This window comes from Salvelinus namaycush, chromosome 1 (assembly GCF_016432855.1).
Source record: "Salvelinus namaycush isolate Seneca chromosome 1, SaNama_1.0, whole genome shotgun sequence".
NCBI lineage: Eukaryota > Metazoa > Chordata > Actinopteri > Salmoniformes > Salmonidae > Salvelinus > Salvelinus namaycush.
In genome coordinates, this window is record NC_052307.1 from 36,683,030 (window position 1) to 36,827,208 (window position 144,179).

Consider the following 144,179-nt stretch of genomic DNA (forward strand, 5'->3'; position numbering starts at 1 on the left):
CAACCTCACAATGATGGGGTGCAAAGAACTGAACTAAATAGTGTGTGATATTGACATACAGGTGTGTGAACAGGTGATCAGATTTCAGGTGATTGGGATCTGGAGAATGAGCTGCGTTCAGGGGATATACGTGTTTGAGAGTGAGTTGGAAGCAGACGTTACACCAATAAGCATGACCGGTCAATTGTATTTACATCAACTGGTATTTCCTTCAATGAATAGGCTAAAAAGCATTATTTCGCAATGGGATTTTTTTGTTTGTTTCCTGTACAATTTTATTTATCATTTTTTTAAACAAATTTAACGACTAAAGGCCGGCTATTATCGGCTAATGGAAACCCTTGTGTGTGTTTCTGAGTCTGTGTTTGTGTGTTCTGTGCTGTGCTGATTTACCTCTGTGTGTGAGGAGACGGTTGTATTATTGTTTACCTAGCTCCATGTGACAGTGTGGTGACAGGGAGTCAAAACACTCTGACCCCCAGGGAGACACCACCAGGCACATCTCTCTCTTGCATGCTCTCTCTTGTATCGCTCTCTCTCGCTCTCTCTCTTTGTGTGTCACACTCTTCTCGCTCTCTCGTTCTCACTCTCTGTGTGTCTCACTTCTCTTGCTCTCTCCACCTCTCACCTTCTCTCTTTACTTTCTTTCTCTCTCTCCTCTCTGTACAGTAGTGTCATACACAGAGCTGTTCTGTTTTCTTGTGTTTTGTTAGGTGTTTATTGTTTTGCCTCCAGTTAATTGATGTATTTTCCAATTCTCATTCTCTTTGCTCATCTCCTCGGTTGTCACTTGTTCATCACTTCTTTCTCACTCGTTCTCTTTTTATTTCTACCTCTCCCTCTTTATTCTATGCCACTCACACTAATCACTCAGCTGTATAGTAGTTTTGTTGTCATAGCAACTCCTTTGTTGTCATAGTAACTCCCCTTGTTGGCTATTGAGGGTTGAGCCAGTAGTGGGTAGCGACAGGTAGTCGAACAATGAGTGCTGGACACTAATTGGCCCATCATATTCCTCGATACAAATGTAGGAACACCTATGAAGCATTTATCGCTTTACCTTACTGGACAAAAAGATCAATGCTCAAACAAGTACAGAAGAAAACATGAATACAAGAGTCAACCACTTATGAGTTCAGAAACATATATTCCTACACACTGTCCAGTCCTAAGTGAAGCCATAGTAATGCCTGTACATCTGCCATCATCATTCTGACCCCAGCAGCAGCAGCATTGCTCCTGGCACTAGGACATTTCTATATTGTAGCATAGAGATATTTTGCATACTAAGCCCCTCTTCCATGTGAGTGTGTGTTACTATCTCTCTCTGTATTCTAGTGGGCACACTCCGCCAGGGCCTTTTGTCATGGTAGCTCTACATGATTGAAAGAGAGTGGATCACTAATTCATGTCAGCTGAGCGCGGGACATGAGCATGGGGGAACCAAGGGTAGGCAGGTGCTTGTTGCTTCTCAATCAGGGGGAATTCTTTAATGTGACACACACTGTGTCGTCTTCCTCCTTAGATCCTCTCCTCTCTTCTACTCTTCATCGCCTCTCATCCCAGCTGGGTCTCATGAAAGTCCTCTCCGGCTCACTGTCTCACTTTTTTGCCTCTATCAATCTCTCGTGCTATCGCTCACTCCCTCCCTCAATTTCTCTCTCTCCCTCTGCCCCTCTCTCTCTCTTTGCATTTCTCTCCCTCTGCCCCCTCTCTCTCTCTCTCTCTCTCTCTCTGCGTTTCTCTCCCTCTGCCTCTCTGTTTCTCTCTCTCTCTGCATTTCTCTCCCTTTCCCCTTATCCCCCCCCTGTCTCTGATGTTGGCTCTAATTGGGTTTGGCCTGACCCCAGAGATCAGGGCACACAGTAACAAGCTCTCAGAGGAACCATCACTCTCCTCCCTCATCCCTCCATCCGTTACCCCTCTATCTCTGCTCAATGTGCTCATTTGTCAGCCTGGATGGTCACTAATGCTGCAGCACTAATATACTCCACGGAGAATGATGATCCATGGGACTTAATGGTTCTTCTGTCTCAGCGCCCCAGTTTGACTGGTGGGTCAGTTTGACCAGTTGGCTCTACTTCGCACGTGTGATGAGATCTGAGTAGGTCTTTGCCGTTTTCCCTACTGTGACCACCGCAGCTAGAGTGCGGCGTCTCAGGTTCCCCGTTTTGTCCAGAACGGCGCCACGTTTCGCAGAATAACCGAATTAGTGGAGCTGTGTGCATTTGAACTCGTACAAGACAAACATTTACAGTTTAGAATGAACCGGTAACGGTTTAGAGTGGCCTATTTAGAATGACCGCATGTCTATTAGAGTGGATGGTTCACGGTCTGGACTGCGTATCAGGTCACCTCAGCTGTGGGGGAGAGGGGTTTGCAGGGATATGGAAACAGCATTAGTTGTGTGGAGAGCAATGTACTGTCGCCTGATGGTCTAACAATGGTCCTCAATGATCTTTTTATGGGCGCCACTGAAACACATCAAACTGCAGTAAATTTACAGGAATGTTTTTCCTCCATTTGGATAATCGTCTTCAGTGGAAATGGAAAGAGAGGTTGGATGTGAGGGAGAGGAGACGGGAGGGAGAGGGACAATGCAATATAAAAGGTTATCTATCTATGTGGATTCAGACCAGTGAACTCAAGCTAATGGGGTGGGGTACATGTTGGGAGGCAGATTCACTCAATACAGCGGAAATAGACCCATGTACCCATTCTTGTTGCTACTGTCACATACTTTTCTTATTGGCTTTTATCTTTGAGTCTTCCGTTGCAAATGTGTCACACTACAAGGTGTAATACATGCGAATACTTATCCATGTTGTGTTTCATATGCGAGAGCATATTTATCATATCACATAAGAACTGGAGAATCACACATGCGGATGGAAAAGATGGGCCCGGTAAATGCGATTTGTCTCAGTTCAACTGGAAATGTGTTGTGTTGACTCTCAGTGAAATTGTGTAACCCAAATAGCGCCCTATTCCCTACAGTATACTACATGGACACTGGTCAAAAGTGGTACACTATCGGGGATAGGGTGCCATTTGGGACCGAAGCCATGGAACAATGGAATAGTTTTCTGCTTGTGATCCTGATTCTCTGGAGGGAGTGTGTGACATGAGGTGTTTGTGATGATGGGGATTGAAGGTTCTATCCTGTGATACTGTTCTACTCCTTCCTGTTGTCACAGGGTACCACTGTTCAACATGTCATCACATTGTCACAAAAATCATTGACTTGGAAAACATGAGTATTATTCAGATTAGGTCTGGTAGTCATAAAGCTTTACACAATTACGTCAGATCTTTTCACATCAGATATTCTTCAAAAGACCAATATCTGATGTGAAAAGATCTGATGTAATTGGTCAAAAGATCAGAATTGGGCTGCCTGTGTAAACACAGCCTAAAGCCCAATTCAAACAAAAAGCATTTGGAAATAGAATGCATTACAGCGTCATACTGTAGCTTATGAAATTAGAAAGCAAGTCTATTTTTCTGGCGTCTACGTGGAGCAATACTGGTAAAGGAAGCAGATAAAATGTGAGGGTCGTTTGTAGAAAAGGAATTAGTTTGATTGTTCAAATCAAATTTTATTGGTCACATACACATATTTAGCAGATGTTATTGCGGGTGTAGCGAAATGCTTGTGTTCCTAGCTCCAACAGTGCAGTAATATCTAACAATTCACAAAAATACACACAAATCTAAAGTAAAAGAATAGAGTTAAGAAATATATAAATATTAGGACGAGCTGTCGGAGTGGCATTGACTAAAATACAGTAGAATAGAATACAGTATATACATATGGAATGAGTAAAGCAGTATGTAAACATAATTAAAGTGATGAGTGTTCCATTATTAAAATGACTATGTCTATAGGTCAGCAGCCTCTAAGGTGCAGGGTTGATTAACCGGGTGGTAGCCAGCTAGTGATGGCTATTTAACAGCCTGACGGCCTTGAGATAGAAGCTGTTTTTCAGTCTCGGTCCCAGCTTTGATGCACCTGTACTGACCTCGCCTTCTGGGTGGTAGCAGGGTGAACAGGGCGTGGCTCGGGTGGTTGTTGTCCCTGATGATCTTTTTGGCCTTCCTGTGACATCAGGTGCTGTAGGTGTCCTGGAGGGCAGGTAGTTTGCCCGCGGTGATGCGTTGTGCAGACCGCACCACCCTCTGGAGAGCCCTGCGGTTGCGGGCAGTGAAGTTGCCGTACCAGGCGGTGATACAGCCCGACAGGATGCTCTCAATTGTGCGTCTGTAAAAGTTTGTGAGGGTTTTAGGCGCCAAGCCGAATTTCTTCAGCCTCCTGAGGTTGAAGAGACGCTGTTGCGCCTTCTTCAAAACACTGTCTGTGTTGGCAGACCATTTCAGATCGTCGGTGATGTGAAGCTTTCCACCTTCTCCACTGCAGTCCCGTCGATGTGAATAGGGGCCTGCTCTCTCTGAAGTCCACGATCAGCTCCTTTGTTTTGTTGACGTTGAGGGAGAGGTTACTTTCCTGGCACCACTCCGCCAGGGCCCTCACCACCTCCCTGTAGGCTGTCTCGTCATTGTTGGTAATCAGGCCTACAACTGTTGTGTCGTCTGCACACTTGATGATTGAGTCGGAGGTGTGCGTGGCCATGCAGTCATGGGTGAACAGGAAGTACAGGAGGGCGCGGCCCGTCAGGAAGTTCAGGACCCAGTTGCACAGGGCGGGGTTCAGACCCAGGGCCCCGAGCTTAATGATGCGCTTGGAGGGTACTATGGTGTTGAATGCTGAGCTATAGTTAATGAACAGCATTCTTACATAGGTATTCCTCTTGTCCAGATGGTATAGGGCAGTGCGATGGTGATTGTGTCATCCGTGGATCTGTTGGCGCCGTATGCAAATTGTAGTGGGTCTAGGATGTCAGGTAAGGTAGAGGTGATATGATCCTTGACTAGTCTCTCAAAGCACTTCACGATGACAGAAGTGGGTGCTACGGGGCGATAGTCATTTAGTTCAGTTACATTTGCTTTCTTGGCTACAGGAACAATGGTGGACATCTTGAAGCAAGTGGGGACAGCAGACTGGGATAGGGAGAGAATGAATATGTCCGTTAACACTCCAGCCAGCTGGTCTGCGCATGCTCTGAGGACGTGGCTAGGGATATCGTCTGGTCCTGCAGCCTTGCAAGGGTTAACACGCTTAAATGTCTTACTCACGTCGGCCACAGAGAACGAGAGCCCACAGTCCTTGGGAGTGGGCCGCGTCGGTGGCACTGTGTTATCCTCAAAGCGGGCGAAGAAGGTGTTTAGCTTGTCCGGGAGCAAGACGTCGGTGTCTGCGACATGGCTGGTTTTCCCTCTGTAATCCGTGTTTGTCTGTAGACCCTGCCACATGCGTACCTGTGTTACGATCTTCCCTATGCTAAGTAGACTCAAGACTAGTTTTAAATGTATTGGGCTGTAAGGTAAGGTTTATCAGTCAAATAGGTTACGTGTTTGAAACAATTCGCAGTCTACCTGTGTTTATTTCGATTGTAGGCATATAGCCGAGGCAGGTTACGTCCGGAAAACTCGAGGACTCCGATTTCAAAAGAGAATAATGTTGTATGTAGAAGAGAGAGACTTGGTTGTTTGTAAACAACTCGCGATTATTAGCTACAACGTCCTCCTGAGCTAGCAAAGCAAGGTGAGTCGAAGGTGAGTCAAAAAGGAACCCGCAACATTAACTCCCAGGGCCTACATAGCAACTGTTTATTGTGGATTTTCGTGACAGTTACGTTGGCATACGCTACGCAGTGTGTGTGAATTGACGCTGGCTACTCTAACATGCACCTTTCATGCCATTGACGGGCGTCTCTCTGTGATTACGGCTTAAAAGACTCTACTCAGAGATGCTTTTATGAATACTGGCCCAGAACTTGAAAGGCCCAGCGCTCAGCTGTAGGAGACAGTGGCGCGTCATACTATCCCACTTTAACCTCATGGGAAAGCCCCCGTGTGCATTTGACGAAATGAAATATGCAGCATAATCCGGGACAAAAACATCAGAGGGTTTTGCTGAAGGTTAATGGGTCAAACGCATTGATCAAACCAGTGTTGCTAACCCTCGCCTCATTAGAACCATTTACAGAAAATCATCTGAAACGGCTTCTCTGATCTTCCTCTGGCCTCCCCTGGAGTGCGCGCACAGACGTACGTGCACGCACACATACACAGGGGGGGGGGTCTCTACTAGGGTCCCAGGGAGAGAGAATGGGCCGAATGCAGATATTCCACCACTGAGCTCCTTTGAAGTGTAAAAACACACACAGACACACACCCTCCCCGTCCGCTGCGTTATCGTAGGCCCTGGTCTGTGGGCTCTAATGAGAGCAGATCATGGTTAATTATTGATCAGTGTAAGTGTTAGGAGAAGCACACAGTGAAATATATGAACAGATATGTCCCTGGAGCTGTCATGGTTAACCTATAGTGGGGGAATACAGCCTGCCGTGAGTGTGTGCGTGCGTAGAAGTCGTACGCATAGAGCTAGACCCTGTGTGTTATGAAAACTCTTCGGGTGATCCGGAGCTTTCCTCTCATTTCTTTGTCTCTTCCTCCCAGGTGTGTGGAGATCATCGCCAAGGAGGGGAGGAGTCTCAAAGAACTCTACCTGGTCTCCTGCAAGATCACAGACCACGGTAAAAATGTCATTCTACATGCTATATTTCTATAACTAACTTTATGAACAGTCTGACAGAGAGCGTTTGGGTGAGAGTTACTGCTGTGTGTGTGTGTGTGTGTGTGTGTGTGTGTGTGTGTGTGTGTGTGTGTGTGTGTGTGTGTGTGTGTGTGTGTGTGTGTGTGCGAGCCCGCTCGCCCGCCCGCCCTGCAGGGCAGAAAGTTGACTGTGTCTCTCTTCCTCTGGGCTCTGTCCTCTCTCACCCCTTTCACCTCTACTGTCATCATCTAAACACCTCAGCTATAATCCACACATACTGGATCTGTTCTCAAATCAGCCTGAACCTCTCTTCTCTGGAATAATAGTAACTCTAACTCGGTACAGTAATAGTTTATAAAACATGTTTGCATGTCCAGACCTTGTTCGTGTGGACGTTCCCACTGCAAACTCACATTACTTATATATTGGTATGTTTCCCCCCAGAGTAAGATCCTATGGTGTCTTAGCCTGGTCTGTGGTGGTCAGGGAAACACTGTGCTCATGTCTTGAATCGTTCAGGGGTTCCACTGCCATGTGTTTCCCCTCTAGCTGACCCATAGTGAGTGTAATCACTGGACCACTCCCCTTCAGAGTCTCTGTGTTCATACTGGAGCTGAACCGTGGACCGACCACTTGATAAATTACCACAATAGTACATTAGCACTCTCTCTCTCTGTCTGTCTCTCTCTCTCTCTGTCTCTCTGTGTGTGCAACACTCACTACCGGGTTCCAAACTGCCTCTGGAAGCAACGTCAGCACAATAACTTGTTTTTTGGGAGCTTCGTGAAATGGGTTTCCATGGCCGGGCAGCTGCACACAAGCCTAAGATCAACATACAAAATGGCGAGCGTCGGCTGGAGCGGTGTAAAGCTCGCCACCATTGGACTCTGGAGCAGTGGAAACGCCTTCTCTGGAGTGATGAATCTCGATTCACCATCTGGCACTCCGACAGACCAATATGAGTTTGGCGGATGCCAGGAGAACGCTATTTGCCCGTATGCATAGTGTCAACTGTAAGGTTTGATGGAGGAGGAATTAATGGTCTGAAGCTGTTTTTCATGGTTCAGCCTGGGCCCCTTAGTTCTAGTGAAGGGACATCTTAACACTACAGCATACAATGACATTCTAACCTTGGCAACAGTTTGGGAAAGGCTCTTTACTGTTTCAGCATGACAATGCCCCCGTGCACAAAGTAAAGTCCATACAGAAATGGTTTTGGTGTGGAAGAACTTGACAGGCCTGCACAGAGGCCTGACCTCAACCCCATCGAAGACCTATGGGATGAATTGGAACAGCGACTGCGAACCAGGCCTAATCGACCAACATCAGTGCCCCGACATCACTAATGTTCTTGTGGCCGAATGGAAGCAAGTTCCCGCAGCAATGTTCCAAAATCTAGTGGAAAGCCTTCCCAGAAGAGTGGAGGCTGTTATATCAGCAAAAGGGGGGGGACCAACTCCATATTAATGCCCATGATTTCGGAATGAGATCTTCACGCGAGCAGTTGTCCACATACTTTTGGTCGTGTATGTTTGTGTGCGTGGCCGAATAGAGACGCCCTCTGCCCTCTCTCCGAGATCTAATAGAATAATGGTTGTCTTTCCTGCTCCAGCCTTTGATAAATGCAATCAAAGCACTGAGCTTTCCATCTGCCATTCTGATCCAGTCTGTTCCGCCCATCTCCTACTCAAATGATTCTATATTAACGGCCTCTTGAACAACATTTGAGATGTCCACAAGCCCCTTGTGATTAAGTGTTCCGTTTTCCCCCGTCATTCGCTTCCTGTGCGTTTGCTTTTTATTCGAGGGAATGGGGGAGGGAGTGATGGAGGGGGTGTAGAGAGAGAAAAAGAGAAGGAAGGAAAGAGCTTTTGGTAATTACACTTTAAACTTCTAATGATGATGTTCAAAACAACTCATTTCACTTGTGATGTATCAGGTTGTAACAGCAGAGATGTAGGGGAGAGAGAAAGGGACCAATTGTATGGCACTAACCTGGCAGGATATACTAAAGTCATTTACTCTCATACCGAAAGCCACTATTAGGCCTGATAACCAAAACCTCCTGGCCTCGCTTAGTCCAACACACACACACACACACACACACACACACACACAAAATACATGCTTCTAACTGTAAATCCCTGCCTTCCTTATGTTCATTGCATTGGTAAATGTCAAAAAATACAACCGCCCCCAAAAAATACAAAAGTTTAAGAAATATGTTAATATGCAGTTCACACACACATACACTACACACACTCCTAACTGAAACCTCATGTTGTGGTTAAGCCCTCTTTCATGTCGTCGGGTCAGTAATTGTGTTGAGAACAGGCTAAAGCACTGCCGGGCCTGCCTGGATTTACAGCAATGACACACACTTCCCCTCTCTAACTACTCTGCTGTGAGTGACGTACACACTCTCTCTCTTTCTCTCTCACACACACACACACAATGGGCTGGGCTGTGATGAGGCTGTTACTTGAGGGTTTATGAGAGTGATGTGTACCTGAGTGAGCCAGTCTTGTGATGGACGACTGCTGTGGAGGGAGCAGCGTCAGAGACTGCTGTGGAGGGAGCAGCGTCAGAGACTGCTGTGGAGGGAGCAGCGTCAGAGACTGCTGTGGAGGGAGCAGCGTCAGAGACTGCTGTGGAGGGAGCAGCGTCAGAGACTGCTGTGGAGGGAGCAGCGTCAGAGACTGCTGTGGAGGGAGCAGCGTCAGAGACTGTTGTGGAGGGAGCAGCGTAGAGACTGTTGTGGAGGGAGCAGCAGGAGAGACTGTTGTGGAGGGAACAGCAGGAGAGACTGTTGTGGAGGGAACAGCAGGAGAGACTGTTGTGGAGGGAGCAGCGGGAGAGACTGTTGTGGAGGGAGCAGTAGTAGAGACTGTTGTGGAGGGAGCAGTAGTAGAGACTGTTGTGGAGGGAGCAGTAGTAGAGACTGTTGTGGAGGGAGCAGTAGTAGAGACTGTTGTGGAGGGAGCAGCAGTAGAGACTGTTGTGGAGGGAGCAGTAGTAGAGACTGTTGTGGAGGGAGCAGCGGGAGAGACTGTTGTGGAGGGAGCAGCCTTAGAGACTGTTGTGGAGGGAGCAGCGGGAGAGACTGTTGTGGAGGGAGCAGCGGTAGAGACTGTTGTGGAGGGAGCAGCGTTAGAGACTGTTGTGGAGGGAGCAGCGTTAGAGACTGCTGTGGAGGGAGCAGCGTTAGAGACTGCTGTGGAGGGAGCAGCGTTAGAGACTGCTGTGGAGGGAGCAGCGTTAGAGACTGTTGTGGAAGGAGCAGCGTTAGAGACTGCTGTGGAGGGAGCAGCGTTAGAGACTGCTGTGGAGAGAGCAGCGTTAGAGACTGCTGTGGAGGGAGCAGCGTTAGAGACTGCTGTGGAGGGAGCAGCGTCAGAGACTGCTGTGGAGGGAGCAGCGTCAGAGACTGCTGTGGAGGGAGCAGCGTTAGAGACTGTTGTGGAGGGAGCAGCGTTAGAGACTGTTGTGGAGGGAGCAGCGTTAGAGACTGTTGTGGAAGGAGCAGCGTTAGAGACTGCTGTGGAGGGAGCAGCGTTAGAGACTGCTGTGGAGGGAGCAGCGTTAGAGACTGTTGTGGAAGGAGCAGCGTTAGAGACTGTTGTGGAGGGAGCAGCGTTAGAGACTGCTGTGGAGGGAGCAGCGTTAGAGACTGCTGTGGAGGGAGCAGCGTTAGAGACTGCTGTGGAGGGAGCAGCGTTAGAGACTGCTGTGGAGGGAGCAGCGTTAGAGACTGTTGTGGAAGGAGCAGCGTTAGAGACTGCTGTGGAGGGAGCAGCATTACACCATGCCCAATCTGGACACACGCAAATTGATTTTGATTTTGTCAACCGGGACAGGTCAAAAAACATTAAACATTTATGGCAATTTAGCTAGCTAGCTTGCAGTTGCTAGCTAATTTGTCCTATTTAGCTAGCTAGTTAGCTTGCTGTTGCTAGCTAATTTGGCCAGGGATATAAATATTGGGTTGTTATTTTACCTGAAATGCACAAGGTCCTCTACTCTGACAATTAATCCACACATAAAACGGTCAACCGAGTCGTTTCTAGTCATCTCTCCTCCTTCCAGGCTTCTTCTTCTTTGGACTATATGGCGATTGGCAACTAACTTTCGGAATAAGGTATATTACCACAACCGACCTCGGTTCATCTTTCAATCACCCACGTGGATATAACCAATGAGGAGATGGCACGTGGGTATATGCTTCCAAAAATGAATGAGGAGATGGGACTTGTATCGCGTTCTGCGTCACAAATAGAGGTGACGCAGAACAAATAGAGGTGACGCAGAACAAATAGAGGTGACGCAGAACAAATAGAGGTGACGCAGAACAAATAGAGGTGACGCAGAACAAATAGAGGTGACGCAGAACAAATAGAAGTGACGCAGAACTTCTATTTTAGCGCCTGGCAACGCAGACGCTCGTTGGCACGCGCGAGCATTGTGGGTGCAATGATTGAATAACATGTATGTGTACATTTATTTTGCAACACTCGAGCACGCGACGCGACCGGTGTGGTCAGCATGTTAGAGACTGTTGTGGAGGGAGCAGCATTAGAGACCGTGTCAACAGGACAGAAGACATATCACGATGCAAACACCCAAACACACCTTCCCACTCTCAGTTTATCTCTGTTTTTCTTTCTCTCTCTGTTTCTCTCTCTCGCTCTCTCTCTCATGGTGTTTAGTGTAATCTTTGTACATGCCAGCAGACATTTGCTTCATTCCCAGCTCAGCTTTGCTGTCAACAGTCTTCTCTCTCTTTCTCTCCTTCTCTTCTTCTCTCTCTCTCCTCTTTTCTCTCTCTCCACACACACATACACACACACACACACACACACACACACACACACACACACACACACACACACACACACACACACACACACACACACACACACACACACACACACACACAGCACTATCCACCAGTAAAGACCATTTCAGGTGACTGCATCCTTTCACAACATAGCTCTCAGTGGTATTTGGGAAAACTAGCAGCCACACAACCATTACCCAGAACCTCTCTCAAGAAATTGGAAAGTGCCCACTTGTATGTTTCCTCACGGTCACTGTCAATGTTTGTTGACGTTTTTGTTGTCTTGGTTTGGAAAGAAATACCGGCCTAGATGTTGTTTTTGTGAAAGCTGTATTTGGAATGTTTTCGACCATCATGGACATACAATATGTCTGTTTTACAAGTGACCTTTTGTTCATTGCCATTTTGAGCACTTAAATCTAAGAGTATGAGGAAAGCACTTTAAAAGCATATTTCCTAAGAAGACGAGAGGTATTTGAAGTGCAGCTAGATATGTGTCCTTATATCTTGACCTGGTGTTGAACTAGCCTTGTTCATTGAGTGTTTGGTGCATGTTTTGAACTAACCTTGTTCATGAGTGCTGGGCACAGGACATGTTTTGTGTTGAACTACCCTTGTACCTGAGTGCTGGGTACATCTGCGTCCTCCTGAACAGATGTTGAGAGCCGGGGACATGATGTGGATGGGTCTCTCTTTATCAGACAATATTAATCTCTCTGAGTGGCCCTCTGCACTTAAGACCTAAAGCTCAATACCTGACCATGATCATGTCACATCAATATCCAGCTCAACTCTGCCGTCAGCCGTCTCATTCAAAAGCCCATATGATTTTGTGCGCTTGCGTGTGCATATAAAGTGTGTGTGTGATGTTTCTCCATTGCTCTGCGGAAACATGACGCTGATGAGAAAGCTTGTAAGACCTCTCTCTCTCTCCCTGCCAATCCCATGAATCGATCCTTTCTCCTCTGTCTGTCTCTATAATGGAAGTGGACAGAGGAGTGTTTACTAGAGTCACTTGGTTCCAGTGTCCATTTATGTGGTTGTATTGCTGCCAATAGAAAGGATATTCAGAGGAATCTGTTGGTGTGTGTTCCCTCTCTGTTACAGGTTAATAACTGCTGCCGGTAGTCTAGCGTTGGGCCAGTAACCGAAAGGTCGCTGGTTCGAATCCTCGAGCCGACTAGCTGAAATATCTGAGCGAGGCGTTTAACCCTAATTGCTCCTCTAAGCCACTCTGGATAAGAGCGCCTGCTAAATGACTAAAATGTACAAATGTAAATGTCGCCCAGGCAAGAGAGATCTGTACCCCTACTGTGTTTTTCTGTCTTTCTACTGAAATACTCTTTAGCCCTGTGGCCCACTACCTGCTCTGGAATGATGAAAGCTTGTAAAACCTCTCTCGCACTGCCAATCCTGTGTATCGATTACTTCTCCTCTGTCTGTCTGACTGCTTTCTCCAAGTAAGAAAACCTTGAGACCTTTATTGACTTACGGTAGTCATCCATTCCTCTGTATTTTCTTCTCCTCCACCTTTCTCGTCTCTCACTGGCCTGTCGTGTATACAGCGCATTCGGAAAGTACTCAGACCCCTTGACTTTTCCCACATTTTCTTATTTACAGCCTTAATCTAAAATTGATAAAATTGTTTTTTTCCCTCATCAATTTACACACAATACCCCTTAATGGCAAAGCAAAAACAGGTTTTTAGAAAATTTTGCTCAATAAAATTAAATAAAAACTGAAATATCACGTTTACATACGTTTTCAGACCCTTTACTCAGTACTTTGTTGAAGCACCTTTTGCTGCGATTATGCCCTCGAGTTTTCTTGGGTACAAGCTTGGCACAGCTGTATTTGGGGAGTTTCTCCCATTCTTCTCTGCAGATCCTCTCAAGCTCTGTCAGGTTGGATGGGGAGCGTTGCTGCACAGCTATTTTCAGGTCTCTCCAGAGATGGAGCAGGTTTTCATGAAGGATCTATCTGTACTTTTGTCCGTTCATCTTTGCTTTGATCCTGACTAGTCTTTCCCAGTCCCTACCGCTGAAAAACATCCCCAACTCAAGATGCTGCCACCACCATGCTTCACCGTAGGTATGGTGCCAGGTTTCGTCCAGACGTGAAGCTTGGCATTCAGGCCAAATAGTTCAATCTTGGTTTCATCAGACCAGAGAATCTTGTTTCTCATGGTTTGAGAGTCTTTAGGTGACTTTCTGCAAGCGGGCTGTCATGTGCCTTTTACTGAGGAGTGGCTTCCGTCTGGCCACTACCATAAAGGCCTGACTGGTGTAGTGCTGGTTGTCCTTCTGGAAGGTTCTCCCATCTCCACAGAGATTCTCCGGAGCTCTGTCAGAGTGACCATCGGGTTCTTGATCACCTCCCTTACCAAGGCTCTTCTCCCTCAATTGCTCAGTTTGGTTGGGCGACCAACTCTAGGTGGTTCCAAACTTCTTCCATTTAAGAATGCTGCAGATATTTTTTGGTACCCTTCCCCAGATCTGTGCCTCAACTCAATCCTGTCTCAGAGCTCTACGGACAATTCATTAGACCTCATGGCTTGGTTTTTGCTCTTACATGCACAGTCAACTGTGGGACCTTATATTGACAGGTGTGTGCCTTTCCAAATCATGTCCAATCAAATGAATTTACCACATGTGGACTCCAATCAAGTTGTAGAAACATCTCAGGGAGGATCAATGGAAACAGGATGCACTGGAGCTCAATTTCAAGTCTCATAGCAAAGGGTCTGAATACTTATGTAAATAAGGTATTTGTTTTTTATTTTCAATAAATGTGCAAACATTTCTAAAAACCTGTTTTCGCTTTGTCATTATGGGCTATTCTGTGTAGATTGCTGAGGATTTTATGTATTTAATCCATTTTAGAATGAGGCTGTAACGTAACAACATGTGGGGAAAGTCAAGGGGTCTGAATACTTTCAGAAGGCACTATATCTGGGAGTGTGTGAAGAGGAGTGAAAGCTCTGTGTGTGTCTGGCGTTTATCTTGTTGCGGCTGTGTGGACGGATGCATGTTATCTGTCCTGTTTAGAGAGTCCTGATAAGGACTGCCCTCTGCGGTGCCTGAATAAAAAGGAGGCCCTTCTCTCGCTCGTGTGAGTGTGTTCATCTGTATGCATACCCTGAACGCAGGACGCCACCTGTGATCTCTCTTGCTTTCCCATTCCTTTTTTCTCCCTCCGTACTCTTTCATTCTCTCATATCCCCCACCCCCCTCTAGCATTAGCGCGAGTCGTTGGAATTCTCCCTTTAGTTCCTCTGTTTTCCTCTCTCCGTCCCTCTCTCCATCCCCCTCTGAGTTCTCTCTCTCATCTGAAAGGTAGACTGTTAGCGTGCTAGATGTTGATATATGGTCTTTCTCTGTCACTCCCCTCTGGTAGGCTCACAGGAATAGAGTGGTCCGCTGCTCTCCAGGTGACGTGAGTGGGTGGGTGGGTTTGTTTCCCTGCACACAGCCCGAGGGGGTAATATAAACCCATACACTCTCCATTGATACCTTTTTATTTCCTAAAGACGGGGAAATATATGATGCAGGGTTGTGGTGTAACGGATTGCAGCTGCACGATTGAGAGTGTCTTGACTGGCTGCGTCATCACTTGGTACGGCGAATGCAAGGCATCCGACCGCAAGGCACTACAGAGGGTGGTGAGTACGGCCCAGTACATCACTGGGGCCAAGAGCGCTGCCATTCAGGACCTCTATACCAGGCGGTGTCGGAGGAAGGACCAAAAAATTGTCAAAGACTATCCACCCAAGCCATAGACTGTTCTCTCTGCTACCGCACGGCAAGCGGTCCTGGAGTGCCGAGTCTGGAGCTAACAGAACCTTGAACAACTTCTACCCCCTAAACAAGACAGCTAAATAGCCAATCAAATGGCTACCCGGACTACACACACACTCACACATACTTACTAATACTTAGACTGACACCTCAACTCAAACACATATACACACTACATACGCCCACACACACACAAACTATCTCACTCACCACATACGCTGCTGCTACTGTCTTATCTATCCTGTTTCCCAGTCACTTTACCCCTACCTAATCAAATGGCTACCCAGACTATTTGCATTGTCCCCCTCTCTTTTACACTGCTGCTACTCTCTGGTTATTATCTATGCATAGTCACTTTAACTATACCTCGACTAGCTTGTGCCCCCGCACATTGACTCTGTACCGGTACCCCCTGTATATAGCCTCACTACTGTTATTTTACTGCTGCTCTTTAACTATTTGTAATTTGTTATTTTTTACTTAACACTTATTTTTCTTAAAACCACATTGTTGGTTAAGGGCTTGTAAGTAAGCATTTCACTATAAGGTCTACACCTGTTGTATTCGGCGCATGTGACAAATAAAATTAGATTTTATTTTATGTACAGTACATACACTATATATTTTTTAACACATCTATCTTTCACTCTGCGTTGTAAGTAAGACTTTCACTGTTAGTCTACACCTGTTGTTTACTAAGCATGTGACAAATAACATTTCATATTATTTGATGTTATGGATTACAAAAAAACGAACTAGAATCCATTACGTTACCAGCAAAAGCATTGTAATCAGATTACAGATACTTTTGAAAACTAGATCATTACTTCTCAGATTACTTTTCAATTCAGAAAGGATGTTTGCGAAAACAAATCTTTGACACCTTCTGTTTTTATCAATGCCATTCAAATCAACATTGAAAAAATTTGCACATTTAAATGCGTTTGATGGATCTCGGGGAAAAAGCAGGTATATGCTTTTGTAGTCTTCAGTCCAAGCAATGTCTTCCAATGGTGTGACTGCTGTCGTCGTTGAAAGATTATCCAACTTGAATGAAGGCTTGGCGGTAAGGACGACAGCAGTGGTGTAGCCTAGGGGTAATAGGGATATCACTTACTATTAATAGCTACTTAGTGCATTGGTGTGAATCACTCTGCTGCTCTCTCATTTAGCTAATTGCGCTTTACGGATTGTGGTTGATGTGGATGGCTGTTCACAAATGTACACTACCGTTCAAAAGTTTGGGGTCACTTAAAATGTCCTTGTTTTTGAAAGAAAAGCACTTTTTTTTTTGTCCATTAAAATAACATCAAATTGATCAGAAATACATTGTACACATTTCAAAGTGACCCCAAACATTTGAACGGTAGTGTGTATGTTTATTTTAACCCAATAATGGTTCAATTGAAGAAATTTAAGCTGCTTATCAATCATTGTTTTTGAGACCAATGAACAGCCAGTGAAAAATGCGCTATTGCAACATCTGCATAGTGCGGATCCCAGCCTATTGAATAAAAGTTTCAGGGAGTTCCTGTCTAAAAACAAGTTTAATTTAAGATGACCACAAGTGTGGCTTTTATTGCTCAATCTAATTTGTGCTAATAAGAAAAATGCATAGGCCTAACGGACACATGCTTGCACACTTTTGATAGACTTAAACAGCTGCAAATTATCAAAGTGCCACCAACAAAACAATTTAATAGGCCTATAGCAAATGCAGCATATGGAATACATTTTTCACATGCAAATAGCCCTTTTCAGTACTGCTCAAAGCATGCCTTTCCATGAGAGCAGCATTTATTTTTTTCAACTCGAAACAATGAGCCCAATCAATCAGTCCTCCATGACAACAAAATCATAAACAATTAAGTTTTTGTTTTTTGGTTTATGACCAGGTAAAACAATTTGGCTCCTCTATACTGAACAAAAATATAAACGCAACATGTAAAGTGTTGGTCCCATGTTTCTTGAGCTGAAATAAAAGATCCCAGAAATGTTCCATATGCACAAAAAGCTTATTTCTCTCAGATTCTGGTCACAAATTTGTTTACATCCCTGTTAGTGAGCATTTCTCATTTGCCAAGATAATCCAGCCACCTGACAGGTGTGGCATAACAAGAAGATGATTAAACAGCATGATCATTACACGGGTGCACCTTGTGCTGGGGACAATAAAAGGCCACTCTAAAATGTGCAGTTTTGTCACACAACACAATGCCACAGATGTCTCAAGTTGTGAAGTAGCAAGCAATTGGCATGCTGACTGCAGGATTATCCACCAAAGCTGTTGCCAGAGAATGGAATGTTAATTTCTCTACCATAAGCCGCCTCAAAAGTTGTTTTAGAAAATTTGGCAGTACGTCCAACCGGCAACACAACTGCAGACCATGTGTAACCACGCCAGCCCAGGACCTCCACATCCGGCTTCTTCACCTGCGGGATCGTCTGAGGGGGAGGTTGGGGGTGCTGAGGACTATTTATGTCTGTAATAATGCCATTTTGTGGGGGAAAACTAATTCTGATTGGCTGGGTCTGGCTCCACAGTGGGTCGGCCTATGCCCTCCCAGGCCCACCCATGGCTGCCATAGATTAGGGCCTAATGATTTCCTTATGAACTGTAAATTAGTCAAATCATTGAAATTGTTGCATGTTGCGTTTACATTTCTGTTAAGTATATATTTACATATTTCCAACTCCTATTCTTGAAGATCAAGGGGTATTACATCAATTGGAATGACTGGAAATCTGACAGTAAAGATATGGCCTAATTGTATTATTATCTGTAGTAGAAAGCAATGGGTTAGAAGAAGCCTATATAACCAACCTATAAAACAAGGATCATCAACTAGATTCATCACCAGGCCCTATCTTTTATTGAGGGAATGGTTGGTTGGCCGGAACATAATTACAAATAATTTTTAGACTGCAAATTGACCAGAAACCCAACAGATATGTTTGACTAAAACATAATCATTTCAAACCTTGCTTACATTTGTATACGATCATATGTGTCTCTCTATTATGCATGAGAATACTTGAACAGATTTCTTAAATCAAAATCACTTGGAGCTGATTTCCAGGTGTTTTTACAGCCTTTTATGTCCAACAATGTAAATAAAGAATGTGTATCGATTTTTTTTTTTTGCTCCGAAAACTTGGGAGGACAAATAAAACTACCCGCAGGCCACTAGTTGGGGAACCCTGCCATAAAGTAAAAGGCAACATCCATATATGGCCAGCTATGTAAACTCTAACATTGATTTATTCTACAGTAGATGTCGTTCAATTGGTAATATACATTTCTTCTAATGGCTCTTAAGTGTAAAAGTAACTGGAAGTAATACGATTAAAAACTACATTCTGAGTTTTGGTAATCCAAAAGTTACATTACTGATTACAATTTTGGACAGGTAACTGTAACAGATTACATTTAGAAAGTAACATACAACCCTCAATGATGTGGACACATTTTTATATTCTCAGAAACTTTTAAAACATATCACTTTTCCTGCAATAACTGGTACAGTACACATATTGTAGCTGGACTTTGTATTAATGACTATGATAAAACATAGTGCCTCACTGTTGAGTTTTGCAGGAGACAAACAAGAGCAACAATTTAGATCATGTAGTCAGCCTCCTGTTTCCTCATTTTGGTTTTCTGGTGAAAGTAAATAATGCCAGCATGGTACCACATCCAGAGGTACATAAAGTATTCACACCGGTTGACTTTTTCTACATTTTGTTGCATTACATCCTGAATTTAAAATTGATTACATTTAGATTTTTTTTTTGTCACTGGCCTACTCACAATACCCCATAATCTCAAGTTAAATGTTACATTTTTTTTACAAATTAATAAAAAAATTAAAGCTGAAATGTCTTGAGTCAATAACAAGTCACATAATAAGTGGCATGGACTCTGTGCGCGATAATCGAGTTTAACATGATTTTTGAGTGACTACCTCATCTCTGTACCTCACATAAAATGATCTGTAAGGTCCCTCAATCGAGCAGTGAATTTCAAACACCGATTCAATCACAAAGACCAAGGACATTTTCCAATGCTTCGCAAAGAAGCAGACATTGAATATCCCTTTGAGCATGGTGAAATTATTCATTCCACTTTGGATGGTGTATTGATACTCTACAAAGATACAAGCGTCCTTCCTAACTCAGTTGCCGGAAAGGAAGGACACCGCTCAAGGATTTCACCATGAGGCCAATGGTGACTTTAAAACACTTGTACAGTGCCTTGCAAAAGTATTCACCCCCCCTTGGTATTTGTCCTATTTTGTTGCATTACAACCTGTAATTTAAATAGATTTTTATTTGGATTTCATGTAATGGACATACACAAAATAGTCCAAATTCGTGAAGTGAAAGAAATACCTTGTTTAAAAAATATATACAATAATTCAAACGGAAAAGTGGTGCGTGCATATGTATTCACCCCCTTTGCTATGAAGCCCCAAAATAAGATCTGGTGCAACCAATTACCTTCAGAAGTCACATAATTAGTTAAATAAAGTCCACCTGTGTGCAATCTTATTGTGTGCAATCACATGATCTCAGTATATATACACCTGTTCTGAAATGCCCCAGAGTCTGCAACACCACTAAGCAAGGGGCACCACCAAGCAAGCGGCACTATGAAGACCAAGGAGCTCTCCAAACACGTCAGGGACAAAGTTGAGGAGAAGTACAGATCAGGTTTGGGTTATAATAAAATATCCGAAACTTTGAACATCCCACAGAGCACCATTAAATCCATTATTTAAAACAAAATGGAAAGAATATGGCACCACAACAAACCTGCCAAGAGAGGGCTGCCCACCAAAACTCACAGACCAGGCAAGGAGGGCATTAATCAGAGAGGCAACAAAGAGACCAAAGATAACCCTGAAAGAGCTGCAAAGCTCCACAGCAGAGATTGGAGTATCTGTCCATAGGACCACTTTAAGCAATACAGTCCAGAGAGCTGGGCTTTATGGAAGAGTGGCCAGGAAAAAAAATTGCAAACATGTTTGGTGTTCACCAAAAGGCATGTGGGAGACTCCCCAAACATATGGAAGTAGGTACTCTGGTCAGATGAGACTAAAATGTAGCTTTTTGGCCATCAAGGAAAACGCTATGTCTGGCGCAAACCCAACACCGCTCATCACCCCGAGAATTTCATCCCCACAGTGAAGCAATGTCTTGGAATGGGCTAGTCAAAGCCCAGACCTCAATCCAATTGAGAATCTGTGTTATGACTTAAAGATTGCTGTACACCAGCAGAACCCATCCAACTTGAAGGAGCTGGAGCAGTTTTTCCTTAAAGAATGGGCAAAAATCCCAGTGGCTAGATGTGCCAAGCTTATAGAAACATACCCCAAGAGACTTGCAGCTGTAATTGCTGCAAAAGGTGGCTCTACAAAGTATTGACTTTGGGGGGGTGAATAGTTATGCACGCTCAGGTTTTCAGTTTTTTTGTCTAATTTCTTGTTTGTTTCACAATAAAAAATACTTTGCATCTTCAAAGTGGTAGCCATGTTGTGTAAATCAAATGATACAAACCCCCCAAAAATTATTTTTAATTACAGGTTGTAAGGTAATCAAATAGGGAAAATGCCAAGGTGGGTGAATACTTCCGCAAGGCACTGTAGTCTAATGGCTATGATAGGAGAAAACTGAGGATGGATCAACAATATTGTAGTTACTCCACAATACTAACCTAAATGAAAAGAAGGAAGCCTGTTCAGAATGTATTCCAAAACATGCATCCTGTTTTTGCACTAAAGTAATACTGCAGAAAATGCAGAAAAGCAATTAACCTTTTGTCCTGTATACAAGTGTTATGCTTGGGGCAAATTCAATACAACACATTACTGAGTATCACTCTCCATATTTTCAAGCATAGTGGTGGCTGCATCATGTTATGGGTATAGGTGTAATCGTTAAGGACTGGAGAGTTTTCAGAATAAAAAATTAACGGAATGGAGCAGGCAAAATCCTAGAGGAAAACCTGGTTCAATCTGCTTTCCACCAGACACTGAGAGGCATTCACCTTTCAGCAGGACAATAACCTAAAACACAAGGCCAAATCTACACTGTACTGGATTTGCTTGCCAAAACTGAATGTTCCTGATTTGCCGAGTTACAGTTTTGACTTAAATCTACATAAAAATCTATGGCAAGAACTGAAAATGGTTGTGTAATGTAGCAATGATCAACAACCAATTTGTCAGAGCTTGAATAATTTTTTTAAAGACTAATGGGCAAATGTTGCATAATCCAGGTGTGGAAAGCTCTTAGAGATTTACCCAGAAAGACCCACAGCTGTAGTCACTGCCAAAAGTGATTCTATCATGTATTGACTCAAGGGTGTGAGCACTTATTTAAATTAGATATTTTGGTATTTAATTTTCAATACATTTGCAAACAATTCAAAACACATGTTTTCACTTTGTCATTATGGGGAATTGTGAGAATGTATTTTTTTAATCCATTTTGAATTCAGGCTGTAACACAACAAAATGTGGAATAAGTCAAGGGGTATGAATACTTTCTGAAGGACCTGTAGATACTGTTTGTCTTTTACCCGTTATTGGTCAAATGAAATGATTGAATTCCCAGACCTTCTGTGATTACTAGTGAATTCAGTTATTTCATTTTCTATTGATTTATTCCTTACTTCCAATGGCAAACAACTCAAATACTGCTGTATATGTTCTGTCTGTTGGGAAAACCTTTTATAAGGCTTACAGTGCATTCGGAAAGTATTCAGGCCCCTTTACTTTTTCCACATTTTGTTACGTTACAGCCTCATTCTAAAATGGTTTAAAAAATTTTTTTTAAAAGATCATTATCAATCTACACACAATACCCCATAATGACAAAGCGAAAACAGGTTTTTAGAATAAACATAAATACCTTATTTACCTAAGTGTTCAGACCTTTTGCTATGAAACTCGAAATTGAGCTCCGGTGCATCCTGTTTCCATTGATCATTCTTGAGATGTTTCTACAACTTGATTGGAGTCCACCTGTGGTAAATTCAATTGATTGGACATGATTTGGAAAGGCACACACCTGTCAATATAAGGTACCACAGTTGACAGTGCATGTCAGAGCAAAAACCACGCCATGAGGTTGAAGGAATTGTCCGTAGAGCTCCGAGACAGGATGGTGTCGAGGCACAGATCTGGGGAAGGGTAACAAAACATTTCTGCAGCATTGAAGGTCCCCAAGAACACAGTAGCCTCCATCATTCTTAAATGGAAGCAGTTTGGAACCACCAAGACTTTTCCTAGAGCTGGTCGACCGGCCAAATTGAGCAATCAGTGGAGAAGAAGTCTGATGTGAGGTGATCAAAAAGTCTGATGGTCACTCTGACAGAGCTCCAGAGTTCCTCTGTGGGAGAACGTTCCAGAAGGACAACCATCTCTGCAGCACTCCACCAATCCTGACAGAGCTTGAGAGGACCTGCAGAGAAGAATGGGAGAAACTCTCCAAATCCAGGTGTGCCAAGCTTGTGGCGTCATACCCAAGAAGACTTGAGGCTGTAATCGCTGCCAAAGGTGCTTCAACAACATACTGAGTAAAGGGTCTAAATACTTATGTAAATGTTATTTCAGATTTTTATTTTTAAAAATATGTATGTTTTTACTTTGTCATTATGGGGTAATGTGTGTGTATATTGATAAGGAAAAAAACAAACTATTTAATCAATTTTAGAATAAGGCTGTAACGTAACAAAATGTGGGAAAAGTCAAGGGGTCTGAAATGCACAGTACATTGGCAGAATGGTTGAAAATTACTGAATACCTCTTGTGTTTTTACCCAGATCCAAACCCAATGCATACAAACATTACATCAGTGTGTGTGCGTGCATGCCTTGTGCGTGTTAATTCAAATAAATGTATTCGTCACATACTCAGTTTACAGCAGGTATAAATGGTGCAGAGAAATACTTATTTGCTAGCTCCCTCAACAGTGCTGGACAATAATCAATATCAATAAAAAGAGTCAAGTCAAAAATAAATTTTGTATTTTAGTCTCCATATATTTAAAGACAGCCGTAGCCAATTGAGTCTGATTTAGTCCAGGAGACTCAGTCATGCAGCCTTGGCTTCGCCTCTCTCTTTCAGGCTTCTTGGTAAAGGCGCGCACACACACGAACGCACGCGTCTCTACCTCACACATTCCCCATCCTAACCAATGTGGTCGTAATACAGAGCAATGTCTTTATAGTGTGTGTCTTATTGCAGGCAGGGTATTCTCCCCCTGGAATAATAATCCCATTGATTTAGAATGATAATAACACACTTTATGACTTTTGTACTGTCCTGAGAGTGTTGTGTGTGTGTGTGTGTGTGTGTGTGTGTGTGTGTGTGTGTGTGTGTGTGTGTGTGTGTGTGTGTGTGTGTGTGTGTGTGTGTGTGTGTGTGTGTGTGTGTGTGTGTGTGTGTTTATGTATCTCAGTTATAATAGCATGTTTTCTAGTCACTACACACCATGTTATTTTCCTTTCTGTCTCCCTGCAGAACAAAACACAGAGTTTTATGGATGTTTATCTGTGATGTGGCTGGGATATTGCTCTATAATTTTTCTGGGCTGAGGTGTAGATGGGTTCTGCAGGTCACGGCTGTTGGCCATAGGCTGAGGGAAGAAATGCTGGTTTATGTCTTACAAGTCAGGACTCTGAGCGGGCTAATACTATCATTAGGACTATCATTAGAACTCCCCAAGGTAAATTATGCACAAACACACTGCATCTTTAAAAAAAATATATATATATAATTTTTATTAGATTTTTTAATTTTTTATATATATTTTATATATAAAAATACTTTTTATCACTTTTTATCCCAAATTTCATGGTCTCCAATTGGTAGTCAGTATTGTCTCATCGCTGCAACTCCCGTACGAGAGAGAGGCAGGAGAGGCGAAGGTCGAGAGCCGCTCGTCCTCCGAAACACAACACAACACAACCCAACCGAGCCGCACTGCTTCTTAACACAATGCCCACTTAACCCAGAAGCCAGCCGCACCAATGTGTCAGAGGAAACACACCTGGCGACCGTGTCAGCGTGCACTGCGCCCGGCCCGCCACCGGAGTCGCGAGTGTGCGATGGGACAAGGACATCCCTGCCGGCCAAACCCTCCCCTAACCCGGACGACACTGGGCCAATTGTGCGCCACCCTATGGGTCTCCCGGTCACGGCCGGCTGCGACAGAGCCTGGACTCGAACCCAGAAACTCTAGTGGCACAGCTAGCACTGCGATGCAGTGCCTTAGACCACTGCACCACTCGGGTGGCCCTTCCCAGAAGCATCTTAAGGCTAAGTTCATCGTTAGAACCTTCGTAGGAGCATCTTACGAGTCTTTCAGCTGTTTCCCAAAACCATCGTTACTAAAGTTGCACTTGAAAACGCTTGTTATTTACCGACTGCCTCAGACCACTCGTAAGTGCGTCATTTTCATCCCACAGAACAGCTCTGTGACTGCCGAAAACCTCAGAACGAAGGTGACTACAAAGTTGCAATTGTTGCAAACAAGTGAAGGATAAAAAGATGCGTCAAAGCTGAGATGACTGCATTAAAATATACTTACAGTAGGCCTATAGACTACATATACTGAACAAAAATATTCAACATGTAACAATTTCAAAGATTTTACTGAGTTACAGTTCATATAAGGAAATCAGTCAATTGACAGGGATGTAAACAAGTTTGTGCACAACATTTGCGAGAAATAAGCTTTTTGTGCATATGGAAATTCCCTTGAAATATCTAGTAGACTGAACCAACTTTGTTTGTTTATGCTCAAAGCAATTTAAAAAATAACCAAGGAGAAAATCTCTGTCCGTAGGAGAATTGTTAAAAAAAATAACTCTATAAATGATGTGGCAGGAGTGTCCGTGTTACGTGTGTTTGAGGAGGATGAGGTAAGGGTGTCTGTGTGTGGGGGGAGGGGGGTCAGTACAGTAAGTGCTTTTTAAGGCTACATATAAATTCAGGCCTGGTACCATACTGTGGAAGTGTGAATTTCAATTTTCATGCATTAGGTGGTATTTGGAGATTGGTAGTAGGAGTAGAAATTGAATTTCATATATTGTCCTCTCCTCCTCTCTCAAGTGTTAAGCTCCATGGTACAGCCACTGTTTGCTTTAGAAAGGAGAAGCGCTGTGGGCTTAGACTGAGAATAGCAGGGCTTTGTTTGCTAACTTATTGTACTACACACACACACAAACTTAGACACACAGTGACACCCACACAAATACTCAGACAGTATTTCATTACACACTTTGCTTGACTTTGGAAAATATGCTAAAGCCTCTGCTATTTCATGCTTAAATCTCTCCTTGGAGCAAAGTGTGTGGGGGAGAGCAATCATTGGTCTGGAGATTGAGGAAGTCACTTTTAACAATAGCCCGGTCTTATTTGTGGAAACTCTTACAGGGCCATTTCTGTGTCTCGCTCTCGCACTCTTTCTCTCGCTCTCTCACTGTCTTATAAAGTGTATATCTATGTATATATACAGTGGGGCAAAAAAGTATTTAGTCAGCCACCAATTGTGCAAGTTCTCCCACTTAAAAAGATGAGAGGCCTGTAATTTTCATAGGTACACTTCAACTATGACAGACAAAATGAGATAAAAAAATTCAGAAAATCATATTGTAGGATTTTTTATGAATTTATTTGCAAATTATGGTGGAAAATAAGTATTTGGTCACCTACAAACAAGCAAGATTTCTGGCTCTCACAGACCTGTAACTTCTTCTTTAAGAGGCTCCTCTGTCCTCCACTCGTTACCTGTATTAATGGCACCTGTTTGAACTTGTTATCAGTATAAAAGACACCTGTCCACAACCTCAAACAGTCACACTCCAAACTCCACTATGGCCAAGACCAAAAAGCTGTCAAAGGACACCAGAAACAAAATTGTAGACCTGCACCAGGCTGGGAAGACTGAATCTGCAATAGGTAAGCAGCTTGGTTTGAAGAAATCAACTGTGGGAGCAATTATTAGGAAATGGAAGACATACAAGACCACTGATAATCTCCCTCGATCTGGGGCTCCATGCAAGATCTCACCCCGTGGGGTCAAAATGATCACAAGAACGGTGAGCAAAAATCCCAGAACCACACGGGGGACCTAGTGAATGACCTGCAGAGAGCTGGGACCAAAGTAACAAAGCCTACCATCAGTAACACACTACGCCGCCAGGGACTCAAATCCTGCAGTGCCAGACGTGTCCCCCTGCTTAAGCCAGTACATGTCCAGGCTCGTCTGAAGTTTGCTAGAGAGCATTTGGATGATCCAGAAGAAGATTGGGAGAATGTCATATGGTCAGATGAAACCAAAATATAACTTTTTGGTAAAAACTCAACTCGTCGTGTTTGGAGGACAAAGAATGCTGAGTTGCATCCAAAGAACACCATACCTACTGTGAAGCATGGGGGTGGAAACATCATGCTTTGGGGCTGTTTTTCTGCAAAGGGACCAGGACAACTGATCCGTGTAAAGGAAAGAATGAATGGGGCCATGTATCGTGAGATTTTGAGTGAAAACCTCCTTCCATCAGCAAGGGCATTGAAGATGAAACGTGGCTGGGTCTTTCAGCATGACAATGATCCCAAACACACCGCCCGGGCAACGAAGGAGTGGCTTCGTAAGAAGCATTTCAAGGTCCTGGAGTGGCCTAGCCAGTCTCCAGATCTCAACCCCATAGAAAATCTTTGGAGGGAGTTGAAAGTCCGTGTTGCCCAGCAACAGCCCCAAAACATCACTGCTCTAGAGGAGATCTGCATGGAGGAATGGGCCAAAATACCAGCAACAGTGTGTGAAAACCTTGTGAAGACTTACAGAAAACGTTTGACCTCTGTCATTGCCAAAAAAGGGTATATAACAAAGTATTGAGATAAACTTTTGTTATTGACCAAATACTTATTTTCCACCATAATTTGAAAATAAATTCATTAAAAATCATACAATGTGATTTTCTGGATTTTTTTTCCTCATTTTGTCTGTCATGGTTGAAGTGTACCTATGATGAAAATTACAGGCCTCTCTCATCTTTTTAAGTGGGAGAGCTTGCACAATTGTTGGCTTACTAAATACTTTTTTGACCCAGTGTATATATATATACAGTGGGGAGAACAAGTATTTGAAACACTGACGATTTTGCAGGTTTTCCTACTTACAAAGCATGTAGAGGTCTGTAATTTTTATCATAGGTACACTTCAACTGTGAGAGACGGAATCTAAAACAAAAATCCAGAATATCACATTGCATGATTTTTAAGTAATTAATTAGCATTTTATTGCATGACATAAGTATTTGATACATCAGAAAAGCATAACTTAATATTTGGTACAGAAACCTTTGTTTGCAATTACAGAGATCATACGTTTCCTGTAGTTCTTGACCAGGTTTGCATACACTGCAGCAGGGATTTTGGCCCACTCCTCCATACAAACCTTCTCCAGATCCTTCAGGTTTCGGGGCTGTCGCTGGGCAATACGGACTTTCAGCTCCCTCAAAAGATTTTCTATTGGGTTCAGGTCTGGAGACTGGCTAGGCCACTCCAGGACCTTGAGATGCTTCTCACGGAGCCACTCCTTAGTTGCCCTGGCTGTGTGTTTCGGGTCGTTGTCATGCTGGAAGACCCAGCCACGACCCATCTTCAATGATCTTACTGAGGGAAGGAGGTTGTTGGCCAAGATGTCGCGATACATGGCCCCATCCATCCTCCCCTCAATGCGGTGCAGTCGTCCTGTCCCCTTTGCAGAAAAGCATCCCCAAAGAATGATGTTTCCACCTCCATGCTTCACGGTTGGGATGGTGTTCTTGGGGTTGTACTCATCTTTCTTCTTCCTCCAAACACGGCGAGTGGAGTTTAGACCAAAAAGCTCTATTTTTGTCTCATCAGACCACATGACCTTCTCCCATTCCTCCTCTGGATCATCCAGATGGTCATTGGCAAACTTCAGATGGGCCTGGACATGCGCTGGCTTGAGCAGGGGGACCTTGCGTGCGCTGCAGGATTTTAATCCATGACGGCGTAGTGTGTTACTAATGGTTTTCTTTGAGACTGTGGTCCCAGCTCTCTTCAGGTCATTGACCAGGTCCTGCCGTGTAGTTCTGGGCTGATCCCTCACCTTTCTCATGATCATTGATGCCCCACGAGGTGAGATCTTGCATGAAGCCCCAGACCGAGGGTGATTGACCGTCATCTTGAACTTCTTCCATTTTCTAATAATTGCGCCAACAGTTGTTGCCTTCTCACCAAGCTGCTTGCCTATTGTCCTGTAGCCCATCCCAGCTTTGTGCAGGTCTACAATTTTATCCCTGATGTCCTTACACAGCTCTCTGGTCTTGGCCATTGTGGAGAGGTTGGAGTCTGTTTGATTTAGTGTGTGGACAGGTGTCTTTTATACAGGTAACGAGTTCAAACAGGTGCAGTTAATACAGGTAATGAGTGGAGAACAGGAGGGCTTCTTAAAGAAGAACTAACAGGTCTGTGAGAGCTGGATTTTTGTTTTAGATTCCGTCTCTCACAGTTGATGTGTACCTATGATAAAAATTTGTAAGTAGGAAAACCTGCAAAATCGGCAGTGTATCAAATACTTGTTCTCCCCACTGTGTATATATATATATATATATATATATGCAATAAGGCCCGAGGGGTTGTGGTATATAGCCAAAATACCACGGCTAAGGGCTGTTCTTATGCACAACGCAACGCGGATTGCCTGGAAACAGGCTTTAGCCGTGGTATATTGGCCATGTATCACAAACCCCTGAGGTGCCTTATTGCTATTATAAACTGGTTACCAATGTAAATGAGAGCAGTAAAAAAATACATGTTTTGTCATACCTGTGTTATACGGGATAGCGAGGATACCGGACAGATATTTTAAGGGGTGCGGGGATGAGACACAACCTCTATAGCACTGTGGCTCTGATCCTGAGCAGGTGTAAGTGTCTGCTATAGCCGAGAGCTGAACAGACAGCTCTAACAGGCACCTCTCTGATGGAATTACACACCTCTCTTCGCCTCCCCACTTTTTCTTTCTTCCCCTCTCACTCTTTCACAGTCCCTCCATCTCCTCACTGCTTCTCCCTCTCCAAGCTTGCTCCACAGCTTATCACTCTTCCACTCTTGTCTATCTCTGTTCCTCTCTTACCCCCCCCCCCCCCCCCCCCCCCACCCCGCTATTTCTGGTGTAGGTTATGTGAGTGTTGATGGTTGGTTGTGAGAGGGTTTGAGAGGGTGTTTAATTGTGATGGACCCTGCAGGGTGTTCTACAGTTAGCTCTGTCTCACTGACAATGTGTGAAAGGCTACTTTAGGGAAATACCCCCCCTCCCCCTTCCCTCTCTCTATATCCCCCATTCCAAGAGTCTTTGACCTCCATGGCTCATAGTCTAATCCATGCATGGTCGCGTTGTGTGCGTGGGTACCTGTTTTTGTGTGTGTTGTCACCTAGTAGTTATTTATACTTACTGCTGAGGTCATTTCTTCTGTTGTCTCTGACCTCTGACCTTTGAGTCATCCCCTGCGGTTGCCATGGGTTCTCTACAGGTCTGGAAGGTCACTTTACCTGCTTTATAATCGCATGTTTGGACAAGTGGAGGCACAGTCAAAAAGTTGTACGAAGCATACATTTGCCGGAGGTTGCTATATGGTATACAGTGAAATGCTTACTTCCAAGCCCATTACCAACAATGCTTTAAGAAGTTTTTAAGAAAAAGTGTTAAGTAAAAAATAGAAAATAACAAATAATTAAACAGCAACACTAAAATCACAATAGCGAGGCTATCTACAGGGTGTACCGGTACAGAGTCAATGTGCGGGGGCACCGGTTAGTCGAGGTAGTTGAGGTTATATGTACATGTACGTAGAGTTAAAGTGACTATGCATAGATAATAAACAGAGTAGCAGCAGCGTAAAAGAGGGGTTGGCGGTATAAAATGCATAGTCCGGGTAGCCATTTGATTTGCTGTTCAGGAATGTTGTGGCTTGGGGGTAGAAGCTGTTACGAAGCCTTTTGGACCTAGACTTGGCGCTCCGGTACCCCTTGCCGTGCGGTAGCAAAGAGAACAGTCTATAACTAGGGTGGCTGGAGTCTTAGACCATTTTTAGGGCCTTCCTCTGACACCGCCTGGCATAGTCCTGGATGGCAGGAAGCTTGGCCCCAGTGATATACTGGGCCGTACGCACCACCCTCTGTAGTGCCTTGTGGTCGGAGGCCGAGCGGTTGCCATACCAGGCGGTAATGCAACCAGTCAGAAGCACTTTAGCTCTCTCTGTCTCCATTGTTATGACAGAAGCACAGTACATTGAGCTGAGGATTTACAATAGAGACAGTAGTGAGTTCTACAGTATTACCAGTAGTCAAATCATTCAGCTCATGTCTTTGTGACGCGTTTCAGCGGCAGTCACAGTATCACCCAGTGCGTGGTCTATAATGCCACATCAGCTGATCAATAGTTAAGATTTCAGGATGAGATCAACCTACTGACCTTACATTCTGTGTGTGTGTACAGTGTGTAAGTGCTCCAAGAGCAGGAGGAACCTCAGCATGGGTTCTCTAATCGCTATCTCCTTCTAGGAACACCATGGGGGTTATAGAAGGCGTTACATAGAATCATGATCAGGAAGACATTCTGAGAACTCTCCTGCAGTTACAAGTACACAATAGTGTACCTGTAGTGGTATGGTCATGGTTGGTTTATAGTTAGAAGGATTTTGCTGGCTGGGGGTCTGTCGTTTGTGTTGCTTTTCTTCCTCCCTCGTTGGCTCTTTTCCTCCTCTCTATGGATGGCTCCATGGTATACCATGTTGATTTTGGAATTGCACGTTAAATATTGAAAATTGTGAAAAATATACATCGGTATGTTGAAGCCCATGATTAATTAAGGACATGTTCTTGCCACTTTCCCACTAGAGCCTATAATACTTACACCCATCCATCCTTGTCTCTGGAAAATGTGTGTGTGTGTGTGTGTGTGTGTGTGTGTGTGTGTGTATATACAGTTGAAGTCGGAAGTTTACATACATCTTAGCCAAATACATTTAAACTCAGTTTTTCACAATTCCTGACATTTAATCCTAGTAAAAATTCCCTGTCTTAGGTCAGTTAGGATCACCACTATATTTGAAGAATGTGAAATGTCAGAATAATACTAGAGAGAATTAATTATTTCAGCTTTTATTTCTTTCATCACATTCCCAGTGGGTCAGAAGTTAACATACACTCAATTAGTGTTTGGTAGCGTTACCTTTAAATTGTTTAACTTGGGTCAAAAGTTTTGGGTAGCCTTCCACAAGCTTCCACAATAAGTTGGGTGAATTTTGGCCCATTCCTCCTGACAGAGCTGGTGTAACTGAGTCAGGTTTGTAGGCCTCTTTGCTCGCACACGCTATTTCAGTTCTGCCCACAGATTTTCTATAGGATTGAGTTCAGGGCTTTGTGATGGCCACTCCAATACCTTAACTTTGTTGTCCTTAAGCCATTTTGCCACAACTTAGGAAGTATGCTTGGGGTCATTGTCCATTTGGAAGACCCATTTGCGACCAAGCTTCCTGACTGATGTCTTGAGATGTTGCTTCAATATATCCACATAATTTTCCTGCCTCATGATGCCATCTATTTTGTGAAGTGCACCAGTCCCTCCGGCAGCAAAGCACCCCTGCAACATGATGCTGCCACCCCTGTGCTTCACGGTTGGGATAGTGTTCTTCGGCTTGCAAGCCTCCCCATTTTTCCTCCAAACATAACGATGGTCATTATGGCCAACAGTTCTATTTCTGATTCATCAGACCAGAGGACACGATCTTTGTCCCCATGTGCAGTTGCAAACCGTAGTCTGGATTTTTTATGGCGGTTTTGGAGCAGTGGCTTCTTCCTTGCTGAGCGGCCTTTCAGGTTGTGTCAATATAGGACTCGTTTTACTGTGGATATAGATACTTTTGTACCGGTTTCCTCCAGCATCTTCACAAGGTCCTTTGCTGTTGTTCTGGGATTGATTTGCACTTTTCACACCAAAGTACGTTCATCTCTAGGAGACAGAACGTGTCTCCTTCCTGAGCTGTATGACAGCTGCGTGGTCCCATGGTGTTTATACTTGCGTACTGTCGTGTCTTTGGCTATGCCAGATTAATTGCTATGACATACTATTCTATAAAATAATTTCTCCGTAATTAATATCACCTGATTGAACTAATCATGTAAATGTAATTAACTAGAGAGGGACACCACGAAAGAATATTTATAGAGCTGTTATCTTCCGAATAAACTCTTAGTGAGTGAGAGGTGCATTGTAGCACGGCAGCCGGGAGAAGGGAATTATAATTAGCCTATTATATTCAGCCCAAGGGCACAACTGCCACTTTGGCCGCAACAGGCATGGATTTTCTTAGGTTGGCATTACAGCCAGACAATGGGGATGCCGTCAAGAAATTCAAGGCCCGCTGAGAATATTATCAAGTAATTTTCAAATTGTGAATGAGAGACTGATGAAGTGTGTGCAGCTTGCAACTTTTTTAAAATCGTAATTCGAGTCCCACTCGTAATTCGAGTCCCATCATTCAACGTTTGTATCACAACTAAAGTTGCATAAAGAACTCTAAATTAAGGACCAGTTAGGACCAGTTTCCTTGTTAACCGCTCACTACAGAATAGCTGCATGTGCGCACTACCTCAGAAATCGTTTGAAGAAAATATCCTTTCTATTTTATTAAGCTATGTTCAATTATATTCTTCATACTTTAAAATAATAAAAATATAATGCCACGTAATTCTTAGTAAATCTTGTCTGCTAAATGAACTAGTGTAGCCCACAGCCCTATGGCATAGCCATATTAGGGCCTAACATAAGGACAACTCAGAGAATGCTATTCTGTTCTTCTGAAATAGACTACATTTTATTCATATCATGTTTCTTTAGACCTGGCTGAAATATATAATGGATTTACTGTGATGGTGTAGGCTATATTAAATTGATATATTAGACTTTTTAAAATGTAGATGTTCCAAAGGTCTGCATCAGTGGCTTGTAGGCTATGCGCGGAAGCCAGGATATGCTAAACGTGTTTATGCTAATTGAACGGTCAATTACCTTGAGACCGGCAGTTATTTGCTTGACAATCACCGGCTGACATTTCGTGATCTCCACAGCCCTAGTTGGAGGTTAGTTACAGAACCTAACTGAGTAATGACACATAACAGGAGGAATCTAACAGACACACATATTGCGCCATTCAAGTGTATGTGTGTGCTTAGGTGCATGTGTGTTTGTGTTGGTACTGTATGTGTACTCAGGCACGTGCTAGGTGGTCGGCAGAGGTGCTATGCATTTCTAATATGTCACTGTTATGTTGTTGATGCAATACGTTGCAACACTGTTTGTACTCATTAGACACCGTATGGAATAGATCATGGGTCTTTATTATACTGCAGGGTTTCTCTCCAGTTCTGTACGGTTCTGTAGAGTCACTGCTCCTTTGATTTGACCGTTTGTTTGACAGAGACCTTTGGGTGCCCTGAGGCCTCCAGTACCTACACTGTTGGTTATTTCAAACTCCTCTATCCTCCCTTCTTCTCCTGCTGTAACCTGTTGATTCTTCTCCTCTTCTCCTCTCCTACTGTAATCTGTAACTTCTCTCCTCCTCGAATCTATCTCCCCTGTGAAGACTCATTTACAGAGCTGACTTAATCAGATGTGCCCCAGCAGAGAGCAGTATTTTGGAGCCGTGTGTGTTTTGAGAGACAGAACGTGAGCTGTGTGTGGCCTGCAGATAGCAGGGCTTAGCAGAAGGGGGACTGCACTATAAGCCCTCAATTATATGCCCGACAGACTGATACGGCATTGAGACACGAAAGTGTGTGTGTGTGTGTGTGTCAGAGAGAGACAGACAGACAAACAGACAGATAATACACGTTCGTGTATGTTCCATGCGTTTGTCTGTCATAGGCCTTTCTGATAAATGATGAGCTCTTCTCCTCTACGACTGACTATTGTCTCTTCCAGCAGACAGAATAACACAGCACATTGGCCTTCTGCTCTCAATTCAGTTCAATTCAAGGGGCTTTATTGGCATGGGAAACATATGTTAACATTGCCAAAGCAAGTGAAGTAGATAATAAACAATAAAAATGAACAGTAAACATTACACTCACAGAAGTTCCAAAAGAATCATGTCAATTCAAATGTCATGTGTATACAGTGGGGAGAACAAGTATTTGATACACTGCCGATTTTGCAGGTTTTCCTACTTACAAAGCATGTAGAGGTCTGTAATTTTTATCATAGGTACACTTCAACTGTGAGAGACGGAATCTAAAACAAAAATCCAGAAAATCACATTGTATGCATTTTATTGCCCAACTGAGCGGGTTGGGCATAAGTGGTGGTGTATGAGTTTAGCGAAGAAAAGATGTAGATTAATTTGGTAGTTTCTTTTGTAAAATATGTGGTCCTATTTAGTCTTTGGCCCACCGAGATGTCAAGAGGAAACCAAACATAGTCCTCATCCACAGCTAGATTAAACCAGCATTGGTCTCCCATTACTGTACAATGTTCATTTGAACTATTAGTTTTATGGACAGGCTGTGCCCAGAGTGAAACAACCTTCACATCCTACTGGGCAGTACAATTAGAGTGACCTTATACTGGGCAGTTGCTTTGTTCAAACAGCAAAGTATTGCTTTGTTCAGGTAACACTATGCTTGTTGCTGTTAGTGTGAATTTGATTACAGAGTTAACTCAGTCACTGCTGATAGAGCCCCATAACCTCAGCGCGGTACACAACTGTTGGCTCATACCGCCTCCATGTTATTAAACCCATGTGATGATATCAATGGGCCCACTATTAACCGCTTCACTGCTCTGCTATAGCCCCATAACCTCCCATGGACAAAGTTACTACTACACCTCACTGTACTATTGTCTTATTGTGAACCTCCATATTAAGCCTCTATGGGGCTTCGAGGGGTGCACTGCTGATAAATCCAAATAACCCGTAACACCCATAACCCTGCTCAGGCCGCTGGAGACAGACAAAGCAGTCCTTTCAGACAGCCTGGCAGGAAAACTGTCATTAAGGGACCAAGTACTACCTTTTTATTAGAGCATATTATTGTAGATAAACTCCCATAGGACCCTTGTCTTATAACGCACACGCAAACACTCCCCGTTATTAGGGGATATTAGCCTACCTAAGGCAAAAGGCCCAAAAGGGCCCTATCTAACAACAAACAAAACACACACACACACACCCTGGTCGAACTTGGATAAACACATAACGTAACTGTTATGGGACCATTTAGCCTGTGAGCCAGAGGGGAAGTGGCAGCACATACAGCCTGTTTAGTGTTTAGCTATAGAAATATGAGACAGTCAATGTTTCCATCCTCACTTATACTTTATGGGATGGAAATTGTAGCTTTCTTGTAAATAGTTTTTATAGCTAGAAAACGCACAAGCGCATACACACATAGAAACATACACTTGTGTGTGCACACGCAGTATTATCAAAGTGCAGACTATTAATTTACCCGATTATTTCGCTTGGAGACAAACACCTACTGAGCGCTCATGGAACCCGAATGTACGTCTTCAAGGTTTTAGTGAGAGGGAAACGGAATTAGGCTGAGACTCAAATTTTTCTCTTTAAAATGTATGTCAAACCAAAAACATTTGATTTCAAAGTTTAACAAACCATACAACTATATGCACAATGACTACTTTTAACAACTTACACTGAAAATTTGTCAAAAGTACATGTACTTGAAGAACAGTGCAGATGCAACGTTTGGTAACCTTTTGATGATTTAAGTAGAAATTGTGCACAGATATAGAATTTTAAAAGGCTGTTATATTAAATGAAGTGCCCTTCAATAATTCTATACATTTGCTAAAGTGCCAACTTCTGGGAAGATTTGAACCCACTTAACCCCAGCATTTATCTAAGTTTTCACCAGTAATGTAAAAACCTAGTTATTTTGTTGCTTTGATAAAGTCATTTCTAAAGATGATTATTTAGATTATTTAGTGTATAATTTTAAGGTAAAAAAACCAACCTGTCCCTCATTTTAAGGTCAACCCAGATACGTTAACGGAACTCTCGTTTTAATATGGTGAAACTATTCCTTTTAAAATATATATTTTTTTTTTCTAAAGAAACATTGAATACCTAATAGTCAAATCATAGTGTGAGAGCAGGTGAGCTGATACGGCTTTTTTTTGTCCGTTTTGTGTTGGGAAACTGAGCGGGTTGGGCATAAGACGTCAACTTTGTTACCCCTAGATATACAGGCTAGAAATGTTTTAACAATACAATAAAAAAAAAAAATGTGTGTAGCTTGCATTCAATTTCCCCTCCCTGTTGCACATAACAAGCTTCCATTTCTCCTGTCAAAAGGGGGGGGGGGGGGGGGGGTGTTATGGATGATTTGGAAGAAAAAGCTGTCAACTCTGCCACTTATTAGCCACTTAAGAGGCATTTGTGTTATTTAACCTCTTGAGAAGGGACAACTTATTTTTTTATGAAGTTGAACATGTGCTCTTTATGACAGTGTTCAAATTAGGTGGAATTAAACGTTTTCTACACTCAAAAGGCACCTAATTGGCGGAACGACCCATCTATTTCTGAATACATGGTTAGAATACACAATCTCCCTAGCTACCGCACAGCCAAGTGTATGTTGAGTGTTGTATTGGACATGGGCTGGGATTGGGCTTGTATGCATGCTTGTTCTATGCTTATTGAACAGTGCAGCAGGTTACAGTAGCAATGGCAACAACGTGTGTCATGTGGCTATAGTCAGTAATAACATTAGAGGAATCACATTAGGCTTTGGTTTAGGTTTATCAGGCAGTATTCCTAAGAGTCAGTATTATTAAATTACTATTTGAAAAGAAATTCAAAGTGTGTGTGTATGCCGGTGCCAGTACATGTGTACTTGGTATACTGTGTGTGTGTGTGTGTGTGTGTGTGTGTGTGTGTGTGTGTGTGTGTGTGTGTGTGTGTGTGTGTGTGTGTGTGTGTGTGTGTGTGTGTGTGTGTGTGTGTGTGTGTGTGTGTGTGTGTACACACACAATGGAAACAGATGCACTTGAGCTCAATTTCGAGTCTCTTAGCAAAAGGTCTGAATACTTATTTAAATAAGGTATTTTTGTTTTTTGTTTAAAAAAAATGTGCAAACATTTCTAAAGACTTGTTTTCGCTTTGTCATTATGTGGTATTTTGTGTAGATTGCTGAGGAAATGGTTTTATTTAATCCATTTTAGAACAAGGCTGTAACGTAACAAAATGTGGAAAAAGTCAAGTGGTCTGAATACTTTCCGAAGGCACCGTATATATTGTGTGTGTCTGTCTCCAGGGCAGTCTACACTAAGCTTTCTCTTCCTTCCCTTATTATTCTGTTGTCATAGTAGCAGTGGGCTGGCCTGGCACTAGCCGTTACACTGAGTGACAAAAAAACATTAAGTCACTGACGTGTGTTTGTGTGTGCGCGTCAGTGACAGGAAGACAGATTGCAGCTCATTCTAGAACATGACATTCTAATCATTGGGTATGTTAATTAAGGCCACTGTATTGGAATGTTTCATGAGGGAACGGTCAGGTGGAACACTTTATGGCCATCAACACTGAGACTGTGAAGAGGGGTGTGTGTGTGTGCAACAGGAATCTGTGTGTGTGTGCTCGTAGGTGTGTGTGTTATCCGATCCTTAAGTCAACTTGATTCCGACAAAATGTGGTTACATGACAACCTTTTTGCCCTCATAGGCTATTGCAAGCTTTTGTGTGTCTCTGTGTAAGAAATTGAGAAAAAGCGAGACAGTGTATGAGTCTTTCTAATTCTTGATATTGTCTAATAGTGTCACTGTCACCCACCGGGGTTAGCTAGCCATTTGTAGCACCTTGAGTGTGCTGGCATACCACTGAATGACATATACAGTATCAGTCAAAAGTTTGGACACACCTACTCATTCAAGGACCACAGAGTGAAGGAAAAGCAGCCAAGAAGTGCTCAGCATATGTGGGAACTCCTTCAAGACAGTTGGAAAAAACATTTCAGGTGAAGCTGGTTGAGAGAATGCCAGGAGTGTGCAAAGCTGTCATCAAGGCAAAGGGTGGCTACTTTGAAGAATCTCAAAAATAAAATATTTGTTTAACACTTTTTTGGTTACTACATGATTCCATATCTGTTATTTCATAGTTTTGATGTCTTCACCATTATTCTACAATGTAGAAACATTAAAAAAAATAAAGAAAAACCCTTGAATGAGTAGGTGTGTCCAAACTTTTGACTGGTACTGTATATAGTATACTGCTACAAGGCTAGCTAAGGCTAGCTTCCACCATCTCTACTATGTGTGGGAGACTGTCAGTTAGTCCCTGAGAGAGAGAGAGGGAAGCAGTTGTAGTGCTGCTCACAGTTAAGTGGTTCAGTGTTATGTTTACCAAGTTCAAATTGAATCATCTGTTGTTGTTGTTTATTACTTTGTTGTTGTTGTTGTTGCTGCCAGGGTGTGCGTTGGTGGCAGCATTTTGGGCGATTTGCAAGAACAAAAACAGTTAAATGGTTTCTCTGACAATTGTATGAGCCATTGAAGTTCAAGAGAAGACGTTTGTTTGCAGTATGATGCTACATGCTACTTCATATACATCTATTCCGTTCGTTGGCTCTGTTTACAATGGGGTAGTTTTGTTGATTTATCCTTTACTGTATCAGGGCATTATAGTTGTGTGTGTTTTGCCCACTTTTCTAACTACAGTATAAGTATTGAGTAGAAACCCCCTCCGTGTGTGTGTGTGTGTGTGTGTGTGTGTGTGTGTGTGTGTGTGTGTGTGTGTGTGTGTGTGTGTGTGTGTGTGTGTGTGTGTGTGTGTGTGTGTGTGTGTGTGTGTGTGTGTGTGTGTGTGTGTACGAGTGAATATTTCTTCACATTTACTCTCCACGGATCAGCAGCAGGCAGAGAGGATCATGGTCCATGTGATAGTGTTTGATGGACTGTTCCAGACAGATATCTGATATGTGCTGTACAGTACTGTGGAATGTTGCCTTTCCAGCCAGTGCCTGCTACGGTAGTAGTTATTTCATGGAATGGTGTGAGCATTGTGATTTAGCAGGGTCTGCTAGCAGCAACCGTCTGTCTGTCTCTGTGATGAAGAGGAATCCACTACAAGGTCACCACAAATAAATATGGCCGCCCACTTACATCATCAATCAGCGTAGAGTTATGTCAGTGGGCAAAGCCTGCTTGTAAACTTATCAGAGCTTGCCAGATTCATATCTCTTCTTGAGGAGATGGGAATAAGAAATACGTGGAATTTACAGTATTGGTTGCACAAACTAAAAGAAGAAATACAGTTGAAGTCAGAAGTTACATACACTTAGGTTGGAGTCATTAAAACTTGTTTTTTAACCAATCCACAAATTTCTTGTTAACAAACTATAGTTTTGGCAAGTCAGTTGTGTCATGCACAAAGTAGATGTCCTAAGTCATTTTTCCAACAATGGTTTACAGACAGATTATTTCACTTATAATTCACTGTATCACAATTCCAGTGGGTCAGAAGTTTACATACACAAAGTTGACTGTGCCTTTTAAACAGCTTGGACAATTCCAGAAAATTATGTCATAGCTTTAGAAGCTTCTGATAGGCTAATTGACATAATTTGAGTCAATTGGAGGTGTACCTGTGGATGTATTTCAAGGCCTACCTTCAAACTCAGTGCCTCTTTGCTTGACATCATGGGAAAATCAAAAGAAATCAGCCAAGACCTCAGAAAACAAATTGTAGACCTCCACAAGTCTGGTTCGTCCTTGGGAGCAATTTCCAAACACCTGATGGTACCACGTTCATCTGTACAAACAATAGTACGCAAGTATAAACACCATGGGACCACGCAGCCGTCATACCACTCAGGAAGGAGACACGTTCTGTCTCCTAGAGAGGAATGTACTTTGGTGTGAAAAGTGCAAATCAATCCCAGAACAACAGCAAAGGACCTTGTGAAGATGCTGGAGGAAACCGGTACAAAAGTATCTATATCCACAGTAAAACGAGTCCTATATCGACATAACCTGAAAGGCCGCTCAGCAAGGAAGAAGCCACTGCTCCAAAACCGCCATAAAAAAAGCCAGACTACGGTTTGCAACTCCACATGGGGACAAAGATCGTACTTTTTGGAGAAATGTCCTCTGGTCTGATGAATCAAAAATAGAACTGTTTGGCCATAATGACCATCGTTATGTTTGGAGGAAAAAGGGGGAGGCTTGCAAGCTGGAGAACACCATCCCAACCGTGAAGCACTGGGGTGGCATCATCATCTTGTGGGGGTGCTTTGTTGCAGGAAGGACTGGTGCACTTCACCAAATAGATGGCATCATGATGCAGGAAAATTATGTGGATATATTGAAGCAACATCTCAAGACATCAGTCAGGAAGTTAAAGCTTGGTCGCAAATGGGTCTTCCAAATGGACAATGACCCCAAGCATACTTCCTAAGTTGTGGCAAAATGGCTTAAGGACAACAAAGTCAAGGTATTGGAGTGGCCATCACAAAGCCCTGACTTCAATCCTATAGAAAACTTGTGGGCAGACCTGAAAGTGTGTGCGAGCAAGGAGGCCTACAAACCTGACTCAGTTACACCAGCTCTGTCAGGAGGAATGGGCCAACATTCACCCAACTTATTGTGGGAAGCTTGTGGAAGGCTACCCAAAACATTTGACCCAGGTTAAAGAATTTAAAGGCAATGCTACCAAATACTAATTGAGTGTATGTAAACTTCTGACCCACTGGGAATGTGATGAAAGAAATAAAAGCTGAAATAAATCATTCTCTCTACTATTATTCTGACATTTCACATTCTTAAAATATAGTGGTGATCCTAACTGACCTAAGACAGGTAATTTCTACTAGGATTAAATGTCAGGAATTGTGAAAAACTGAGTTTAAATGTATTTTGCTCAGGTGTATGTAAACTTCCTACTTGTCGTTTTAAGATCCCTTGTATGTCAGCCTCCTACTCCTCATGAGTTCAACGGTTGGTTCAGTGTGTCTGAGGGAGGGATGCAGGCCGTGGGGATTTCTATAGGAATGGACCGCTGGTTTAAGAATAGCTTTCTGACCCAAGGAATCATTCTAGTCTAGAAGTCAACAGGACTAGAAGTCTATCGGAGGCCAGAACAAAACCAGCCATTTTCTAGTTCACAGGTCATAGTTAGGCCTCATTTGTATTCTCTCAGTACATTAACAACATAATCAGCAGCTGATCTCACATTGAACAGCAACTCATCTCACATGGAGCGCAGTATAGTGGAAACCTTGCTTTTGCCTAGTCATGTCAGATGACTGATCACAATGAAGTAAGAAGGAAAGGTGCATTGCAGACGTATTACAGCAGGGCATTGTTGTTTCCCCCCCAGTCTGCCAACACAAACATCACAGAGCCCATATACAGCTCATAGCCCAGCGAGGTCTATTATCTTCCCATGGTGCCATGTCCAATGGCACAGTGTGGTTAACAACATGGCCGCCCGGGGTTCTCTGGATGTCATTCACTGTTTCTTTCCATCCTCGCGCTTGCATTTAACACACTTTTTCACAAGAGCTGAGTTAAGAGCCAAGAGCAAGCTGGAGGTAGTGTAGTGACTAGTCAGTATGGCCAGAGGGCATGATAACACTACAGAACAGTAGTTCTATAGCCTAGAGGGCTGTTTTGTTTTCTCATGACCAACCAGGTACGCTATTTGGCTGTCGTTAATTACTCCGGTACAGACGTGCCGGCGATTTTAAAATATTTACCTCAGCGAGAGTCAGCGAACACACTGTGGTTTGTTTAATGGGGTGTAAAACGCTGCGCTACACCGGTGTGGTGATGATTAATGCCTCACAGACACCGTTGGAACACAGAGACTTTATTTTCTTGTTTTGGCGCTCGCCAGGAAAACAGTTAGGAAATAGAGAAGAAGAAAGAAATTCATGTTTGAATGGATCCGTGAAGTTGCCGTCGCGCTCCATTTGGTCCTCGCTCGCGCCCCCAAATGACTAATGTTACGGTTAGGAGAGGCTCCACCATCAACAGAGGCAAACCAGCGAGACGCCCAAATCGGGCCTGTTATGTCAATTACGCTGACGCGTGTGTGTGTATATGTCTATGTATGAACACCAGGCTGGCCTCGTGCTTAGAAGTCCTTCTAATTACAGTAGGAAGAGTTGTACCTTGTGACACCTCGCCACCTAGACACTTCATCATCAAAGGAGACGGGCTGCTCTGCTAACATGGCTGCCCTTTGCCTTTTCATGTTTTCTCAGACAACTAATTAGATTGTGCGCCGTGTTTTGAACTTCTCTCCTGGTCATTACCTGTATCATTATGCTGTATGTCTATGATTACGGACCAGAAGTCATTGCCCTTAGACAATCTACTGTATATCTGTGTGTGGGTACAATAGGTCTGAAACTCCCCCCTCTCCAAGCGTAGACCGACAGGCCCCAGCCCTCCATCACCTTGTTAGATACAACACAGGGTGTATCTGTGTTGCGCTGCAGGTTGCTGGAACGTTCTAATAGCGTTTCCATTCACAGGAAGGCATGACGTCATACTGTAGAGATGGCAGCCGCTGGGCTGGTATAATGTGAGTGGATTGAACATTTGAAACGCTGACGTTTTGTATAAGCTACTTTTACTGTGTGTCTTGGCGCTCTTCCAGATACGTGTCTTGGTACATAGAAGTTATAGAGCACTGATATAAGTTATAAACCCCTGCCTGAAGGAGTGGGGTCAACTTGTTATGTACTTCCATGATAAACGCCTTCAAAATCAGAGAAAGTGATATAGGCCTTATTTGATAGCCAGGCTCTCCTATTTAATCAGAAGTGGTTGTATTTCACATTAAAAAGCTGACATGGATCGCCTGCTTTTATAACAAATTAGAAGGGACACTCAGCTAAAATACGTGCTGGACAGGATTGGAAATGTGCTTTACACTGGTAAGCATCTCTAGTGTTAATTAATAAAACTTTTCTGCCAGAGGTAGATTAATTACCGTTTTGCTGTTGCTTTGTCGTACTCACGTAAGCGGCAGCCTCTGATTGGCTGATACCCGGGGTGCGGGGTGGTTGGAGTTGTCAACAATGCGGCATGACAGAAATATGATGGCGAGGCCTCCCGAGCGACGCAGCAGTCTAAGGCGTCACTGCAGACAGCCTTCCGTTACTCGGAGACGTGAATCCCTCTGTCCTTCGACTATTGTTGGATATAGATGTCCGGTTTATCAGGTCCCAGGCTCCCATTACTATTATGATTATTTATTTAAGTTAATTACAATTAGCTTTTTACTTTAGCCCCATCTGTACCTGATAGCGCAGATCTAGTCTCACGTGCGCAAGTAACCCATCTGGCGCGGGAGACGTTGGGATGGAGACTTGAGCAGATCCAGAATTTCTGACTGAACGCACATTTGAGCACCCCAGGATGGTCCAATTACTTTGTTCTGTTTTCATTTATGTTATGAAATCCTGCGATTTCATTCGGGCAGTGTGTCGTCGCCCCCCCCCCCCCCCTTGCAAATTGCTGGCAAAAAAATCCAAGCAATGTTCTTAAGGCCTATGCAGTCACTGAGGGGTAGTGTCTTGACTGTCATTAATGTGTTACGATTAAATTAATCATATAACAATTAATTAAGTAGTAATCTGGGGCACCACGGGAAAAGTTATATAACAAGTTTCTATCTCCCGACTAAACTCTAAAGATATATCTCTTACATCAGTAACTGTCAATTCATTAATTCTTATTTACCTTCAGTCTCATTCTGAATGTCTCAAAATTCTTGGATATTTGCACGAACCCTAGCATAAATGATAAATCAGCGATAAACAAATTGGCTTAATTATTTATTTACTAACTAACTAAATAATCACACAATTATTATATAAAGAATTACATAAACACACAAACAGGATAGCTTACACATTGATTACTACACAATGCAATGAAAAGTCCCTAGTGGACTAAACCGATATGACAGCTTGTTACACAAAATGGCAGATTCAAAAGAGGGGGAAAGGGAAAGGAATTCCACTATCGTACAGACAGCTTATAACTATGCTCATGGAAATGCAAATACTTTGCACATGAACGGCCGCTCATTCGAAAGAATTGCAATGTACATATTTACGTGTGTATGTCTTTGCTTTCTCTCTGTTGAAAACACTCGATCCATCTACGGGGAGTAATTAGACAGGAAGTCTCTAGTTGTATAAGTCTCTGGTTGTCCACCAGAGATCACCATGTCCTTTGTAGTTGTAGTAGGTTGGTCTTGGAATGTCTGTTAGAACAAATCTTCCAGACGTACCAATGTCCGTTGGATGGATCTTTCAAAGTACCACCCGGTGGTTCTCGGTCGAGTTTACTAGACTAAAGTACTTGAACAGCTGCAGACTGAATGTTCCTGTGTAGTCTTCTTCTTCTTCTTTGAGAGAGAGAGAGTTTCAGAGTTTTTAACCATTTCAATGTGCAGCCCACGCTCCACGTTTTTCTGGTCTCATAGTCGAACCATTCGTGACGTCCGGTTCAACACCGCCTGCCTGCTTGGTCTAATGTAGAGCTAGAACCATTTAACACCTCCGTAGCAACCCGGCAATGTACTGGTCTCTAGAGATTTAAATTCCTACCATTTCAACGTGCAGCCACTCTCCACGTTTTTCTTGTCTCATAGAGTCTAACCATTCGTGACGTCCAGTTCAACACCGTCCGCCTGCTTGGTCTAATGTAAATTTCGTCAGGAGGGGTTTTATGCACTCTGGCAAAAGGGGGCATTCCATGAAGCCGACATAATGTCTGTGCTCACGTGGGTGTGGTCACTGACTGGGTTGAACTTTTATATGAAAAACAATTCTCATTTAGAAGGCTAACATCACATTTCATCTTCACACAAATAGTTTCATTTTTAATCCTATAAGTTTCACAACATTTGGATGTAAACCTGACAACTGGGAAATATACACATTCAGAGATACAGTTATGTTGTTATACCATCCTTAATGAGATCCCAAAACAACAACTGATCTGACATAATTGTTTTTTAAGTACCCATGGACCATTCCAATTGTTTGGATTACAGAAATAGTTTCATTGTCCAATCTTGGGTGTCACATTACTCCGAAATCTCTCTCAGTTGTAACAAAGGGATGTTTAACCTCCATTTCTGCAGAGTGGGAGAGAAAGAGTTCCTGCAGGTATTTACGACCGTCATAAAACGGCCAACTTCACCCCCATCTGCGGGAGAGAGAGGGCGCTGTAGAGCGGACCCACTTGATCCTTCAGATCTTCACAGGAGAGTCATAACAGTAGTAAGTAACTGAACAGCTTGTTTTAAACAATATATTTTTGAAACAGGAAAATATACAAATGAACCACACTTTTATGAGCATTTAAAATGTAACCCATGAATTATTTATAATACAGTGCCTTTGGAAAGTATTCAGATCCCTCGACTTTTCCCACATTTTGTTAGTTTACAGTCTTATTCTAAAATTGATTCAATTGTTTTTTGTCCTCTACCTCATTTTTTTATTTTTATATAAATACAAAATATAGATATTTTTCCAATCACAAGTGGGGCGCCACCCCTAACGCCCTATAGTGGACAAAAAATGGAAAGCACAAAAAGTCCTGGCTTAGTAGTTATGGTGTACCCTGTGATGCAATGCTACAGGGTGATATTTCATAGACAGCACTTAGTTTTGATATTCGTCAGTCAGCCGAAACCACAGTAGTTTATAGAACGTACGGTAGCAGTTTCAAGACAGTGTAATAAAAAAGTCACAGTATCAAAGAGAATCTATATATATATATATATATATATATATATATATATATATATATATATATATATATAATAAAATGCAAGCGTCAAAATAGTGTCTCTGAAGATGACTTAGGGAAACTTCAGTCACTGTGTTGCAGCACGATATTGTACTGTGTTATTAATTCAATTTAAAAAGTGTGGCGCAGTGTGAAATGTGTGAAACGCATGTGTGAAATATGCGGAAGGTAGCCTAGCGGTTAGAGCACTGGGCCATTAACCCGAAAGGCCGACAGGGTTTACCCTTGTCGAGCAAGGCACTTAACCGTAATTTGCTCTAGGGGAGCCGTAGTACTATGACTGACCCTGTAAAACAACACATTTCACTGTGTTGTGACAATAAAACATACTTTTTTTTTTTTACTGTAGAGATAGGACAGTTGAACTGCCATATGAAGCCTAGTTGTCAGTGATGTCTTCCATTGTTACTGTGTATATATAGTGCCATTTGAGCCCCTATTCCCAGAGGTGACATGCCACTCTGTTCTTACACAGTGACATAGTTTTGGGGTTAAGTGGGTTAAGTGACGAGTGCCATGTCACACTGACTGGAAGGAGATGCCATCACTCTCTATTCCCCATCTTTACATAGCAGCTGTGAGAGTTGGATACTAAGTGCCGCCTCCCCCACAACTACTCTGTCTTTCTCGGTCTCTCCCACCCCCCCACCCCTGGCTGGCTGGCTGTGAAACTGTTATCAGGATGTTAGGTCACATCCATCTATTTGACCTTCACTGTGACATAATCTATTGACACTTGACTTACCACTTGACTTACTGTCTGTTTGAATGGTTAATAATATTAGCCTATGGAAATATTGTTTTTAGCAAAGTTGGGCCTAGACTGAGAGAGAGTTACACTGTTACACCTGAGGCCCCTGGTCTTATATGCAAACCACACCGGCAACATTGCGTGTGCGAGCGTTGCAAAATAAATGTAAACATGTTATTCAATGATTTCACCCACTCCGCTCGCCCATGTAAATGAGCGTCTGTGTAGCCAAGAGCTAAAATAGAACGGTCAGTGCAATCTAGCATCCTTGGGACGTCCCTTACCCTTAACCAGTGGTGGAAAAAGTACCCAATTGTCATACTTGAGTAAAAGTAAAGTTTCCTTAATAGAAAATTACTCAAGTGAAAGTCACCCAATAAAATACTACTTGAGAAAAAGTAAAGAAGTATTTGGTTTTAAATATACTTAAGTATCAATACTACTTGAGAAAAAGTAAAAAAGTATTTGGTTTTAAATATACTTAAGTATCAAAAGTAAATGTAATTGCTAAAATATACTTAAGTATCAAAAGTAAAATTTAAGAATAATTTACATTTCTTTAAATTAAGCAAACCAGACGGCACAATTTTCTTGTTTTTTAAATTTATGCATAGCCAGGGGCACACTCCAACACTCAGACATCATTTACAAACAAAGAATTTGTGTTTAGTGAGTCCACCAGATCAGAGGCATTAGGGATGACCAGGGATGTTCTCTTGATAAGTGTGTGAATTGGACCGTTTTCTGTCCTGCTAAGCATTTAAAATGTAACGAGTACTTTTGGGTGTCAGGGAAAATGTATGGAGTAAAAAGTCATTATTTTCTTTAGGAATGTAGTGAAGTAAAAGTTGTCAAAAATATAAATAGTGAAGTATAGTACAGATACCCCCAAAAACTACTTAAGTAAAAATACTTTAAAGTACTACTTAAGTACTTTACACCATTGTCCTAAGCTTAACCTATACCTAACTCTAACCGTAATCCTTAACTTAACCATTTTAAATGCCTACTTCAATGGGGTAGGGAACTCCCAATGATCCCAGATAGCACGGACAAAAATAGAACTTGGTTCTACTTGAGACACTTGATGCGCTGCAAGTCCCGCCTCTCCCATCTACTCATTGGTTTTCAGGAGCATACAACCCCACGTGGTTATTTCAAAAATGAACGAGGAGAGATTAATCGTAGATAACTAAAAACTCAGAGAGCATCATTATGAGGTTATACCGTCTTCAGAAAGTATTTACACCCCTTGACTTTTTCCACATTTTGTTGTGTTACAGCCTGAATTTAAAATTGAGTAAATTGTGATTTTTGTGTCACTGGCCTACACACAATACCCCATAATGTCAGTGGAATTATGTTTTTAGACATTTTTACAAATTATGTCACGGCTAAATAAGTTCAGGAGTAAAAATGTGCTTAACAAGTCACATAATATGTATTAGTGTTTTATTTTTCATTGATTTTACAAATAGCCTATAGTAACATAAACTAATGAAAATGTTTACGTTTTTTTTCATTTTCTAATGGTAGGCCTACCTAAAACCTTCATAAAGACAACCAAATTATATTTTTTTACAAAATCATATATGAAATGTATTTATTATACTGTTAGAATACATTGGCTCAGAACGGGATTGCTAGATGTCCAGCTTTTGTAGTGTCACGTTCGTCGTTTGGATGAAGAGAGGACCAAGGCGCAGCGTGATAACAATACATCTTCTATTTATTATAACGAAGACGAAGAACACTTAAACAAACTATACAAAAACAACAAACGAACGTGAAGTTATAATTACAATAAGTGCAGACACAGGCAACTTACATATAGACAATCACCCACGAACTACCTAATGAATATGGCTGCCTAAATATGGTTCCCAATCAGAGACAACGATAGACAGCTGTCTCTAATTGAGAACCAATCTAGGCAACCATAGACATACATACACCTAGACTAGACACTGCCCCATAAACATACAAAACCCCTAGACAATACAAAACACATACATCCCCCATGTCACACCCTGACCTAACTAAAATAATAAAGAAAACAACGATAACTAAGGCCAGGGCGTGACATGTAGTGTTTATAGTCAGTAGAGAAACACAATTTTGTATGACTCCAAGTCAAATTTCAACAAAAATAACAGCCCAATGTTCATCTCTCAGGACAAATTATCTAGCAATAGCAAGCTAGCTGAATGTCCATAAATGTTTCATGTGTGTATAACATGCCCCCAAATTAATATAGCTGTTTCACAGTTGGTTTTGATATTTTAACCTGCATGTCATGATCACGTCTGGTGTGGATGGACAAAATCAAAATGTGCGTTATGACGCACACACTGGCTGGTGTAGTTTGCGTTTTAGTCTATAGTATGTGTGTGTGCTTGCGTGTGTGTGTGAGAGAGCAAGAGAGAGGGCTAGCTAGTAATAGATGTCTAACAAAGACACGGCATGACAACGTGTGACATTTGGGAAGTCGGGAGAATAACATTTCTGACAGCAGGACAATGGCTTTCACAACGGAGGGGAAAACAGAGTGAGGGGAACAAAGAGGGGAAAAAAGAGGGAAAGAACAGAATACCAACAGGAGAGCCAGACTGCAGTTAGCAGCTGAGAGAGAGAGGGCGAGAGAAAGCGGACGTGATTTTTTATGACAAGTCACAGTAGCGGGGCTGAGCGGGGCGCCGTGCTTTCTCAAATGGAGTCACAATTTCCTATCAGCCAGTCCATTTTTCATGGCGACGGATTGCAACTGACAGTCAGTTGAGTAGGCCAACATTTCTCAAATGTAAATGGTCTGCTGCAAATGAGGTCTGACCTTATCAATGGTTGGGTCCCATCCATCTAGAGCCAGACCCCTGTCTGCCTACTGCATGAGAGGAGAGAACCCTACCTCTTTACCTTCCTTCTCCTCTGGTTCACTGGGCCTCTTTCTCTCTCTCTCTCATTTACTCTCTCCTTTTCTTTCTCCCTCTCTCTATGCCCCCCCCCCCCCTCTAGCCGCCGGTGTTTACTAACCTTTGTGTTTCACTAACCTTTTCCCTCCAGTTCTTCCCTCCCCTCCTCCCTGGGGTCTTTCCTGTGTAATCCAGTATAGTGTTACATCCATCACGGCCTGCTCCCTGATGGAAACGTTAACGAAGGTTCTTTAAAGCTGAAGTGTAGTGTAGTGTGTGGGTAGGATGTGCGATTTAATAGACTATTTTGTGCGAAGCGTTGCATTTATAGTAGGCCTGCTTATGTAGCAGTCCCCTGTTGCCTGTAGTGAGACTGCGTCAGCACACACACTTTTACAGTACACTCTCACACACACGGCAAACTGTCACAGGTACACTTCCAGTTAGTCCATGGAGAAGGGTCCCTGTGGAGAGCACTTATTCGCTCAGATGTAGAGCAACCAGAAGTGACACTTTGGACAAGTTAAACAGTGATAAATCTGCGTGTCAGTTTGATTTAAAAAGCAGCCGCTGTTCTCTGTCGACGCCGCGTCATATCTCCACCCCCTCAGGGCTCATATCGGCCGACGCGCGGCTTCTTAAAAAGCAAGGGAGGATGAATGAGTGAAAGGGAGATGTGGCAGGCTTAACTCGGGGAAGAAACACTGTGATTAATTACAGGGGAGCTGATGGTGGAAGGTGAGGCAGGGACAAAGTGTGTGTGTGTGTGTGTGTGTGTGTGTGTGTGGCGGTGTGAGGGGCAGCGTTATTGCAATTCTAATTCTAAATGACTTTGCAACATTTAACCTGTATGACTCAAACGGTCATAATACTATTACAGTACATCATCCAGTCTACTGAACTATAATGTTATCTTTAAGCAATAAGGCCCGAGGGGGCGTGGTATATGGCCAATAAACCACGGCTAAGGGCTGTTCTTAGGCACGACGCAACGGACACAGCCCTTAGCCGTGGTATATTGGCCATATATCACTAACCCCCGAGGTGCCTTATTGCTATTATAAACTGGTTACCAACGTAATTAGAGCAGTAAAGATACATGTTTTTTCATACCCGTGGCATACGGTCTGATATACCACGGCTTTCAGCCAATCAGCATTCAGGGATCGAACCACACAATTGTTAAGTGGTTATAGTGCACTCTATAGGAAATAAGATGCCATTTGGGACAGAGCCTTGGCCTTAGCTGTGCTTCAGAGTTCATCACATTTAATAGGAGTTAATAGGGAGGGGGTTGAAGCACACAGCTACGTCCTCCTAATGTAAGGTTTAAGGTATACTGTTTCATTATGAAGATTTATAACCCCCTTACAGAGAACACTGTTTGGGCTAGTTTGAATACAGTTTGTGTTTAGATGTGGTGAAAGCTGCAGATGTTTGGCGTGTGTGTGTGTGTGTGTGTGTGTGTGTGTGTGTGTGTGTGTGTGTGTGTGTGTGTGTGTGTGTGTGTGTGTGTGTGTGTTTGCCTGTGAATGTCTTTGTGTGTGTTTGCAGGTATGACAACTCTCCGCCGCCAAGCTTCTTATAGCCACATGCACAGCAGGGGTCCTGTCTGTATCATACGTTGCCCATGTGTAGCCTCCTTGCCCTTGCTTCTCCGTTCTTGTACAGTTGACGTCTTTGATCATTGTAGATGTGTGTGCGTGCGCGCTATAATCCCAACATAGTCTGACGTCCAAACATCAAACTTTAATTTGATTCATCGTAGGGTTTATCTAAGAAAGTTGGTCCATGGAGAGTCCGTTTTCTTTTTGGGATAATGGAAAGAAATGGTACTTCAGTCTGAAACATATTTGGATATACGGAGACATCCTCATAGTAACAGTTATATCATTCCCCACTTTAACCCCTACTGTTCAATTGAAAGGAGAATGAGTTCAGTGGTATCCCTCCCAGTGAGTGGTGATTGTGGCTGGGCAGCGTGGTAACGGGCCTGTTGTGAGGGCCTGGGTGTGGGCGTCCAGTAGAGGTACAGCTCTACGACCTCTTTAATCAGTCATTAACATCACACCAGGACAATCATCCTGACCTCTCTGTTTTCTTTCCCTCTCTCTCTCAATTCAATTCAAGGGGCTTTATTGGCATGAAAAACATGTGCTAACATTGCCAAAACAAGTGAGGTAGATAATATACAATCTCTCTCTATCTCTCTGCTCCACAATGAGATAGTAATTGCTCGTTGTCTCTCAAAAGCATCTCGCTGTGATGAGAAATAAACAAGGTAGGGAGGGATGGAGAGGAGAGGAGAGAGCGAGCGAGACGGTGGACCCCATGCTGCAGGAGATTAATGGATCTCCAAGAGCTTAATGATGAACTGATGCCAGAGGAGATGAGTAGACGAGAAGGACAGAGATGAGGAGGAGTTGGAGGGGATGTGTGAGATGGAGGATTGTCATCCTTTCATCCATGATATGAAAAAAGGGCGACATGCTGTCACCATCTCCCTCCCTGGCTCCAACATGGAATCCTCAGAGGACATAATCGTCTTAGAACGTATCGGACCCATAGGCGTTTTCAATGGGCACCCTGCCTCCCACTACTGTAGGTAGTGTTGATGTGATGTCTATCAGGAAGGTGCCTTCTATCCCCGCTGACGGTGATCTTTGTCCAATGACGCGCTGATGCAAAGCTGAAACGCCCGCGCGGTCATGACAGGCACTTTGTTTGATCACATTTTCCGCTCCGAGAAAACCAGAAGAGAGATTAGAGATGTGCGAGGCGGCTATCCTATGGGTCTCCGCTGTGATGTTGACACGGGAGGGTATTTAAAGAAGGGTTACACCCAGCAGAGCACTCCCTGCCCGAGGCCCAGCACAAGAGCTCTGCGCCTCTACCATTGTCTTAAAGGCATCTAGCTTATTGCCTGTGCTTCGCTGTCTTTCGAAGAGAATGAGGGAGACCAAGAGAGCGAGGCGGCGAGAGAGATACCGACTGAGGAGGACAGAGGAACTATTCTCCCCCGCAGCAGGGACTCTTTTAAGAGGTGGTGTCAAACAGCGCTGTGAACCACAGTGTCTTTTCTCATTCCCTGAGGTGTCCAGGACCTGCTATAGTAGGTAGATTTACTGCAAGCTAACCCGACTGGAAAATATGTCTTCAAAGGCCACCTATTGAAGAGGAGCAGAGGGAGAATGGATGGATTACGTTGGAGGTCCAGAGAACAAGCTGCAGTCACACTGCTGCCTCGACTCTTCTGTTGGAGACGAAGAGATGGAGGAGGAGAGAAGAGAAGGGGAAAAAAGTGAAAGAGCAAGGGGAGGAGAGAAGGCATGAAGAGAGGCGAAAGCACATGGAGAGAAGAGGAGAGCCTGCGTTAATTGACTGTAGTTGAGACGTGCTAATGTGGGCCATATTTTAACAGCCATCCCCATAAATCCTGGTTCTCTGCGGTCCAGGTGGAAAGTTCAAAGCACTCACTGTCTGCACTATCCTACATCTCCCTCCCTCTCTGGAGAGTGTGGGTGGGGGTGTGCGTGTGGGCAAGAGGTTTGAGGGTGTGTGAAAAAAGGTCAGCACTAGGAGGTGCACTCGCTCTCCCTGGCTTTCTGCCCTTGGGCTTCTGCTCTCTCTCTCTCTCCATCTTGCTTTTTTGCACTCTCGAACTTATTTTTAAGAGCATTTTCCTTTCTTTCTTTTTTTCTTTCTGTTTAACTGACTGACTGAATGACCAGTGGGTGCAAATGGCTCATGGATCTCACTGTGTCACTGTATGTCCTGAGGCCCAGCTAAAAGCCCAGAGGTATGCCAGGACCATTGCACACACACACACACACACCATCTCCACTCTGCAGTTCGCACACTTATAGGCCCATGATACTATTCCACTGTAGCTCCGCCATAAATTCCAAACTCATTACAGTAATGCAGTCCATTTACTGTGACCAGAGAGAGAGAGTGTGAGGGGGGTGGTAGAGCGAGCGAGCGAGGGAGGTAGAAAGAGAGAGATGGCGGTAAAGGAGAGAGATGAAGCTACTGTGACACAGGCTACATACAGAAATGGAAAATGCTAAGACTGTGGAAAGGGAGAGGGGGGTGGATGGAGCAGGCAGAGAGTGAGAGAGAGCGAATAGGGCTGTTGGGCAGAGGATGTATGGGATCGGAGGGTTTCATTGATGTGGTTAAGGGGCTTTTCAATCCCAGCAGAAGTGCTTTTCATTAGGTTAAAAACTATCATCTGTGCTGGTGGAGAAACAATGGACACATATCAATACGGAGAGTGCCTGAACCGGAGTAGGCAAGGGAGGGGGGGGGGGGGGGGGGGGGGGGGGGGGGGTGAAGACAGGAGAGAGAGTCTGCTCAGAGAAGGAGTGCGAGAGTGAAGGAACGAAAGAAGAGAGAGGAGTGTCCCAGCTGTAATTGACTAGTAAAGTGAGAGGGTTTGAGTGTAAGCACCCATTAAACACAATTCACGTTGATTGTCTCCGTTAGTGGAGTGAAATCACACTGGCTGTCCAAAATCACATTTGAAACACCCAGTGTGTGTATTTACTTTTTGTATTTTATTTGATCTTTATTTAACTAGGCAAGTCAGTTAAGAACACATTCTTATTTACAATGACGGCCTACCGGGGAGCAGTGGGTTAACTGCCTTGTTCAGGGGCAGAACGACAGATTTGTTTTACCTTGTCAGCTCGGGGATTCAATCCAGCAACCTTTTGGTTACTGGCCCAACGCTCTAACCGCTAGGCTTACCTGCCGCCCCGATTTTATAATGACACTGAACTGTGTTTTTATCAGAGACACTTCACTCATATACGGAGAGAGAGACAGTAAAAGAGATAAACAGAGAGAGTGAGACATCCCTTCCTCATCCATACATGTGACTTCATATCTATCTTCTGCGGCAGGTTTGCTTGTTTGACACACACACATTCTTCCCCCATCTCTATTTCCTGTAGTCGTGCCTGTGTTTGGAGAGTAGAAGATCTCAATCATTAGACTAAACTTTAAGGCCTAAAATATTGTAAAAACTATGAAAATGTGGGACAATTTCTCCCCGGTAACTCGACTAAATTGCCTTGATTGTTCTCCTCTCCCATTTACTGCTGTTATTCCAGGAGTCATTTTCATAAAGACTTTCCTTTGTTCCCAGAAACAGGTTTGTGGAATTTCACTGTAAGATAATTGTCATTATAGGATGGTTCTGTTACACAATAGCCTGGAGAGAAAAGAGAGCGGAGAGAGATGATTGAGGGAAATGAGTCAAAGATGTGCGGCGGTATGCCAGTAGGAAAGTCCTGTATGAATGCTAATCTACTCTATTGTCTAATGGCTCATATTTGATTGGGACATTTTTACATTGATGGGGGTAAGATGTACGTGTACGTTTATTGTGCGCGCGCCTGCTTGTTTGTGTGTGTGTGTCAGACCATAGCTGTGCTCCGGACTGGCTCCCCATTGGGATGTTAAACACCATGGCGACAGGCACTGACCCCCAGTCTAGAGGTCAAGGGTCTTACTGGGTCTTTAGGGAAGACAGTGACCCTGAACGTAGGGGACATCCGACAGTCTAGAGAAGGAAGGAGGGAGTGGGAAATAAGGAAAGAGGGGGAGAGAGGACAATGGGCTGCCGTTCCGTCTGCTGGAAGACACACTAGTCAGTTGTAGCTTAGAGAGATACAATTTCTGTCGTGTTTAAAATGGTTGAAATCCAGTGTGTATGTGAAGTCTCAATTGATCTCTCCTTTCTACTTCTCACCTAGTTCCTCGCCTTTACACACACTGCACACCGAAGGACGCATGAATGTGCACACACACACATACACACACAGATCTACTGGGTTTTGGTCTTTACCCCCTGACTATGAGGAGAGGATGGGGGAAGGAGAGACAGACTGTGACCCAAAAGGTGGGTCAAATAGGGACACAGCAGGCTTCAGTTTAATCAGACAGTGTCAATATCTGTGTGTGTGTGTGTGGGTGTGGGTGTGTGTGTGTGTGGGTGGGTGTGTGTGCGCCCGCGCCGGTGTGCGTTCGCTCTACCTCTTTTTACCTTCTCTAGAAAAGTGCCCTGTAATTTGAAGTGAGAATCTGACTACATCACGTCACAAAATACAAGGTTCTTAAACTGTCATTTTTGCATTTAAAAGCACTTGTCAATTTCATGGAAGCAGTAAAAATGTCAGGTATGAGTTATAGACCAACGTTATACTGTGGTTTTAAAGTGAGCCATCAGACGAGCTCGTCATAAACACAAGTGTGTTTGATATATCGCCAGGTATTGATCACAAGGTGTGTGTGTGTGTGTGTGTGTGTGTGAGATCAGCAGAACTGGTGTTTGATATATGGCAAGGTATTGATCATAAAAGTCAACCGTGGCTCTAAATTCACTAAGGAGGTTAGTGAGGCCCAAACAAAGAGCTCTTATATGCTTCTATAAGTCATTATAGCACCTTAATATGATGTATATGCCTGTCACTGTCTCACAATGTAGTGGACCTATATCAGCTTTAGCAGCTTTGTGTTTTGCAGTCATGGCAGTGGAAGTGGTTATGATAGGAGAAATTGAGAGAGGGAGATTGAGAGAGAGAAAGGGAGAGAGATGGAGGGAAGGAGGAGGTAGAAACAGAGGAAGAGGAGGGAAAACAGATTAGTGAAAACTTTGGATGGAGGTCTGAGAACAACCCTGGCCAGCCCCAAAACACATTCTGTACATTTTTGTAAAATGCCAATTAGTATTTTAATGATCACTTGTTTAATATCGGATTATGTTAACAGATTTGTTTCTTTGTGACTCACAACGTTAACGTAATTCCATTATGTTTTTGGGCGAATATGCGTCTCGAGTTTTCTGCAGCGGTGGAAGACCGCTTCACTCATTGAGGGTATTACACCCAGTATGATAAACACCACGGTTTCATATTTTCTCCCTTTTGTGGTTTCTTTTCTTTCTCTCGTGTTTTTCCCCACGCCATACTAATTCACGCTGCTTCTGTATCTGTTTACCGCCTACAGGCAACACAGATGGGTCCAAATCACAACATTTATTAGTGTTCTTCTTCTTCAGTCATTAGGTATTCATACTCCAGTATGTAAATGTCTAATGGTTTGTTTACCCTGTTTCTGAATCCAAACCATCCTTTACTGTAGCACTTCATCAAAGGCTTTATTTTCAGATTTGTTGATTGACGTCATTAACTATACTTGATTAAATACTTGAGCAAGTTGCAATATGAGTGGTAGTATTGTGCTTTCAACAATACATGCAAACTGGTTTACCTTTAGGAAAAGTGAACCAACTCTTGAAATAGATATTCCAAATACAAGTTGTGGAGCACCTGCTACAGCTCTGGGTTTAATCCATGCTAGTTCCACCACAACACACCAGGCACGACGCACACATATATACACACTGACCACACACTGAACGAACCCAACACACTAGAGATTTATTCTACAGCTGCAGAACAGTGGGTAAGCTGGTACCTGGAAGGGATTGTCACGAATATCACCGAAGGTGGCTCCCCTTCCCGTTCGGGTGGCGCTCGGCGGTCGTCGTCGCCGGTCTACTAGCTGCTACCGATCCCTTTTTCCCTTTTCCTTTTGTTGGGTCTAATTGGTTTCACCTGTTCCTTGTTTGGGGTTTTGGGTTGGGGTTATTTAAGTTCAGTTAGCCCGCCTGTGTTCGTGCGGGATTGTTTTTGCTGTATTTGATATAGGAGTGTTTCTGTTTTTTGGATTGTCCGCTGTACAGTGCATGTGCCTGTGTAGTACATGATTTTGGAGTGCTTTACGCCTGTGTTCGGCGTCACCCTCTTTGTGCGCGGTTATTGTACGGAATAAAGTTTTTTAGTTTTTTTAGAATCCTCTGCTCTCTGCACCTGACTCCACACCCATCACTCTACGCAACGTTACAGGGATGTCCTCCTATTGTGTTTGAGGGGGGGGGACTGCCGACTCTCTCACACACACACTCTGACTTTCCTAGCAGTTGCTCTTTTTGATATTTTATTTTCCTTCCTCCTCCTTTGTTCAGGCTAATCTCTTGTCGTTTGTGAAATTAGTTTAATGACAGGCGGTGAAGCTGAACCTGACACGCTGGCTTAGTGTGTATGGATGTGAGAGAGAGAAAGCAGGGTGGATGAATGGTGTGTGACTGTTTAGTGTCAGGGTTGAGTAAACAGGACTGTGTGTGTGTGTGTGTGAGTGTGAGGAGCCCATCTACAGTTGGTTATAGGGTCTGGTTCCCAGCATTAACCCCTGTGTGACTCACCACAGGAGAAGAACTATAAAGAGCCTCTAAAAAAAGCAGGGGTCATGACCTCCAGTGACCTCTCCCCTGGGAAGGTTCAGGGTTGGGGGACAGAGGGAGGAGCAGGGGTGGATGAGAGCTGGTACAAGGGGACTGGTCAGGGGTGGAGGGTGGGAAGGATTAAGGGTGGATGAAGGGACTGGTAGAGCGGTTGCTCAGAAATGGGAGGAATGGTGGGATAAGAAGACTGAAGGGGTCATGGATGGAGGGAGGGAGGGAGGGAGGGAGGGAGGGAGGGATTGAAGGGACTGGTTCAAGGGCTGTGGATCAAGGATCCGTGTGATGGTATGGTTGCCTAAATGGTGGACACCAGTGGACTGTGGCTGACTCCTTTAACATTCGCTAGCTTTGATTTAGGACGTGTCTCTGTGACGTCATACCCCTGCGCCGGTGACGCAACGTTTCAGTCAGGTTCATGACTCATTGCATACGTTGTCTAACCCAATTGTAAAGCCATTTCTTTTGGAGTCATTAGCTAAGTGCCTTGCATGAGGGCAGGGAGGCAGTAGCTCAACCATGTCTAAGTAGCCCCCTACTGTCTGCCTCCACCCACCAAACCACTGAGCGTTGCTCTGAATGGGAATGTCCTTTCTACTCACTGTATCTCTATGGCTTGTTCTCACTGACTCCAGTAGTCACGGTTCTAATGGTTTTATCTGGGGAAGAGGAACAGGAAGTGTGCGTCTGGTTAATGAGTCCCCCCTGGCTAAAACGGACAGACGTTGTAAACGACAGCAGATAAGAGAGAGAGACAGACACAGTGGCACTGCTAAACCATGACTCAATCAGCGCAGTATAGAACAGCCAGTGGGAAAGTAGTGATGCCATCATCAGCCTATGAGGAGGTTGAACCTCTCTCCGTAAGTAATTATAGATATTTAGAGGGGAAAATACACCACTAAGTATCCTGCTGTGTGGGTGCACCGCCCTAATAAGAGCTTATTGTAGATCTATTCCTTTTATGAGCTTGCAAAGAATGCAGTGAACACTGAGTGCACAAATCATTAGGAACACCTGCTCTTTCCATTAGACTAGCCAGCTGAATCATAACAAAACCCTTTGATATTGCCAACCACTTTTAATAACTTTTTTGTTGACAAGATTAGCAAACGTAGGCATGACATGCAAACCACAAATGCTAAGCCTTCATATTCATGCATAACGGACCAAAGAATGAATAAAAAATGTTAAAAAGTATAAATAGTTAGCAGAATACATTGCGACTCCTATTTGCCACATCTTCAATCTAAGCCTAGAAGACAGTGTGTGCCCTCAGGCCTGGAGGGAGGCAAAGGTCATTCCTCTGCCCAAAAATAGAAAAGCACCTTTTAATGTTTCAAACAGCAGACAAACCAGCCTCTTATCGGTGCTTAGCAAACTTATGGAAAAAATGTATGGAAAAAGTTTGATCAAATACAATGTTATTTAAAATATGTATAATTAACAACAGACTTTCAGTATGTTTATAGGGAAGGGCACTCAACATGCTCAGCACTGACACAAATGACTGATGATTAGCTGAAAGAAATTGATAATAATAAGACTGTGGGAGCTGTTTTGTTAGACTTCAGTGCAGCCTTTGATATCATTGACCATAACATAATGCTGAAAAAACGTAGGTGTTATGGATTAACATCCTCTGCCTTATCATGGATGGATGGACCTAGCCAATAGAACACAGAGGGTTTTCTTTAATGGAAGCCTCTCCAATGCAAATTCGTGTGGTGTACCGCAGGGCAGCCGGCTTGGACCATTATTGTTTTCTGTCCTTACTAATGGCCTTCCACTAACCTTGAATAAAGCCTGTGTGTCCATGTACGCTGACGACTCAACAGTATACACGTTGGCTGCAACAGTAACATAAATAACTGACACCCTTAACATAAAGCTCCAGTCAGTTTTAGAATGGGTAACTAGAAATAGGTTAGTGCTAAATATCAAAAAAACTAAAAGCATAATCTTTGGGACAAATCACTTGCTCAACCCTAAACCTCATCTGGATCTATTATTGAATAATGTGGCTATTGAGCAAGTTCCAAGATGGAGTAGCAGTCAGACGTCTTTTGTCCTCATCGTGTTTATGTCGTGCATATCTTTTTATATATTTTTTCTTTGCATATATTTTTTTTATATTTTGCTTAACCTCAACTTCAACATACTCACCTGCAATCCGCCTCACCCAATGTGGTATGGATCTGCTATTTTCTTTACTTCAGAACCGGAACCCCCAACAGAAGCTAGCCAGCTACTAGCTAGTAGTCAGCTAGCCACTGCTAGCGGTCATCAGCTACCTTTAGCCCGGACAACTCTCGCCAGTCTGCACAGCGCGACTCAAACCAGAGCAAACCGGACTTATTTTTCTCCATATCGCCGGATTCCTGCCGCAAGCTCGGAACCTTTTCACCTGGATCATCGCAGCTAGCTAGCTGCTATCCGAGTGGCCACTCCTGGCTAACGTCTCTGTCCCGAAGCAAGAACCAATTAGCCTGGAGCTAGCCTTTGCTAGGCCCAACTCCCAGCTAGCCAAAGAGGTCCATCAGCCACTCCTTGGGCTACAATACCTATTTTGCCAATTGGCCTGGACCCCCGCCGACCCATCACCACTGGACTACCGACGCAATTCGCCCGAGAGGGTTTTTCAACTGGCTCCTCCATTGCAACGTCCCCTGAATGCCCATCTGCTAGCCTGATAGCCGCGGCCCGCTAGCTGTCTAGAGCATATCGGACTGTTAGCTTAAGAGACCCATCGGACAAATTCTTTGGCCACTATACCTATTTTGCCAGTTGGCCTGGACCCTTTTACCACACGGAGCCCTGCTGATCCATGACGACTGGTCTGCCGATGTAACAGCACGAGGGGGATACAACTTATTTATTCCGTCGCGACGTCCCTCAAAGGCCCTTCTGCTAGCCCCGGCCCGCCAGCTGCCTGAATCGCCGTGTCTCCGGCCCGCCAAGCCACTCACTGGACCCCTATGATCACCCGGCTACGTATGCCTATCCCTAATGTCAATATGCCTTGTCCATCGCTGTTTTGGTTAGTAATTATTGCCTTATTTCACTGTAGAGCCTCTAGCCCTGCTCAATACGCCTTAGTTAACCCTTTAGTTCCACCTCCCACACATGCTGTGACCTCACCTGGTTTAAATTATGTTTCTAGAGACAATATCTCTCTCATCGTCACTCAATGCATAGGTTTACCTCAACTGTATTCACATCCTACCATACCTTTGTCTGTATGTTATGCCTTGAATCTATTCTACCGTGCCCAGAAACCTTCTCCTTTTACTCTCTGTTCCGAACGTACTAGACGACCAGTTCTTATAGCCTTTAGCCGTACCCTTATCCTACTCCTCCTCTGGTGATGTAGAGGTTAATCCAAGCCCTGCAGTGCCTAGCTCCACTCCCATTCCCCAGGCGCTCTCATTTGTTGACTTCTGTAACCGTAAAAGCCTTGGTTTCTTGCATGTTAACATTAGCAGCCTCCTCCCTAACTTTGTTTTATTCACTGTCTTAGCACACTCTGCCAACCCGGATGTCCTAGCCGTGTCTGAATCCTGGCTTAGGAAGACCACCAAAAACCCTGACATTTCCATCCCGAACTATAACATTTCCTGACAAGATAGAGCTGCCAAAGGGTGCGGAGTTGCAATCTACTGCAGAGATAGCCTGCAGAGTTCTTACTATCCAGGTCTGTGCCCAAACAATTTGAGCTTCTACTTTTAAAAATCCACCTTTCCAGAAACAAGTCTCTCACTGTTGCCGCTTGCTATAGACCACCTTCTGCCCCCAGCTGTGCCCTGGACACCATATGTGAATTGATTGCCCCCCATCTATCTTCAGAGCTTGTGCTGTTAGGTGACCTAAACTGGGACATGCTTAACACCCCGGCCATCCTACAATCTAAGCTTGATGCCCTCAATCTCACACAAATGATCAATGAACCCACCGGGTACAACCCCAAATCCGTAAACACGGGCACCCTCATAGATATCATCCTAACCAACCTGCCCTCCAAATAGACCTCTGCTGTCTTCAACCAGTATCTCAGCGATAACTGCCTCATTGCCTGCGTCCGTAATGGGTCTGCGGTCAAACGACCACCCCTCATCACTGTCAAACGCTCCCTAAAACACTTCAGCGAGCAGGCCTTTCTAATCGACCTGGCCCGGATATCCTGGAAGGATATTGACCTCAATCCATCAGTAGCGGATGCCTGGGTTATTCTTTAAAATTGTTTTCCTTACAAATCTTAAATAAGCATGCCCCATTCAAAAAAAATTGAGCCAGGAACAGATATAGCCCCTGGGTCACTCCAGACCTGACTTCCCATTGACCAGCACAAAAACATCCTGTGGCGTACTGCACTAGCATCTAATAGCCCCCGCGATATGCAACTTTTCAGGGAATTTAGGAACCAATATACACAGGCAGTTAGAAAAGCAAAGGCTAGCTTTTTCAAACAGAAATTTGCATCCTGTAGCACAAACTCCAAAAGGTTCTGGGACACTGTAAAGTCCATGGAGAATAAGAGCACCTCCTCCCAGCTGCCCACTGCACTGAGGCTAGGAAACACTGTCACCACCGATAAATCTGCGATAATTGAGCATTTCAATAAGCATTTTTCTACGGCTGGCCATGCTTTCCACCTGGCTACCCGATCTCAAATGACTGCCTCGACTGATTCACCAACTACTTCTCAGACAGAGTTCAGTGTGTCAAATCGGAGGGCCTGTTCGGACCTCTGGCAGTCTCTATGGGGTTGCCACAGGGTTAAATTCTCGGGCCGACTCTTTTCTCTATATACATCAATGATGTCGCTCTTACTGCTGGTGATTCTCTGATCCACTTCTATGCAGACGACATCATTCGGTATACTTCTGGCCCTTCTTTGGACACTGTGTTAACTAACCTCCAGACGAGCTTCAATGCCATACAACTCTACTTCCGTGGCCTCCAACTGCTCTTAAATGCAAGTAAAACTAAATGCATGCTCTTCAACCGATCACTGCCCGCACCTGCAAGCCTGACTTAGAATATATGTGGACAACTACAAATACCTAGGTGTCTGGTTAGACTGTAAACTCTCCTTCCAGACTCACATTAAGCATCTCCAATCCAAAATGAAATCTAGAATCGGCTTCCTATTTCTCAACAAAGCATCCTTCACTCATGATGCCAAAGATACCCTCGTAAAACTGACTATCCTACCGATCCTTGACTTCGGCGGTCATTTACAAAATAGCCTCCAACATTCTACTCAGCAAATTGGATGCAGTCTATCACAGTGCCATTCGTTTTGTCACCAAAGCCCCATATACTACCCACCACTGCGACCTGTATTCTCTCGTTGGCTGGCCCTCGCTTCATATTCGTCGCCAAACCCACTGGCTCCAGGTCATATATAAGTCTTTGCTAGATAAAGCCCCGCCTTATCTCAGCTCACTGGTCACCATAGCAGCACCCACCCGTAGCACGCACTCCAGCAGGTATATTTCACTGGTCACCCCCAAAGCCAATTCCTCCTTCGGGCCGCCTTTCCTTCCAGTTCTCTGCTGCCAATGACTGGAACGAACTGCAAAAATCACTGAAGCTGGGGATTCATATCTCCCTCACTAGCTTTAAGCACCAGCTGTCAGAGCAGCTCACAGATCACTGCACCTGTACATAGCCCATCTGTAAATAGCCCATCCAACTACCTCATCCCCATACTGTTTTTTATTTATTTTGCTCCTTTGCACCCCAGTATCTCTACTTGCACACTCATCTTCTGCACTTTTATCACTCCAGTGTTTAATTGCTATATTGTAATTAGTTAGCCACTATGGCCTATTCATTGCCTTACGTCCCTTATCCTACCTCATTTGCACACACTGTATATAGACTTTTTCTATTGTATTATTGACTCTGTTTTTCCATGTGTTACTCTGTTGTTTGTGTCGCACTGCTTTGCTTTATCTTGGCCAGGTCGCAGTTGTAAATGAGAACTTGTTCTCAACTAGCCTACCTGGTTGAATAAAGGTGAAATAAATAATTAAATAAATAATGGGAAGAGGTCTGCTCATGATAAGGCATTGTCTGCTCTCTTGAAAATGTTAACGCTACAGCATACAATGTCATTCTTGACGATTCTGTGCGTCCAACTTTGTGGCAACAGTTTGGGGAAAGCCCTTTCCTGTTTCTGCATGACAATGCCCCCGTGCACAAAGCAAGGTCCATACAGATTTTTTTTTCCGAGATCGGTGTGGAAGAACTTGACTGGCCTGCACAGAGCACTGACCTAAACCCCATTGAACATCTTTGAAATTGAATTGGAACACCAACTGCGAGCCAGGCCTAATCGCCCAACATCAGTGAAGGGGAGGAGACCGGTTAAAGAAAGAGACATGGATTGTGTATATGTTCCATTCTGAGGGTGAATGGGCAAGACAAAAGATTTAAATGCCTTTGAACAGGGTATGGTTGTAGGTGTCAGGGGCACCAGTTTGAGCGTATCAAGAACTGGAACACTGCTGGGTTTTTCACGCTCAACAGTTTCCCGTGTGTATCATGAATGGTCCACCACCCAAAGGACATCCAGCCAACTTGACACAACTGTGGGAAGCATTGGAGTCAACATGGGCCAGCATCCCTGTGGAACGCTTTCAATACCTTGTAGAGTCCATGCCCCGACGAATTGAGGCTGTTCTGAGGGCACATCTCAATATTTGGAAGGTGTTCCGAATGTTTTGTACACTCTGTATAGGACTATGGGTAGTATCCGACTGATTATGAGTTTATTTGAGGTCTCAGAGTGAAATGATGAAGATAAAAAGGCCTGTGGATTAAAAGGCTTGTGGATTAAAAGGCCTGTGGATATGTGGAACTCAGTCCAGCTTTCAACTTACTCTTGAAAGGTGTAATAGTAGAATGCACAAGGTACAATTCTTTAATTGGGTAGTGCATCATCAGTTTTCCTCGTCATGTCACTCATTGCATACCTTAGAAAACTATTTATAACTTTTCAGAAATGTCCATATCAACAAGCCCATGTCAGCTAATGTTTTCAGCTAGGTTTCTTAGCCCATAGATTTTGTTGTAGTGTTTGAGTCACTCAAACACAACACAAATACACATTAGACATGGCAAAATGTTGCAGGAAATAAGATTTAAACCTGCAAAATGTTCTCTCCGCCAACAAGAGGGGTGTGAACAGTTTGTGTCATGAACAGTGTTTGTGCCCATTGAAATAGACATGACGGAGATGTTCCCCAATGCTGGAAGGGGGGCCTGAGTGAAAACGTTTGGGAACCTCTACTTAAGTAAAAAATACTTTTGTTGTTTTTTTGGTGGTATCTGTACTTTATTTACTATTTATATTTTTGACATCTTTTATTTTAGACTTTGCTACATTCCTAAAGAAAATTATTTAGTCTTTACACCCAAAAGTACCTGTTACAATTTGAATGCTTAGCAGGACTGGAGAAGGGTCCAATTCACGCACTTATCAAGAGAACATCCCTGGTCATCCCTATTGCCTCTGATCTGGTGTACTCACTAAACACATTCTTCATTTATAAATGATGTTGGAGTGTGCCTCTGGCTATACGTACAGTTGAGCTTTGTGATGGCCACTCCAATACCTAGACTTTGTTGTCCTTAAGCCATTTTTCCACAACTTTGGAAGTATGCTTGGGGTCATTGTCCATTTGGAAGACCCATTTGCGACCAAGCTTTAATTTCCTAACTGATGATGTCTTGAGATGTTGCTTCAATATATCCACATAATTTCCATCCTCATGACGCCATCTATTTTGTGAAGTGCACCAATCCCTCCTGCAGCAAAGCACCCCCACAACATGATGCCGCCACCCCCGTGCTTCACGGTTCGGATGGTGTTCTTCGGCTTGCAAGCTTCCCCCTTTTTCCTCCAAACATAACGATGGTCATTATGGCCAAACAGTTCTATTTTTGTTTCATCAGACCACAGGACATTTCTCCAAAAAGTACGATCTTTGTCCCCATGTACAGTTGCAAACCGTAGTCTGGCTTTTTTTATAGAGGTTTTGGAGCAGTGGCTTCTTCCTTGCTGAGCGGCCTTTCAGGTTATGTCGATATAGGACTCGTTTTACTGTGGATATAGATACTTTTGTACCTGTTTCCTCCAGCATCTTCACAGGGTCCTTCGCTGTTGTTCTGGGATTGATTTGCACTTTTTGCACCAAAGTACGTTCATCTCTAGGAGACAGAACGCGTCACCTTCCTGAGCGGTATGACGGCTGTGTGGTCCCATGGTGTTTCTACTTGCGTACTATTGTTTGTACAGGTGAACGTGGTTCCTTCAGGCGTTTGGAAATTGCTCCCAAGGATGAACCAGACTTGTGGAGGTCTACAAATTTTTTTCTGAGGTCTTGGCTGATTTATTTTGATTTTCCTATGATGTCAAGCAAAGAGGCAGTGAGTTTGAAGGTAGGCCTTGAAATACATCCACAGGTACACCTCCAATTGACTCAAATGATGTCAATTAGCCTATCAGAAGCTTCAAAAGCCATGCCATCGTTTCTGGAATATTCCAAGCTGTTTAAAGGCACAGTCAACTTAGTGTATGCAAACTTCTGACCCACTGGAATTGTGATACAGTGAATTATAAGTGAAATAATCTGTCTATAAACAATTGTTGGGAAAATTACTTGTGTCATGCACAAAGTAGATGTCCTAACCGAATTGCCAAAACTATAGTTTGTAATCAAGAAATGTGTGGAGTGGTTGAAAAACGAGTTTTAATGACTCCAACCTAAGTGTATGTAAACTTCCGACTTCAACTGTAAATAAATAAGAAACAATATGGTGCCATCTGGTTTGCTTAAAGGAAACCTCACCCAAAACTCCGTTAGTCCATTGTTGACGTAGTCCCAAAAATGTTTTGCTTGTCAACAATCAAGTTTTCAAGATATGTGACTTTCAAAATACAGAAATCATCCCCGTATAATGCATTTTGCATCATATGATTGCTGCTGATTGCTTGACTGCTGACAAGCAAAATATTTTGGGACTATGTCAACAATGGACTAATGAAACAAATACCAAAATATTGTTTTTGGCTGGAGTTTCGCTTTAATATAAGGAATTTTAAATGATTTATACTTTTGATACTTAAGTATATTTTAGCTATTACGTTTATTTTTGATACTTAAGTATATTTAAAACCAAATACTTTTAGACTTTTACTCAAGTAGTATTTTACTGCATGACTTTCACTTTTTCTTGAGTAATTTTCTATTAAGAAATCTTTACTTTTACCCAAGTATGACAATGGGTACTTCTTCCACCAGTGATGGAGAATGGTGGTTAATTAGTGGGTCCAGAATAGCTTTAGACCTGAGGATTTTGGAATGGAATCCTGGTCATGATGTCATCAGGTGATTCGGGAATGGAGGTCCTCCTCTGTAATTAGGCTGAGACCACCCTGGTGGGTGTATGGGGGTGTGGGTGGTTGTTTAGTGGGGAAATAGATGGGTAAAAAGAGAGGTATTCCATTAGTTACACACTATTAACCACTGGGGTCAGGGACAGTGATGGGGTCCAACTTTACGACGGGGGACAGGAGAGATATAATGTGTGTGTGTGACAAGGTTATCACACACACACTGTGTTAACAAGGGTCAGGGACAGGTGATGCTGCTTTACAACCAACGGTGCAGGGAGGAGTTTGGCCTGTCTTTGCTACCTCAGCACATAGATAGGAAGTGGTGGCGACTGGTGACAGGAGTCTGAAGCTGAATTCGACAAGCCTATCAAATGTGACTTACAGGTGCATTTCGAGTTAAGTGCCATGCTCGCATCGTCTCACCCCCCCCCCCCCCCCAGACGGCTCGGGGAGACGAACCTGTGACCTTACGGTTACTGGCCCAACGCTCTTAACCGCTAGGCTACCTGCCGCCCCATCAAAGGAAATTGGGCATATTTTATTTATTTTGAATGTACCACCTTGGTTAACCGCTTAACAGTAGTCTATGTTACAGTACCTTCCAGTAGGGATTTTCCACTTAGAGTAGCCTATCTGACTATGCCAACCATATGTAATACCTCAAGACCTTAACAAGTGTAACCAGCATACAGTATGTAAGAGCAGCTTGTTTTGGGGATCTCTGGATGAGATCAGAGCGTGTAATTACCCTTAAGACGTTTTCTCTACGCTAGTGGATTAGCCCAAATCCATAAGCATGAACACAGCCACGCTTCACAGCCTCTCTCTGTCAAACATCGTCTCTCTGCTGTCCTGGAGAATCACTTGTTTTGTTTTCTAATCCCTCGTCTGGTATATCTCTCTGTGTCTGGAGAGAAGTCGGAGGATGATGCTGTTGTACACATTTTAAAATACATGTTTTTTACACACACACACACACACACACACACACACACACACACACACACACACACTTTCTATTGTGAGCCAGAGTCTATGTAAAGACTTGAAGGTCACTACTCAGCGCTTTGTGTCTGGGGGTGTTTTCACCAAACCCTGATGTACTATTCTGAAAGACCCATATGAAACTGTAGAACCATAATATGATAGAGAATATCGCAACAGGCTGGTGCTTTTCATCTTACACACAGATCTGAGATGGCAGCCACACATATCTGGAGCCAGGCCTATATTTAGGATATTTTCCCCCAGTTTAACTTCAAAGATGCAGTTCCTGTGGATCTGAGGGGATCCTAATGTTGTCTGACATGACAAAGTGCTGATGTCAGAGAGACAGAGAAAGAGAGAGAGAGAACGAGACACACACAGAGGGAGGACAAAGACAATCCTTTCCAATACCCTATTTAAACCCCCCTCTTTCATTTGGACAAAACAGATACAACTCTTAAATCAGTAACAGAAACTCAAGTGAAAACGTTGAGTGAAAACATTGGGTAAATCATTTCCATTTCATGAAAAGACTAGGTTCTGTAAAATGAAGTCTAATCTCTTTTCCTGAATGAGTGTTCCTCAGACACCATGTCCCATCTATCTGTGATTTAGAGCTCAATAGTGTCTGTGTATCGACACCTGTTCCTTGGCGTTGCACTTCAGCCATCGTTCAGGCTAGCAGTGTTTGCGTTTAACAAGTGGGCAGAACAAAAGTGATGGATTTATTTATGGAGTTCAATTGATGTAGTTCTGTCCTTGAGCTGTTCTTGTCTATTAATGTTCTGTATTATGTTTCATGTTTTGTGTGGACCCCAGGAAGAGTAGCTGCTGCTTTCGCAACAGCAAATGGGGATCCTAATAAAATGCCAAAAAATAAATAAGACATACCTTGGACGGACACACACACACACACACACACACACACACACACACACACACACACACACACACACACACACACACACTTTGGAACGTTTGCCAATGTTCCAGGAGAAAATATGCTCCACTTTAAAGTCACCTCTCTTAGGTCACATCTCTCTCATCTCTTAAGAGAGACTTGCTCTCTCTCTCTCTCTCTCTCTCTCTCTCTCTCTCTCTCTCTCTCTCTCTCTCTCTCTCTCTCTCTCTCTCTCTCTCTCTCTCTCTCTCTCTCTCTCTCTCTCTCTCTCTCTCTCTCTCTCTCTCTCTCTCTCTCTCTCTCGCTCTCTCTCACACCCCCCCCCCAATATGTTTAAAACTCCACCTTCCACCACAAGGTTATCGCACAGAATTCAATCACTGTGTGTGTTTTCTTGTCTCAGATGCACCACCATAAAGTACATCAGAGTTTTTTTTACTGACCTCGCTAGTTGGGCTTCTCAGGGCATGGTGATTGGCGCACACACACACACGCACACACACTGGCAGAGTGGGAGAGGGCAGGGGCATTCTCTTAGTCAGCCTCTGATCTAATTTAAAGCAGCTGACCCAGTGGGTGTGCTCCTGCCCTCTTCCTGCCCTCTAGTTAATGAATTTCCTTGATTGAGCGTGTCCCTCCTAAACTCCCCCCCTCTTCGGTGTCACACTCAATCTGCTCCCCCTCTCTATGTGCCTCTCCAGCTCAGCCACATATTGGTGCCTGGTGCATTTCTGTTCCCTCTCATTTGATTCAGTTTGACTGAAACGCCAGAGCAGTAAACCTCACCTCACACAACCTCTCCCTTTCTCCATTTCTCTATCTCACTCGCTCTCTTCCTCTGTGTCTTTTTCTCTCTCCTATTCACACAAACAGGAAAACTAATTGTGTCAAACATATCCAGTCTTGTCGTATCCTGTTGATTTTCTCCCCACACAGACTTTGTATAATGTCCCCAGCTTAGCTACAAAACACCATTTAGAATGTACAATGCGTACACCTCTACTTCAAAGCATACAAGGTTTTCTTTACCCAGTATCACCAGATTAGTAAAACCTACTTGGTAAAATAAGGGTTAATAATAATAGTCTTGATTCTCACACAGTGCAAGGTGTGTCCTCCACTGACCTGGGGTCAGTTACTGCTGGGGTCACCGGCGGTGCCAAGTCACTGTGTGGTACTTATTATACATGATATTGATTGTTGTGACCTGGTTGCTACTGTACATGACCCCAGTCAGGTGACCCGCTCCCGTTTGATCATGACTGTCCCTCCTTCACACGTCAATCACCGGTGCCGTGGTAACCGTTACTAGAGTAACGGTGCTTTCGGAGCTAGCGGAGGCCTCCGATGTCTTGTGGCTGTTAACTGGGGGTTTCCATGGTTGCCATGTCATCTCTAGGCCTATTTACCGATGACACATGTTCTCTTTCTGGTCGTTCTTCTCGATAACTACGTCAGGGGGAAGGAAGTCGTACTTTGTCTGTTACTAGCGTAATGCTACAATAGACATTGTGGTCCGCGTCATACTGAATGGCTTTAGTGTGTGCATCTGCCTGCTGATGGTACTGTGGCCTCAAACCTGCACCATCTAACTCAGTCACACACCAAGCCAGAATCATGAAGACATACCCAGTCCCATTTTAAAGGGTTTTTGGACCAGGCGTATTTTCTGGCGCAGTAATGATGGGTGTGTCTGGGATGGCGTTACAGCCAGGCAACCAGAAGGGCCTTACGCTGGGGTTTGATCATACTGCGGCCTGGGGGGGGGGGATACTTTAGACGCGACACAAAGTGCAGAATGAAGCTGCTTTAGAGTAGACATGACAGTTAGACTCTCTGGAATACATCAGCTATAATATAAGGCTGTTCAGTTGCTACTGGGGATATACACACACACACACCCCATACACACAAACACACCCCCCCCCCCCCCCCACACACACACACACACACACACACAGCATCCCAGTAAATCTTCAAGTTATCACGTAACGTCCTTAGTAGCCATTCTGTCTTAATCAGAGTCAGTGGTTAGGATGATGTGTAGGGTTACGGCAGGCAGGGGAATGGGTTCAGAGCTCTCAGGTAATTACCTACCGTTATTTAGGATAATGAAATAAGTGGATTCCATATCTAATATGCCTGTAAATAATGAAATAAGGGACTTATGTGTGTGCGCATGTTTGAATATTCCATCTGATATGCCAGTAAAGAATGGTTAACCCCTGACTGCTAGGTCAGATAGAAAGGGGACTAAACTGATTAAGTTTATACTTTTAAGTGCACTCCCTAGTCCCACAGTCTCACAGAATGGTTACACGGTTGACCACTACTTGACCTCCTGCTCATAAAAATGGTAGCTGACTAAATCTAGGGGGGGGGGGGGGGGGGGGGGGGGGGCATTTGAATTTGTAATTTTATTAGGATCCCCATTACAAGAATTTGAATTTGGAATTTTATTAGGATCCCCATTAGCTGACGCCATGGTATACAGAGCGATAGAAAGTGGAAGAGAATTTGAATTTAGAATTTTATTAATATCCCCATTAGCTGATGCCATGGTTTACAGAGCGATAGAAAGTGGAAGAGAATTTGAATTTAGAATTTTATTAGGATCCCCATTAGCTGATGACATGAGAGAGAACGCAGAAGGTCAATGTTCTCTATGCTGGAATAGTCCGTTGTAGCTTCGAGAGATACCATTTCTGTCATGTGTTTAAAATGGTTGAAATCCAGTGTGTATGTGAAGTCTCAATTGATCTCTCCTTTCTACTTCTCACCTAGTTCCTCGCCTTTACACACACTGCACACCAAAGGACGCATGAATGTGCACACACACACACACACACACACACTGGCGGCAGGTAGTGTGTCGTGTGTGAGGAGAGAGGCTGTGTCGTGTGTGAGGAGAGAGGCTGTGTCGTGTGTGAGGAGAGAGGCTGTGTCGTGTGTGAGGAGAGAGGCTGTGTCGTGTGTGAGGAGAGAGGCTGTGTCGTGTGTGAGGAGAGAGGCTGTGTCGTGTGTGAGGAGAGAGGCTGTGTCGTGTGTGAGGAGAGAGGCTGTGTCGTGTGTGAGGAGAGAGGCTGTGTCGTGTGTGAGGAGAGAGGCTGTGTCGTGTGTGAGGAGAGAGGCTGTGTCGTGTGTGAGGAGAGAGGGTGTGTCGTGTGTGAGGAGAGAGGCTGTGTGAGGAGAGAGGCTGTGTGAGGAGAGAGGCTGTGTGAGGAGAGAGGCTGTGTCGTGTGTGAGGAGAGAGGGTGTGTCGTGTGTGAGGAGAGAGGGTGTGTCGTGTGTGAGGAGAGAGGGTGTGTCGTGTGTGAGGAGAGAGGGTGTGTCGTGTGTGAGGAGAGAGGGTGTGTCGTGTGTGAGGAGAGAGGGTGTGTCGTGTGTGAGGAGAGAGGGTGTGTCGTGTGTGAGGAGAGAGGGTGTGTCGTGTGTGAGGAGAGAGGGTGTGTCGTGTGTGAGGAGAGAGGGTGTGTCGTGTGTGAGGAGAGAGGGTGTGTCGTGTGTGAGGAGAGAGGCTGTGTCGTGTGTGAGGAGAGAGGGTGTGTCGTGTGTGAGGAGAGAGGGTGTGTCGTGTGTGAGGAGAGAGGGTGTGTCGTGTGTGAGGAGAGAGGGTGTGTCGTGTGTGAGGAGAGAGGGTGTGTCGTGTGTGAGGAGAGAGGCTGTGTCGTGTGTGAGGAGAGAGGGTGTGTCGTGTGTGAGGAGAGGAGGGTGTGTCGTGTGTGAGGAGAGGAGGGTGTGTCGTGTGTGAGGAGAGAGGCTGTGTCGTGTGTGAGGAGAGAGGCTGTGTCGTGTGTGAGGAGAGAGGCTGTGTCGTGTGTGAGGAGAGAGGCTGTGTCGTGTGTGAGGAGAGAGGCTGTGTCGTGTGTGAGGAGAGAGGCTGTGTCGTGTGTGAGGAGAGAGGCTGTGTCGTGTGTGAGGAGAGAGGCTGTGTCGTGTGTGAGGAGAGAGGCTGTGTCGTGTGTGAGGAGAGAGGCTGTGTCGTGTGTGAGGAGAGAGGCTGTGTCGTGTGTGAGGAGAGAGGCTGTGTCGTGTGTGAGGAGAGAGGCTGTGTCGTGTGTGAGGAGAGAGGCTGTGTCGTGTGTGAGGAGAGAGGCTGTGTCGTGTGTGAGGAGAGAGGGTGTGTCGTGTGTGAGGAGAGAGGGTGTGTCGTGTGTGAGGAGAGAGGGTGTGTCGTGTGTGAGGAGAGAGGGTGTGTCGTGTGTGAGGAGAGAGGGTGTGTCGTGTGTGAGGAGAGAGGGTGTGTCGTGTGTGAGGAGAGAGGGTGTGTCGTGTGTGAGGAGAGAGGGTGTGTCGTGTGTGAGGAGAGAGGGTGTGTCGTGTGTGAGGAGAGAGGGTGTGTCGTGTGTGAGGAGAGAGGGTGTGTCGTGTGTGAGGAGAGAGGGTGTGTCGTGTGTGAGGAGAGAGGGTGTGTCGTGTGTGAGGAGAGAGGGTGTGTCGTGTGTGAGGAGAGAGGGTGTGTCGTGTGTGAGGAGAGAGGCTGTGTCGTGTGTGAGGAGAGAGGCTGTGTCGTGTGTGAGGAGAGAGGGTGTGTCGTGTGTGAGGAGAGAGGGTGTGTCGTGTGTGAGGAGAGAGGGTGTGTCGTGTGTGAGGAGAGAGGCTGTGTCGTGTGTGAGGAGAGAGGCTGTGTCGTGTGTGAGGAGAGAGGCTGTGTCGTGTGTGAGGAGAGAGGGTGTGTCGTGTGTGAGGAGAGGAGAGGAGGGTGTGTCGTGTGTGAGGAGAGAGGCTGTGTCGTGTGTGAGGAGAGAGGCTGTGTCGTGTGTGAGGAGAGAGGGTGTGTCGTGTGTGAGGAGAGAGGCTGTGTCGTGTGTGAGGAGAGAGGCTGTGTCGTGTGTGAGGAGAGAGGGTGTGTCGTGTGTGAGGAGAGAGGGTGTGTCGTGTGTGAGGAGAGAGGCTGTGTCGTGTGTGAGGAGAGAGGCTGTGTCGTGTGTGAGGAGAGAGGCTGTGTCGTGTGTGAGGAGAGAGGCTGTGTCGTGTGTGAGGAGAGAGGGTGTGTCGTGTGTGAGGAGAGAGGGTGTGTCGTGTGTGAGGAGAGAGGGTGTGTCGTGTGTGAGGAGAGAGGGTGTGTCGTGTGTGAGGAGAGAGGGTGTGTCGTGTGTGAGGAGAGAGGGTGTGTCGTGTGTGAGGAGAGAGGGTGTGTCGTGTGTGAGGAGAGGAGGCTGTGTCGTGTGTGAGGAGAGAGGCTGTGTCGTGTGTGAGGAGAGAGGCTGTGTCGTGTGTGAGGAGAGAGGCTGTGTCGTGTGTGAGGAGAGAGGCTGTGTCGTGTGTGAGGAGAGAGGCTGTGTCGTGTGTGAGGAGAGAGGCTGTGTCGTGTGTGAGGAGAGAGGCTGTGTCGTGTGTGAGGAGAGAGGCTGTGTCGTGTGTGAGGAGAGAGGCTGTGTCGTGTGTGAGGAGAGAGGCTGTGTCGTGTGTGAGGAGAGAGGCTGTGTCGTGTGTGAGGAGAGAGGCTGTGTCGTGTGTGAGGAGAGAGGCTGTGTCGTGTGTGAGGAGAGAGGGTGTGTCGTGTGTGAGGAGAGAGGGCGTGTCGTGTGTGAGGAGAGGAGGGCGTGTCGTGTGTGAGGAGAGAGGGTGTGTCGTGTGTGAGGAGAGAGGGTGTGTCGTGTGTGAGGAGAGAGGGTGTGTCGTGTGTGAGGAGAGAGGGCGTGTCGTGTGTGAGGAGAGAGGGCGTGTCGTCTGGTGTTCAACCTTCCCAAGTTCTCTCACGTCACCCCGCTCCTCCGCTCTCTCCACTGGCTTCCAGTTGAAGCTCGCATCCGCTACAAGACCATGGTGCTTGCCTACGGAGCTGTGAGGGGAACGGCACCTCCGTACCTTCAGGCTCTGATCAGGCCCTACACCCAAACAAGGGCACTGCGTTCATCCACCTCTGGCCTGCTCGCCTCCCTACCTCTGAGGAAGTACAGTTCCCGCTCAGCCCAGTCAAAACTGTTCGCTGCTCTGGCACCCCAATGGTGGAACAAACTCCCTCACGACGCCAGGTCAGCGGAGTCAATCACCATCTTCCGGAGACACCTGAAACCCCACCTCTTTAAGGAATACCTAGGATAGGATAAAGTAATCCTTCGAACCCCCCCCCCCCCTTAAAAGATTTAGATGCACTATTGTAAAGTGGTTGTTCCACTGGATATCATAAGGTGAATGCACCAATTTGTAAGTCGCTCTGGATAAGAGCGTCTGCTAAATGACTTGAATGAATGTTGAATGTGTGTGAGGAGAGAGGGCGTGTCGTGTGTGAGGAGAGAGGGCGTGTCGTGTGTGAGGAGAGAGGGCGTGTTGTGTGTGACGAGAGAGGGTGTGTCGTGTGTGACGAGAGAGGCTGTGTCGTGTGTGAGGAGAGAGGGTGTGTCGTGTGTGAGGAGAGAGGCTGTGTCGTGTGTGAGGAGAGAGGCTGTGTCGTGTGTGAGGAGAGGAGGGCGTGTCGTGTGTGAGGAGAGAGGGTGTGTCGTGTGTGAGGAGAGAGGGTGTGTCGTGTGTGAGGAGAGAGGCTGTGTCGTGTGTGAGGAGAGAGGGTGTGTCGTGTGTGAGGAGAGAGGGTGTGTCGTGTGTGAGGAGAGAGGGTGTGTCGTGTGTGAGGAGAGCGGGTATGCGATAGGAGAGGGGGTGTGTCGTGTGTGAGGAGAGAGGGTGTGTCGTGTGTGAGGAGAGAGGGTGTGTCGTGTGTGAGGAGAGAGGGTGTGTCGTGTGTGAGGAGAGAGGCTGTGTAGTGTGTGAGGAGAGAGGGTGTGTCGTGTGTGAGGAGAGAGGCTGTGTCGTGTGCGTGAGGGGAGAGGCTGTGTCGTGTGTGAGGAGAGAGGGTGTGTCGTGTGTGAGGAGAGAGGGTGTGTCGTGTGTGAGGAGAGGGGCTGTGTCGTGTGCGTGAGGGGAGAGGGTGTGCGATAGGAGAGAGTATTGGTGAATCCCAAACCACCCCTTCGCCCCTACCAACTAGCTCGGAGGGGTTTCCGTTGTCACGTGTTAATGACAAACCCCGAGGGAGACTTCCTGACAGTGGCGATGTGCTCAACAAACCAATCAGCTTCGGGACACACTCCTGACTTGAATGATGCAATTCCTGTTCCACTTTTACATAATAAAACGAGCATGAAATTCAAATGAACAAATCCCTCTGTCGTTTTACAAGATTTAAACCTCAGTAACAGTTAAACGTTTAATTTGGGAGATATTTCATCTGTTAAATGTGTCAAGTCTCCAAATCAAACCTAAACGAATGCACATGGCATATAATTTGGCACGTCTCATTTATAATTTTTTTAAATTGCGCAAACTCCAAACGTATCGGGATATCACTTCGTTCTGAATCCTTGCAGCCGCGATCATTTTCACTCCCTCAGCTTTGGGACAGGGCCGAGGGGGAGATTTGGGATTCAGCCTGTGTGTGCGCGCACGTGTCAGGTGACCGGGTTCTCCTGTCTCTGAATATGGCCAGAGGAATGCCACGGTATTGAAGCCTAATGGAATGTGTTGCCGCCAAGCATGGTCGCCCATTGAAACCCCATTGAAACATGGGTACCTGCACTGACCAAAATAAAACTCTCCCTCTTTAAATGTCGATGTGCCTGCACTATTGAAAGGCTTCTCTTGGAATTAGGTGTTTATCTGGGTAAAGTTATTGTCCTTGGTATTCTTCTTTGTGGAATAGCAAAGGTTAAAACTGTCCTGGGTGTGTCACTGGCCCTCTTAGTTTGAGGCACATGGTCTATACTGTGATCCTCTGTCTAGCACTAACTGAGCATGCAAGGTTTCCCTAAAATAGAGCTGTCAGCTTCCTGAATGGACATTTTCCCGGTAATCATGTCCCATTTGCCGTTTTTGTAATAGGAATTGAATTGGAGTTCTCTGAATTCTCAGACCAGTCTTTGCATTTCTGTGTGTTGTGTTGCTTGCCTGCGCTAGTGCATGTATGTGTGTGACTTTGTGTATGCGTGGATCCATGTTCCTCTCCCCTTTACATGAATGATCATTCTGTGCGTACGTTCCGTTAAGACAGGCCGGTTATCTTCATAATGAAAACAGAAGAATATCCAGGTTTGTCTTTTGACAGAATCATCCATCTAGAAAAATGAAGGGAAAAAAATGGCTAATGAAATTGATGGTCTGTGTGTACTGTATGTCTGTGCGCTTGTCGGTGTGTTTGCGTGTGTGTGCGTGTGTTACATTACCTCTGTGTGTGTGTGTGTGTGTGTGTGTGTGTGTGTGTGTGTGTGTGTGTGTGTGTGTGTGTGTGTGTGTGTGTGTGTGTGTGTGTGTGTGTGTGTGTGAGTAATAGTGGCACAGACACATTTGTTTTAGTTCCCATTCCTTATTGGATTTGTGTCTGAGAGATGTGGCCCGGGTGTATCTGTCTTGGTTTGTGTGTGTGTATTTATTTGTGTGTGTGTATTTGTGTTGCTTTGCTTCTCTGAACCCTGTGTGGCAGGGCCAGTTGATCTTATCTGCAGTTTTCTCTCTCTCTCTCCATACAGTCAGTGTGTACCGTCGCCTCGGGGCACAAAAAAAAAGTAGAGCATTTTTCACCCAGGACCAAATCAACTCTCGCCGTTAACATGAATAATAAAAACTCTGCATCAACCACTCGTGGTTATCTATAGCCAAGCGTCATCGCTGGACAGACACACACACACACACAGAGATACAGACGCACACTCGTGGATTCACAGTGCAACCTAGTGCAGGGTAAGAGAGCATCTCAGATGTGTCGTGTATTTATCAGGGTTTACTTTCACGGTACCGGGATAAATGGGGGGGGGGGGGTGTATCGTGTATAATATGGCCGTCTACATACAATGCATTCTGGTGGAAGCAGTGCTCCTCTTGTGTAAGTGGCCGTGGCCAATGGTTTCCAATAGCAGGTTGTAGTAGATGCTGTCTCAGACTGTCCCCTAGACGGAGGATGAAAATGCATTTCCTTTTTTAGTCATTTAAGCATGTCGCTCTTATCCAGAGCGACGTACAGGCGCAATTAGGGTTAGGTGCCTTGCACAAGGGCACATTGTGAGATTATTCACAGAGTCGGCTCGGGGATTCGGACCAGCAACCTTATTGTTGCGGGCCCAACGTCCTTAACCGCTAGGCTACATGCAGTAGGGAAAGGGAAAGGGGGGTACCTAGTTGTACAACTGAATGCATTCAACTGAAATGTGTCTTCCATATTTAACCCAACCCCTCTGAATCCCGAGAGGTGTGGCCTTCTCATCAACATCCATGTCGAGGCTCCCGGGGAACAGTGGGTTTAACTGCCTTGCTCAGGGGCAGAACGACAGATTTTAATTTTTTTATTTACCTTGTCAGCTCAGGGATTCGATCCAGCAACCTTCCGGGTTACTATAGACCAGTACAGAAGTTATTGTTGAGGGGAAACGTCTGCGGGGGGGGGGGGGGGGGGGGGAACGCAATAATGAGAACAGTATGAGCGGTCTGTCTGATCCACGGCGTCTTCTAAGTGACAGTCTTTATATCTCCACTCTGACCAGGATCTGATTTAAGATGTTCTCCGTTCATATCATATGGATAAGGCCCCATTTTATGTGTGTCATATCATGTGGTAGTGTGACATTGTTGCTTTAGGCCTTCCTGTAGTGCGGATGTGTTCGCAGTAGGGGGACCACTGCATGTAGAAGAGTAGAGTCCCACTGCGATCAGGGAATGGCTAAGCAACTTTTTCATGCTTCATTCTTAGATATGCAGTGTGTTAAGCTCCCTCCTGCCTCTAGACCAGGGTTCCCCAACTGGCGGGCCGTGGGCCGAATTTGCCACCCCCCCATGTTTTCTGAGCAACAAAAAAGAACAGGATAAAAATTACCAGGAAATCAGCTCCAAATGATTTTAATTTGGGAAATCTGTTCCCAACTATTTCCACGCATAATAGAGAGACACGTGATCATATACACATGTAAGCTAGGTTTGAAATTGTTATGTATTTTAGACAAATATTTGAGCTTCATAATACAAATGATTTGTAATTATGTTCCGGCTCTCCGAACATCCACTCAAGAACAAAATGGCCGCATCTGAATCTAGATAATGATCCCTGCTATAGACGAACTCTCTGTCGTGTTGATATCAAAGTCCTGGTAGGTTTTACGGGGGAGGGAGTGGTTTTGGGGGGGGGGTGATACGGGTGGGGTGTTTGGGAGAGTGGAAAGATATGGGGCGACGCTACGGCAACAGGGGTGTGTCTCTGAAGACACAAACTTTTGTCTGATCAGATTGAAATGAACCCCCCTCTCCCCCCCCCCATCACTTTCCCAAGCCCTTCTGACCAGATTTGACCCTCCCCCTCCTCCCTAGAGAGAGAGAGTAGTAGTAAGAATGTGTTCAAACATCAAAGGAGGACAACTGATCTGGTTTTAGGTCCTCCTGCTGGGAACAGACAAGGGGAGTGGGAGGTGACGAGGAGAGGCCGGGAAGCTCTTTAGCTCTCTGCCCCCTACCTCTGTCCGGTCGGTCGGTCTCTCTTTCACGCATCGCACAGATCTCTGCTCGAGCCCTCTCTTAGGGGCGAGCGTCTCTCTCTGGCCAATAAGGCTCCTACCGTATGCTCACGGCGGAACGGAAATGTATCATTTAATGCTTTTTAAATAGACCTCCTTTCCCTTAAAGCCCTCTCCTGCTGAGTGGGTGTAATGTAACATATAATATTGGGTGTAATGCATACGTAGCTCAGGGCACTTGGTTTAAGACATGTGGTTTCTTTGTTCTGTGCTTGTATGCGTCTTTGGATCCTAAACTGGTACAATAAAGGTTGGTGTAATTAATGACGCTTTGCTTTGGACCACCTGCACTGTATTTAGCACGTTGTATAGTAGATGTGTGTGGCTCTTTGTAACAGTCTCTAAATATACAGGTGATTATAATGCGTTCGTAATACATTGAGAGTTACACTGTAACTAGAATCTAGAACTAGAATTGGGGCGGCAGGGTAGCCTAGTGGTTAGAGCGTTGGACTAGTAACCGAAAGGTTGCAAGTTCAAATCCCCGAGCTGACAAGGTACAAATCTGTCGTTCTGCCCCTGAACAGGCAGTTAACCCACTGTTCCTCGGCCGTCATTGAAAATAAGAATTTGTTCTTAACTGACTTGCCTAGTTAAGTAAAGGTAAAAAACAAACAAAAAAAACAACCCTAAATCTCATACCTTGACTCATACCTTTGGGCTGATGGTGTATTTGAGGTCACGTATGCTAAATATGTCTGAAATGGAAAGGTCGATGTGTGTGTGTGTGTGTGTGTGTGTGTGTGTGTGTGTGTGTGTGTGTGTGTGTGTGTGTGTGTGTGTGTGTGTGTGTGTGTGTGTGTGTGTGTGTGTGTGTGTGTGTGTGTGTGTGTGTGTGTGTGTGTGTGTGTGTGTGTGTGTGTGTGTGTGTGTGTGTGCCTGTCTGAATGTATTGATGCTGTTAGATCCACTTCCAGGATCAATTATAACCCTACACTATATTTAACCTCACATATATTTAGGCTGCTTGGGTTCATCTGTTGAAGGCAAGGCCTGAGGTCTCTCATGCTACTAGTTAAATAGATTTGAAGTTAGATGTTGTTCAGGGAAAACAACACGGAGGTTAAGTACATGAGAGAGCATGCAGACAAAGGCTGACTTTGCCTTTCACCTCTTCTGTCATCCCTTTCACCCTCCTCTCATCCGCCACTCATTAGTGATGGCGTGAGTGTGTAGAGAACAAAGTCGAAGACTCTTTTTAATCGATCACAGAGTAGCATTCCGCTCGTCCGTCTGCTCGGCGTTTGACGGGTCGGCGATTTGATTGTGCGTACGTGTTTGTTTCCAGAAACACTGAAACTATTCACCTTGTACTGCTACGAAACAAAAAAAAGTGCCATGGACCGAAATGAGAGGTCGGCGTTTCACTACGAACAGTAACATGCGCGCGCACACAGGGACAGATACACACACACACACACACACGGATCCATGCGATCACGCACTGACAGACAGTGGTTGTATCCTCTGGCATGATGTCCCCTCTTTACTTTGGCACTCTGTGCTTAGCTTGTCAGCCTTGTCACATACACACACACACATTTGTTTAGACTGCTGCTGGACTAATCCATTAGAGCGCTGGCATGTGTCACAGCGCCGCCAGGGGAAGGACAGTGTGCCAGGGTAAAGTGGTGCACCCTGCCAGCACCGTGTGATCATGTATGTGTGTGTTTGGGCGGCAAGTAGCCTAGTGTGTTGGGCCGGTAACCGAAAGGTCGCTGGTTTGTTTGCCCAATTTGACAAGGTGGAAAATCTGTCGACGTGGCCTTGAGCGAGGCACTGAACCCTAATTGCGCCTGTAAGTCGCTCTGGATGAGAGCCGTCTGCTAAATGACTAAAATGTAAATGTGTGTGGGTGCGCTCTGTCTAAACAATGGAATTGTGTGTGTGTGTGTGTGTGTGTGTGTGTGTGTGTGTGTGTGTGTGTGTGTGTGTGTGTGTGTGTGTGTGTGTGTGTGTGTGTGTGTGTGTGTGTGTGTGTGTGTGTGTGTGTGTGACAGTCACGCAGGTCATCGAACCAGCGGGCTGTTTATGCATTCTCGCTCTCTCCTCTCTCTCCTCTCTTCTCTCTCTCTCATATCACTTACATGACCTTTCTTTCCTCTCTGTCTCCATAGCTCTGATAGCGATTGGCCAGTACAGCAGCACCATAGAGACAGTGGATGCAGGCTGGTGTAAAGAGATCACTGACCAGGGAGCGACACAGATTGCCAGAAGCAGCAAGTCGCTGCGATACCTGGGCCTCATGAGGTGTGACAAGGTAAGATGATGCGTAGACACGGCTACCGTATTCATGTGGAACCCCTGTGCCTGCGTGAATAGTCACGCAACGAGGTAAAGGAAGGGAGAGAGCGGTGTGCCTGCTCTACCTAAAAATGCTGTGAACACACAAACACCCACACGCGACACGAGGCCACCGGTGTCCAGGTCAGAGGATGACCAATTAAACAGTGTCCAGAGGAGAGCGTGTCCGTAAGCCACTGCCCCGTAGGCCCAGTGTGTGAGGGCATTCGGACCGTCCCTGTTCCCTGTGCCCAATGTGGGCTGGTGTATGAGGGGCGAGAGAACATCAGCGTAACGTCCCAATGTTCTCACAATCAAGAGTCAGTCCTGTATCGGAGCTAAGAGACGTGCAGATCCCACTGATGAAGTGGTCTATACGGACGGACATCATTATAGAGATGGGTGGGTGGATATGCGTCATAATATTTCTCTTCAAAAGAGATCATATAGGACTTGGTAGTGGCGCTATGCTGTAGTTGTTTAATGAAGATGAATATGTATGTAGTAAATGTATAGAAAAGTATGGAGGGAACTTAGGGACCACTCACTGATGAATTGGTCTCTGTTAACATAATTATCCAGGACACGGTCTATATGGATTGTATTTATCTCTGTGTAATAAAGACTAAGCACATTACAGCACAGGTGCTCGCTTATTCTCTATGGTGATTTAGCAGGACTCTCTCCCCCTGTGACCTTACAATCAATATCTATAGCCACGTGCGCACACACACACACACGGATAATTACAACGTCTACTGCGAATATCTACACCAAATATGGGAGGCGTTGTTCCTTGTAACCGAACGGTTGTTGGATCGAACCCCCGAGCTGACAAGGTCCATTTGGACCTGTCGTTCTGCCCCTGAACAAGGCAGTTAACCCACTGTTCCCCGGTAGGCCGTCATTGTTAATAAGAATTTGTTCTTAAATGACTTGCCTAGTTAAATAAAGATTTTTTTTTAAAGTTACATCAAAATCTTACACCAGAGGGAAATGATATTGATACGGATATTTCTGGCCTGTAGGAAAGATGGGTAAATATTTGTATTTATTTAGAGTGTGTATGCCAGGAGAGAGGCGTTAATTCCACTAAATGGAGCAGTAATTTGCGATATTAGAAAGGTATTAGGTATTTAATGGGCCATAAACGGTGAAGAGAAGCCGAGAAGAATATCCTTTCCTGGAGAGGCAGAGATGTGTTCGGTCTCCCAAGGTCACACAAAGCAAGGCCATACTGGAAGCTGTTGTTATTCTCTGTGCCCTGAAAGCATGTTTAGCATTGCAAATGAAGTCAATAGATGTTGTAGAGGTGAAGGGATTAGACTAGTCAAGCTCTGGGCTGTTATTGTTCGAGGTGTCAGTTTGTTTGGTGAGCTCAAGTCTGTGGAGAGGGGAGCTACAGATGATCAGGTCACACAGAGAGAGTAGAAATCAACTGTATATAAACCGTATGTAGAATGTATATGAGATGGAGTGATGTTGAAGAGAGAGAGAGCGAGAGAAAGAGAGAGAGAAATAGGGAGGGGGTGGTTCAAAGCGTGAGTTTGAAGCTGGAGTAGGCATCTTGTCTCCCCATGTAGGCCCGGTGGGCAAGTGTGACCATGCCCTCCATTCACTCTGCACCTCCTACTCTCTCATCCCTCATTCCTCTCTCTTATCTCCCTCACAAGCTTTAAGCACCAACTGTCAGAGCAGCTCACAGATCACTGCACCTGTACATAGCTCATCTGTAAATAGCCCATCCAACTACCTCATCCCCATACTGTATTTATTTATTTATCTTGCTCCTTTGCACCTAAGTATCTCTACTTGTACACTCATCTTCTGCACATCTATCACTCCAGTGTTTAATTGCTATATTGTAATTACTTCGCCACCATGGCCTATTTGTTGCCTTACCTCCCTTATCCTACCTCATTTGCGCATGCTGTATATAGACTTTTCTCTACTGTATTATTGATTGTATGTTTGTTTATTCCATGTGTAACTCTGTGTTGTTGTATGTGTCGAACCGCTTTGCTTTATCTCGGCTAGGTCGCAGTTGCAAATGAGAACTTGTTCTCAACTAGCCGACCTGGTTAAATAAACGTGAAAAAAATATAAAGATAAATGTACCCATCATCTCTCCTTTGGTGCGAACCTAATCCCTCTCTCAACCGCCATCCCTCCGTCCCATAGACTACACCTGTTTCTCTCTCTCTCTCAATTCAATTTCAATTTAAGAGAAGCATATGTTTACATTGCCAAAGCAAGTTAAATAGATAATAAACACAAGTGAAATAAAGAACAAAAAAATACAGTAAACATTACACTCAGAGGTTCCAAAAGAATAAAGACATTTCAAATGTCATAGTATGTATATATTCAGTGATGTAGTGATGTGCAAATAGTTAAAGTACAAAAGGGAAAACATAAAACATAAATATGGGTTGTATTTACAATGGTGTTCTTCACTGGTTGCCCTTTTCTTGTGGCAACAGGTCACAAATCTTGCTGCTGTGATGGCACACTGTGGTATTTCACATAGATATGGGAGTTTATCAAAATTGGATTTGTTTTTCGAATTCTTTTTGGGTCTGTGTAATCTGAGGGAAATATGTGTCTCTAATACGGTCATACATTTGGCAGGAGGTTAGGAAGTGCAGCTCAGCTTCCAACTCATTTTGTTGGCAGTGTGCACATAGCCTGTCTGCCTTTGGCAGCCTTTCTCAATAGCAAGACTATGCTCACTGAGTCTGTACATAGTCAAAGCTTTCCTTAATTTTGGGTCAGTCACAGTGGTTAGGTATTCTGCCACTGTATACTCTCTGTTTAGGGCCAAATAAACTCACCAAAAAAAGAAACGTCCCTTTTTCAGGACCTTGTCTTTCAAAGATAATTCGTAAAAATCCAATTAACTTCACAGACCTTCATTGTAAAGTGTATAAAAACTGTTTCCCATGCTTGTTCAATGAACCATAAACAATTAATGAACATGCACCTGTGGAACGGTCGTTAAGACACTAACAGCTTACAGACGGTAGGCAATTAAGGTCACAGTTATGAAAACTTAGGACACTAAAGAGGCCTTTCTACTGACTCTGAAAAACACCAAAAGAAAGATGCCCAGGGTCCCTGCTCATCTGTGTGAACGTGCCTTCGGCATGCTGCAAGGAGGCATGAGGACTGCAGATGTGGCCAGGGAAATAAATTGCAATGTCCGTACTGTGAGACGCCAAGACAGCGCTACAGGGAGACAGGACGGACAGCTGATCGTCCTCGCAGTGGCAGACCACGTGTAACAACACCTGCACAGGATCGGTACATCCGAACATCACACCTGCGGGATAGGTACAGGATGGCAAAAACAACTGCCCGAGTTACACCAGAAACGCACAATCCCTCCATCAGTGCTCAGACTGTCCGCAATAGGCTTGGGGGCTGGACTGAGGGCTTGTAGGCCTGTTGTATGGCAGGTCCTCACCAGACATCACCGGCAACAACGTCGCCTATGGGCACAAACCCACCGTTGCTGGACAAGACAGGACTGGCAAAAAGTGCTCTTCACTGACGAGTCGCGGTTTTGTCTCACCAGGGGTGATGGTCAGATTCGCGTTTATTGTCAAAGGAATGAGCGTTACACCGAGGCCTATACTCTGTTTTGGGATCGATTTGAAGGTGGAGGGACCGTCATGGTCTGGGGCGGTGTGTCACAGCATCATCAGACTGAGCTTGTTGTCATTGCAGGCAATCTCAATGCTGTGCTTTACAGGGAAGACATCCTCCTCCCTCATGTGGTAACCTTCCTGCAGGCTCATCCTGACATGACCCTCCAGCATGACAATGCCACCAGCCATACTGCTCATTCTGTGGAGGATTTCCTGCAAGACAGGAATGTTAGTGTTCTGCCATGGCCAGCGAAGAGCCCGGATCTCAATCCCATTGAGCACGTCTGGAACCTGTTGGATCGGAGGGTGAGGGCTAGGGCCATTCTCCCAAGGAATGTCCGGGAACTTGTAGGTGCCTTGGTGGAAGAGTGGGGTAACATCTCACAGCGAGAACGGGCAAATCTGGTGCAGTCCATGAGGAGGAGTTGCACTGCAGTACTTAATGCAGCTGGTGGCCACACCAGATACTGACTGTTACTTTTGATTTTGCCACCCCCCTCCCCTTTTGTTCAGGGACACATTATTCCATTTCTGTCTGTGGAACTTGTTCAGTTTATGTCACAGTTGTTGAATCTTGTTATGTTCATAGTTTGCTGAAAATACACACAGTTGACAGTGAGAGGACGTTTCTTTTTTTGCTGAGTTTAGCATCCTAGTTTGCTCAGTTTGTTTTGTAAATTCTCTCCAATATGTCAAGTAATTCTCTTTTTGTTTTCTCTTGATTTGGTTGGGTCTACTTGTGTTCCTGTCCTGGGGCTCTGTGGGGTCTGTTTGTGTTTGTAAACAGAGCCCCAGGACCAGCTTGCTTAGGGGGCTCTTCTCCAGGCCCTTCTTGCATTGTCTCTCAGATCGTTCACAGCTTTGTGGAAGTTACCTTTGGCGCTGATGTTTAGGCCGAGGAATCTATAGATTTTTGTGTGCTCTAGGGCAACGGTGTCTAGATGGAATTTGTATTTGTGGTCCTGGCAACTGGACCTTTTTTGGAACACTATTATTTTAACACTATTATTTTTGTCTTGCTGAGATTTACTGTCACGGCCCAGGTCTGACAGAATCTGTGCAGAATATCTAGGTGCTGCTGTAGGCCCTCCTTGGTTGGGGACAGAAGCACCAGATCATCAGCGAACAGTAGACATTTGACTTCAGATTCTAGTAGAGTGAGGCCCGGTGCTGCGGACTGTTCTAGTGCCCTCACCAATTTGTTGATATATATGTTGAAGAGAGTGGGCCTTAAGCTATATCCCTGTCTCACCCCACGGCCCTGTGGAAAGAAATGTGTGTTTTTTGCCAATTTTAACCGCACACTTGTTGTTTGTGTACATGGATTTTATAATGTCGTATGTTTTTCCCCCAACACCACTTTCCATCAATTTGTATAGCAGACCCTCATGCCAAATTGAGTCAAAAGCTTTTTTGAAATTAATAAAGCATGAGAAGACTTTGCCTTTGTTTTGGTTTGTTTGTCCGTTAGGGTGTGCAGGGTGAATATGTGGTCTAATTTGGTAAAAAGCCAATTTGACATTTGCTCAGTACTGTACGTTGTTTTCGCTGAAGAAATGTACGAGTCTGCTGTTAATGATAATGCAGAGGATTTTCCCAAGATGGCTGTTTCATTTAGGATACCATCAACCCCACAGTCCTTTTTGAGTTGGAGGGTTTGTATTTTGTCCTGTAGTTTATTCAATGTAGTTGGAGAATCCAGTGGGTTCTGGTAGTCTTTAATAGTTGATTCTAACATCTGTATTTGATCATGTATATGCTTTTTCTGTTTGTTTTTTGTTATAGAGCCAATAAGATTGGATAAGCGGTTTATCCATACTTCTTCGTTTTGGAAAGATAACTATTCGTGTTGTTGTTTGTTTTCCAATTTTCCCAGAAGTGGTTCGATTCTATGGATTCTTCAATTACATTGAGCTGATTTCTAACGTGCTGTTCCTTCTTTTTCCGTAGTGTATTTCTGTATTGTTTTCACCATAGTGAAGGATCAGGTTTTCTCGGTCTCTATGTTTTTGGTTGGATAGGTTTCTCAATTTCTTTCTTAGGTTTTTGAATTCTTCATGAAACCATTTGTCATTGTTGTTCATTTTCTTAGGTTGTCCGCTTGACATTTTTAGATTTGATAAAGAAGCTGAGAGGTCAAATATACTGTTTAGGTTTTCTACTGCCAAGTTTACACCTTCACTATTACAGTGACATTGTCTAGAAGGGATGGAATTTGTTGTTACCTAATATTTTTTTAGTAGATTCTTAGGTGATGGCTCTCTCTCTCTCTCTCTCTAACTGGTGATGGCTCTCTCTCTCTCTAACTGGTGATGGCTCTCTCTCTCTCTCTCTCTCTCTAACTGGTGATGGCTCTCTCTCTCTCTCTCTCTCTCTAACTGGTGATGGCTCTCTCTCTCTCTAACTGGTGATGGCTCTCTCTCTCTCTAACTGGTGATGTCTCTCTCTCTCTCTCTCTCTCTCTCTAACTGGTGATGTCTCTCTCTCTCTAACTGGTGATGGCTCTCTCTCTCTCTCTCTCTCTCTCTCTCTCTCTCTCTCTAACTGGTGATGGCTCTCTCTCTCTCTCTCTCTAACTGGTGATGGCTCTCTCTCTCTCTCTCTAACTGGTGATGGCTCTCTCTCTCTCTAACTGGTGATGTCTCTCTCTCTCTCTCTCTCTCTCTCTAACTGGTGATGGCTCTCTCTCTCTCTCTCTAACTGGTGATGGCTCTATCCCTCTCTAACTGGTGATGGCTCTCTCTCTCTAACTGGTGATGTCTCTATCTCTCTCTCTCTCTCTCTCTCTCTAACTAGTGATGGCTCTCTCTCTCTCTCCAACCGGTGATGGCTCTCTCTCTCTCTCTAACCGGTCGATGGCTTTCTCTCTCTCTCTCTAAATGTCTCCATCTCTCCTGTATCCCTCCCTTTAGAAAAGAGCAGTGCCTCTAAACTATATTTCCTCACAAGAAATGTTGATCTCTCTCATCCCTCTATCCCTAAGACTAGTCATTCACAGCAGTGTGAGGTCAGTGGTGATAGCAGTAGAGACATCAGCATGGTAAAACACGGGCTCTGGGCTGCTTAGTTAGGGCCAGGGCCATTTATATTGTCCCGCTGCCATGGTGACTCAATTCAGTTTGATATGACATGTCCTTCAGGATCAGCTGGGCACGGGGCTCTCGGAGTGCGCTCCAGATATTGTATTATACTGTATTAGCTCTGGATAAAATATAGCCGGTCTGTTGAGAGCCATGTCCTCATCTGGATGAGTTTATTACGGTCTTTTCATTGTGTAGTTTGGAGGCCTTCTGGTCTACCCTTGAGAGATGAGGGTTGGAGAGAGAGCAAGATGAATTTCTCTTTTATGAAGATTCTTATTTGGCAAGGCTCAAAACATGTGTTTGCAGGATGATCTTGATTAGTTTGTATTGATCCACATGGGGTACAGGGAGCTCCTTCCTGATTGGTTGGCTTCGCTCGTCATGTTTTTTCGTCTTCGTCGAATGAAGTCCAGTTTGTTTCTAGGGAGAGAATAGTGCAAGTCACCGATTCTGCCCCCAGTTAGCTATTAGCATTATCCCCTATTAGATTGTTGTCATCCATAGCTGTGCAGCTGATAGCGGACATGGTGCATGGTTACAGTTTGATTGAGAGGATGTGATTGTGTTCACTTCACTGGTTTCCTCTCCCTCCCTGGAAAGAGAGAGGTGTCAGAGGGCCGCAATCCCAAATGGCACCCTATTATACCCTGTATAGAGCACTGCTTTTGACCATGGCCTATAAGGCTCTGATCAAAAGTAGTGGACTATATAGGAAATGGGGTGCCATTTGGGATGGAGGCCCTGTCTCTTTTACACAAATACACACTTGTGTGATAACCTTGACACGCGGAGGGTGGGGAGCGCAGGACTTAGCCACGGCTTTTCCTTGGCAGGTCTCGTGTGGATTTGTTTGGAAGTGTTAGAATGTGGGGGAATGTTAATGTGTGTGTGTGTGTGTGTGTGTGTGTGTGTGTGTGTGTGTGTGTGTGTGTGTGTGTGTGTGTGTGTGTGTGTGTGTGTGTGTGTGTGTGTGTGTGTGTGTGTGTGTGTGTGTGTGTGTGCATGCGTGTGTGCATGCGTGTGTGCATGCGTGTGTGTGTGTCCATAGCCTCACAATGTGGACCAGTCCTAGAACCCATAATGTGTAGAATTCACAGGACTGTTAACAGGGACCATATGGTGCCCATGGTGCCGGGGATGTGAAGGATCGACCGTTATACTTTTATATTAACACACTTCCTCACTGGATGGGTTTTATAGTCTGGGAACTGGTGATGGCTCTGCTTTGCTGGGATCTGGGTTTAGCTGGGGGAGGGTGGGGGGGGTTTGACTTCAACTACAATGAAGGTTCTCGCTTGTTTTTCCACTCAAAAGTCGATTCAAATTGTGATCCAAATTTACAATTGTAGTTTCGACGATGTAAAAATGTATTATGCATGTCTCTGTCTGTCGGTCTCTGTCTCCCTTTGTGTCTGTCTCCCTTTATGTCTTGTGTGGAGTGTGTATGCATGTGTACTATAAAATAGATGTGTGGAGTTACTGTCCCTGAGTGGAATTTGTGCTATTTGCTGTTAACACAGTTTAGAATGGGGCATTGAGATTAAACACCCCTAGGGTCTGGGGAATGGCGCGTTCTGCCTGCTTCCACTCATTACCCCGCTGCCCTTAGGGCCAAACCTCCACGGCCTGACAGGGAGAGAAAGAATGCTATTGATCCAAACTCGCCCAAAATAATCAAATAATTTCATTTTGTCATCTTTAAACTGTCTGCCTGCCAGGCTTTGAAGTAGGGAGCTGAAAGACTGGAGAAGTGTCTTCCTTTTATCTTCAGAGAAACATATCCATTTTAGCCACAAGTAGCCCATATGTCAGAGCATGTTCCTCAGAACAGCAGGCTCTTCACATGGCCAGTCCTCATTGGAATGGCATTTCTGCCCCAGCACTATTTATGTCTTACTAATCTACTAAAATTGAACATGCTGGATTTTTCTTGAAGGACAATGCCTTAACTAGTTAAATAGTCTCAAACGAAAAGACTAAACGTCCCAGTAGTGATGTGCGGGTCAGCTGTTTTTTCACCCGCACCCACCTGCAATTGCTAATAACCCATCCGCAACCACCTGACTATGTGATAAAGGAAAAATCTGAGGACCGCTCCCGATCCTAACCCGCTAATAGTCCGATAGAAAATGTGCTGTACAGTGAGAGATGGCGAAATATATATATATATATATATATATATATATTGCTTATTTATTTTACCCTTTTTCTCCCCAATTTCGTGGTATCCAATTGGTAGTTACAGTCTTGTCTCATCGCTGCAACTGCTGTACTGACTCGGGAGAGGCGAAGGTCGAGAGCCGTGCATCCTCCGAAACACGACCCCACCGAGCCGCACTGCTTCTTGACACAATGCCCACCTAAACCGGAAGCCAGCCGCACCAATGTGTTGAAGGAAACACCGTACACCTGGCGACCGTGTCAGCGTGCACTGCGCCCGGCACGCCACAGGAGTCGCTAGTGCGCGATGGGACAAGGACATCCCTGCCGGCCAAACCCTCCCCTAACACGGACGACGCTGGACCAATTGTGCGCCGCCCCATGGGTCTCCCCGGTTGCAACCGGCTACGACATAGCCTGGACTCGAACCCAGAATATCTAGTGCCACAGCTAGCACTGCGATGCAGTGCCTTAGACCACTGCGCCACTCGGGAGGCCCCGACGAACAACATTTTTTGACAGGCCTTTTTAGATAGGTTTATGTTCCTGCTGATAATTTTCGAAATGTTGAAGGCGATTTGTTAGTCAAATTGTCTATAATTAGATACAGTGCCATCAGAAAGTGTTCATACCCCTTGACTTATTCCACATTTTGTTGGGTTACAGCCTGAATTTTAAATGAATTAAATAGATTTAAATATCTAATTTACATAAGTATTCACACACCTGAGTCAGTACATGTTAGATCATATTTGGCAGCTATTACAGCTGTGAGTCTTTCTGGGTCTATAAGAATTTTGCACACCTGGATTATTCTCCAAAATATTATTTAAGCTCTGTCAAGTTGGTTGTTGATCACAGCTAGACAGCCATTTTCAAGTCTTGCCATAGATCTTCAAGCTGGTTTAAGTCAAAACTGTAAATAGGCCACTTGGGAACATTCTATGTTGTCTTGGTAAGCAATTCGTGTATATTTGGCCTTGTGTTTTAGGGTATTCTGCTAATGAAAGTTGCATTTGTCTCCCAGTGTCTTTTGGAAAGCAGACTGAACCAGGTTTTCCTCTAGGACTTTTCCTGTGCTTAGCTCTATTCCGTTTTGTTTTATCCTAAAATATACTCCCTAGTCCTTGCAGATTACAAGCATACCCATAACATGATGCAGCCACCACCATGCTTGAAAAAATGTGTTGTTGGATTTGCCCCAAGGACATAAAGTGAATTTCTTTGCCACATTTTTGTACATTTTACATTAGTGCCTGCAAACAGGATGCATGTTTTGGTATAGTTGTTTTCTGCTTTTCACTCTGTCATGTATGTTGGTATTGTGGAGTAGCTACAATCTTGTTGATCCACCCTCAGTTTTCTCCTATCACAGTTATTACACTCTGTAACTGTTTTAAAAACACCATTAGCCTCGTGGTGAAATCCCTGAGCAGGTTTTCTTTCTCTCCGGTAACTGAGTTAGGAAGGATGCCTGTATCTTTGTAGTGACTGGGTGTATTGATACACCATACAAAGTGTAATTAATAACTTCACCGTGCTCAAAGGGATATTCAATGTCTGCTTTTTTTGTTTTGACCAATCTACCAATAACTGCCTTTCTTTGCGATTCATTGGAAAACCTCCCTGGTCTTTGTGGTTGAATCAGTGTTTGAAATTCACTCTTCGACTGAGGGACCTTGCAGATAATTGTGTGGGGTACAGAGATGAGGTAGTCATTCAAAAATCATGTTAAACACTATTATTGCACACTGAGTCCATGCATCTTATTATGTGACTTGTTAAGCAAATGTTTAGGCTTGCCATAGCAAATGGGTTGAATACTTATTGACTCAAGACATTTCAGCTTTAAAGTTTTTATTAATTAGCAAACATTTCTACAAACATAATTCCACTTTGACATTATACGGTATTGTGTGTAGGCCAGTGACACAAAATCTCAATTTAATACATTTTAAATGTGGAAAAAGTCAACTGGTGTGAATGTACTTATCTTATTTTTTAAAGACGTTTAGAGACCGGAGAGAAATTGCAATAACAAAACAAAAAAACTGGGAAGATTTTTTGTACATTTATCAAAATTACCAGTTTTTGGGGAAATTAAAAGCTGTTAAAATGACCCAAAATGTATTTCATTAAGATTTCAGTTCAGCTTGGATGCATGTTTTATGTGATTGAAATACTATCAGCTTGTATGATGTTAATCAAGATATCACTTTTACAGATGGTCCCTAACTGTACATTCATTCTCTCAAGATGCTGAAAGAAAGAAATTATATTTCTCCACTCCTGTTCCTGAATCAAAATTTACATTTAGTGTATAGTTTTACTATAAGAAATGCTTCATTCTACAGGAGTTAATATTATATTAGGCTATGTGAGAGGTTAAAGACCTATAGTCAGTGTCCAGATTTCATTTAGCCTACTATTCCATTTAACCCATCTGAACAGTACAGTTCCCTTGACGTGCCATTTTGAAGTCCCCATCTTGTGACTGTCAAATTTGTATAGCGCCTCTCTATTTAATTCAACTCTGACATTGTCCTTTTTGCCTCATTGGATCTACGTGAACTTTTCTGCCCAAGTTTCCAAAAGCATTTGGCAATTGTCGTGTATTTGATACTACAGTTAGGCCTGAAAGCTTAGGCTACGCACTCAATTTTGAATTACATTTTTTTTATTGAACCTTTTATTTAGCTAGGCAAGTCCGTTAAGAACAAATTCTTATTTACAAGGACGGCCAAACCCGGACGACGCTGGGCCAATTGTGTGCCGCCCTATGGGACTCCCAATCACGGCCGGATGTGATACAGCCTGGATTCGAACCAGGTACTATAGTGACGCCTCTTGCACTGAGATGCAGTGCCTTAGACCGCTGCGCCACCCGGGAGCCCTAAAGCCAGATAGAATTGAAAGAAAAACCTAAATGTAGCCTATAGATATGAATTGCAAATGTTTTATGCCTTGTTATTTCTTTATTCAACCCGCCCTTCATCCACACTATTTCATGACCCTAAACCCGCCCGCCCCGCAGATATAACCGTGGGGACTGCGGGTTATGAGTCGACCTTCGCATAACTGCTTCCCAGCCCCTTGTGTATTTTGCAGTTGAGTAACACACAATGTTTAATGGACTTTTTTTGTTGTTGCAACGTTGCAAAGTCGGTCTCCTTTAGCAATAACATTCACAACTGCTTTGACCAGCCATCAAATCAAACAGGCGCCCGTGATTTCACAGCCAACCAACACACACAAGACTGTTGATGTACCATCTGAGGGATCCCATCCATGTGTTCCTAATAGGAATGTTTTTATTAGAATATTTTTACACAGCTTACTGTACCTCTCCTCTCCTTAGTTAGAGGGAAAACAAATATCTCTGGTGCTGAAACAGAACGACGGCAAACTCACTGTATCAGCGTGAACCAGGACCGGGAAAATAATGACATTGCTCTCAAGTAACACTGGTCGCAAGCATAATGAGTTATATTAATGGCCAAGAGAGGGAGAGGGGGACAGAGCGATGCATGGTGTTCTCCCCATTGAGGGACCACATGGACCTTGTTAAAACCACAGGCATCATAATCAATATGGATGCTTGGCTGATGCATACCTCTGTTATGACTAGAGACAGATATTCAGAGCAATTTGCAGACACAAACACTACAGTAATTGTTGAGGGACTAGACTCTGGGCTCGGAGAAAAGGATGAATTATGTGTAAAGTTTCAAGAAGTTTTTCAGAAAAGAGATTTTGAGGTCTAGCAAGCCTATTGGCCAGTTCTTGTTATTACATACAGAGTTTCAAGTTCAGATTGAAGGTTGAAGGAAGTAAGAATCATGACATGGTCTATGTTTGTGAATGGAAATGAAAGGACTTTTCAAGAATGACCACTTCCTACTTGACCTTTTCCTATAATGTACACTAGTATATTAATGTCCTGAAAATTGTATGTTTATTTTTCTAAGGTCTAAAATATCAGAGCTAAGTCAGTAAGATATCATTACATTGACTTGTCATTCCTTCCGTCTCTCCCCCTGCCTTGGTTCTCTCTTTTCCTCTTTGGTTAGGCTTGAAGGTCAAAGTTCACCAAGTGATGGAGTCATTTGTCGTGTGTGGTCAGTGGTGTAATCTTAAATCTCATGCCGCCGTGTGAAGGGCTATTGATCGGCGGTCTTAACTGAACCCCCCCCCCCCCCCTCCTCCTCCTCATCATCTCTTCATCTCACTTTTAAAGGGCAGGAGCGAGAGAAAGTGGCGGAGAAAGCAAGAGTGAGGTAGAGGGTAGAAGAGTGAAAGACGGAGAGAGTCCACTAACGATGTGAAAGGAATCTCAGCTGTGCCCTTCAATGAGAAAGTATGGAGGCAGACACACACACTGGTGTATGCTCTTTTAGGTCTCTCGCGCTAGCGCTCTCTTTCTCTCTCTCTGTCTCTCTCTCTCTCTCTCTCTGTCTCTCTCTCTCTGTCTCTCTCTCTCTCTGTCTCTCTCTCTCTGTCTCTGTCTCTCTGTCGCTCTCTCTCTTTTTCACTCTCTCTATCTCTCTCTTTCACTCTCTCTCTTTCACTCTCTCTTTCTCTCTCTCTCTCTGTCTCTCACTCTCCCTAACTCTCTCACTTTCATTCTCGCTCTCTTTCCTTCTCTCTCTATTTCTATTCTAGTCAAGACCAAGCAAGTTTGTGTAAGTTTTGGATTCTGCTCAATTTATTTTATTCCGTTTGATAAAATCCTCCTCATCTCCTCCTCCCATCCTGCAGCATTTACCCTCCAGTCAGAGGAGGTTAACAGAACCTCCATGTGCTCGCCAGAGGTAGCCTGACTGCCATTAGGTACCGAGATGAGATCCTCAGACCCCTCGTGAGACCATATGCTGACACATGCACATTTGTGGCCTGCTGGAGGTCATTTTGCAGGGCTCTGGCAGTGCTCCTCCTTGCACAAAGGCGGAGGTAGCGGTCCTGCTGCTGGGTTGTTGCCCTCCTACGGCCTCCTCCACGTCTCCTGATGTACTGGCCTGTCTCCTGGTAGCGCCTCCATGCTCTGGACACTACGCTGACAGACACAGCAAACCTTCTTGCCACAGCTCCCATTGATGTGCCATCCTGGATGAGCTGCACTACCTGAGCCACTTGTGTGGGTTGTAGGCTCCGTCTCATGCTACCACTAGAGTGAAAGCACCGCCAGCATTCAAAAGTGACCAAAACATCAGCCAGGAAGCATAGGAACTGAGAAGTGGTCTGTGGTCACCACCTGCAGAACCACTCCTTTATTGGGGGTGTCTTGCTAATTGCCTATAATTTCCACCTTTTGTCTATTCCATTTGCACAACAGCATGTGAAATGTATTGTCAATCAGTGTTGCTTCCTAAGTGGACAGTTTGATTTCACAGAAGTGTGATTGACTTGGAGTTACATTGTGTTGTTTAAGTGTTCCCTTTATTTTTTTGAGCAGTGTATATAAAACTAAAAGAGGATTTTTTTTTTTAGTAGTGTTCAGTGATGTTAAAGCCATCTATTTCTCTGGGCCAGTCTCTGCCCTCTGGGGTCAGGAAATGCCTCCTTCCCTGTGTAGATAAAAAAAATCCAGGCATGCTGGGAGAAATTGGGGTCGCCCTGAACACATTCCCCATGTTCTGTTTGTCACACATGATGGAGTGGAGGGTTTACTAACATAGCTGATCCAACCCCGTGCTGACCCACAGAGCTTTACCTCTGTCTCTGGCACTGAGGCTGCCGCTCGCTCTGATGCTGTGTGTGTGTGTGTGTGTGTGTGTGTGTGTGTGTGTGTGTGTGTGTGTGTGTGTGTGTGTGTGTGTGTGTGTGTGTGTGTGTGTGTGTGTGTGTGTGTGTGTGTGTGTGTGTGTGTGTGTGTGTGAGATTCAGTGAGTCATTGCTCAGGGATGTAATCTGGTAACGAGAACCAGACCTGGACTGGTTTCTCTTTAGGTACCAGCTGCTACAGAATTGCAGTCCCTTCAGAAAGTATTCATACCCCTTGACTTATTCCACTTTTGTAGTGTTACAGCCTGAATTTTAAAAATAATGTCTCATCCATCTACACACAATACCCAATCATGACAAAGTAGAAACGTGTTTTTAGGAAATGTGTTGAAAATAAAATACAGAAATATCTAATTTACGTAAAGAATTCACACCCGAGTCAATATATCTTTGAATCACTTTTGGCAGCGATTTTAGCTGTGATTCTTTCTGGGTACGTTTCTAAGAGCTTTGCACATTTTCTTTTTTTTTTTCAAGCTCTGTCAAGTTGGTTGTTAATCATTGCTAGACAACCATTTTAACGTCTTGCCATAGATTTTCTTGTTAAGCAAATGTTTACTCCTGAACTTATTTAGGCTTGCCATAACAAAGGGTTTGAATGCTTATTGACTCAAGAGATTCCAGCTTTTAATTTCTTATTCATTTGTAAACATTTCTTCAAACATAATTCCACTTTTACATTATGGGGTATTGTGTGTAGGCCAGTGACGCATCTCAATTGAATCAATTTTCAATTCAGGCTGTAACACAACACAAAATGTGGAAAAAGTCAAGGGGTGTGAATACTTTCTGAAGGCACTGTATGAAGACAATCTGCTTGCGACGTACCCACTCTTTTTCATAGCATGATATGCCCCCATTATGTGCCATTCACAACCATGTCTGTTCTGTTCACACTCGTTGCCTTCCGCCCTGTTCTCCTCTCCTTTTTCCTCCCTCCTTCCTCCTCCCCTCTCCTCGGAGCTCTTATCAGAGCCAGAGAAGTATCCGCTGTCCGTCCAGTCACTCGTTTAGGAACTTTACAACTGCAGCTTTTCCTGCAGGCACTTTTAGGGCCACTATAAATTCAGCCTGTTTATTAAACTTGCTTTTACTGAGATATCTGAGGCACAGCATTCCTCAGCTGCTTAAACTGCCCTTTGAAACATTGAAACATTGTCCCCGAAATGTATTTAGTGGGTGAGTGATGCACTCTGTGGATGGGAGTGGAAATAGGCTTTGGTGTTGGCTGTGTTTGTCTCTTTTGATGTTTAGAGAGAGAGCATAATGAACAGTACAAATGGAAAGATGTTTTGAGTTGTAGTCCATCTCTGATTGAGTGCACATTTGGGTCAATTAAACTCCATTTCACCTTCATCTAAATTCTCCTTCTGGATATCTGACCTGTTTTACTGCACTGAGGTGATTTTGTATTTTAAAACTTGTATCTGGGAACATGAGTTCCATGTTCTCTCTGTTTAAATTGAGTCCCAGAGAACATATGCCAGGTATTAATTTTCTCCTTTCCTTGTTTCTCATATTTTCCCTTAGACTCAGGATCACTCCATGTTGCCAGGTCTGTGTCTGCTTTAGCCCACTCATGACAACAATAACAACAACAACATTTGGGGGAAAAGACTGGCAACCAGGCTGCTCATCGTCCTTGTCCCCTGATATGCATCTTTTGCTTGTGTATCTGATTATCGATTTACGAGCCCCTTTTCCCCATGGACGTCACGGTGCCACCGTGCACCACGCCAGAGTTTGTCATCTTTACGAGGTGTTTTAGTGACGTGGTTACTCACGAAAGGCCTGGTGCAGGCGGTAAATGTATATTTTACATGGTGATGGAATACATTTGCATGTGAGAGTGGCTCTTAAAACCCCTGGCAGTAAAAGGGAGAGCAGCAAGGCAGCACTCTCTGAAAGGTCACCTTTACTACCGGCCAGTCACTGCTAGCCTGAACGATGGCTGAAGTGCAACGCCAAGGAACAGTTGTCGATACACAGACACTATTGAGCTCTAAATCACAGATAGATGGGACATGGTGTCTGAGGAACACTCATTCAGGAAAAGAGATTACACTTCATTTTACAGAACCTAGTCTTTTCTTGAAATGGAAATGATTTACCCAATGTTTTCACTCAACGTTTTCACTTGAGTTTCTGTTACTGATTTAAGAGTTGTATCTGTCTTGTCCAAATGAAAGAGGGGGGTTTTAATAGGGTATTGGAAAGGATTGTCTTTGTCCTCCTTCTGTGTGTGCCTCGTTCTCGCTCTCTTTCTCTCTGTCTCTCTCTCTCGGTCTCTCTCTCTTTCTCTGTCTCTCTGACAACAGCACTTTGTCATGTCAGACAACATTAGGATCCCCTCAGATCCACAGGAACTGCATCTTTGAAGTTAAACTGGGGGAAAATATCCTAAATATAGGCCTGGCTCCAGATATGTGTGGCTGCCATCTCAGATCTGTGTGTAAGATGAAAAGCACCAGCCTGTTGCGATATTCTCTATCATATTATGGCTCTACAGTTTCATATGGGTCTTTCAGAATAGTACATCAGGGTTTGGTGAAAACACCTCCAGACACAAAGCGCTGAGTAGTGACCTTCATGTCTGTACATAGACTCTGGCTCACAATACAAAGTGTGTGTGTGTGTGTGTGTGTGTGTGTGTGTGTGTGTGTGTGTGTGTGTGTGTGTGTGTGTGTGTGTGTGTGTGTGTGTGTGTGTGTGTGTGTGTGTGTGTGTGTGTGTGTGTGTGTGTGTGTGTGTGATGGTTGTAAATACCAAGCAGGTGTGGTGATGTCATCATGTCTTGGAAAGGGCACGGCTTTGTTTTATAAGGGACAGTGAAGAACTCAGGATGGTACAGGGGATTGGATTTATTTATTTTGAAAAAAGACAGGCATAAATCCTCTAAGATTGTAATGATCCAGTAATTCATATTTCATGCATCACTTTGCTTTATCCTTCTCCCTTTGTTTTTGAACTTGTAATTGTATTGGTTTTTAGTGCATCAGATCAGGTATATTCATTATTTAATAACAATGTTTTACCTTTATACATTCTTTGCTATATAAAGGTAATGTCCACATCATCTGTGGCAGGATCTCAAAACCTCCCATGGAAATAAGCCTTTATATGGCATTTGTAAAAATTCAAAAAGTTTTTGACTCAAACTTCTCACAAACGGAATAAATCTAAATATATATCCTGAGTTAACTTATTTCCTTTCAATTTTTTCCAATGTGTATTAATTGGTTCTGACTAACAGGGAAAAACAGTCAAAAAGACAGAACAGGCATAAAAGAACAAGACCAAAACAAACCAATCATCTGAACAGAACAACACAGGTCATTGAAATACTTTCACACACACACATTCAAACAGTGGTAGTGTTATGGCTTAATTAGTTTTATTGTTGCAGCAATTAGCGGATGATTCAGCGCTTTGATTGGGAGCCATTTTGTGTCAAGCGTGTTTACGCTGCACACAGCGCTACACTAAATTAGCATTAATGAAGGTAATGGCCTCCCATCACATTGACAGGCCCATTTTTTAGATCCCTCGTAATTGTAATTAAGGCCTGATTAACGAGTTTGGTGGGGGAATCGTTCTATTCTCCTCAGTACAATATAGCGTACATAATATGTTATCAAAGCAATCAAAGGCTTGTCATTTAGTTCTCTAATGAGCCTCTACAACAGGCGTTCCCAACCTAGGGGTCACCTGGGGAGGGCACGGGACCTTCCTTTATTTAAGGGGTCATTTTAATTTTTTTACGAATTCATGATTGTATATACCGATCTATAACGACGCATAAATCCACAATGCTTTAGGCTAGAAACAAAGGGGTAAAGTGCCCAACAAAGACGTATCTCTGATACATGGATATCTTTGGCTTGTCTCTGTCATTCAAAAGCTGAGCTACGACCTTCTAAATTCGAGGAGTCAAGGAAATCGGACTTTGCTTGAGAAGTAATCTTATACAATGGGTTCTATTTTCGACTGCCGTTAAGCCAGCGTAGTTGTTTGCAATTTCGACCTGGTAAAGCCGGTGTTGTGCCGAAAAGCTCCCCCCTGCCAGAATCCCCCCCCTTCAATTCTTCATTGCTGCAACTTGCTTGCTAGTTGAGATTTCTGATCACGTTTGGCTGAGTTTCATTTTATTTTTTATGTTGGTTTGATCGCGTGGGAGGCACTAGTAATGTCTGCAGTTTTCGGTTTGGCTATTTGTTTCAAGTGTATTTGTCTATAAATAAATCTCTTTGACAAAATTCGCCATCTCTCCCATGTCTCATTCGACTAGTAGTTGTTCTGAAATGTTTATTGCTTGCCTACATTTTACTCCCCCTATGTTTAATATAACACACATACATGAATTATTAATTTAGGTTGCCTATCCTGACGTGAAGTTTGTTGGATAGAAAGTATTTGACTCTAGCCACAATTAAGGAAATTAGAAGGGGGGACTAAATGTTAAGTCGAGCTGTTGCAGATTTTCAATATTTGTTTGTTATTTATTGTCTTTTTATATTTGATTTATTGTCATTTTCTATCTTATTATGCAAAGATTGAAATTTGTATTTCTTTCTTATTTCTGTGATGTTTTTGTGTTGTTGTGTGATAATATTTGTGTATTATCTTAATTTTCTTAAATGCTACAAAATGTTTTTTATACTCTAATTTTGCTTTCTGTGGCACACACTACTGGTCAACATGAGCTACCAAAATTATTCAGAAGTGTGCCAGGCCTTGCAGTCCCAAGATAGAAGGGGGGGGGGGGGGGGGGATTTCAGCAGGCAAGAAAATGGCTTTGCCGAAATCCTGCCCCCCTTCTAATTTCTTTAATTTTGTAGCTAGAGTCAAATACTTTCTGTGGCAAACATCAGAGTCAAAAAATTCTATAGAACAAATTTCACGTCAGAATAGGCAAACGAAATGAAGGCAGGGGGGAACTTTCAGAGGGGGGAGCTTTCAAACCCTGTTGCCGGGATTGGTAATTCACCTGTTTTATAAGCTCGTTTGCGCTGAGGTGGGAGGGGAGGCAATATCTGAGGTGTGTCCTTAAAAACATGCGCCGAAGTGCCAATTGCAGTATGCGCTGGTGGGGAAATTTAAGACCAACCGAAATCTGGTCTTCAATGTAACTCGGTTGGTTATGGCACGGATTTTGACAGCGGAAGTGCAGCCTATCCAGCGGTGACGCTTGGTGCCTATTATGCACATGAAACAAGATAGATGTGCCCTTTGTGCCCGTAAACCTCGTATTTTGTTTAATTTGGTTAATTTGAATCTTTGTCACCAAAGCTTTATTGAATGATCAAGTTTTGCGCAGCATCAAAACAGTGAGCGGACATCCGCTTTTTATCTATGTAGGTTAATACGTTATTTTAGTCCGCTCCTGTTATTATTTTGGATGTGCGTTTTAAAAAAAACGTATAAAAAAAGATGACAATCCAGTGACATTTAGAAACATGTAAGTTATTTTCCTGTAACAATTTCTTGTTTTCTGTTTCGTTTGATTTCATTTGATTAAAAACCCTTACCGTACTATAATGATGCTTATTTAACAGAAATACGTCGGGTGTCTTTCTCATCCTGGCCGTGCATTAGCCTATCCATAAAAGGTACTTTTGACATACTTTTGCGTGCATTATTCACAATTCACATAGACCTACCTGCAGTGCTCCATTTGGCTTGTATCTAGCCCCATTTCCAAAGACAGCCTCTTGCTCCTCCTAACATAGGCTATTCAAATATTTCTGTCCTATAACGTCATATCAACGGTAGGCCTAGGCTATATCTTTCTCATTGAGAATGTGCTTCACACATACAATACAATTTACAGGAGCCTAGTATTTTCTATTTGAGGAGAAGTGTGCTGCATAAAAGGCCTTTACTCGTTGACGCGAATTACAACAATGTTGACTGTCAACACTCCAAACATATTGAGTAAACACTGGATGTTTTTTGCTATCACTCGTTATTGTAGCCTATGCTATTTAATCAACTGTAAAATCAATCCACAATGGACTAGGATGAGAGTATTATTTTCCCCCAACCGAATTGAAGTTGACAACAACGCAAAGACCATCAATAACTTACAGAATGTGTATTAAGCCATGGAATGCCTTGAGTGGCCAAGCCCTCTACATACAACTTTATTCACCAGAACACAGCCCTTTTAATAACAGCTGTGAAAATAGCAAAACTATTTCTGACGCAACCCTGGACCTATAGAGCTACCACCAGCACTTATATTTAACGTTGTGTTAGGTTTGTTATAATAGAGCCAAATGTGTGACTCTGTTGCTATCAATTGATCTATTCACCTTCTGTAAAAGAGAATATGTACAGTACCAGTCAAAAGTTTGGACACACCTATTTGGGCTGCTGTTGGACCGCAGAGTGAAGGAAAAGCAGCCAACAAGTGCTCAGCATATGTGGCACGGTCCTTCAAGACCGTTGGGAAAGCATTCCAGGTGAAGCTGGTTGAGAGAATGCCAAGCGTGTACAAAGCTATTTTTGTTTACTACACGATTCCATATGTGTTATTTCAGAGTTTTGATGTCTTCACTATATTCTACAATGTAGAAAATAGTACAAATAAAGAAAAACCCTTGAATGAGTAGGTGTGTCCAAACTTTTGACTGCTACTGTATATTTAAATTGAGGGTTCATATAAATTCTATTATAATAATAAAACTTGGTCAAATTTGGTAGCAGAATAACATTTGGGGAAATCAAGGTCATGGCTTTATTTTCCTTATTTATTGTTTTTATTATAATTGTAATTTAATAGCCCACCTAAAATGTGTCGTTTGTCTTGTTAAACTACGGGGAATCATCAACATTTTCCTAGGCCTCTCAAATGAAACAAAATCTATGTTTTGGTGGTGTAGATATTATCTCAATAAACAATATTAAAAAGGGAGGGGGTGGAGTGACATTTTGCTGATGTGATAAAGGGGGCCCTGGTGGAAAAAAGGTTGAGAACCCCTGCTCTACAACACATCAGAATCTTCACTTCTTCCTTTGCTATTCTTTTTCTCGACCAGTGGGGAGTCTTCAAGTTTCACACTGCTGGTTTTCTTTTTTCTCTGATAGTTGGTTGATGAATGTCTAGGGTTGCTTCCATCAATTTTCCAGATATCCTGGTTGGAGGATTCCGGATTTCGGCTTATTCCCTCCTGATTCCGGGAATCTTCCAACCGGAATTTCTGGAATACCTGTGAATTCTGGGAAAGTCACCGGAATTCGGCAACCCTGTGAATGTCGTTGATGATCTAGTCCAGAGATTCCACTCACCTGGTGTCCCATGTATGAATCAGACCCTGATTAGAGGGGATGGATGAAAACCAGCAGTGCTACGGACCAGGCAAGCACGTTTTGTGTGAGTGCATGTGCGTATTTCTTCTCATGGAAGTGTGTGTGTGTTTACACATATTTCCTTTGGACAGTGTCCTGATGCCAGAGTGAGACACCAGCAGGGTGGGTTCTGGCCTGGGTGGTTTGCGGTTAACATCCTTCACCCCTGTGGTCTCCTGAGCCCTCCTAGGCCTGCTCACTGTCAGCCTGGCTCAGCCTAGCTGTGACACCCTGCATGATGGAACCGCTGGGAAGGTGCTTGACTACTTGTTATTCCCTTGTCCTTTAGAGCATGAAGAGGACTAATTAGAAGGAGACGCTTGTCTTCCGTCTCTACGCCCACTCTCTTTCAGTCTGTCTCTCTCTGGGAACTCTCTTTGCCTCTCTCCCTGTCTCTCTCTCTATCTGAGAACTCTTATTTTCTTTCTCTCTCTCCTCGTCCTCTGGTTCTCTCATGAGATCATTTAGACAGATATGCACTGCTGCTTAACCACCAGACACTAAAGCCTCAGGTAGACTGGGCTGTCAGGCCACAACTGCCTCCTTGGCAATCAAGGCTCAACCGTAAGAGAACAGACAAATGTTGTTTGATTTAACGCGAATCATGGCGTCTAGTCCTCTGCCACCTCAGTCGTCGATAATATAACCAGACGTCTTACTACAAAAAGTAACATATTGTGCCTTTAATGCGTCTTGTATTCTGCTGTTGTGTTTGCAGGTGAACGAGGAGACTGTGGAGAGGCTGGTGGTTCAGTACCCTCACATCGTGTTCAGTACGGTGATGCAGGACTGCAAGAGAACCCTGGAGAGAGCCTATCAGATGGGCTGGAGCCCCAACACATCCAACGCCTCATAGCCACTGCTGTAGCCCCCCCCCCCCCCCCCACACACACACGCATGCGTATACATTTGCACACACCAACTGACATAGGCGTGTGCACAGTCAAAGTGAAAACGCACCACATGGCCAATCATGTTTACTTCAAACATACTACTACAAACACTCAGTAATACCTTCACACTCGTTCATTTAAACAAACCGGTTGATCCACATTTTCACCTTCTGGAAAGATGTCTGTAGTTTTGGGTTGTTTTTATTTTTTGTAGATGTATTTTTTTATTTTATCTCTGGACCTTTTTTGGATTCCATTGTAGTTCAGTCATAAGTCATACACAAATCATACTGTACATCACTGTATACCTCTGTCTTAGGCTTGTGTATCAAAGAACTCTATTGCCCATAGTGCACTTCTTTTGACCAGAGCCCTATGTGGCTGTAGTCAAAACTAGTGCTACAGTACATGGTGATAGGGTGTCGTTTGAGGGTTGACTTTCGCTGTGCTGGCAGTTTTGTGAGCCTTACATTTCCCCCTAACTTCAGTCTGGATGCAATAGCAGAATTGAGGTTATGGAGAAGCAACTGAAAACAAGGAAACATTGTTCGAAACATGTTAAAAACATTATACTCTGGTCTCGTTGACCATTAGGGCTACATGTTTTGATCACTGTGAAGTCAATGTTGTTTCATACGTGTGTTGTGTTTCTACCTTTTCTGTTGGATGTTCATACGTGTGTCGTGTTTCTAAGGACCTGAGGGTTCTCTGACCGTGTGACCCGTTCAGGAAAAACTCCAGGTCCAAGATATAGGCTCGTTTTTTCCTGGTGAGCTCAAATGGGCAGGGTAAACTCCCGACCTAATATGAGTTTCCCAATATGGAACTAAGCTCCATCTGATGGACCATAGCTATGAGCTCCCTGATAAAATGGTACAGTTGAGCGATTCAACCCAGCTGCACGGGAGAACTGCAAGGAAATATTGTTCCAGCTCACTAAAAGTGTATATTTTCATTCCAAATCTTAATATGTTCTTGTTTCATCCAGTAAATGTCATTCACACAGTTGATGGACATTTGTGTGGCACAGGAGCAGTGTTGGATATTGGTTTGTGCAGTTCAGGTTTCATTGAATGCCATCCCTAATCATTGTTACTGTCACAGTACACAGTGGGCTCAACATAGAAGTTGCTTTCGCGGATCTAGGATCAGATGATCCTACCCCTTATCCCAACCTTAACCATCAGGGAGATGAATCAATGTCTGACTCTGGACCAGTGGTCAGGGGCAAAGTCAGCCTATCCAGAACGACTCAGCACGTTCCCAAGGAGTAGTTTCTCAGCACTGAACACGAGTAAATCAGAGAAACTCTCTACTTTCACTGATGGAAACTTACACTTTAAAGTCATCATTGTAAAATGCTATTTGTTTCTCAATGGCTTACCTGGCTGAAGAAAGGTTCAATACTTCAACTCTTCTGACAGAAACATTGTCTTGAAGATGTCTGTAGTTGTTCTTAATGTAAAAAAAAAAAAAGGTAAGGAAAAATGACCGTAGATGGGTCAGAACTTGTAATGTCTTTCTCTGATATTGTTTTTTCTCTTTCTCTCAGTTGAAGATGATGTTGTATACTGTACCATTAGTATGGTGTAATAATCAATGGTTTGGGATTGTGCTCGGCTGTATGAGAATTTAGTGATTTCCACAGTATGTATACTCTACTATAGGATTATACTTAGCCCAATATTGGTTTTGTTTGAGCATATATTTTCAGTATTAGTTGTGTAGCCATGCATTTACAGTATATCTTTGTTAGCAATAGGATCTAAGATACTGGCTCAGAACGTATAATCATGCCCTTTATGGAAATAATAGGTGAGCTCTCTCGCTCTCTCTCCCTCTCGTTCCTCATCTGTTCCTCATCTGTCAATGGTATGTTCATTAAGCAAATAACCAGGGTATTTTTCTATGGTGATAACCAACTGGAATCATTTTTTTTAGATGCCGTCACTCGACTGTATACACTAGTAGTTTTCTGAACTTAGGATATGAAGTAGCACTGTAATATTTTTACAGAAACATAGAGATTAGAGACAATTAGGAACACATCCCTTGTCAGGACTTGTTGACCTCAGATCGAGTCCTCGTTCTCCCACCATTTTTTTTTTTGTAATCTCAACATTAACTTTCTTTTTCTCTGCTTGATGTTGGCACTCTTGATCCCTGATTTGTTAAAGCAATCAGTAGACGACTGGATTTACATACAGATGAATAAAACACTACTACTTAAAGCGCTCTCTCTTTCTCTCTCTCTTTTTGTCTCTTGTTTCTGTCATATTTTTGCTCTCTGCTTGATCGAAGAAAGAACCATTAAGTGAAATTTGAAATGAATCTTTAACTCATGCCACATGAAGTGTTCTCCTCCTCAGCATCAAATCGGACTATAAAATAAAGCATAAACCCAAGTAGATTTTCAAATCCTGGAACTATCCACTCTGTTAATATATACAGTTGCATGCCAAGGCCTAGTAGCTGTACTAGATTCATTTCTCAGAGAGTGACACCTTAATGCTGTGAATATTCAGCAGTTCGCTCATATCTGAATCAACCAGTCTCTGTCTCATTGCAGGGAAACTTGTGATTTCAAGGTCAGCACTGTGTTAGCATCATAGCAGCCACACATCTGAGATGAGGCGTCAGCTTGCTTCCCCACGCTGGTGACGTTCTCAAAGCGCTAAAAGCTGTCATTCAATACGTCCCCCATCTTTGACGATCAAGAGGAGGATATTGTCCCTTTCAAGTGTTCTTTTCGCTGTTCGAGGTGTTTGTTTCATGTCAGAGGATGAAACGGGGAAGCTAATGTCAAACGGGAAGGGAAAACTCTCCCTGAGATGACGGCTTCCTGTCTTAATTCAAACGGACAGCCTGAGTTGACATCTATTTTGGTTCTGCTGCAAAATCATCTGTGATTGGCTAAAAAATGTGTTTTTAAAAAATATTTTTTTATTTTTTTTATTTTTTATTATTTTAGATGAGGATGCAATATGTTTGTGGTTTTATTCTTCAAACAATTACTATTAATATCTGAATCTTAGTCAAGTAGCTCATGTCATTTTTGAATTTACATGGCTGTCTGTCACAATTGTGGTTCTTGGGGTAGAAAGCTGTTTAGAATGTGTGGCCAAGTCTACAAATTACCCTGTGAGTGAGGTTCAGAAGCTAATTTCCTAAAAGAGCCTTGTTGGCCTCGCCTCTCCCTTATATCACCTCTTCTTACACCTCTTCTTCTTGCACATCCTTCACTTCTTCTCCTCCTCTTATCAGACAAACCCTGTTCAGGAAACTAATTGGTTCTTGCTTGTTTCCCAGTGGCACTAATGCCCTGCCCTCCATGCCCTCGTAGCTCTCTCTCTCTCTCTAGCATCCATGTCATTAAAGATAGAGAGAGAACTCCTCACACCACCTCTATAATTGTTCATGCCATTGATATATCTTATTGATATATCTTAGTATTATTCACTGTGTGGAGGTGGTTTAGAGACTCACTTTGATTTCAGTTCACCGTTGATATTGACTTCACAGCAGAGGAGGCTGGTGAGCGGAGCTATAGGAGGACGGGCTCATTGTAAAGGCATACCAAACATATGGAGACAACGTTAGACTCCTTACGTTAATTTCAGCCGTTAGACCGTCCTCCTATAACTCCTCCAACCAGCCTCCTCTGCTTGACAGAGGCTCTGTCAGGAGCCGAAGAGTCAGACGTTTTCTATAGTACTTAGGTTTTTTTCACTGTTCAGGTCAAGTGCTTCTCTATTTCTTCCTCATAAAGAAATACAATTCTCTCAATATGTGTGGTTAGTCTTCTGTTGCATTAACCCTGGCAAGGAAATACATAAATGATTTGGCTGTTGGCTGTAGAATGACAGTGATTTTTAATGTCTCTGGTCTGCTCGCTACAAATGAGCTATTTCTCCCGTCTCCATTTCCCCTCGGAGGTAAAGTATGCGGCCTGCTGAATTTTTACTGCCGCCAATTAGCGCCTAGGCAAATGTGAGTGTGTGCCATCGATTCGCTCGCTGATTGAGGTGGATTCCATTGACGTCTCGGGCGAACCTCGGACCTCTGCAATTTTCATCAAGGTGTGTTTGCTAGCCTCGCATGCACTCAGAGGCTGCCCTCAGGAAGAGCCACTGCTGAGTATCCAGGCGGTCAGCACTGAATAGCAATAGATAAATTAAACGTAGTAAATATTCATGCCCTTCGTTACATTTTTTATGAGGAGCTGATAAGAATCGGCAGTGACCATATGGCACATTTGTCATGTCAGTTGTCAAGGGAACTGATATTATCTAGCTGACAAACCAAGAAAGGGGTGTTTTTCTAAGCAAATTTTCACTGTTTTACATTGAACTCTGGCTTCTTGATGAAACTAGTCTAAACCAGTTTAACTATTTTGGGTAACCTCTCCCGGCTAGCTTTGCTTTGGCTATTGAGCTGTGTTCTCTCTCCCTGTCCAGGTTTACTCTACTGTCACTCAGCTCTCTTTCTCCTTCTCTCTCTACCTCACTCCTTCCATCCTACTTCGTCTTTCTCCCTCCATGTCTCTCCCACCTTCCTATTCTCACTTTCTTTCTCACTACCCTCTTCTCTCCCACATCCCTGCTTCTATTTCTCTCTCCCTTTCGGTCTTCCTCCTACTCTTTCTGTCTCCCTCCCTATCCTCTCAGTCAGTCTGCGGAGGGTCCACTCATCTAAAAGTCCTGGTTACATCCTACACTGAATCAACTTTACTCTGGCAACCCCTCAGCATTCCCCCCCAGCTCACCCCTAACCTGTTCCAAAACCAAACTCTTCCTTCCTACTGGAAATTATGTCAATCACTTGTCTACCCATGACCCAGCCGCTTGACGAATCTCAATATTTATCAACCTGAAAAGAAACACATTTCTTGTCCGTCATCATATAGTGTACCGAGGTATTTTGTTTGCCTTGCTACCTGCGGTATTTCAGAGCATAGAATTGTGTTGATTCTGCAGAAGGGGAAAATCAGGCTTGTGAATAGAGAAAATGTTAATGGGTTGATTTTGTAATAGGCACTGACTGACTCTGGGTTCCAGTGGAGTAGTGGAGGGAAAGCCCATGAGCCTATCCGTGAATCCAGAGGAACAACGCTGGCTAGGAACCGTACAGCCACTGGGAACACCAGAGAGAGGCTAGGAGTTACACTACCTCATCTGCTTGTTTTGGACCGCCATGCTTTGTTGTTCAAAGCCGGAGTGCAACCACAAATATAACTCCTTTCACTACACAGAACATTGCATATTTTACTAAGTATTACTTTGCTTTTCCACTGTTTCATCCACACGGACTCTGCCAGGTTTGGGCTGGCTTTGTTAGGATTAGTCTCTCACTCAGTGCTATTACCGGATTATGACTACCTCTGACCTGTAACAATAGAAAACAATAGATTAGAATATAAAATGTGTACTGACAAAATGTACTGCTTAATAATGGATTTCAGACTAAGATTACATGAGAATGGCGCCAGAGGAGATGGCTGCCGTTTTACCAGCTCCTAACCAACTGTGCTATTTTGTGTGTTTCACATTGTTTAACCTTTTATGGCTGCAGTCCCGTTAACGGGATCGATATGACAACAGCCAGTCGAAGTGCAGGGCGTCAAATTCAAAAAACAAATCTCATAATTAAAATTCCTCAGACATTCATGTGTCTTATATCATTTTAAAGGTAATCTTGTTGTTAATCCCACCAAAGTGTCCGATTTCAAATAGGCTTTTCAGCGAAAGCACTACAAACGATTATGTTAGGTCACCACAAAACCACAATAACCACAGCCATTTTTTCCAGCTAAAGATAGCTTTCACAAAAACCAGAATAGAGATAAAATTAATCACTAACCTTCGATTATTTTCATCAGATGACACTCATAGGACTTCATGTTACACAATACATGCATGTTTTGTTTGATTAAGTTCATATTTATATCAAAAAATCTGAGTTTACATTGAGGCATTAGATTCACTAGTTGCAAAAACATCAAGTGACTTTGCATAGCCACATCGTTTCAACAGAAATACTCATCATAAATATAGATGATAATACAAGTTATACACATGGAATTATAGATATACCTCTCCTTAATGCAACCGCTGTGTCAGATTTCAAAACAACTTTACGGAAAAATAAGAGACGGAGCTCAGATGAATAGCCAAATTAGCCGCCATGTTGGACTCAACAGAAACCAGAAAATACATGATAAATGTTTCCTTACCTTTGATGAATTCATCAGAATGCAGTCCTAGGAATCCCAGGTCCATAATAAATGCTTGATTTGTTCGTTAATGTCTGTTATTTATGTCAAATTAGCTACTTTCGAATTGTTTACCAAACACCCTAACCAAAGTCTCAAAGCGCGACCACTATAACGTGACGAAATGTCCAAACGTTCCGTTACAGTCAGTAGAAACATGTCAAACGATGTACTGAATCAATCTTTAGAATGTTGTTAACATACATCTTGAATAACGTTCCAACCGGAGAATTGCATCAACTTCAATTGAGAGATGGAACGGAGCTCACGTGAACGCGCCAGTTCAATGCGTGGGCACCTCATGGCAGTGATTACTAATTTCTGTCTCCTTCGACCCCCCTTCACATTAGAGTCACCAGACTTAGTTATATTGACTGTTGACATCTAGTGGAAGCCGTAGGAAGTGAAAACCCATCCATATCTCTCTGTATTTTCAATGAGAGCTTGGTTGAAAATATGGCACCCCCAGAAAAAATCCAAACAGGAAGTGGAACTTCTCAGGTTGTTGCCTGCCATATGAGTTCTGTTAATCTCACAGACATAATTCAAACAGTTTTAGAAACTTCAGAGTGTTTTCTATCCAATACTAATAATAATATGCATATATTAGCAACTATGACATAGGAGCAGGCCGTTTACTCTGGGCACCTCTGTGCACCTTTCATCCAAGCTACTCAATACAGCCCCTTCAGCCATAAGAAGTTAACTTATTTTGTACATAATGTTGCTGCTACCGTCTCTTATGACCGAAAAGAGCTTCTGGATATCAGAACAGCGATTACTCACCTCAAACTGGAGGAAGATTTTTTTCTTTAACTTTTACCGCCTCTCAACCCCGTATCCGGGATCACCCCCCACCCCCCCCACACTGATTAGCATCGCTAGCATAGCTTCACAAGTAAATAGTAGCATCTAAATATCATTAAATCACAAGTCCAAGACACCAGATGAAAGATACAGATCTTGTGAATAAACCCATCATTTCTGTTTTTTAAAATGTTTTACAGGGAAGACACAATATGTAAATCTATTAGCTAACCACGTTAGCAAAATACACCATCTTTCTTTGTCCACCATTTTCTCTCTCCACCACTAGCTATCACCAATTCGGCTAAACTAAGATATTGATAGCCACAAACCAAGAAAAAAACTCATCAGATGACAGTCTGATAACATATTTATGGTATAGGATAGGTGTTGTTAGAAAAAAGTGCATATTTCAGGTAGAAATCACAGTTTACAATTGCACCGACCATCACAAATCGACTAGAATTACTAGATAGAGCAACGTGTATGACCAATTTACTCATCATAAAACATTTCATAAAAATAGACAAAGCATAGCAATGGAAAGACACAGTTCTTGTGATTTCAGACCATATTTCAGATTTTCTAAGCGTTTTTCAGCGAAAACACAATAAATCGATAAGTTAGCATACCACATGTGCAAACGTTAGTAGAGCATGAATTCAAGGCAAAGGGAGCTATAACGTTATCATCGCCAAAATATATTAATTTTTTCACTAACCTTCTCAGAATTCTTCCGATGACACTCCTGTAACATCATTTTACAACATACATATACAGTTTGTTCGAAAATGTGCATATTTAGCCATACAAAACCGTGGTTATACAATGGAAATAGTCACAACTCAAGCATCAAAATGAGGGACGTCAGCTTTCAGAGTGATCTAGTTTAATCGAAAGCTAATCATATACTTGACTAAAAAATACAGAGTTGACAGGAATCGAAAGACAAATTAGTTCTTAATGCAACCGCTGACTTACATTTTTAAAATTATCCTTACTTTTCAATACAGGGTTCGCCAAGTGAAGCTATACCAAACAAAATGGCGAAATATGCGTTTAAAATATTTCGACAGAACAACGATTTATCATATTAAATATTGCTTACTTTGAGCTGTTCTTCCATCAGATTCTTGGGCAATGTATCCTTTCTATGTTATAAATTTCTTTTGGTCGATAGATGTCCTCTGTCCTTCGAAATGTCCACTACCAACGACCGAGACCCCCGAAACGTTCCCAAAGCTAAAAAGTGCACGACAAAGAAATTCCTCAGAATCGCACTAAACGGATATAAATTGCTATAAAACGGTTCAAATTAACTACATTATGATGTTTTTAACAACTATAACGAGTAAAAACATGACCAGAGAAATATTACTGGTTAAACAACGATTTGGAATGAGGCAAGTCCGATGTCCATCCCGCTTGTGACGCGCGAACAAAAGAGAGTGTACTCCCACGTTTTGTGGTTTTATATGGGCTGGGATTGTGCAATCGATTCCATTCAAAACGTGATGACGTACAGACACCCAGAGGAAGACGTAGGCAGTGTCGGTTTCTTCATAGCATTCACTGTCGCCTTAAAAACAGACTCCAGATCAGGGGTAAAAATTTCTGAAATCTGACCCCTGTCATGAAAAGTGCTGTAGATATTGTTCTGTACCACTCAGAGACAAAATTCCAACGGCTATAGAAACTATAAAGTGTTTTCTATCCAATAATAACAATAATATGCATATTGTACGATCAAGAATTTAGCACGAGGCAGTTTAATTTGGAGACCCAAATATGCTAATGCGGAACAGCACCCCCTATAGTTCCAAGAGGTTAATGAGTCTGACGCAAAGGATATATTGTTTCTCCGAGACCAGGCCCAATCTCCGTAATTCACGTGAAGAAACGACGGAGGTACAGGGGGCGGAGATCTGGCTGAATTTTCAGGTGACTGGGTAACCCGCCTCTACCATCCATTCTATTGGGCAATGTGCAATCCCTGGAGAATAAACTGGATGAGCTCCGTTCGAAACTATCTAACCAACGGGACATTAAAAACTGTAATAACTTATGTTTCACTGAGTCGTGGCTGAACGACAACACAAATAATATACAGTTGGCTGGGTTTTCCGTACATTGCCAGGATAGAACTGCTATGTCCGGTAAGACGAGGGGCGGTGGTGTGTGTTTATTTGTCAGAAACAGCTGCTGTGCGATGTCTAATATTAAGGAAGTCTCGAGGTATTGCTCACCAGAGGTAGACTACTTCATGATAAGCTGTAGACCACACTATCTACCAAGAGAGTTTTCATCTATATTTTTCGTAGCTGTCTATTTACCACCACAAACCGACGCTGGCACTTAGACCGCACTCAACTAGCTATAAGGCCATAAGCAAAAAAGAAAATGCTCATCCAGAAGTGGTGCTCCTAGTGGGCGGGGACTTTAATGCAGGCAAACTTAAATCCGTTTTACCAAATTTCTACCAGCATGTCACATGTGCACCCAGAGGAAACTAGACCACCTTTACTCCACACACAGAGACGCATACAAAGTTCTCCCTCACCCTCCATTTGGCAAATCTGACCATAATTTTATCCTCCTGATTTCTGCTTACAAGCAAACACTAAAGCAGGAAGTACCAGTGACTCGCTCAAAACAGAAGTGGTGAGATGACGCAGATGTTTTAGCTACAGGACTGTTTTGCTAACACAGACTGGAATATGTTCCGGGATTCATCCAATGGCATTGAGGAGAATACCACCTCGGTCAACGGCTTCCTCAATAAGTGCATTGACGACGTTATCCCCACAGTGACCGTACAAACATATCCCAACCAGAAGCCATGGTAACTTCCTCACCAAGCTAAAGGCTAGAGCGGCCGCTTTCAAGGAGCGGGACACTAATCCGGACGATTACAAGAAATCCTGTTATGCCCTCAGACGAACCATCAAACAGGCAAAGCGTCAATACAGGACTAAGATTGAATCCTACTACACCGGCTCTGACACTCGTCGGATGTGGCAGGGCTTGCAAATTATTACAGACTACAAAGGGAAACCCAGCCGCAAGCTGCCCAGTGATACGAGCGTACCAAACAGGCTAAATGCCTTTTATGCTCGCTTCAAGGCAAGCAAAACTGAAGCATGCATGAGAGCACCAGCTGTTCTGGACGACTGTGTGATCACGCTCTCCGTAGCTGATGTGAGCGAGACCTTTAAACAGGTCAACCTTCACAAGGCCACGGGGCCAGACAGATTACCAAGATGTGTACTCGCAGCATGCGCGGACCAACTGGCAAGTGTCTTCACTGACATTTTCAACCTCTCCCTGACCGAGTCTGTAATACCTACATGTTTCAAGCAGACCACCATTGTCCCTGTGCGCAAGAAAGCGAAGGTAACCTGCCTAAATGACTACCGGCCCGCAGCACTCATGTCGGTAGCCATGAAGTGCTTTGAAAGGCTGTTCATGGCTCACATCGACACCATCATCCCAGAAACCCTAGACACACTCCAATTTGCATACCGCCCCAACAGATCCACAGATGACTCAATCGCATTCCACACTGCCCCTTTCCCACCTGGACAAAAGGAACACCTACGTGAGAATGCTATTCATTGACTTCAGCTCAGCGTTCAACACCATAGTGCCCACAAAGCTCATCACTAAGCTAAGGACCCTGGGACAAACACCTCCCTCTGCAACTAGATCCTGGACTTCTTGACGGGCCACCCCAACATCTGCCATGCTGATCCTCAACACGGGGGCCCCTCAGGGGTGCGTGCTTAGTCCCTTCCTGTACTCCCTGTTCACCCATGTCTGTGTCGCCAAACACGACTCCAACACAATCATTAAGTTTGCTGACGACATAACAGTGGTAGGCCTGATCACCGACAACGATGAGACAGCCTATAGGGAGGAGGTCAGAGACCTGGCAGTGTGGTGCCATGAAAACAACCTCTCCCTCAATGTGAGCAAGACAAAGGAGCTGTGATCGTGGACTACAGGAAAAGGTGGACCGAACACTCCCATTCACATCGACGGGGCTGTAGTGGAGCAGGTCGAGAGTTTCAAGTTCCTTGGTGTCCACATCACCAACAAACTATCATGGTCTAAAACATACCAAAACAGTTGTGAAGAGAGCACAACAAAGCCTTTTCCCTCTCAGGAGATTGAAAAGATTTGGCATGGGTCCCCAGATCCTCAAAAAGTTCGACAGCTGCACCATCGAGAGCATCCTGACCGGTTGCATCACCACCTGGTATGGCAACTGCTCGGCATCCAACCGTAAGTCAATAAAGAGGGTAGTGCGTACTGCCCAGTACATCACTAGGGCCAAGCTTCCTGCCATCCAGGATCTGCATACAGTACCAGTCAAAAGTTTGGACACACCTACTTATTGTTCAAGGGTTTTTCTTTATTTTTACTATTTTCTACATTGTTGAATAATAGTGAAGGCATCAAAACTATGGAATAACACATTGAATCATGTACTAACCAAAAGTGTTAAAGAAATCAAAACATATTTTATATTTTAAATTCTTCAAAGTAGCCACCCTTTGCCTTGATGACAGCTTTGCACACTATTGGCATTCCGTCAACCAGCTTCATGAGGAATGATTTTCCAACAGTCTTGATGGAATACCCACATATGCTGAGCACTTATTGGTTGCTTTTCCTTCACTCTGCGGTACAACTCATTGTGTTTGGGCTTCCGAGTGGTGCAGCGGTCTAGGCACTGCATCTCAGTGCTAGAGGCGTCACTACAGACCCTGGTTCGATTCCAGGCTGTATCAAAACCGGCCGTGACTGGGAGTCCCATAGGGCGGCGCACTATTGGCCCAGCGTCGTCCGGGTTGAGAGAATGCCAACAGTGTGCAAAGTGGTAATCAATTCTAAGGGTGGCTGCTTTGAAGAATCTCGAATATAAAATATATTTTGATTTGTTTAACACTTTTTTTTGGTTACTACATGATTCCATGTGTTATTTCATAGTTTTGATGTCTGCACTATTATTATACAATGTAGAAAATAGTAAAAATAGAAGAAAAACCCTTGAATGAGAAGGTGTGTCCAAACTTTTGACTGGTACTGTATATACTAGGCGGTGTCATTTGAAGGCCCAAAACATTGGCAGGAGGTACCCGAGTGCCAAGTCTAGATCCAGAAGGCTCCTTAACAGCTTCTACCCCCAAGCCATAAAACTGCTGAACAATTAATCAAATGGCCAGCAGGACTATTTACATTGACCGTAGGACTATTTACAAACACCCCTTTTTGTTTGTACAGTGCTGCTACTCGCTGTTTATTATATATGTACCGTATAGTCACTACCCCTACCTACATGTACAAATTCCCTCGACTAACCTGTACACCCGCACATTGACTCGGTACCGGTACCTCCTGTATATAGCCTATATTGTTATTTTATTGTTGCTTTTTATTTTATTTTTTACTCTATTTAGTCAATATTTTCTTAACTCTATTTCTTGAACTACACTGGACTTGTAAGTAAGCAACACAATAACGGCAAGGTAAGACTGTTTCACGGTATTTGCCGCATGTGACAAATAGCATTTGATTTGATTTGGCTTAGAAACCAAACCCAAGCATTACTAACAGTTTACTGAAGGGAAACATACACCTTATCCAAAATCAGACTTTGTTTCTTTAATCCTCCTCAACACCCACCCTGCTCTGTCATTGGTTAGCGTGTCAGTCTCTAGCTCAGTCTTTCAGGGTGGGCATGGTGTTAATTGCAGTGTTAAGCCAGAGCTGAGCCTAGTCCCCCATAACCACAAAGGTTAATTAGCAGCAGAAGGATAACGCAACTAGATATGTTGACATTTACATTTTCTTCTCTCTCATAAAACCAGAGAAAGAACCCCATTTAGGGCGAAATGAAGGGAAAACATTTACTCTTTTAAAAACGTCCTCATTTCTATGCAAGGTCTGGCGTTGATATGCAGATTTGGCGGTTGGTGACATTTAAAAGTAGTTAATTGTGCAAATCTTTGTTTTAGGCTGTAAAGGTCGTGTGTTGGAAGTGGGTCTAAGCCCAGCTGCAGTGGTAGAGGGAGGGAAGGGAGGCCTGTCTCCATTGACTGGAGCTACAAAGGCCTCCATGCCTTTTCAAGGTGGGTAATGAATATTTATACACACAAACTGTTTCCCAAATGAAAATTAATCTACCGCCCGTTGGGAAATGACTCAGGCTATCTGTTGTCATAAAAAAAAGAATGTTTCTCATTCTTCGGATGGACGTTTTTATTTTCTCAACAGCTAAATAGAAACATCAAATTGAACACTGTGTACTAGCTATCACAATGAAAGCTAATTGTATTGTATTATAATGTGATATTTTGATATTGTGCGTTGTCAAACTCAAGGTTGTTATACTGCTTTGTTGTGCCCTCTGTGTTCAAATAATGTGTCTGTATACATTGAGGGTACAAAACATTAAAGACACCTTCCTAATATTGAGTTGCACCGGGGCATGGACTCTACAATGTGTCGAAAGTGTTCCACAGGGATGCTGGCCCATGTTGACCCCTAAAGCTTCCCACAGTTGTGTCAAGTTGGCTGGATGTCCTTTGGGTGGTGGACACACACGGGGACCTATTGAGCGTGACAAATCCAGCAGCATTGCAGTTCTTGACACATCTGTCTCAAGGCTTTAAAATCTTTTTTGTAACCTTTCTCTTGCCCTTCTTCTACACTGATTTAAATGGATTTACAAGTGACATAAATAAGGGATCATAGCTTTGACCTGGATTCACCTAGTCAGTCTGTCATGGAAAGAGCAGGTGTTCTTAATGTTTTGTCCACTCCTTATATGGCGCTTTTTAAAGAGACTATTCTCTAAATCTCATCTTTTGCTAAATAGATATATGTACATTGCTTTGTATTTAGGATATTGTCATCTAACAGGCAACATCAATGTGAAATCAGAAGGAATTAGAGTTACAGCCGGTGAGCAGATTGGAAATTTTACACCTGGATTCACCTGAATAGCACAAATGGATGTGTAATTGCTCCATTTCATCACTCCTCTGTGTTATTAAAACAGCTTCGATGACTACAGGGGAAACAGAATGAATAGATGGAATCATCCAACAGGGGAGTTGAGTAATGCTCAAGTCTCATCATGCAGATATTTCCATTTTGGCTTGAGTTAAAAACCAAATGCTCTGGTGTGATTTGCACATTGTTACAATTCACTGCATTTTCATTCTAAGTGTGATATAATAACTATTGTTTTCTCTTTTTAACATGATTTCACAGATCTGACAAGCTTTCCAGACCTTTTTGTGGTTTATTCCAAGCCTCCACTGTTTTAAAGCAGCAGATGGCTGGGCGGCGGCCATAGTCTCCTAGCCATGTCTGAATGTTGACATGTTAGAGCCAACGGTATGACATGTCACTCCCCACTCCTCCACTGTTACAGTCCAGTCTCTCAGAATCAATGGAACAGATTGGGTCGTTGAGAACTGAAGCGTGACGGACACATTCTCAAGGCCACGCTTTGCCCCTGTGCCCCAGCCCCTATACAACCTACTCACCCCACACTGGTCTCCGTGTTTCACGGCCTGCTGGCTGGACAGGGGTTGGGGGATTTCCCAGGGCAGGGGCCAAGGGCTGGGAGGGGCCTGCCAGCCTGGTCTCATAGATTAGACGTAACATAGTAAATGTAAATTCGAGACACTCAAATTCGCATGAAATGTTACGGCAGGTAGCGGCAGATATGGGGCGGTAAGTAGCCTAGTGGTTAGAGCGCTGGGCCAGTAACCGAAAGGATCGAATCCCCGAGCTGACAAGGTAAAAATCTGTCGATCTGCCCCTGAAAAAGGCAGCTAACCTATGGTTCCTAGGCTGTCAGTATAAACAAGATTTTCTTCTTAACTGACTTGCCTAGTTAAATAAATAAAACATTTTTTTAAAGTATGATATGTTACGTTTGGTATGGTTATAAAATACATACTGTTACTTCAGGCAGAAACTGAATTAGGGTGGTTGGTGGGATGGGTCGGCATATAACGCAAACAGCATGTTTGAATCTCATCATGGACCACTTTAGCATTTTCGCTAATTAGCTACTTATCAATTTTTTTGCAACTATTTAGCATGTTAGCTCATCCTAACCCTAACTTTAATCATTTAACCTAACTCCTAACCTTAACCCCTAGCCTAGCTAACATTAGCCAACTAGCTAACGTTAGCATTAGCCACCTAGCTAACGTTAGCCACAAAAATGTAATATACGAATTGCAATTCGTAACAAAAAATATGAATTGTAATTCATAACATATCATACGAAATGGATGATGGACGTCTACAACTTAATACATACCATACAAAACTGAGATCCTGGATTTACATTTACTATGTTACGTCTACCCCTGAGTCCAGGTTGGCCCCGCTGGTGTGAAGTGATTCTGTGGGACTGTGATGTATGTGTGTGTGTACCGGTGTGCCTGTCCTCATGTGTGTGTTGGAGTAGAAATAGGAGTTGAAAGCCCTTCAAAAGGCCAGCTGTAGAAATGCCAGTCAGACTGTGAGAGGTGTTGAATTAATAGACCATACGGTGGCTATTCCCTCACATTGGTTTGCAGATTAACCTGTGAATAACGAGTGTGAACCACTTTAACATGCTATGTCTCTTTATAGGATACGTTTTGAACGTTACAAGACTGGCGGGGGCCACATCTACACGTTACCAGACCAGTGACAGAACACAGGAGGAGAGCATAATCATCTATATTCTACACTCTCGCTGTTGTTATTGAAGATAATGCTAATTGTAGTTCATCTGAACAGGATTATTTTGTGGGTAATAGTCTCTAAGTCTTGAAGTAGCCACTTGGGAGGGTTTAAAACAATGTGAATACAGCTCTACGCTGCATCTGCCTTCCCATTGGTTAAAAGATAAACATTACGTTATTGACAACAAAGACAAGTGTATAAGACAGGATGTTGTTTACAGTTCAGCTGGAAGGCAATAGTAGGCCTGTATTGTACACTGGAGTCAAATGGGATTACATCTCTTCCGTCTAGAGCTGATCTTGACTTTGATCCACATCGTTTACGTTCCACCTTTTATTTTCTCTCCAAATGTCGCATATTTGACTGTCCTCTATGAGTTGTCCTCAAAGTAGACCCTGAACTACACTCTTAGAAAAAAAGGCTTCCAAAAGGGTTCTTCGACTGTCCCCATAGGAGAACCCTTTTTAGGTTCTAGGTAGCACCTTTTTTTCTAAGAATGTAAAGGCTCTACTCAGAACTCTTCCACCAACTTGGATAGCTACGTGAGAATTGAGGCATATTCATCTTTCTTTCGTTTTTAGTTATTGTTCTCTTGTATAACAGATATTTTTACAGCATGATTTCATTGAATAGAAGGGGATCTTTATCTGAATATTTAACACATCTCACAATAAGCCTGTGTGTGTGTGTGTTTTAATTTAGAGAGACTGACTGACTGATTGACTGAGACTATGGGCCGACGTGACCGACCTCATCCCTCCTGTCCAGCCATTCCCTCCTCCCTCCATTGTAATGCCACGAACAACATGCAAACCATTCAGGAAATACGTTTCTGTGGTAAAAGGACTGACAGGCTGTCTCCTCACAACCATTCTTCTCAAACAGTTGAAAGGAACTCGACTTCTGCCCAGAGGAGAGTTGAAAGGAAACCAGAGGAGGTGACAGACGTGACGTTATTTCAAGGCGGTTCATTTTGCCTACTTCCTCCCTTCTTGTTAATGTGCAGTGTTGCCATTACCTTTATAGTTCAGGTGTGTATCTAGACAATAGTCCAGGGGGATTATGAAGCAGCGAGCTGTTCTGTCTCATGGTGGCCTAACGCCCTATTAAGACACTTTATGTTGGCGTTTCCTTTATTTTGGTAGTTACCTGTACACGTGTTGCAGGTGAGTAAGACGTGATATGCCACATTTTGTCCACTGGGGATCCTACTTTTTCTGGATCAGGGGAGCAATTTTAGTTAAAGCAGAGGTTAAGGAGGAAATGAAAGATGAGCCAATAGTCAATGAAATATCCCTGTTAGATTATTGGCCTGGCCACTGTGTTTGGGAGCCAAGGTACTGTGTTGCTGGTATGTTGGCTTTCTGCTTCGCTGGGAGGACGATAACAGATCGCTTTCATAAAGGAAAATGAACTCCTCCAACTTGTTGTTATCCAACCACTTCTTCCACAGGGGATATTCTTTCTGTCTTACATATCTTTGTCCTCGCCCGCCCTTACCACATTTCAGAGGCGCTGTTTGATTTTGTTCTTTGATTAGGTATGTCAGAGAAAGAGCAGATTTTCTATGTTATTTCTATGTCACACGAGTGACTTGGCTTTAGAACAAATGGCTGGGAGGAAAAGGTCATTCTTGGTCAGAGGAGTTGCTTGTCTCAATAGTATACTGTATGTGGCTCACCAGAGAAAGAAATAGTGAATTGGTTCTGTCTCGCCCTTCCTCTCCCACTGAGAAAGGAATCTAGACAAATATGTGTAAGCCTCATGAACTTATCATTGGATTAATTTGATTACGCCCATAGGACGATAAATAGTCCTGTTGTGTATATATTAGAAAATAAATTGGCAGCCTATTTGATTGTGTGCATGTGTCTGTGTGTGATGCACGCAATTAGGTGAGCGTATCGGTGTGCACAGAGCTATGTGAATGTGCAGGTGTTTATCTAGAGCAGGTATTCTCAAACTGGGATATGCGTACACGCGCAATGCTGTTGGGGGTATGCCAAATCAAAATGTAATTCACATAAAAAAATATATACAGTGGGGAGAACAAGTATTTGATACACTGCCAATTTTGCAGGTTTTCCTACTTACAAAGCATGTAGAGGTCTGTAATTTTTATCATAGGTACACTTCAACTGTGAGAGACGGAATCTAAAACAAAAATCCAGAAAATCACATTGTATGATTTTTAAGTAATTAATTTGCATTTTATTGCATGACATAAGTATTTGATCACATACCAACCAGTAAGAATTCCGGCTCTCACAGACCTGTTAGTTTTTTTTAAAGAGGCCCTCCTGTTCTCCACTCATTACCTGTATTAACTGCACCTGTTTGAACTCGTTACCTGTATAAAAGACACCTGTCCACACACTAAATCAAACAGACTCCAAACTCTCCACAATGGCCAAGACCAGAGAGCTGTGTAAGGACATCAGGGATAAAATTTGTAGACCTGCACAAGGCTGCGATGGGCTACAGGACAATAGGCAAGCAGCTTGGTGAGAAGGCAACAACTGTTGGCGCAATTATTAGAAAATGGAAGAAGTTCAAGATGACGGTCAATCACCCTCGGTCTGGGGCTCCATGCAAGATCTCACCTCGTGGGGCATCAATGATCATGAGGAAGGTGAGGGATCAGCCCAGAACTACACGGCAGGACCTGGTCAATGACCTGAAGAGAGCTGGGACCACAGTCTCAAAGAAAACCATTAGTAACACACTACGCCGTCATGGATTAAAATCCTGCAGCGCACGCAAGGTCCCCCTGCTCAAGCCAGCGCATGTCTGAAGTTTGCCAATGACCATCTGGATGATCCAGAGGAGGAATGGGAGAAGGTCATGTGGTCTGATGAGACAAAAATAGAGCTTTTTGGTCTAAACTCCACTCGCCGCGTTTGGAGGAAGAAGAAAGATGAGTACAACCCAAAGAACACCATCCCAACCGTGAAGCATGGAGGTGGAAACATCATTCTTTGGGGATGCTTTTCTGCAAAGGGGACAGGACGACTGCACCGTATTGAGGGGAGGATGGATGGGGCCATGTATCGCGAGATCTTGGCCAACAACCTCCTTCCCTCAGTAAGAGCATTGAAGATGGGTCGTGGCTGGGTCTTCCAGCATGACAACGACTCGAAACACACAGCCAGGGCAACTAAGGAGTGGCTCCATAAGAAGCATCTCAAGGTCCTGGAGTGGCCTAGCCAGTCTCCAGACCTGAACCCAATAGAAAATCTTTGGAGGGAGCTGAAAGTCCGTATTGCCCAGCGACAGCCCCGAAACCTGAAGGATCTGTAGAAGGTCTGTATGGAGGAGTGGGCCAAAATCGCTGCTGCAGTGTGTGCAAACCTGGTCAAGAACTACAGGAAACGTATGATCTCTGTAATTGCAAACAAAGGTTTCTGTACCAAATATTATGTTCTGCTTTTCTAATGTATCAAATACTTATGTCATGCAATAAAATGCAAATTAATTACTTAAAAATCATACAATGTGATTTTCTGGATTTTTGTTTTAGATTCCGTCTCTCACAGTTGAAGAATTACAGACCTCTACATGCTTTGTAAGTAGGAAAACCTGCAAAATCGGCAGTGTATCAAATACTTGTTCTCCCCACTGTATATACACTACCGTTCAAAAATTTGGGGTCACTTAGAAAATCACATTTTTGTCCATTAAAATAACATCAAATTGATCAGAAATACATTGTAGACATTGTTAATGTTGTAAATGACTATTGTAGCTGGAAACGGCTGTTTTTTTAAATGGAATATCTACATAGGTGTACATCACATTATAGGACCATTATCAGCAACCATCACTCCTGTGTTCCAATGGCACGTTGTGTTAGCTAATCCAAGTTTATCATTTTAAAAGGCTAATTGATCATTAGAAAACCCTTTTGCAATTATGTTAGCACAGCTGAAAACTGTTTTTCTGATTAAAGAAGCAATAAAACTGGCCTTCTTTAGACTAGTTGTGTATCTGGAGCATCAGCATTTGTGGGTTCGATTACAGGCTCAAAATGGCTAGAAACAAAGTACTTTCTTCTGAAACTCGTCAGTCTATTCTTGTTCTGAGAAATGAAGGCTATTCCATGCGAGAAATTGCCAAGAAACTGAAGATCTCATACAACGCTGTATAGTACTCCCTTCACAGAACAGCGCAAACTGGCTCTAGCTGTCTAGATTGAGAAACAGACGCCTCACAAGTCCTCAACTGGCAGCTTCATTAAATAGTACCCTCAAAACACCAGTCTCAACATCAACAGTGAAGAGGCGACTCCGGGATGTTGGCCTTCTTGGATTAGCTAACACAACGTGCCAGGATTGGGCTGCGCTCAGGGTATCCTGACTTGGCAAATCGCGCTGTTAAGACACTGATGCCCTTTGCAACCATGTACCTATGTGAGAATGGATTCTTGGCCCTCACTAGCATGAAAACTAAATACAGGCACATACTATGTGTGGAAAATTATTTAAGACTGAGACTCTCTCCAATACAACCCAACATTGCAGAGTTATGTGCATCCTTTCAAGCACACCCTTCTCATTAACCTGTGGTGAGTTATTCACAATTTTCGATGAACGAATAGGGTTTTATATGTAAGATGGTTAAATAAATAGCAAAATTATTGATTATTATTATTATATTATTATTTGTGCCCTGGTCCCATAAGAGCTCTTTGTCACTTCCCACGAGCCGGGTTGTGACAAAAACTCACACTCATTCTTATGTTTAATAAATGTATCATATAGTGTGTGTGTGGCAGGCTTACAAATGATGGCAAAAAAACAACATTTGAGAGAGTGCGCTGACCCTGGTGCTAGAGGGGGTACGCAGCTGGAGGTTGAATGTTTGAAGGGGTAGGGGACTATAAAAAGTTTGAGAGCCACTGATCTAGAGAATAGGCAATGGGAAATTATGAAGCAACGACCTGATACAGATATAAAGGCTTTCTAAGTCCATGACTGTTACACATTGGAACATCTATAGCAATGAAGACCATTTCATTTCAGAAGGACATGGAAAAATTGACTGTCTTTCAATTCAAGTACCATATTTGTATTTAACTACACAGTAGCCAGACATAGTTTTGAGATGGATTTTAGTGGCATTACAATGCAGACAGAGTGGTAGTTGAACACTCCATTGATTCTCCCGCAGCTCACACAGAGCTGTAAAAAGATGACTGGCTAACAGAAAGGTGCGTTAAGAGACGTTAACACAGACACCTGGTTCCATTAGAAAACAAATGGTGCCTATGAAACACAGATGATACAACTTCTCATGGCTAACGCAATGTCAAATACTGAAACGTGTATTTCATTTTTTGGCAATTATTGGTATGGTAGGTTGCTATGGAATCAGTCAGATATCCTCCCTATTCAGATTCAAATGTGTTACGAGCACACACGCAGGCACGGACACACACACACGTATGGTACACACATAAACACACACACTCACACACCCCTCCGCTGCCTGCAGTGGTTAACTGACTAGCAGCAGTCCCAGATACTCTGCAGACTCCCACGCCATCCAAGCTGCATTCATCAGACCGGTCGCTCAATAACATCAATACCCTCACGGCCCGTTGTTAATCCAGCTGCTTAGAGGGCTAGAGACACAACCCTGCTATAATACACTATATACATATAAATTGGGGAAAACATGATTAAAGTGACCAGTGTTCAGTGACTTTATGTACATGGGGCAGCAGTCTCTAAGGTGCAGGATAAGGTGTATTCTCCGAGGGAAAGGTGCGGTCTCCGAGGGAAAGGTGCGGTCTCCGAGGGAAAGGTGCGGTCTCCGAGGGAAAGGTGCGGTCTCCGAGGGAAAGGTGCGGTCTCCGAGGGAAAGGTGCGGTCTCCGAGGGAAAGGTGCGGTCTCCGAGGGAAAGGTGCGTTCTCCGAGGGAAAGGTGCGTTCTCCGAGGGAAAGGTGCGTTCTCCGAGGGAAAGGTGCGTTCTCCGAGGGAAAGGTGCGTTCTCCGAGGGAAAGGTGCGGTCTCCGAGGGAAAGGTGCGGCCTCCGAGGGAAAGGTGCGTTCTCCGAGGGAAAGGTGCGTTCTCCGAGGGAAAGGTGCGTTCTCTGAGGGAAAGGTGCGTTCTCCGAGGGAAAGGTGCGTTCTCCGAGGGAAAGGTGCGGTCTCCGAGGGAAAGGTGCGGTCTCCAAGGGATAGGTGCGGTCTCCAAGGGAAAGGTGCTGTCTCCAAGGGTAAGGTGCAGTCTCTAAGGTGCAACTCCACCTAAACTTATAGTAGCAGAGGGATAGGTGGTGCTATACTTCTTACCCCCAGACCTGCTTGGCTCCTGACAAAAATGGACATTGAACTTTATGTTGCTGTATAATATTGGCTCTGTGTGCATTGCAGTTCAAGTCCACAAGTCAACCATCTCTGTGGACTAGTTCTTTCTGATCTAATATATCATCTGGGATATGTGTGCAGGGTGTATCTCTCTCTCTGCAGACCAGCTCTGTCTGATCTAGGATCAGTAGCTGTCTGGGTGTCTTTCTGTGAACCTCTCTCTGGACCTTGTTCCTCTGATCTTGAGCTGATCCTGGATCTGTGTTACTCTAGCTCTCAATGATCCTGGGTGTTTCTCCTTCTGTGCTCCACTCTATGGACTAGTTTTCTCTGATCTAGAATCTGTGGCTGTGTTGGAATACCCATTCTTCAGTTATAATTATTAGGCATTTTGGGGGTATGTCAAAATAGAAATAGAAAAATTGAGTATGCTTTGAATGCCAGGATGTCATAATCGTTTCAGCTTTTCATCTAGTACAAATTTGCTTCTTTCTATTGAGGAAGAGAATCGTCTTTTCAGACCCACGCATTTGACAGCCGCTGATAATCAGCTGATAATGAAAAGGGGACAACAAAATTACGCATTAGATGGCGAATTCTCATTATGGGTTTAGTATGTTGATTGTTGATTGCTTACTGCCAGTGACATGACCAATAAAAAAAATACAATTATTTATCTTTCGTCTCTCTGTTTCATAATTTTCCTTCAATTCGCAAGAGGCTGAATGTATCTCACATGAGAAAGCATCTGAGTGAGCGAAACAGCACCCCTTTGTCTCTCTACTTGTAGGCCATATATCTGATGCTGTCTGGTCCTAACATTGTTGCCGCCCATAGCATTGAAGGCAAAACAGGTCAGGGTTCCCTAGCTGCAGGCAGAACAGTTGAAACTGGAGCAGCAGCATGACCAGGTGGACTGGGGAGGTAGTCAGGCCAGGTAGTCCGGAGGCATGACCCTAGGACTCAGGTCTTCCGGGAGGGGAGAGAGAGAATTAGAGGGAGCGTACATAAATTCACACAGGACACCAGATAATACAGGAGAATTACACCAGTTATAACAGACTGACCCTAGCCCACCAGCACAGACTATTGCAGCATAGATACTGGAGACTGAGACAGGGGTGGGTCGGGGGACATTGTGGCCCTGTCCAACGATACTCCCAGACAGGGCCAACCAGGCAGGACATAAACCCACCCACTTTGCCAAAGCACAGCCCCCACACCACTAGAGGGATATCAACAGACCACCAACTTACTACCCTGAGACCAGGCTGAGTGTAGCCCACAAAGATCTCCTCCACCGCACGAGCCTGAGTGGGCGCAAAACTGGACAGGAAGATCATGTCTTTAACTCAACCCACTCAAGTGACGCACCCCTCCTAGTGATGGCATGGAAGGGCACTAGTAAGCCAGTGACTCAGCCCCTGTAATGGGTCGGAGGCAGAGAATCTAGTGCAGAGAGGGCCAGATAGAGACAGCATGGGCGGTTCGTCGCTCCAGTGCCTTGCAGTTCACCTTCGAACCCCTGGGCCAGACTACACTCAATCATAGGACCTACTGGACATGAAGGAGGCCTGCTTCTTGTGATCGTAGCATACTTGTAGGTATGTACGGCAGGACCAAATCGGAGAGATAGGTAGGAGCAAGCCCATGTTATGCTTTGTAGGTTAGCAGTAAAAGCTTGAAATCAGCCCTAGCCTTTACAGGAAGCCAACGTAGAGAGGCTAGCACTGTAGTAATATGATACATTTGTTGGGTTCTAGTCAGGATTCTAGCACCCGTGTTTAGCACAAACTGAAGTTTATTTAGTGCTTTATCCGGGTAGCTGGAGAGTAGAGCATTGCAGTAGTCTAATCTAGAAGTGACAAAAGCATGGATTAGCTTTTCTGCATAATTTTTGGATAAAAAGTTTCTGATTTTTGCAATGTTACGAAGATGGAAAAAACCTGTCCTTGAAATATTCTTGATATGTTCGTCAAAAGAGATATCAGCGTCCAGAGTAACGCCGAGGTCCTTCCCAGTTTTATTTGAGACGACTGTACAACCATCAAGATTGTCAGATCCAGCAGCAGATCTTTGTTTCTTGGGACCTAGAACTAGCATCTCTGTTTTGTCCGAGTTTAAAAGTAAAACATTTGCCATCATCCACATCCTTATGTCTGAAACACAGTCTTCCAGGTGAGGGCAATTTTGGAGCTTCACCGTGTTTCATAGAAATGTGTAGCTGTGTGTCGTCCGCATAGCAGTGAAAGTTGACATTGTGTTTCTGAATGACATCACTAAGAGGTAGAATATATAGTGAAAACAACAGTGGTCCTAAAACGGAACCTTGAGGAACGCCAAAACTTACAATTGATTTGTCAGAGGACAAACCATCCACAGAGATGAACTAATATCTTTCCAACAGATAAACTCTAAACCAGGCAAGAACTTGTAGACCAATTAGGGTTTCTAATCTCTCCAAAATAACGTGGTGATCGGTAGTGTCCAAAGCAGCACTAAGGTCTAGGAGCACGAGGACAGATGCAGAGCCTTGGTCTGACGCCATTAAGGCTGCAAGCCCGAGGTCGGTACACCTATGACAACATCCCCCACCCCCCCCACACTGATTAGCATCGCTAGCATAGCGTCACAATTAAATAGTAGCATCTAAATATCATTAAATCACAAGTCCAAGACACCAAATGAAAGATACAGATCTTGTGAATAAAGCCACCATTTCAGATTTTTAAAATGTTTTACAGGGAAGACAAAATATGTAAATCTATTAGCTAACCATGTTAGCAAAAGACACCATTTTTCTTTGTCCACCATTTTTTCTCAACACCAGTAGCTATCACCAATTCGGCTAAACTAAGATATTGATAGCCACTAACCAAGAAAAAACCTCATCAGATGACAGTCTGATAACATATTTATTGTATAGGATAGGTTTTGTTAGAAAAATGTGCATATTTCAGGTATAAATCATAGTTTACAATTGCACCCACCATCACAAATCGACTAGAATAAATACACAGAGCAACGTGTATTACCAATTTACTCATCATAAAACATTTCTTAAAAATACACAGCACATAGCAATGGAAAGACACAGATCTTGTGAATTCAGACAATATTTCAGATGTTCTAAGTGTTTTACAGCGAAAACACAATAAATCGTTATATTAGCATACCACATATGCAAACGTTACCAGAGCATTGATTCAAGCCAAAGAGAGCGATAACGTAATCATCGCCAAAATATATTAATTTTTTCACTAACCTTCTCAGAATTCTTCCGATGACACTCCTGTAACATCATATTACAACATACATATAGAGTTTGTTCGAAAATGTGCATATTTAGCCACCAAAATCATGGTTAGACAATGACAAAAGTAGCCCAGCTGGTCAGAAAATGTCGTGCGCCATATTAGACAGTGATCTAGTCTTATACATAAATACTCATAAACGTGACTAAAAAAATATAGGGTGGACAGCGATTGATAGACAATTTAATTCTTAATACAATCGCTGAATTACATTTTTTAAATTATCCTTACTTTTCAATACAGGTTGCGCCAAGCGAAGCTACATCTAACAAAATGGCGGCATAAGCGATTAACATTTTTCGACAGAAACACGATTTATCATAATAAATTGTTCTTACTTTGAGCTGTTCTTCCATCAGAATCTTGGGCAAAGAATCCTTTCTTGGGTCTAATCGTCTTTTGGTCGAAAGCTGTCCTCTTGCCATGTGGAAATGCCCACTGCGTTCGGCATGAACTGGAAACGTGCCCAGAGGTTCAAAGTGTCTCAGAAAGCAATGCCTCAAAATCGCACTAAACGGATATAAATTGCTATAAAACGGTTTAAATTAACTACCTTATGATGTTTTTAACACCTATAACGAGCAAAAACATGACCGGAGAAATATTACTGGCTAAACTAAAGCTTGGAAAAAGAGCAGGTCCGTGTCCACCTTGCATCAGGCGCAGCTGGAAAAGGGACACTACCTACACGTTGTGCTGTTTTATAGAGGCTCTGATTGCGCAATCGACTCCATTCAAAGCGTCACCACGTAATGACATCCAGGGGAAGACGTAAGCAGTGTTTGTATCCTCATAGCATTCACAGGGACCTTTAAACTGACTCCAGATCAGGGGCCAAGATGTCTGAAATCTGACTCCATGTCAGGGAAAGTGCTGTAGAATGAGTTCTGTTCCACTCAGAGACAAAATTTCAACGGCTATAGAAACTAGAGAGTGTTTTCTATCCAATAATAACAATAATATGCATATTGTACGAGCAAGAATTGAGTACGAGGCCGTTTGAAATGGGCACCTATTATCTGGCTACTCAATACTGCCCCTGCAGCCATAAAAAGTTAAAAGGTAATTTACCACATTCACGAGAGCATTCTCAGTGCTATGATGGGGTCTAAAACCAGACTGAAGCGTTTCGTATATATTATTTGTCTTCAAGAAGGCAGTGAGTTGCTGCGATAACAGCTTTTTCAAAAATCTTTGAGAGGAATTGGAGATTCGATGTATGCTGATTTTATTTTTTTAAATTTTCCTATGTCAAGCTTTGGCTTTTTCAAGAGAGGCTTTATTTCTGCCACTTTTAGTGAGTTTGGTACACATCCGGAGGATAGGAAGCCATTCATTATGTTCAACATAGGAGGGCCAAGCACAGGAAGTCTTTCAGTAGTTTAGTTGGAATAGGGTCCAGTATGCAGCTTGACGGTTTAGAGGCAATGACTATTTTCATGAATGTGTGAAAGGGATACAGGATTAAAAAACTTGTGTGTCTCCATTGATCCTAGGTCCTGGTACTTCTGTGCAGATGCAGGACAACTAAGCTTTGGAGAAATACGCAGATTCAAAGAGTATTCCATAATTTGCTTTCTAATGATCATTATCTTTTCATCAAAGAAGTTCATTAATGTATCACTGTTGAAGTGAAAGCTATCCTCTCTTGTTGAATGCTGCTTTTTAGTTAGCTTTGCGACCGTATCAGTTTTTTGGGGGGGATTGTTCTTGTTCTCAATTAGGTTGGAAAAATAGAATGAGCAACCGTTAGGGCTCTTCGATATTGCACGGTACTTTCTTTCCAAGCTAGTCGGAAGACTTCCAGTTTGGTGGAGCTCGATTTTGTTCCAATTGTCTGGAAGCTTGCTTCAGGGCTTGGGTATTTTCTGTATACCAGGGAGAACATTTATTGTGACAAATGTTTTTTGTTTTTAGGGGTGCGACTGCATATAGGGTATTACGCAAGGTTACATTTAGATCCTCAGATGGTTAACCGATTTTTGTACTCCAACGTCCTTGGGTAGGTGGAGGGAGTCTAGAAGGGCATCTAGGAATCTTTGGGTTGTCCGAGAATTTATAGCACAGGGTTTGATGATCCTTGGTTTGGGTCTGACTGTGGCAATCAGTCGGTCCGGAAACATGTTGGACAAAACCCACTGAAACGATGATGGCTCCGAAAACCTTTTGGACCTTTTGGTCTGTGGACTTTTCCATGTGAATATTAAAGTCACCAAAAATTATTATAAGGTCCAATAGGAGTTCCGGGAACTCAGTGAGGAACACTGTATACGGCCCAGGAGGCCTGTAAACAGTAGCTATAAAAAGTGATTGAGTAGGCTGCATAGATTTCATGACTAGAAGCTCAAAAGGCAAAAACGCAGTCATTTTTTGGGGTCAATTGAAATTTGCTGGGCGGGGGATATGGTCACTAATGTAACCAAGAGGAGAGGCCTCATTTAACAGTAAATTAATCAAGCCTGAACCATGTTTCAGTCAGGCCAATCACATTAACATTATGATCAGTTATTAGTTCATTGACTATGACTGCCTTGGAAGTGAGGGATCTAACATTAAGTAGCCCTATTTTGAGATCGAGGCACTGACACGGTCTCAATAGGGATAGCTGAGCTGACTACACTGACTGTGCTAGTGGAAGACTCCACTATGCTGGCTAACAGCCTGCTGCCTGGCCTGCCTTCTATCTCATTGTGGAGCTAGAGGAGTTAGAGCCCTGTCTATGTTGATAGATAAGATGAGAGCACCCCTCTAGGATGGAGTCCGTCACTCCTCAGCAGGCCAGGCTTGGTCCTGTTTGTGGGTGAGTCCCAGAAAGGGCCAATTATCTAAGAATTCTATATTTTGGGAGCGTCAGAAAACAGTTTTCAACCAGCGATTGAGTTGTGAGACTCTGCTGTAGAGCTCATCATTCCCCCTAACTGGGAGGGGCCAGAGACAATTACTCAATCTTTCTAGCTGATTTACATGCTGAAGCTATGTTGCGCTTGCTGACCTCTGACTGTTTCATCCTAACATCGTTGGTGCCGACGTGGATAACAATATCCCTATTTCCTCCGACACATTGGTGCAGCTGACTTCCGGGTTAACCGGGCGGGTGTTAAGAAGCGCAGCTAAGCTGGTCATGTTTCGGAGGACGCATGACTCGACCTTTGCCTCTCCCGAGCCCGTTGTGGAGTTGCAGCGATGAGACAAGATTGTAATCACGAAATTGGTGTGGAAAAGGAGGTCAAATGTACAACAACAAAAGAAAAAAGTGTGGTTGAATTTATTCTGCCACTGTGTCTTCTTGTCTTGGCCTTTAGGCCTATATATCACTGTCGCAAGACAATTGAATTAACAGGTTACAGAGCAAAACACGCAGTTATCACAACCCAGGTTGTAATATAGCCAGTGATTTTACCCAAGCACCACTACTGCTTACTCAAATCAAATTTTATTGGTCACATACACATATTTAGCAGATGCTATTGTGGGTGTAGCGAATTGCTTGTGGTGTAACGAAATGCTTGTAAAGGCTTGTACTACATACATTTTTACTACACAGTATGTTCTAAATAGTATGTAGTATAATTAGTACACAGTATGCCGTTTTAGTAAGTAGTAGGCAAGACCGAGACATGGCCTCTGTGGACCAGTTTTCTCTGATCTAGGACCTGTGCTGAGTGTGCTCTTAAATGGCTCTGTCGATTCCCCTGCTCCCTACGATTTCTCACTTTCATACCCTAGCTCTTAAGTGTATCACTCTACACCCCACCCTCCTTTACCCCAACACTGTCTCTCCCCTTCTTCTCTCGGTTCACAGGCGAGCGTGTGTGTGTTTGTATGTGTGCATGTGTGCATGTGTACATTTTCAGTATGTGTTCTTGTGTGTGTTTCTGAAGTTATCTGTTTGAAAGTTCAGTCGCAGGATTCTCAGTGGCTGTATGAGAGATGTACGGGTCACTGGCTATATCTCCTATCTCCCCTGTGCCCAACCTCATCACTCCTACTTTGGCATGAAATAAAATATACCAGTGACACTTCACTTGAACCCTCTGACATACAGCCTCTCAGAGGTCACTGTCTGCGCTGACAAACTTATTTTTTCTCATTTTTTGGGAGAAACGGAGTGATGGAAAGAAAAGCGTATTGACTTTGAAGGTTAGCTACAGAGACATTATTGGCTCAGTGTGTGGAAGTGTTTGCTAAGCTGTTTGAGGTAAAACCAGATCAATACTTTTCATATTTTACAGCAGAGTGCTATCGAGCTGGAGACATAGCTTTACATTGTCACTGTGCTTCACAGGCCTGCCATAAAAACCCTCTTATTACAATCACAGAGACGCTCTGTCTGTCCGCTCTGAATTGTCTCCTCTCCTCTCTCTGTAGACTGTTGGATCATAACACTTCTGTCCAGACAACAGGAGAATGAAGACCAAAGAGGAACTGTCAGAAAGTGACACAGAGAAAAAGAGACATCCTCAGAACTACTTGTGCCAATGTAAGTGTTCCAACACTGAAGTGGTTGTTTGACAAGTCACTGTGTGAGGAACAGCTCAAAATGTTCCTCTCTGGGAACAAGTAGAATACAAAGAACACAAATATAACCATATAAATAAGACAAATTAAGGAGCATCACCTTTGAATTTAACCTTCAAATGTAACCTCACTGTGTGTGTGTGTGTTACGTGTGTGTGTGTGTTGATCTGCATTATGAGGTATGCCAAGACTTCACCAAATGTAGAGATGCCTCATACTACTCATTGGCTGACTAGACAGAGATTGTAAACCCTCATTCCTCATTGGCCAGCATTAGGGTGAGATGGCAATGTTTGGTGATTTCACGAGTCATTTGGATATAGGGTTTCAGGTGTGTGCGTGTGTTTGGGTGAGAGACAGACTGCCGGCTGGTGACTGTGATCTTAGGTTGGCAGTCAGATGAGCAGTTGGCCAGCGTGTTGTTATGCATGACTTAAACACTAGGTCATGTTTGGACCCTACATCATAGTGGACATGGTCCTGATTGGAACCTTTTGATTAATTTATGGAGAAAAGGGAGTCTTATTTCTCTGGGCTGTAAACAATAGCCCTGCCTAAAAGCACACACACTTCTTCTGAGAGACACTGTCAACTGCCTCAGATTGACCTCCAGTCAATTGTGTAGGATGCTGCACTTTTCCTCTCTGCCCTTCTGTGTGTGTGTGTGTGTGTGTGTGTGTGTGTGTGTGTGTGTGTGTGTGTGTGTGTGTGTGTGTGTGTGTGTGTGTGTGTGTGTGTGTGTGTGTGTGTGTGTGTGTGTGTGTGTGTGTGTGTGTGTGTGTGTGGTGTGTCTGTAATCCAGCAATAGTTTGAGGCCCAACAGAACTAGGGCCCAATCTCATTCTATGTGCCTGATGTTATTTTAGCTATCACACAGCTTCCCTACTGTCAACAACCCCCTACTGTCACCCTGCAACCATCCCTGTCCCCCGCATCCCTCTCGCCTCTCATACACCACTGCTGCGAGAATCATCATTATCATTATCATCATCATCTAGTGTAGTATCTCCCATGATGTCTCTGTTTGAGATTCACATACCCCCTACAGTGATGTAGTCCCCAGTTTTTTTTCCCCTGGGCCCGACTGAACAGAGGAAGGAAATGATGTCATTGTAAATGTTTTGAATCTAATCATTCCCTCATTCCAGATGGAGGATATGGAAGGCTCCGGCATTTTCATTCCCCAATCTGCTCATTTCTCTCCCAAGTATGACAAGAGACACACGGTTCAGTCTGCATCGTCAGATTCTAATCATAGCTTGAAAAGCCCAGGATGAAGATACTGTATGTGGAAGAGCAGAAGCCCCATGCTCGAGTGCTTCTTTATATGAGTAGGGGAAATTAGTAATGGAAAAGAGTGGCTATGTGCAGCGTGATAATGTTTAGCTCGATCAATTATGCCTGGGTTTTCATTGTCGTGCATAAAAAAGGACATATTAAGGCTTGAATACACCGGGTGGACATGACGAGATAATTAGTAGTGTGAAATTCTGCCCTGTCTGTTTCTAGAAAAGTGAAACGCAGACGGAGGAGCTACAGAGACACAGGTGTGTAGGAGTGTTTTCACATGTCGTCCTATTTAAAAGAACCGATCTCAGTCCTCTTTAAAGTGAACTCTGGTGTGAAAAAAAAAGCAAAATTCCTCAGTTCTCTTTGTAATCCCACTGCCCTTCCGTTTGAATGAGGACTCTTTTGCCAGTTCACTTCACCTATTTTGTGGTCTGTCCTCTTTGCATTCACATTGCTATGTTTTAGAAAGGAACCCAGATATTTAACAACATTCACTCAATGCACTGTTGGTTTTTACAAAGTGCAGGATGAGCCATTCCATCAGAATGTGTTATCGGACAGCTACTACAGATATACTGTATCATATACCTACTTACATTTTGGAAGCAAATAGATTGCATTTAGTTAAAATATGAGACATACTAATTGTATACATAAGATACTATGAACATGTACATTTGATTGGTAACAGAATAAATAGCAATAGAGTAACTGCAGATGAAATAGGCTACTGCTCCTTTAAGAGCTAAAATTGATTTTGTTCCCGAATTCTCACAAAACATCTTGTCATCTTCTCACACGATTCAAACCTCACAATCGAATAAACCGCTTACGAAGCACTCTTAGCCTGTAGATCACATATTGCAAACAAATAATCTGAACTAAAAATACATATTTTGGAACTTCTGTGCATCCTTGACAATCGCTAGTCAATATCCAAAAACGGAACCTGTTTTTTTCCCCCGTGAACCTGCACATCATCATCTTCTCTCTTTTGTGGCAACAATGTGAGGGTTTATGGCAGGGGAGACGGTGTTGCAGTAGCCTAGTGTGTGGTGCAGGAATAATGACAAGAGAACCTGGGGAGCTTTGCGCTCACATTGCCCTAAAAAAAGGTGAACCGGGCCGCGGAATTCAAGCGAACCAAACTCAGACCACCTCTCGAGATGGTCTCAGTTCGGTTCACTTCGGGGGCTCTTTTGAGGGGTCTGAATTCATTTTGAGCGTTCACACTGCACACAAAAATTAAGCGAACCACAATGAGTTCACACAAATTGTCTGAAAGGGACCAAGTGTGACAACGCCATAGGTCTAAGGACCTTTATGACCTTTATGACTCATTGCACTCACACTTTACCCTGTGGAATGACATGATTAGGAATGTCTCTCCAATTGGTCTATTCAACATACATGGAGTGTTCCATGACATAGACTGACCAGGTGAAAGCTATGATCCCTTATTGATGTCACCTGTTAAATCCACTTCAATCAGTGTAGATGAAGGGGAGGAGACCGGTTAAAGGATGTTTAATTCTTGAGAAAATAGAGATATGGATTGTCCAGTGACACGAGCCTACCTGACGAGCTAAATAACTTTGTATTCGGCGCTTGTGACAAATACAATTCGATTTGATTTGTATGTGTGCCATTCAGAGGGTATATGGGCAAAATAAAATATTTAAGTGCCTTTGAACAGGGTATGGTACAGTAGTAGGTGCAAACGTTTTACTTCATATTTTTCAGCGAGCTATATGTGAATTGTAATAATCTCGCTTACCTGCTACTTCATCAGGCAAAAACTACCTAAATCTAATGTTATGTAAGGTAGATGGCTAGCTGTCAATTCATCATGAGTAGCAAGCTACCAATTGTTTTTGGCTAGCTTGCTAGCCACCCAGCTAGCACATAACGTTCTGAGAACCATGTGTCTCTTAGGGCTTGGTGAGAGTGTGTTTGTCCTACGGTTATTTTGCATACAACCTTCCCACAACTTTCTGGGAATGGTGGAGGATAGTTGCTTGGCTTTGGAACATTTCCAGTTACGTGGTCAGACTGAAATAAGAGGAACTTGACGTGGGTATATCACCAGAGGATCTGGAACGGTAAATACCCACGCATAGTAATCTTCAAACTATGGAACTATCAGACCAAAGTCAATATTCTGAAGGCACAAGGGGGAAAGGAGATCAAAATCCAAGGCCAGACCATTCTTTTCATCCAGGACCTGTCTGCTAAGCTGAGAAAGAAATGCAAAGAATACCTGCCAACTGAAGGAAAATGGGATAAAATCTCATCTCCACTTCCCAGCAGTGCTGTGGGTATGAAAGGGAACTGTACGCTACATACAGTGATACTTAAAACCCCGTAACAATATTATTTTCAATACAATTCTTACCTCTACTTACCCCAAGTAACTGTTCTTCTTTATAAAGTAATGATAGAAGTAGCCGATGACAACGAGCTACATGGTGTCACGTCTACTCCCGCTCCTCCTCTCGGCGTTCGATGTCACCGGTTTACTAACCACCAGTTCTGGCAACCATCATTACGCGCACCTGGCATTCATCATTACGTGCAACTGTGCTTCATCAATAGGCACACCTGGACTCCATTACCTCACTCATTACCTCCCATTTATCTGGCACTCCCTTAGGTTCATTCCCCAGGCAATATTGACTAGGTGTTTTGTGTCTGTACGCTACTCATGTTTCTTGTATTGTTCAATGTTCCGTTTATTTTTAAACTCACCACCTGCACTGCCTCAACAAATGGAAGCAGTAGGAAATCAGGACATCTCCCAGACGATCGACGGACAGGGATACCTACTTTGTCAACACCACGACCAGCTGGCGCAACTGGGGAAGGCTATGAAAGAGGTTTTTCGCAGACTTCAACGTCACATACCCGAGAGACGTAGCCTTCAACTAGGGGAGGACCCAGCAAGCCAGCACACCAGTCCATTCAGCAGTCCACCCAGTCAGAAATGCCCGTCTGTCCCTCCCAGATAAATATGATGGAACCCCATCTAAATGCCATGGCTTCCTACTCCAGTGATCCCTCTATTTTGCGCATCAGATGGGAGCCCTTACCACTGAGAGATCCAAGGTTGTCACGGTTATTTCTCTGCTGACTGGGTGGGCGTTGGAGTGGGCTACGGCCGTCTGGGAGGGAGAAGAGGAGCAGCTGGATTTGTATGAGGAGTTCATGGGTCTGTTCAGAGGTATCTTCGACCATCCACCGGAGGGCAGAGAGGGGGGTGAGCACCTATTCCAACTACAGCAGGATGACCAGACTGCTGCCGGGCACGCGCTCACCTTCCGGACTGTAGCAGCATCCAGTGGATGGAATGAGCCGGCGCTCTGTACGTTATTCAGAAGAGGACTGCGTGAGGAGGTCCAGATGGAACTGGCATGTCGAGATGACAAACTCTCCCTGAACGCACTCATCGCGATGGCCATCCATCTGGATAACCTATTTCGGGAGCGTCGGTACCCTCATCACTTCTCTCCCTCCTTCATTGACCACTCTGTATCAGAGCCTGAACCCATGGAGGTAGGGGTCACAGGCCTTCCCGCGGCTGAACGACGTAGATGGAAACAGCTGGGGCTCTGTCCCTATTGTGGTCAAGGAGGGCACCAGCTTCAGCAGTGTCCGGTACATTGCAACTCGTGATCCACAAGAGCAGAGGGACGGTCACGTGATCTTCCACCTCTTGGGACAGGTGTGAGTATCCCATCTTCATCATTTTCTGCCAGACCCTTTTAGTGTCGATCATGCTAGCTGGCTGTCCCTCATGTACTGTTTCTACAGCTCTAGTGGATTCTGGTGCTGCGGAGAACTTTATTGACCAGTCCCTTGCCTCCTCTCTTAATATCACCTCATACCCACTCTCCCCTCCGTTTCTGGTCCAAGCCCTTGATAATCGACAACTAGGATCTGGAACCATTACACACATCACCACACCAATCACCCTCGCCATGGAGTCCATTCATCAGGAGAATATTCCCGTCTTCAACACTATTGCATCAGCTCACAAAGATCATCCTCTGCCTCCCATGGCTCCAATACCATAACCCCACCATCTCATGGTCGAGGATGAGAATCATGTGGTCACCCGAATGCCGGAGGACCTGCTTCCCGTTCCCTCTCGAGTCGTATCCCCTGTGGTCTGGGATGTAGATGTGGACATTCAAAAGGGTCTGGAGAGGGAACCCGCACCCACTACCTGTACTCCTGAGCGCATCTACTTTCCCATGGGGATAAGGGAGCGGCTGTTGGCCTGGGCACACACAGCTGTCATCGCTGGACATCCTGGGATCACCCGTACTATTCAATCTCTCTCCGAGAAGTATTGGTGGCCCAACTTGGCGCAGGATGTTATTCATTACGTCAACTCCTGTTCTGTGTGTGCCCAAACTAAGTCCCCCTGGCACACCTCAGCAGGGAAGCTCCTTCCCCTTCCTGTGCCTCAGTGTCCCTGGTCTCATCTGTCCATTGACTTTTTTACAGATCTCCCCTCTGACGGTTTCACCACCATTCTGGTGGTTGTCGACAGATTTTCAAAATCATGCCTGTTTATTCCTCTCTCTGGTTTCCCCACAGCTTTCCAGGTCGCTGAGGCACTGTTCCAGCAGGTCTTCCGGCACTATAGCCTTCCGAAGGACATCGTCTCCGAACATGGCCTCCAATTCCCGTCACGGTATGGAGGGCTTTCATGGAGAAACTGGGGTCACGGTCAGCCTCACTTCCAGGTACCGGCCTCAGTCCAATGGGCAGGTGGAGAGGATGAAACAGGAGCTGGGGAGGTTCCTGAGGAGTCACTGCTAGGACCGGCAGGGGAAGTGGGCCTGATTCCTTCCTTGGGTGGAATATGCCCAGAATTCATTACGTCACTCCTCCACCGGGCGCAGAGGAAGTTTGGAGTGAAGCTGATGTGAGGCGCAAGCTTGCCGTCCATCGGCAGTAGGAGCAGGCGGTTCGCAACCGCAGTGAGGCGCCCGTGTTCCCATCCCATGTCTGGCTCTCTACCAGGAACCTCCCACTCTGCCTGCAAGAAGCTGAGCTCCCGGTTTGTGGGGACGTCCAACGCTCTCCGGAGGGTCAACGAGGTGACATATAGGTTACAGCTTCCCAGTGACTACCCTATCGCACCTTCTTTTCTTGTCTCCCTTCTCAGGCCGGTAGTTCCTGGTCCCCTGGCTGATGCTGTACCCAATGACACCCCTCTGCCCCCCCTGGATGTAAAGGGAGGTCCTGCCTATGCCGTCAGATCCCTACTGGACTCCCGATGTCATGGGGTCAGCTCCAGTACCTGGTGGACTGGGAGGGGTACGGCCCAGAGGAGTGGTGTTGGAGGACATTCTGGATCCCAACATTATCCGGGATTTCCATCTTCGCCGCACGGCCCGCTCCTCGTCCTCAGGCCATCCCTCTGGCCGGTGTCGTCCTGCGGCTGGAGCCGTGCGTTGGGGGGTGGGGGTTACTGTCCCGTCTACTCCCGCTCCTCCCCTCCGGTGTTCGACGTTGCCGGTGAACCAACCACCGGTCCTGGCAACCATCATTATGCACACCTGGCATTCATCATTACGTCCACCTGCGCTTCATCAATAGGCACACCTGGACTCCATTACCTCACTCATCACCCCCCCTTTATCTGGCACTGCCTTAGGTTTATTCCCCAGGCATTATTGACTAGGTGTTTCATGTCTTTACGCTACTCGTGATTCTTGTATTGTTCTGATTATTATTAAACTCACCACCTGCACATGCTTCCCAACTCCCGGCATCCACGTTACACAAGGACACTGATAAGACAATTCATTCAAAGGAGGAAATATGTCAACAACTGTTCTATGGATGGGTGTGTATGTGTGCGGGTGTATATGAATGGATATGTGAGGGAGGGTGAATATATATATATATATATATATATATATATATATATATATATATATATATATATATATATATATATATATAGATAGGAGGGCTTGAGAGAATTGGTGTGTGGATGAATAGGATATATGTTTTATGTGAATGAATGAGAATGGACGAGTAAGTCAATGTATGGATCGCTGTAAATGTGTCTGAGAAGAGGGGAGGGTGGGAAAAGGGGAGGTTGGGACGAGTTTGACTTGGGTGGGGGAGGAAAACTAGGAAATAATTGTATTTATTTTTGTGACTTGCAAAATCTGGAAGGCTCCGGCATTTTCATTCCCCAATCTGCTCATTTCTCTCCCAGGTATGACAAGAGACACACGGTTCAGTCTGCATCGTCAGATTCTAATCATAGCTTGAAAAGCCCAGGATGAAGATACTGTATGTGGAAGAGCAGAAGCCCCATGCTCGAGTGCTTCTTTATATGAGTAGGGGAAATTAGTAATGGAAAAGAGTGGCTATGTGCAGCGTGATAATGTTTAGCTCGATCAATTATGCCTGGGTTTTCATTGTCGTGCATAAAAAAGGACATATTAAGGCTTGAATACACCGGGTGGACATGACGAGATAATTAGTAGTGTGAAATTCTGCCCTGTCTGTTTCTAGAAAAGTGAAACGCAGACGGAGGAGCTACAGAGACACAGGTGTGTAGGAGTGTTTTCACATGTCGTCCTATTTAAAAGAACCGATCTCAGTCCTCTTTAAAGTGAACTCTGGTGTGAAAAAAAAAGCAAAATTCCTCAGTTCTCTTTGTAATCCCACTGCCCTTCCGTTTGAATGAGGACTCTTTTGCCAGTTCACTTCACCTATTTTGTGGTCTGTCCTCTTTGCATTCACATTGCTATGTTTTAGAAAGGAACCCAGATATTTAACAACATTCACTCAATGCACTGTTGGTTTTTACAAAGTGCAGGATGAGCCATTCCATCAGAATGTGTTATCGGACAGCTACTACAGATATACTGTATCATATACCTACTTACATTTTGGAAGCAAATAGATTGCATTTAGTTAAAATATGAGACATACTAATTGTATACATAAGATACTATGAACATGTACATTTGATTGGTAACAGAATAAATAGCAATAGAGTAACTGCAGATGAAATAGGCTACTGCTCCTTTAAGAGCTAAAATTGATTTTGTTCCCGATTCTCACAAAACATCTTGTCATCTTCTCACACGATTCAAACCTCACAATCGAATAAACCGCTTACGAAGCACTCTTAGCCTGTAGATTACATATTGCAAACAAATAATCTGAACTAAAAATACATATTTTGGAACTTCTGTGCATCCTTGACAATCGCTAGTCAATATCCAAAAACGGAACCTGTTTTTTCCCCCCGTGAACCTGCACATCATCATCTTCTCTCTTTTGTGGCAACAATGTGAGGGTTTATGGCAGGGGAAACGGTGTTGCAGTAGCCTAGTGTGTGGTGCAGGAATAATGACAAGAGAACCTGGGGAGCTTTGCGCTCACATTGCCCTAAAAAAAGGTGAACCGGGCCGCGGAATTCAAGCGAACCAAACTCAGACCACCTCTCGAGATGGTCTCAGTTCGGTTCACTTCGGGGGCTCTTTTGAGGGGTCTGAATTCATTTTGAGCGTTCACACTGCACACAAAAATTAAGCGAACCACAATGAGTTCACACAAATTGTCTGAAAGGGACCAAGTGTGACAATGCCATAGGTCTAAGGACCTTTATGACCTTTATGACTCATTGCACTCACACTTTACCCTGTGGAATGACATGATTAGGAATGTCTCTCCAATTGGTCTATTCAACATACATGGAGTGTT

At 43.8% G+C, this 144,179-nt stretch overlaps 1 protein-coding gene across 2 annotated transcripts; it reads left to right on the forward strand.

Annotated features, from left to right (window-relative positions):
• Positions 1–6,490: 6,490 nt before the first annotated feature.
• On the forward strand, positions 6,491–107,402 carry LOC120042563 (F-box/LRR-repeat protein 17-like). Of its 2 annotated transcripts, XM_038987478.1 has the most exons (4): positions 6,491–6,656; positions 82,083–82,225; positions 104,365–104,527; positions 104,991–105,070. In XM_038987478.1, exons 1-3 carry the CDS (start codon positions 6,521–6,523, stop codon positions 104,491–104,493), a joined length of 408 nt encoding a protein of 135 aa, XP_038843406.1. In that variant the 5' UTR covers positions 6,491–6,520; the 3' UTR covers positions 104,494–104,527; positions 104,991–105,070. The 2 variants fall into 2 exon arrangements, with proteins under 2 accessions (XP_038843406.1, XP_038843343.1); XM_038987415.1 differs by lacking the exon at positions 104,365–104,527 and having other exon boundaries at positions 104,991–107,402.
• Positions 107,403–144,179: the final 36,777 nt, after the last annotated feature.

Coding starts and splice junctions, on each gene's coding strand:
- LOC120042563 (XM_038987415.1), top strand. CDS start 6,521: ATGAAAACTCTTCGGGTGATCCGGAGCTTTCCTCTCATTTCTTTGTCT. Junction 6,657..82,082: donor CTGCAAGATCACAGACCACG/GTAAAAATGTCA, acceptor CTGTCTCCATAG/CTCTGATAGCGATTGGCCAG. Junction 82,226..104,990: donor GCCTCATGAGGTGTGACAAG/GTAAGATGATGC, acceptor TTGTGTTTGCAG/GTGAACGAGGAGACTGTGGA.